The sequence below is a fragment of the Schistosoma mansoni genome (assembly GCF_000237925.1).
Source record: "Schistosoma mansoni, WGS project CABG00000000 data, chromosome 7 unplaced supercontig 0100, strain Puerto Rico, whole genome shotgun sequence".
Classification (NCBI taxonomy): domain Eukaryota; kingdom Metazoa; phylum Platyhelminthes; class Trematoda; order Strigeidida; family Schistosomatidae; genus Schistosoma; species Schistosoma mansoni.
In genome coordinates, this window is record NW_017386020.1 from 916,877 (window position 1) to 1,030,345 (window position 113,469).

The 113,469-nt window shown below is 37.1% G+C and overlaps 4 protein-coding genes and 1 non-coding gene across 7 annotated transcripts; 3 read left to right on the top strand and 2 right to left on the bottom strand.

Moving 5' to 3' along the window:
• The first annotated feature begins 1,516 nt into the window (after positions 1–1,516).
• Positions 1,517–46,995, top strand: Smp_144770 (hypothetical protein). The gene is made up of 17 exons (XM_018791046.1): positions 1,517–1,878; positions 2,517–2,757; positions 5,506–5,698; positions 9,365–9,600; positions 12,253–12,370; positions 13,172–13,286; positions 15,288–15,453; positions 18,074–18,229; positions 19,444–19,603; positions 21,203–21,383; positions 29,055–29,148; positions 31,984–32,103; positions 34,075–34,325; positions 37,677–37,863; positions 40,439–40,599; positions 44,143–44,307; positions 46,178–46,995. Exons 2-17 carry the CDS (start codon positions 2,533–2,535, stop codon positions 46,434–46,436), a joined length of 2,787 nt encoding a protein of 928 aa, XP_018645753.1. The 5' UTR covers positions 1,517–1,878; positions 2,517–2,532; the 3' UTR covers positions 46,437–46,995.
• Positions 46,996–51,470: 4,475 nt separating this feature from the next.
• Positions 51,471–51,539, top strand: Smp_tRNA_01825_Pseudo_TTG.1.1. Its single transcript has one exon. It is a non-coding gene (tRNA).
• Positions 51,540–52,767: 1,228 nt separating this feature from the next.
• Positions 52,768–67,439, bottom strand: Smp_041480.1 (rna recognition motif (rrm) domain containing protein, putative; the record flags this gene model as incomplete). Of its 3 annotated transcripts, XM_018791048.1 has the most annotated exons (12): positions 52,768–53,202; positions 55,805–55,869; positions 58,848–59,001; positions 59,592–59,788; positions 60,775–60,919; positions 62,921–63,054; positions 63,835–64,210; positions 66,578–66,748; positions 66,788–67,061; positions 67,106–67,163; positions 67,196–67,359; positions 67,393–67,415. In XM_018791048.1, the coding sequence occupies 11 exons, from the start codon at positions 67,413–67,415 to the stop codon at positions 55,814–55,816; spliced, it is 1,752 nt and encodes a 583-aa protein (XP_018645755.1). The 3 variants fall into 3 exon arrangements, with proteins under 3 accessions (XP_018645755.1, XP_018645756.1, XP_018645754.1); XM_018791049.1 differs by having other exon boundaries at positions 58,848–59,788; positions 67,393–67,439; XM_018791047.1 differs by lacking the exon at positions 52,768–53,202 and having other exon boundaries at positions 55,814–55,869; positions 67,196–67,356.
• A 30,705-nt stretch (positions 67,440–98,144) lies between these two features.
• Positions 98,145–104,585, top strand: Smp_041490 (hypothetical protein). Its single transcript, XM_018791050.1, has 6 exons — positions 98,145–98,295; positions 98,329–98,395; positions 98,433–98,561; positions 98,600–98,676; positions 102,347–102,597; positions 104,151–104,585. Exons 1-6 carry the CDS (start codon positions 98,173–98,175, stop codon positions 104,506–104,508), a joined length of 1,005 nt encoding a protein of 334 aa, XP_018645757.1. The 5' UTR covers positions 98,145–98,172; the 3' UTR covers positions 104,509–104,585.
• A 210-nt stretch (positions 104,586–104,795) lies between these two features.
• On the bottom strand, positions 104,796–108,536 carry Smp_041500 (hypothetical protein). The gene is made up of 6 exons (XM_018791051.1): positions 108,378–108,536; positions 108,307–108,341; positions 108,215–108,273; positions 108,046–108,179; positions 107,342–107,420; positions 104,796–105,628 (listed from the first exon to the last, which is right to left on the bottom strand). Exons 1-6 carry the CDS (start codon positions 108,384–108,386, stop codon positions 105,501–105,503), a joined length of 444 nt encoding a protein of 147 aa, XP_018645758.1. The 5' UTR covers positions 108,387–108,536; the 3' UTR covers positions 104,796–105,500.
• Between the last annotated feature and the right edge of the window lie 4,933 nt (positions 108,537–113,469).

A 113,469-nucleotide genomic window follows, 5' to 3' on the forward strand; every position in this document is an offset into this window, starting at 1 on the left:
CTCCACGAGTCTGTTTTAAGCTTACAGGCGGCGAATGGAAAACCGATCTCTACATATGGTAAAAGGTACGTTGACCTTAACGTGAGTTTACGCAAACCCATTCACTGGATTTTCGTGGTTGCAGATGTTTCTATGCCAATCATTGGTACAGACCTGTTACAATACCATAATCTACTCATCGACACACGCTCACGAAGGTTAATAGACGGAAACACTAAGTTATCTGTTTGCGTAACTCCTTTTTCTGGTTGCAGATTATCTCCAGTCACAATTAGGCACGCGATAGACCCGTTATATCAACCATTACTCGATGAATACTCCGGGATATATCAACCTTTAACCGAAAACGCCGTATGTAACCAGCAATGTTACACATCACATCTCGACTACAGGACCACCTGTATTCTCGAAAGCACGACGACTGGCTCCCGAAAAACTAAGGTTGGCTAAAAACGAATTCCGCCACGTGATAGATTTAGGAATAATTCGACCGTTCAATAGCCCATGGTCATCTCCCTTGAACACGGTCCCTAAAAAGGACAGCAATGATTGGCGTCCAACTGGTGATTATCGGCGTCTGAATGCTAAAACCATTCCCGATCGTTACCCGTTGCCCCACATTCACGATTTGACAGCTACCTTGAAAGGTACAACTGTATTTTCGAAAATCCACTTGGTTAAAGCTTATAACCAAATTCCTATGACAACCGACGACATTCCGAAAACTGCCATTATAACTGCTTTCTTACGAATGCCTCTCGGTCTAAGAAATGTGGCTCAAACCTTCCAAAGGTTCATAGACGACGTATTCCGAGGTCTCAACTTCGTACGTGCGTATGTTGATGACTGTCTAATAGCATGTCCGGTCAGAGAATCACATCTCCAGCATCTAGACATTGTTTTCGAACGACTCCAAAGGCATGGCATTACTGTCAACAATCAGAAATGCCAAATCGGAACCATTTCCTTAGACCTTTTAGGACACACTATTGATGCCCAAGGCATCCGACCTCTTAGAAACAAAGTGTATCGTATCTTCAAGTCGTATCTTCAATACATATATGAGGAGGAGGATGTATCATCGAGTGATATTTAAGCAATCAACATTTTAGCTTCAGTCTGTCATGTGATATGGTGATCATAACAATACAAAGATGTATGCGAATTGTTACTATCTAAATAACATTGTCTGTTAGGTAAGTTAATACAAGGGCTTAAACAGAACAGAAATTTGTTGTAGGTTATTTGATATAACTCATTAAAAATTAACCTCACAGCCACCTCAGATTGAAATCCATTATCTTACACATAAGTCGTATTTGAGGACTCCACACGTCCAGCACAAAAATATTTAAACATTGATAAGTCACAAAAATATAAACACTGATTGAATGACATTTTCATGAAAGCAACACTCTTAAAGCGCTATAGTTATAACGTTCAGTCTAATTTTCTAGGATCTTTATTTCAAAAACAGTCAGTCATCGTGTGTTTTAATCACTCAAATTAGGGTTGTGTAGGTGAATTTTGCGTCCTTCCGCGCATGTCAATACTTCTTAGTCTGTATTTGGTTTTGCTTGTTTGTGGGTCTTCCGCGAGGTCGTCCTTCAAATTTCCCGTGTATCAGTATAAACGCAAAGCCACAAACGAACAGTTGTTTCAGAAAGTTGCATCAAACTGTAGTGATACTTGCCCACTAGAACACAATAGCTCTTCACTCGAACATACTAAATGTATTCGGCTTTGTATGAGCAAAAGCTGCTACAACTCACTTTATGGCTTTGATGAGCTAGAAGAAGGTGAAATTGACGTCAGATTTTCTTCGTTCAAGGTTGTGTCCTGCAAAAACTGAAAAAGAAGGGTTTTCGTGTAATATAAGTAAGTGTTGTTGGTCCCTAACATAATTCCTAACTTATTTGTCTACGCATCGTATGCCTAATATGTATTTGATATCTATTACTGTAGGCTTAACCGATAATTGTTTCTCTACCAGCTGAAAAATATTCATTCGAGCTCATCGCCAAAAATAGCAAATATAAGAACCATTTATACCCATTATATATAACATATTTGTGATGTTGAATGCCGATAGATTTCATGGATACTTATCAATATCAATCAGTAAGGTCTTTCAAAATTAGTTGATTTTTATTGGTGCGTTTATAATTCATGGACAACTTTTGAAGGACACTACAGTGACCGTAAGAATGATTACCTGCTTACTATAGTTAAATGATGGTTGTAGATTAATATTAGGTATTCGGATTAGGGACTACCGTCGGATGTCAGGGTTGGAAGTTAGATTCAGTGTTTTCGTCACCCACTGACATCACCTATAATGCCGAAATGCTATTTAGCCAATATTAATAGATGGATTTCTCGCCAAAATCCATAATATGTTATGTTAGATATGATTGGTTCGTCAATGAATTATGGTCTCGTCTAGTTCTAAAACGATATGTAAAAGAGGATAACTAACAAGCAGACCACATATTTTTTTTAAATTTTTATCTCAGTTCATTTTTCGGAGACATGGACAACAAATCTACGTTGATAAGATCATCTTTTCATACTGCTACTAATTCGACAGCTAACTATGATGAAGTATTCAGTGAGTTGGTTCCAGTGCTTACTCAGTGTTTTGGTGTAATTCTCTTGGGTTATATTGCTGGCCGTCTGAAGATTTTTTCTGAATCCCAAGCTAAAGGACTTAACCTCTATGTCACTAGATTCGCTTTACCCACTGTATTTTTTCGCGTAAGTCTTTTCATGATTTACCAGTTATTTTTTTAATTTTCTAGTTCCACTAGAGCTTTTCTATTAGGTGACTCACTACTGATTGGTTTGTGCATCCTAACGTACATCTAGTTCGGTATTTGAAAATTAAATATTTATGCATTCCTTTCCTCATATTTCACAAAATACCTCATTTTCTGAAGGTATACTTCATTATACTATACAACTGTCACGACTTACTTGTAGTGTATAAAGTTAGTGTCATAGAAAATAAAATGTTTATTCTTGTCCTAATAACATTAGTAAATTGCAATAATTAAAAGTGGGAATATAGTATGACCAACACGATCAACAGAAAACTACTTCAGGTTACAGGAATATAGAGGTATTACTTTGCACATCTTTCCATATTAGTACATACCTTTCAGAAAAGGCTAGTCAATTTAGAAGTTCAATGAGGTACGTTCTTTCTTTGTCATAGTAAGTCCCATACACTATGATCATTTCATACAACTACAATATTTGTCTTGCTGAATAGAAATTGTCTTAATCTTTTTGTACTCTAGTCCCAGCTAATTTTAATTATCTGACCAACGCAAATGAGTACTTATAGACTATAAGCTCACAAACTTAAACACCGATTCACTGACTTAATCATTTCTTCAGTATATACACAAGCGTAACTAACACAATTTGAAGCATCATACTTAGAAGGGAAATATTCAGGGTCACGGTTACTCTGATATTTCTAGGTGTGCTTTTGATGTATGGTTTCTATATACTGATGTTTCATAATAACTTACATAAATCCAACAAAATATGTCAGAACATCATAAAATTATTTTACTGCTAATGAATTTGTGTATTCACATAACCTGAACGGATTTCTTCTTTAATCATAAAGGGATAGATTTTTAGTGAAAAATATCTGGTCTTATTAATGTGTTTGTCATGCCGTACAGCTTCATTTACGCTCTGATACGGTTTAGTATAATAGATTTTTATCTAAAATTATTATACAGTTGAAATATATTTTTAGAAAAGGAAACAGTGATCAGTCATGAAAGACCAGTTGTTGAATATATATTCAGAAGAGTTGTGAAAGTAACGTAGAGAGTACTTCAGAGGAATAACCGGCAAAATGCGGAAAATATGATTTGAGACATGTGGCTGCAATTTACCTTCCAGAACACCCTGTCTCTGTCATTCTGTTTTATCCTTTTTATTAATTTCCACTGCTAGGAGATACGTACAGGTCCAAAGCTTTTGATAATAGGTGTCTTTAAATCATTTCCCGTGTTTTGTGGAACCACCGGGTATGCAATTTAAGGGGTTAAGCGTAGGGTACTTAAAAAAGGTGGGATACCGGTAGATAAAGTTTTAAATCTTCATTGAATGAGGTGGTTGGTACATTAGCCTAACGGCCGCCTACCTCGACGACTGATGCTTGCTAGTGCAGAAGTAGGTTGTAAAAGAGCTAGAAGTTACCAAACCAAAATATGGCATCAATCCATGAAGTTGCTGACTGTTTGTCTGAGCTATGTAGATGGATACAAATTACCCGGTTGAGATCCGCGTAATAACTGTCACCGGTGGCTTTAAGCCTTGAGCTCAGTAGCTTAGAATTGTTTAAAATTGCCCAGATGCATTTTGTTTTTATCTCCTCAATCTTGAATTTTAATATCCCTTTGTATATACGTTACAACTTTACCTTCTCGTGGCGACAATGTTGTTTATGAAGCTGAGAGGACGAAAAGCGAATGCTCGGTGCTTTAACCGGGCTAGTGGATACGAAGTCCACTTAGGGGAGTTGGAAAACCCTCATTCCAAACTAATGATGCACATGGGCTCCAGGATCCTAAGGAAACAAATGGCGTATGAACCTATTGTTGGTCACCGACTATCATGGGGCTGCATTTCCCTACGTTGCTCCACTACCTTGTGGATTGGACCTCAAAGTCAAAGGCTCGGGGTGTGACCCCCCTAAGAAAACCACCTTCTTCGGTTCGGGTATCCGGGCAGTATCCCAGCTCTCATACAAGTCGCATGATTTATGTGTCGTATATCTATTTAGTGCCTCATTGTACCAATTTCTATGTGTCTAAATAAATAAATAACGTTTTTTAAAACCATATCTACAAGTTTTAGTCTTTCTGTCATTGCTACCACATTATTTCGATCCTTTTTAATAGTTTTTGTGGTCTCTGTCTTCACAGTGGGAAAGGGTCTATAAGAGCAATATATCGAAAGCAAACGTCTGACAGTTAAATTGGGATGGCGGATAACAAAGGTCTGTGTGGTAAGGTCAGCGAACTCTGATTTCTTGCTTATTAGTCGCGTAGGCTCTCAGGCACCGAACAAATGATTTCTGAACCTTTTTTAATAACTAACAACCATAGGTATTGATCTTTCGACTTACTCCTACTTCGCGAGTTAGACCCTTGAGTTAAAGACCTAAGGAACAACTCTAAGGAAATCATTTACTTTGGCTTGGACATCCAAACAGTTTAAAAGCGCTCATACAAGTCTCACTAAACTTAATCAGGAACATAAATAACTCGCTCCGCAAACACTCACTCACATACATTTTGTGATATATACCATAGTGCTCTGCTGTACTAATCATGTTATACCTTACGAACAACTAAAACAGTAATTGATCAGTTGATTGTCTTGTTTTTTCCATTTTCCCTTGATAAATCAGTTGTTGGCGTACAGTCACTATCATCCTACTTTTATCTTACTGAAAAATTTATTGATTTATTCTAGGCCATGGTAACAATTAATTTTTATAGTGTTTGTTGGTTCTTCGTTATGGCTATATCTATCAGTAAAGTGATCGGTTTTATAATGGCAATTACGTTCACGTTCTTAATTAGTCGACGTTTTCATCTGGGCATAGCTGCTATTGTTGCTATGTTTGTATCTCAGACCAATGATGTAGCATTAGCTTATCCTATACGTGAGTTGTTTATAATATAATATTTTCCGTTAATTAGTAAAACTAACTTGCTTTTGGATATTTAAATGATAGATTTCGTTGTTATATACTCGCTTGTTAGTTTTAAAATAGACTTTAAGTGTACCTAATAACGAGTGTTTTAAGTAAGAAAAATAAATCATTTTAATAAGCAAACGATTTTATATTCGTTTATTAGGTTATAAGCTACGCCTGTTGTGTAAGTTCTGGTTTGTGTGTATATTTGGACTTATAATACTACCTGTTTCTTCACACCCTGACAGTACATCTCTTTTTGAAGGATTTGATTGGTGTTGACGACCTGTAAATTGAAACCCAAACCTAAAAGTCAACTACTAGAAGTCGTTCACATGTTACCTTTCTATGTTCTCTACATTAGCTCCTTACTTTTTAAACACCATCAGAACCAGAAACCAATAGCACAAGAAGGTGAATGTTCTTTTTTGTCAGATTGGAAATACTTTTTCAACTTATCCTTTCGTTTGTAAGAAGGTTGTCTCTGAGGACGCTGGTCATCCGCGGAAAATGCCCTAATGCTCTCACATGACATTACAGTCAACGTTAAGACTTCATCTTCAGGTTTAATACTTGATGTTTTCCGTCTTTACTCTGTCTACCCAACCTATGTGGTTTGGCTAAACCTTAAGGAATGTGCCCCAACCAACATACCTTGACTAAGGCATTACAATAGGCCAACGGGATCGCTGTGCCAAGGTAGGAGCGACAGAGTTCGAATACGTGAACATTGCGTCAAAATCAGTCAGTCACACAAGGTGGATAATAGTCAGGCAAAATAAAGATACAATCTTAATTCACTATGACAGTTCCTCGGTTATTTGTTTACTAACCGCATTCAGAATTCAGCCATTTTCTCCATTTTCTGAACTGATAAGTGTAAAGCACATAATACAGTAGGTAATCACTTCACGTAACTGCAGTTCCGAACTGCGTGATGGATAGAAGATCGGCAAAAATAACGAAGTCATTGAAAGACGTTATTAAACAATAAGAAATATGTAAAAGAACAGTGATTGAAACGTGTTATGTTGAGATAATAGGTGAATATATCAATGACTAGGCTTAGTTTTATTCTACGCTATCTAAATTCTTCCAACCTATGAACTCATTCTAAGTATTTAGTGACAGAAACTTGAACACCATAACCACTGAACACCCGTCATTCATGTGGTGAACCATGGTAAAGAACGTTAGATGTTGCAAAATCGATGATGTCGAGAAAACATTAGTAGCCACTGATATTGAACAACAAACATCCTTTGAATAATTCTCCGTAAATGGAACTGCAATAACTGTTTTCTTACCATAGAAATCATAAGTTTTTTTGGGGATTTTAATCAAAATCTTTTTACTTTTCATCCAGTGACTTGACATTTACAATCATTATAGTTTCAGTGACATATTCCTTGTCTGTAAGATTGCTTCTCTGGATAGTTTAGTGAAAATTGCTATGTATCATGTGTTAGACAAATCTCTACAGGTAATTGGCTCATCATATAGTTTGTTAACAATTACATCCAATCAGTCTTAATCAATGTAAAACATGGCTCAGATATGCACCAATCTTAGCTGTCACACTACATCAATATGATGAAAAGAAATTATCAAGACAAATAGCACAATATTATTATCATTGATAGTAACAAAAACCAACTTTAGAGAATATGGTCCAGACAGAAGGAATAAAATAAGAAATCTGAATTAACAACGAAGTTCAACATCTACAAAAAAAGATGAGGAATAAATACATCTGTATCACTAAGATCGACTCAGAAGGCCCGACTGGCTTTTACCAAATTGCGTCACTTATGGCGTAGGTGAAATGTCCATCTTCCAACCAAAGGGCTAGTTAACTGCACAGCAGTTCACTCTATTTTACTTTGTGGACGCAAGAAGTGGCTATGAAGAGTAAAGAATATTCGTGGCTTACTGGTATTCGACCATAGGTGTCCATGAAACACTACTCGTGTATTTTATAGACACGGAATAAGGAATGCCTGGGTTAGGAATAGAATACTAGGCAAATATGATAAATCAATTGATGAGATAGTAAATCATCAACTGAGGTGATTTGGACATGTTGTTTTTGCTCAACCACTACCTACCTCGACGAGTGATGTTTTCTGGTGCAGGAGCAGACTATAAAAATGTTAGGGACGGCCAAATCAAAACATGGCATCAGTCCATGAAGTCACTGGCAATTGGACATAGCCATGTTAATAAGCACAGACTACCTGGTTGGGGTCCTCGTGATTATCGTAACCAATGGTTAGTGACTTTTTAATGAAATGTCTCATAATCGTTTGCAATGGTACAGGCACATCCACTCTTCGTCTCCCCCCAAATCCTAAAATTTTGAATTCCTCATAACCCTTTTTTTATCTCACTAATTGATATTTTCTTTTCCAGTCGTATCCTCAACACCTAATCTTTCATATTACTTCTAATAATGTTACTATATCTACTATTCTGAGATTTTGCCTGACAAATTCATCTCTCTGTGCTAATGGTGTATGGCAACTTGAACCGATGTACATAAGTACACGTTCTACTTTGTGACTGACTGGCTGAGATTGATTTTGAAATGTCGCTAATAGCCTTCAACTATCGATCATGATTATCATGTAAACCCTGAACAGATCATCTGCACCTTCAAACATAGTTCATATCAACAGTGAGTGACTCAACAGACTGATACTACATCTTGGTTTGACGTTCCCTAATTTTATTTCAAATTTGATAATTTTGAGTAAATTGAGCATTGGGTAGATTGTTATAAATAAATAATATATTTGTAATATCACAATGAGTAGAAAAATTAGATTTCCTGACGTTTCGTGACTCAGTGTAAGCCACTTCTTCAGAGAATAAATAACCAAATTAACATTAATCCAAGTTTAAATGTTAATTTGGTTAGTTGTTCTCAGAAGAAGAAGTGACTTACACTGAGTCACGAAACGTCAGAAAATCTAATTTTTCTACTCATTGGGATATTACAAATATTTTATTTATTTCAAATTGTTTCTACTCCATCCAACCCTGAGCATCGTCGTAACTAGTGGTTGGGCACCTGTGACTTATGTCTCGACTACTCAGTCAATCGATCACTTCGTAGTCTCAACTTACTTGCAATATTTACCTATGGCCCTACGTTTAACCTCTGCAGTAATACTTACCTGACTGTTCTGCTATGTGCCATCAACGATTCGAATATGTTTATGATCAAATAAGAGTAACTATGGATATCCTCTATCCTAGAAACGTCTTATATCACAGCTATAAAGTAAGACAGGAATGATGTCTAGTGTATTCATTGTTTGATAAACAGACAGATGTCTTCCTTGCTCAACAGGTGACAGAAGTTGGTAAAATCTAAGCGAGTGTTATGTGTTATGTGTCGGTGGCAAGGTTTTTCCAGTTACTAGCACATTAAGGGTTATGAAACTTCAAGGACAAATGAAGTGGAAAATGCACTCAACTACTTAACTAGCACTCCCTTCAGCCTTTCTAGGTGTTGATACAAATCTGTCCTGAATCAACAACTCACATTACTGGTCAGATACATTCTGCCGTCATATTTTCATTAAATGACCATCTCTTTATTTCTCTCTTTTTTTTCTTAACTTTTAGTCTATGCTCTTTTCCCTGATTTGGCTAGTTATGTCTATTTATTTGCGCCAGTCCAACTGGTTGTTCTTAATCCATTCGCTTATTTTCTGCTGGAGCTAGAACGAGTCAGACTAGCTAGCAGTGAGCTTAAACCGTTAATTCATAGTGAAGATGTTGATACTGATAAAAGACAATTAATAGATGGTAAAAGCTCGAATTCAATCCGATCACGTGGTCGATGCCAGCAATTGACACAGGTAAGGCTTTTCTATTGAACCAACACTTTTTGTATTTAACTACATATATTCAATATTTGTTATTGTGATGGAGCAACTTAGGAGTGGTTAAGGAGTTCAGCCTTCTCAACCGCTAGTTCACACATTCGAACCCCATTCCACGTGCCTTGGTTTTAGCGACCAGGTGTAGTATCATGAACCATCCATGAATATCCATAGGAAAAATAGCCAAGTAAAGGCATATTATGTAGATTATGTCAATTCATGTGGACTAGTGAACAGGTTACCTACATGCCTCCTCGGAGCATAGACCGCCGACCAGGATTCTCCAACCAACTCTGTCTCAACCTCTCCTTTTTAGTTGTTCCCAAGCGCCGTTCATCCTTTTCATGTCTGACTCGACTCCCCGATGCAGTGTGTTATTCGGTCTGCCTCTTTTCCTTTTGCCTTCAGAATTCCACGTCAGGGCTTGCCCCGTGATGCAGTTTGGTGATTTTCTGAATGTCCCACCCACTTTCAGCATCTTTTCCAAATTTCCTGTTCAGTTGGAAGCTTATGGTATCCGACCAACGGATATTGAATATTTTGTGCAAACAACCGTCTATGAATACCTGTACTTTTCTGATGACGGTTGTACGAATTCTCAAAGTTTCGTCGTACAATAGAACCGTCTTGGCGTTTGTATTGAAGATTCGGACTTTGACGTCAGCTGGCAGTTGTTTTCATTTCCATATATTCCATTGTAGGAATAGCGCCCTTGCTTTGCAAATCCTTGCCTTTACATATGCATTAGAACCCCCCTTGTTTATTGATGATAGTGCCGATGCCTGTAAACGTTTCCACCTTTTTCGGAGCCTCTCCATCAAATGCGACCCGGTTGTTGCTCGCTGTTGCGTTTCAGGATCTCAGTTTTCCCCTTGTTTATGTAGAGGCTTTTCGTTGGAAGGGCTGTTGGTACACTGGGTGTCTTCATCTGAATCGGCCTCGTAACTTCATAAGAATATCGGTTTTCACCAGAAGGCCTCATAATTCTTCAAAATGAAGACTCTTCAAATCCCAAGGTAGAGTGTGAATAGTTCAAATGATTTTTAACAATATTTTTTTCTAATGGATGGGGTTGTTGTCCCCATGCCTAACTCTCTTCCGTTATCTGCACTTGGGACCGCCAGTAACCATAGAAGTACTACAGGTATATTGCCATTTGATTACTTGAATCTATATAATACTAAAAACTGCTCAATACAAAATAGTTTAACAGTCCGTGATCAATTAGTGTGTAAGCATCCTAGTCTTATTTGAGGTAAGTTGTAGCCCCAAAGAAACGTTTTTCACTTTAACACCGAGTGACACGGAAAAAATAATTCCCTTCACCGTTAAAACTACTTGTTGATAAGTATTCACTCGAATAAAACCTAGATTACCCCAAACTGCCACGGATATTATTAATTTTGAAACAATTTGTGGTGTTCAAATTCAGATTCATGTGTTACTAAGCTTTGAGGCTTAATTTGATTTATTAAAAACATTATCCTACTCCAAAAATTAAATTTCATAAAGTAGACAACTTGCAAACTGAATACCACCTACTTAAATACTCGACTTTGAACTTTTTTTGTGAACAATAATTGGTGGAACGATATTTGAACATGTGTAAATTTAAATTCTTCTCTCCTTGAAGATTGAAATGGCACAGTGTCTAATGACATTCTGTGGTCTATTGTAGATAAATAGTAACTATTATTATTGGTTGTTAATTATCCACTAATATCAGTTTAATATCTTTTAAAAGTTTAGCAGTAATGATTTTTTTTCTCAATTAGAGAATTCAAACCCTATTTGGCACGCTGTTTCCATAAATGACTGAGATTTTTTTCAGAACTCAACATCAACTTTCCGCCTACTTTAAACCATTTTTGCTATTGACTTCAAGAACCCTTCTCATTACTAAAGGATCACCATGCTCTTTCTTACTTAATGATAAATACTCGGAATTATTAAGATGGTGGTTGGAGGTGGTCAACAGGAAACCCTGGACTGGGTTTCGTGCTACTTGACATTCGTCAGCAAGGTGTACCTGAACTGGTGCTCCCTGGCGGATTCGATCCCTTGTCACTCAACTTCACAGTCAGAGACGTTACCACTGAGCTATTCGGGCCGCGACCGACCTCCTGTAGGACTGAGATGTAATCACAATTGATTAATCACTGGGTGGTGATCAATGTCATGCGTGTCAAGTCCTTCTTAGTGCTGATCGAATGCTATCGATCAAGTTGCAATGTGGCCACTAGTCTAGGTGGCTCGACACTGCGTGCACTATGTTGAGGTAAGATGGTGGTAGGGGGAAGGACTTGACACGCATGACATTGATCACCACCCTTTTGAGAAATCAATTGTGACTCGGAATTCTTAAATTTTAAATGGATCTCTTTTCAGCTACTTTGTGATCAGGTTTATTCAACAAGAAATTTGTTATTTACTAACAAATGAAAAACATTTATGCTTCATTTTTAGATCGATGCTAATTCTTTTCATACGTTTATTAGTGTATAATTAACTAAAGTTTATCAATAAACTTTCTACACTACAATTGTACTGACTGTTATTGTTTTCTTGTAATTATTATCTACATGTATCCGCTTGTTTTTGTTTGTTTGTTTTGTTTCTGTTGTATAGGTTATGTTCAATGTTCTCAAGAATCCTTTAATTTTCATGACTTTAATTGGTATCATTTTTAATTTTATATTGAAGCACCAGTTACCAGTGTATATAAATGGTTTGCTCAGTGTTATAGGTAAGTGTTCCTGTTTTTTGTTTTTCTAAATTATTACTATTTCTAACTTTTTATGATGGTAATTTTTCTTAAAGTAAGATAAAAGAATCAAAAACTATAGTATCATTGGAAATCAATACTCTATAGTTTGTTGTTTTCTGTAAGTTTGAAACTCTCCTTTAGTATAGGTGTTCACTCGCATGATCCCTTCCCACCTCACATGATATTAATTACAAAACCTTCAGTTCTCATGACAAGCACGATGTCTTTGATCCAATCTTATATTGCATAGGTTTCGCATACTACATAGTTGTTCGATATTTCAGTATTGAGTAATATGCGGAGATAAGTAGTACCTTGTCATATCAATTGATATTGGATTGTGTATTAAGTGAATCAGAACGATCTAAGTACAAAACTGTCGTTTTGTTTAAATGCGAGTTGAAGTTATCACTTATAGATTTATAAGTATTCATTTTGAAGTGAGTAAATTATTCAGTACATCTGCACATATGGCCCAGTTCTCTTCGATGTTTGATAGTTTCAGCAACTAATTTAAAACCTCTATAAAAACCACTTTGGTAAATACTAATTTATAGCAATTTTGACTAGTAATGTCCTAAAGAGAGGAGAACCGACCTCGAAGCATATTTTTAAAATATTCTTGTGTGACTGTAGAGTTTTACTCCAGTTGTCTTATTTTTTTTCATGTCTGTCATCCATTTCGTTGATGTTTGCCAAGGTTTGTTGTGTTTTTAACCTTGCATGCAAGCTTGGCCCACTATAAAAATACATGTAGTCTCTTTAATTGTCTTTTGAAAGCTGACTCCTTTGGTGCGACTGCCTTATTCTCACTCGGTTATGGTATGGTTGGTAAAATGGCTACCATCACTCAAAGAGAAGCTTACATTTTGACAACAATCCTATTGACAAAACTGTAAGTTCCCTTTCTTCGATGTGTGTCTACTTCCTATGTAGTCTGTATTAATAGGTTCGGAGGTTTGTATAAACTGTTTAATTTGAAGTTCGCTCACATAACGAGTTGATTTTACCTAGACAATTATTGGTAACAGAAAGTATTAAACGATTGTTTTATCCTAGTAGCGTACTCCTAAGTAGCAGTGTGTATCCATACCTTCAGATCTCACATTGAATGCGTCAATTCTAGATCCCTGAGTCGATAATCAATGTTTCATGTTTCCGATTTCAGACAATTCGTAATATTTAATAAATATAGTCGGTTGTCGTCAATGACTCCAGTCAAATGAAGTTAAATTAAAATTTGTATTGAAGATACCTATGAAATGAACTAGTGAATTTTTGCGAATTAGAAACTTAATATTATATCAATTGACAATCCAAAGCAAAATTAACTTGGTAATTTATTCTCTGAAGAAGCGGCTTACAACGAGTCACGAAACGTCAGAAAATTTAATTTTTCTACTCATTGAGACATTACAAATATGTTATTTATTTATTACTAAACCAGTATTCGATCATATTTGTCATCAAAGCATTGCTTCTATATATTGTGACCATCGAGTTAACGGTTTTGAAGTTAGATGCAGGACACTAAGTAAAGATATCTAATCGATCGAAGAGATATTGTATATTTATCGATTGCGATTTTTAGGACATGTATTAAGTATTGTCATCCACTGCTTACTCTGATACTCGGTGATGGTTAGTGTAGAAATAAGTTGGAAGCTAAGGGCGGTCAAATCAAGACGTAGCATCAGTTCATAAAGACGCTGACTGTTGGACTGAGCCATGTAGGTATATGCAAACTAACTACGTGGCTCGAATCTGCGTGATTATAATAACCAATGGCCGGAGAATTTGGATGACAATGACTCAGAATCGTTCACAATGGCACAAGTACATTCACTCCTTTTTCTTTCCTAAGTTTCTAAATTACCTTATAATTTTTTTTGGTTTCAACAACATCTTATTGTTATATCGATTGCTTGCCTATTAGAAAACAGTGAATTTATTGATCGCCCAATGATACACAAAAGCCGTATGAGCAGTCTTGAGTACTTATCAGTCCTGCTTTCTGCCTAGCCTAACCAGTTAAGTCCAGAACACCAATAACAGCCTCTGCAATATGAATCATTATTCTCAAACATACTGGGCTTATATTACCAAACAAACTGACCACATCGTACCATAAAATAGAAAATAACATTTGTACAAGGTTTGGCCAAATGTGGCTGTGATTAGGGGGAACAGCAATTAATAGACTGGGTATAACTCAAGAATAGTAAATCGTATGATAATAGTCTATAGGTCAAAATAAAGCTCATAATAAGAGGAACATGAATATGAATAGTTAAGTTACTTAGCAATTATACGATAGGAAATATACACATCACATTGGTTCATAAATAGTCCTCAAAGTTACCATTCATAATTCTCCACGGGATATAACACCTCCCCTTTTTGAGAGATTCAGAGTTGATATCCGGATTTTAGGTTTCCTGAATTTATGACACTTATCCTTGAGTCTTATCTTTGATACCTAATCTTTTCTACTACCATATAATGTTACTACCTCTATTACTCTGAAATTCACTTTGACAGTTTTATCTCATTGTGCTAATGTAATGTAACAACTTGAACCGATGCACGTTGTATATAAGTGACTGACTAAACTATATTTGTTAGAAATCTTATAAAATGAAGTAATTTATACTGATTACCAAGAAGTTATCATTGTAGAATTCTTCACCAGGTTCTATATTTTAATCATGATAGTTATCTATTTCCCAATTTTATGAATGAAGTAATGTCAATACATTCAACGTACGTTTCTTTTTTAAAACCAGCTTACGTATTATTACAAATTTTAAAGTAGTTTTTCTAATTTTAAAAAAAGATGGTTTACAAAATCACAAGTTTAATTTCTACTCTTTTCTGTTACACTTTAATTTAATAGTTTGGTTGTTCCTTTTATTACACGTGAACTTGTTGTTCAAATGATGCCTATTGCATTGACCAATGAAACATTACGTTATTCTACATTTGGTTTCTTGTATGGTACTACACCGACAGCTCCACCTGTGTACTTATTTGCTGCTGAATATCAAGTTATACCTGTGGCCGTAAGTTTACATATTAATAAATGTATACTATGTCTAATGTTCATTGTATAAAAAACTGCTTTCTGTCATTTTATCGATAGTGTATAGTTGACAGATTCGTTGTTAACCTACTAAGTCACCGGTTTGGAACCTTTTCCTCAATGTCCACTTTCCAGTTTAGACATCTGAATGATATGACATAGAGACTTGATCAAATTTATGGCCTGTTGTTTTTCCAACCGTCTTCCATTGTCTTTGGTGGTAACTACCTCACACTCGACACGGTTGAACTCCACTGATCAGAGCTTTTCACTAGAACTGAAGGAATGTCCTCTTGAAGCTATTCACTAATAGGCACATGAACAGATCACTTTATCAATTATACTGATTGACGCAATTGCCTTATATATTACGAGTTTATAGTCAATGTTTAAACCAAAAGGCTGGAGTAGAGAAAAAGACCGATAAATTCGAGCATTTTATGAAGCCAGTGAATGTTGAGTTAATACATGTAAGCTTAATAGTTGTGATGAAAATTAACCATGCCTTGGATGGAATTGGTGTTTAAATTCACCAAGCTGGTATAACTTTATGATTAAGTATTAAGTTCATTTCTCATTAAGCCACTATTATTATTATTACTGTTTTATCAAAGAACGTTACCTGAAAGAGATTAATGACTCAATTGAATTCTCTCGGTTTACAGCTAATAATCAATCGTCGTAGTGCGGATGAATTAATTCGTTTGTCTTATTTACAATTCCTATTTCACATATCCATTTATTTTCCTCGTATAATACCCTCACCTTTAATCTTTTTCGATCACTACTGATACTGTTACTACTTCTACAACGGATATTTGTCTTCATAATTTCCTTCCATTTTACTTATACATACTGTGTAGCAACTTGAACCGATCTACATATTTAACAGATTTTCCATTGCTTATAATTAACTCCCTGTTTATTACAAATAAAGAGATGAACACAGTAGGAATTAATCACGAATTGAACAGTGCAAAACTAACTGTTTAATACACACACACACACGCACAGAACAACACAGAGTATTTTTGTATAAAAGTGCATCAATTTATAGATGACAAAAAGAAAAAAACAAAACGACAACAGAATTGAATGAAATGAAGATGTGTTACATTACAATTTGTCGTCGCTTTATTGAATGGAAATGCACTTTTTTGTACTGCATACAATATTGACCCAAATGACAAATATAAGAGGTGAAATGATAGAGGGAGAGTAGAGCAATAGTTTATGCCTGTATCATCATACATAATAAGTATTTTTCCTTTGATGTGTAACAGATCTCTGTTATCACATGCCTTCGTGATTTGTTTTGACATTTGAACAAAAGCGTGTCATTTTTCCATCTATCATATCATGCACATGTTATACACGTATTTATACTAATACATGTATGTCCATAAGCTTACTTGAATCTCTTTCATGCTCATGGAGACTGAGTCATCCATTATTCACGAAGTTGGTACGTCTGCCTTCTGTAATCCTCTTTTCATCAGTCTCATTAAAATCATGGACCGATCCAAGGTAAACCACCACTGGAAACGTGGTAGCACTATGCGGGCGCCTCTTCTTAGTGCGTTACTCCTCAGTAGTGCACATTCAAGATCCCGCATGGAGGGGTCAAACCCAGGACATTCGACCTCGCGTGCGAACTCGAAACCACTGAGCCGGCATCCAACGATGTTGATATCTAACCTTGATCAATGTTGTAGATCCGTGTGTGGTGTGAGGTATTTACCACCAAAGACAATTAAAGACGGTTGTGCAATATCATGGATTGATTGAAGTCAAGTATTAACATCGATGGATGCCGACTCAGTGATGTAGAAGTTAGGCGTTCGTGCGAGACCGGAGGTTCTGAACTCGATTCTCTTGAGCGTGATTGTGGCTACGCACTGATAGGGAATCCTATACTAAGACAAATAGACGATCTGATGCTCCCAGGTTTTTGATGATGATCTAACATTGATTGGTTCATGGTTTTAATAAAAATGACTTTATTTCAGTCTATTAAACTCAACTTTGAACCCTAAGTTGATTATCTATCTTGCATACCACTGTAGATCTCCTTCAAACTTCCACATGATCACATAAATATGGTCGTATTCAGCCAATCTTGACAGCTACGCCTCATAATCCTAAAAGAGTAGCACATAACAAACACCCTAACTGTATATTTGTCTTTTAAATGACTTTGATGTACCATTAAGGCCCATTATATAATAAAATAATAGCTCGTCAATTTTGAAGACTTACATTATCTTTGAAAATACGGACTTGCTACTTCAAAGTCATCAAGCCACTGTTGCGATGCAGTTGTCCAAAATCACAATAGTCAATAATTTATAGGGTAAAGTAAATTCCTAGCCCGTAATCATGCATACTCTCGACTCCATAGTATATTTGTTAACGATTGACACCTAAAATTACATGACTTCCATTGAGTGTATACTTTAAAGTTCCTATCTCTTCTTTGTTGACGGTTAAAACTGATGAAATTTATTCTTCTATGGTCACTGTAATCATTTGTTATTATTCATTACTTTTTTTACTTCACACTATCTAATTATGTGCGTGGTTGGGATATACACGTACAGATCGGTGTTGGTCTTGTCTTGGGAACATTCCTATGCGTACCAATTATGTTTATTTTTGCACGTATTATTGCATTGTACAACGCAGCACCAAGTGATTATGCAAATATACTTGGTAGAACTGTTGAAGATATTTCGTGGATTAGTATTGTATGCTGTGTAAGTGTACAAATCAGTTTTGTTTGTATGTTGTAAAAATGGTATTTTATCAGAGTTTTTTATTTTTAATAATAAGATATACACCGACTATTTGCAAAGACCCATCTAGTTCACGAAAAAGACCACATGTCATTCAGGAAATTCACAGTGATTTTATTATTACCCATTTCAATAGACATTGAATGTTAATCAATCAGTCATACACAACGGGGAACCTAGTACATATGTGCGTCAGTTCAAGACTCTGTACCACATCAACACAAAGAGGTGGCAGAGTAGTGCATACATATTAACGGTGTTAGTAGTGGTAGAAAAGATTGTAGATAACGGATGTGACTTGAGAAATGTTCTTAGGTATACAAATAAAGATTCTAAATATTTAATCAAGCTATTCGCAGAGATTGGTTCAAGGCTCTTGACTAATTCTACACTTATTAGTGATTAACTACTTGATAATTTTCCCTGAAGGCTTCGAGAAAAGTTTTAATACGTGAAGTCAAGCGTATCAAGCTGCGAAATGTGGATACCGACTTTAAAGTGTATGTATATCACCCTTTCCATTGACCCTAATGGCTTTGAATTCTGTAACTTATAAGATAATTGTATGTACCCGCTACTAGAACAAAGGAAACGTCTAAGACTCCTTTGTTCTTAGTTTTATGGCTAGGTGTTGTCGGCATGTGATGAAAATCTGTCCTCAAGCGTTATCGAACCACCTAAATATTACCAATGAGAAATGCAGAACCTAGAAAATTGTTTGTTCTGCATATTTTGTTGGTTTAGCGTTCTTCAACAATCGACTGAAGTTATTCGCCCTGTTTTCAGTTTTCAGCATACGAAACCACTTTTACATGGGCGAGTGCCGGATATTAGGGTGTAATCATCATAGAGGTTTCTTTTTATGCCCTAACTTTCGCTTTACTTGTGTTTTTCATACGGCATTTTCGACTGTGCTACACTGACAATTTCACTCTCTTGAAGTGAAAACCTTAGGAAAAATTGCACTTCAATATCCTCCACTAGCCCACTAAATAAACAGTAAAGTGACCGAAATTGTTGTAAACAACACACACATTAAGGGTTTGAAAACTCTGGGAATAATTTGAGTTTAAACGTTTTCTGTGTCTATTTGTATAAGCTGAAGTATCGTGTTTGTTTGTTTTTTAAACTAAAAACCTCTAACTTGCTTTGACTATTCATTTTAAAACTACTAGATTTGGACATTGGGTGTGCTTTTTTTTAGTCGGAAGGCTATTCGAGTTCCTAATCGATTCACTTTATGTCATTTAATTTGTGTGCTATTCGCTTGTACTGGATTATTACTCGGTCGTTTCGTAAATTATTATTATTATGGCATTGAAGGAAGTGTAAACGGTTTGTTATACAAATTATTAAATTTTGAAAAATTTTGTTGTTGTTTATTGAACATTGACATGTTATACCCATACTTGTAATTGGCTAACTTATAGGCTAGTTGTAGGCAATCGTTGAAATAGAACTCTGTTTTATCTGGGTGGAACTTGTTATAGAGATATACCTGGAATCTCGAAAGGACTGATTCTCCCCGTAGGAACTAAACTAGCATCACTCAGTATCACATTTAATGACATGATGTGATCAATAAGTTATTTACATCTCGACCGACCTATATGACTGAGATATTTGCAGTACTTAGTCGCGAAGTAGTCTCTTAATCTCATGTTTGTATAGGATTCGGTCAGCGCTAAGGATTAGACAAACATGATATGATCAACTAGTATAAATTGTGTTTTGTCAAGAAATATGAGTATAAGTCCATTTCGTTGTTGTTGTGAACCTGAATGGACTAAGTTGGTGAAGGTGTATTGTGTATATATCGAAGGTGACTAAACAGTATCGCCATTTGATTGAATTTTAAAATGCAAACCATTGGAAGTGTTATATGTAGAGCTTAGATTCTTGCTATACCGCTTACTACTTGGGCACTCGAACGCTAGAACCCTCCAAGTCGCAAATGAGGAGACAAAAGATTAGTGAGAAGGAATGCTATTCCAACAATGTCAAACAAGGTGCAAAACTCTCAAGTATTTATATTTTGTAGCAAAACCGAAATCATCATTATAGTCATCCAACCCTCATACAGTGTTTTTTAGCTTTTGTCCAATAGGAAAGCTACATGTTGGGATTCTGGAATGTTCTTCCAAAAGATGATTGGGTGGGAATATCCTCGGCTCTTTCTGAGTTTCTTAAAGCTTCCTCAAGTTCACCTGTTGGCCGTCCTCATAGAATTCTGGCTCACTGTAGAATTCAAATACTCGCTTTCACATCTGAAAATCCTGTGTCCGACCCCCAGAGGTGCACTACTGAAGAGTTCCATAGCGGGACGAAACATTCTCCTGATGCTTTTGGTTTTCAGTGAATTTTTCACCAAGATCCTTGATATGAAGCATGTTGTGAAGTAATCCTCTGCATCACCACTGAACGGAACAAAGTTCATTGTGGTCAAGTCAAGATTTGACATGACTTTACCTATATCTCTGAATGTTGGTCAGTTGTGTTTTGGGAAGGATTGCTAGATTTCCTGGTTAATTTTTTAAATAATTGAAAACTGAGAAATATATTAGCTCATATCAATCACTGTGGCTAAATGATTAAAGCATTAGACTTCTAAACTGTAAGTCTCAGGTCAGAACTTCACTTTAAATATTTCGATTTGGATAGCCGTCTAACATCAGTAACTCTCATTTAAAGCTGAATACGTGAGATTTCGTATGTCATAGATGAGTTATATTAAAGCACCAACTATTGTAGTCATAAATAAAAACGATTCACACGCCTTAGAATAATATTTGTTGCAACATTTATTCACTGTGTAATATATTCTTGGCTATACTCTTTTTATTCATTATTTGTATATTACAAATTGACTATTCTCTATCATCTTCCCATTCAATGAGTTCTTCTGTGATTTCCTCATTGTTTTACTAAAATTAGGTGGAAAACTGAGTCAACCAGCTCATTGGTTAAATTACATACAATTTGCAATATTCTTTTTTGGTTCTACGGGTACACGTTTTTGGACCACATTAATCGGATTAGTTCTTGTTATGGAACGTGCTCGTAGTCTATGCTTTGTATTACGATATCAATTGCATATTTACTTAGCTGGCTTTTTGTAAGTTTCTTTCCTTTTAATCTTCTTTTGGTTAATAGTTTGTGTGGTCATTATCAAATGTTTGTCTTTGCTTTCTTTGACATTCGATGAGATTAACCAGAATAATTTTAAAACTATGAAAAACACTATTGGGATTGTTTTATCGTGTAATTGATTTCTTAAATCATTTTCATTCATCCATGAGTGCGTACACATGATCAATTTCAAAATCTTCGAGCTCTGATCCAAAATCACGTTATTTCATCCAGTTTTTTTAATTTTTGAACTCGATGGCTTCTCATTGTTACTGTGCCTAGTCATTTTATGGATTAGCAAGAGTTTCATGGAATCCTAAATGGAGTCCAGTGACTTTTTGTCTCCAGTAATTAAACATCATTCGGAGTTACACACAGTCATTTTTTGGCTTTCCTGATATAATCTTCCTTGTCCATAATCACTGTAGCGCGTCCTTTGTCCTCTGGGAATATGACAATATCTCTAGTTCTGAGTTTCTTTAAGGCTTTTTGCTCTTGTGTAGTTAATTGGGTGTTGTATTTCTTCCGTCGAGTTAGTGGTACTATGGTTTGTCTTATTTCCTGTTGAGTGTCTTCACTTATTCCGACAGTTTTCAATGATGACCCTAGTGAGGCAAAGAATTTTTCGTCACATTCATTTTTCTTTGTATGTGTCGAATTTGCGTTATGTAATTAGTACTCTTCAGCAGTCCACACCCTACAACTTCAGATTTTATCAAATTCAGACTTCACAGTAGTTTTTACAATACTTCAAGTCCACTAAAGCAATATCCAAGTCTTAACATTTCCAAATCCAGCCAATTAGTGATATGCTGTAACAGATACCAAATGCCTCTTTTCTGACAAATTAAAAAATCCAGTGATCACAGTTCCTCTGTATGATTTTGGAAATCCATCTGGGAACTAGCCATTCATGACTAGCGACCACAAACATATTACTAACATAGAGAGAGATGTTATGAAGATTGCTGTATTTGAAATTAGTTTTTATCCGTGAGTTTTAATATTTTTCTAAATGATGCTCAACACCTTAGTGATAAATAACATATACATATATAGGGTATGTCCAGTAACTACGTGGAATAAAAAGAATTTGGAAATTGTCAGGTTAATCAGTTTCATTCCCCTCAAAATGCTGTCCATCTGTTCGAACACTACTTATCCCATCTCTAACTCCATCACTAAAAGACATCATCAGAAGCTTTGAAAACTTGGTCCCTTGAGTTGTCTAACCGTCCCTCAACTCTTTTGAACAAATCTTATATGTTGACTTTCTTTCCCCGAATTCATTACACCAAAAATAATCGTAAAAGTGAATCGATAATGATCATCAATCAGCATAAAAATCACTTCACATCAACGTTCTCATTAACCCAGAATGTTAGCAGTTTTTCCTCTATATTATTATCATCATTACACCAAAATAATCGTAAAAGTGAATCGATAATGATCATCAATCAGCATAAAAATCACTTCACATCAACGTTCTCATTAACCCAGAGTGTTAGCGGTTGTCCCTCTACATTATTATCATCATTTCAGCTGTAATTGAAACCTTTAATTTTCTTGTAATGAGTGTAGGTTTCATAACCAGCATCCAACATTTTATTAATATATATCCGGAGAATATATATTAAACATAATGTAATGTAGTTTATTATAATTGTTTATTGGACCAAATATGGATATTGTCAATAGTTCATTAAGTTTACGTCTGAATACATTCCTACATAGATAGATTCTTATGTCATTACATAAGAATGATATATTATATAATACAGTTTTCTATCATATTGGATTTTACCGATTTGTTTATATTCTCAATTCACATTGTATGAAATAATCTTTATCTTGTCTAATTTGTCTCCTTTTTTTGTTTTTTTCTTAACCACATACGTTTTAATGCTAGGGGTAACTATCTGGATACTTTTTTTTTATAGATTTTGTAAATAATTCAATGATTTATTCACCTTTTTTTCAATGAACAATGTAAATCTATTGAAAATTACACTTTTTATCTGATTTAAATGTTTAATGATAAACTGAATAGTTGGTTGGTTGGTTGTTTGTCTAAGTCACAATGCTGCACCTATATATATATATATTCCTATTCACAAATACCACTATGCTACTACTACTACTACTACTAGGCACCATTCTTTGTTTATAATAGAAATGTTTACCATATCTTAGTTTCTATCTAATCTCTATGTGACATATACTGTTTCTATCTTAAATAAAAAAAATTTTTTATAAAGAACATATCAGTATATTAAGAGATATTTGTAACAATTAATGTGAACTCGAAAGTTTTTATTATAAACATATGAATTATGGTAATGATTTTCTCAACTATAAATCATGATAACAACAATATTAAATAATAATTAATATAAACTTAATTATATAGTTGAAATCATGAGTCAATTGAAGCTAGACCACCATGGAAAATGTGGAAGCACTGGACGGCTGTTTCGTCCTATTGTGGGACTCCTCAGCAGTGCGCATCCACTATTAGTTAGTTAATTAGTCAATTAGTATATAGTATAATTGAATTTAAGTTGTAAATGAATTATATCCAGTTTATACATTATGAAAAACGTGAGTATTGCCAGTTTTATATCTATCATAAATGTAGAACTCAGTATAAATGACAAACAATAATCTTATAGAATAATAATAATAATAAACGTTTGTCCAGTAAATCAATCAGTTATAAACAATATTGAATGTGATATAGAATAGAAGGAATGTAGTCGGCTAAATAGTGGAATCTAGGATGCACGTTAGTCCTACTGTACGGAGCTGAAACGTGGAGAACTACTATATTCATCGTCAAGAAGATACAAGTATTTATAAACAATTGTTTACGCAAAATACTCAACATTCACTGACCGGATACTATCAGCAACAGCATTTTATGGGAGAGGACAAACCAGCTTACAGCTGAAGAGGAAATTAAGAAAAGACGTTGGAAGTATATCGGATATACATTGAGAAAACCACCAATGTGTATCAAGTGGCAATCCCTAACTTGGAATCAGAAAGAGAAGCGGAAAAGAGGAAGGCCAAAGAACACATTACGTCGAGAGATTGAAGCAGATATGAAAAGGATAAATAACAACTAGAAAAAATTTCCGAGGACAGGGTTGGATGTAGAATACTGGTGTTTGACCTATGTTCCTCTATGAGGAGTTACCGGGTGTAAGTAAGTAAGGATGCACGTTCCATGCTATTTCGGACTAGTCTTTAGCTGGATATACCTGCATCCTAAAGTTGATATTCTAATCCTGGACTCCAACCCAGTATTTAAATAAATAAATAAATCTGAAAAGGGTTTTGTGGAGATTTTACTAATTTTATATAGTTAAAATCATGAGCCAATTGAAATTTAACCACCATGGAAAACCTGGAAGCACTAGACGGCTGTTTCGTGGATGCGCACTGCTGAGGAGTCCCACAATAAGACGAAACAGTCGTCCAGTGCTTCCAGGTTTTCCATGGTGGTCTAGCTTCAATTGACTCATGATTTCAACTATGAAAATACTAAATCTCCACAAAACGCCTTCTGATAATAATAAATGTGTAACTTATTTCTATGATGGTTTATAGCTTTATTAATTATTTAGTATTTTGCATTTTAATGCTGTTGTAATGTATGAGAACACATAGGTAGGGATAACTAATGTATTTTGATGAGAAATTATAGTTTCTTGATTATTTATTTATTTATTTAAACACATAAATATTGATACAAGAAAGCACCAGATAAATATGCGCCTCAAAAATCTCATTTGATTTGCTTGAGAGCTGTGATACTGCCCAGGTGCCCAAACTGAAGCAGGTGGTTTTCTTAAGAGGTCACACCCGGAGCCTTTGATCTAAAGGTCTAGTCCATAAGGCAGTGGAGCATCATGAGGAGATACAGTCCCATGGTAGCCGGTGACCAACGATTGATTCATACACCATTTGTTCCCTCAGGATACTGGAGCCCATGTGCACCACTGGTTTGGAATCAGGGTTTTCCAACTCCCCTAGGTGGACTTTCCGTGTCTACCAACCCGGTTAAAGCGCCGGACATTCGCTTTTCGTCCTCTCAATTTGGTAAACAACACCCCCGCCACGAGAAGGCAATGAGTAGGACTTCCCTGGCAGAGGCTATATATTCGCGTGGCCATGTGAGAGCCCAACCTTGTGCTGCCAGGCATTCCATTTCTGACTTCTGTCATATACTACTTATGTCGAAAGACATAAGTAGTATACACTACACTGTAACATTTCTTACCTTTGATTCCCTCATTTACAATTACTACTTTCAAGTCATCTATAAAATAGGTGGATATTAATTAGGATATATAATAATACTTTCAAAATAATGATGTGAAGTTCAGTGATATTGCAAACTCAATAAGTTTCACAACAATGAAACTACATTACAAACAGAAAAAAATTGGAAAATGTGATTCGTTAAATGATTCTATTTCAACAATTTAAAATTTATGCATCAGTAATCTTCAGTTCTATGTGTGGTAGAGTAGTTTTGAATGGAAACTACTGTTAAGGAGTCTCTTATTCCCAACGAAACTGTTGTCACTAAGCTTCTTTAAACTTGACTCTCATCTAGTCAATTCTTGTCTCGTGAAATGCAGTGTTTAGCTGTGCATTTTCCTTTTTAGAGATAAATGTATACATCTTTCAATCGATCTAATTTCTTAAATTAAACTTATCTTTGCTTGAATCGTATTGAAGTTGTCTATCAATTTGCTTACTTATAATTAACTAGTTATTCATTAAATAAAACAGTAATTGATTAGAAATTTTGACTGAGTTAATTTTGTCTGACCACTGTTTTTTGAGAATCATACTTTAAAGTGAATCAAGGTTAGAATACAACATTCGTCGCTGTTAGGTGACTGCAAGCACGAGACAAAAAGCACCGTTCTATTGTTTGACATACCTGACAGCAAAGTATATCTTCAATCTCGAAGGAGAACAATACGTTTTTTGTAATTCAGACAAAGCATCACAATAAGACACGTTTCCGTTGAGCTAATCTTACTACAATTAACCGACCTGTAGAGCGAAAATATTTACACAAATCGGTCAGTGAATAATAACCAAATGTTATGTGTCTGTAGTCGTTCTTTAGCGAACGGAATATGTGCCCAGTGAGATATAATCTCTCAATGTCAATCAAATTCTTTATGTGTGAAAACTATATTTGAAATGATCTCAGCGATTGAAATTTAATTAATTCCAATGTTTCGTCCAACAAATGTGCTTGCACTTCTTCAGGATGATAATCAAAACCGAAATCATCAAAGAAATATATAGCGTTTAACAATCAAATCAAATCTATACTATACTAATCCAATCATATTTAGATGTTGACCTTAGTAAATAGAATAACATGAGTCAGTTAAATGCGAATCATGTGAAATGAGAATCACCAAATACATAATTGCATTGCTAAAAATAACCTACACTAATTTCAGTCGGAATAACGATACATGTGAAATAAACAGGTCGGATAAAAAATGGGTCTAATTACTTGTTAACGAAGTTGAAGTCAAACATTAACACCGTTGGTCCCTTCAAAACCAATCTTGCGTCCTGTTTCTAACGCATGTAACGCGATCACCAACCTATTCTCAAGTTCCAGTAGATCAGCCGAGGATTTGAGAACATTTTTCAAACATCGCGTTCTTTCAACCTTGCAATCAATTGTCTTGAAGTTTCTCCCACATACGCTGCATTACAATCATGATAGTCGATCTCGTAGACAATATTCTGTTTTTCTACTTTTGGGAACATACCCTTAACTTTCACTAATGCTGATCTTATGGTGTCACAAGCTCGGAAATACACTCTTATATCATTCTTGTTTAGAATCGTCTTGATTTCTTCCGATATTTCACTACAGTATTGAATGACCACGGTGGATTTCCAGTCTCTCGGTATACATTCTAGTTTTGTTTTTCTTTGATTTCTAATAACCTCTAAAAACTCTTTGGGTTAATTGTTATACCCAAATGTAGGACAAATCTCTATTCCCATTTAACCTGTTAGTCTTCCTTATCTGTAACAAGCTCAATAATTCTGTTAATTAAATTTTTTACACCCGTGACTTTCGTACATAATACATGAGCCGAACCAAAATCTAACGTATCTCTCAGAATGTGTTGATTTACTGAATACATTTATTTTCAACTTATTATTATATCTTCGTTCAACTAAACAATAGAGAAACGCTAGTTTGTGGTCAACGGATTGTATTTCCTTCGTTAGCTTAATTCCTTCCGAAATGTTGTTTACATTTTCCAAAATTCTTCTAAACGATTCCGTTTAATGATAATAAAAATGTCATCTACATACCGTAACCATACTTTTGGTGGACATACACATCTTGTGATTACATTGGTCTCTAGAGAATGAATGAATAATTTCGCTACAATCGGACAAACTGGTGAACCTATTGCTATACCTTTTTTCTGTCTGTGAAGGTCTCAAATTGTGAATACGGTGAATCGTAAACATAATTCCAAGCACCTAGTAACTTCGGATAGATATAATGGGCATCGTAAATTGAAATCTAAGTCAGATTCTAAACAATCATAAATAATATCCAATGCTCTATTGGCAGGTGCATTAGTAAATAAGGAAGATACGTCAAAACTTGCTATCATTTCATGACTGAAATTAATGTAGGTTATTTTTAGCAATACAGTCATGTATTTGATGATCGTGGATGCGCACTGCTGAGGAGTCTCACAATAGGACGAAACGGCCGTTCAGTGCTTTCAGGTTTTCCATGGTGGTCTAGCTTTAGTTGACTCATTATTTCAACTATAAAATTACTAAAATCTCCACAAAAAACCCCTTCTGATTCTCATTTTACATGCACATCAATGATTCAGAAACAATTTTTCAATCTTCAATTAGCACTTTTATTTCATTTTATTTTTTTCCGTCATGTAAAAATATATTAACATTTAATAACTCAATCTTACACATATGTACACACACACAATTCGTTCAGTCATTTACTTTCACATCGTGAGCTTTTTACATGACTCATGTTATTCTATTTACTAAGGTCAACATCTAAATATGATTGGATTAGTATAGTATAGATTTGATTTGATTGTTAAACGCTATATATTTCTTTGATGATTTCGGTTTTGATTATTATCCTGAAGAAGTGCAAGCACATTTGTTGGACGAAACATTGGAATTAATTAAATTTCAATCGCTGAGATTATTTCAAATATAAATTTTACATATAATGACTTCTCTATACTTGGCACCCAATTTTTGTCAAACTATTTGTTCTAATCTTGACGAATATTCGTATTAACCATATTCTGTCTATCAAGTTGAAATAAGATATGTGTGTATGTCTCCAATCATTATTAGCTTGCCTTTTGCTCTTTTGTCTTCTGAGTATAAATTCTATCTATCTTACAGCATACGTTAAAAAATTCAGTTTGATTAGTTGCTAATTTTTGAAGACCTCGGTTATATATCTTGATCTAATTTCTGCACATCTAGTTTCATGCTGTTACGATTCATTCGTAAACTTATTTTGCGCTTACTCTTGAATTCACAGTTATTCGATGTGTGAAGATTATTTTATTTGGTTAATCTTGATTTGTAGAACACCTGCAGTTGTCACTGGCATACTACTGTTAACATCATTTAGTCAAATGGTGAAAGATATCGATCCGATTTTTCAATATGGTACTAATCAAGTAAGTTGAATGTTTTTAGATAATTGTTTCTCTGATTCGCAAATAGTAATCGCTAGTTAAGGATCGATTACGATGTTAGATGATTGGAGAAAATCAGTAGAGACTCCTGAATCTGATTTTCATGCTAATTAATGCTTATCAAAATGGCATATCTAAAATCTTGATAGAATCGATATTTCTCGTAATCGCTTCATAATTGTATCCTGCGAAGTGACTTTGTTCGTAGGTGAAATCTTTAGCCATTTCGAGTATGCATCGACGCAAACGAGGAAATATTTGCCTTGTAATCGGCCAGCAAAATTAACATATACATGCGACCAAGGTTCTTTTTGGAATGACTAAGAATGAAATTCCACTATCTGTGGATATTTATAAACTGCAGCACAATTCCTGCATTCATGCACTCAACCTTCGATGTGCTCATCAATGTTATCGCAATATACATAGCTTCGAGTAATAGCTTTCATTCTACGAATGTCTGTATGAGCTGTGTGAAGTTGTTGCAGAACGGGTGAGCGTAGGTTATTTGAAACTACCACGCAATCAGCAAACATAATGCAGTCATTCACAATGAACAGCGATTGAAGTCGTTAATAATACTGTGGCGTATGCTACTTATGTCGATAGATATAAGTAGTATGTTACACCAATCGAAAGTAGAAAACCAGCAGCAAAAGGTTAGGAAGATTGAATAGAAGAGAATGAGAACGGAGAGTAATTGGTATGGAAATGAAGAGACAATAAAGTCTGAGACAATTAATGGACGTTTTGCAAATAAAGGATTGAAAGTATGGTTTTTTCCATTTTACCAAATAACTTTGTATTTTCATATTAGAATACATTTTGTTTTCCCTATCTTGTATTCTCGTTCACTACAATACTGTCTTAGTTCATGAGATGTTACACGTGGGACCAACCACGTCAGATAAATGTGGCTAGTTGTTTTAAGATAGGATCACTGAGAGTGTGATCAGCAATTCGAGCAGCTGTCACTGGAAGAATTTGCGTTGCATTTACCAACATGCTGTCTACATATTCTTTAAGTGATACAGAAGTAATAACAGGATCTGCGTTTTTCGAGTTTCTAATTGCTCATTAGGCCCTATAATGCATCAGTATGACCAAAGTTAAAGGAATATTTGTACTTGGTGGTGAAATCACAACCCAACAGCATTGTGGCCTATCATTGAAGGTGGTTTGCAGTATAAACTGGTACACCTTTCCTAGATCCAAAAATCGATAGTAAGAGTTTATGACCATCGAATAATCTAAATTTCCTACCATGCAGCACTTTGTGATACTTTTTAAACTCAAAAATTAGTTCCGATCCTTCTTTTTCAACGTGGCCACATTTGCGTTCCGCGGAAGTCAGGAAGGATGAAATTCACATATTTATTATATTCACGTGTTCCGAGTCTTCTTAGAAGTGAGTGAACTTTAGCTGCATCATTAAGATTTGAGCATCTGACACGGAATATGTCTTCGAAACGATGAAATCAGGAGTCAAATATGATACCAGATTCAGGATCATAATGGAATCCACAAATGGAATTTGCGATACTTTCATATTTATCTGGTTGAGAGGTTAAAGTTCAATGAAAAGAAAACTTCTGCATCGATGCATCCAAAAGCTTAATTTGATTTACATCACTCTGCGCTTCTGAACTTGTAGAATAGTTTTAGGGTTGTCCAAAGATATAGACATTTTCTAATTTGAGCAATCACAACAGAAAAAGTAGTCTCCCTCCTCACTTTTGTTACGTCCTTGACCTATCTACACAATAATACACATGAGAGAACTTATCTTGAACTAGGTTAAGGCCACGACACGATAGATTAACTGGTCCGACCCTGAGGCCAGAAATGTGTGAGTCCAAATTGAAAGCAGCGGACTTGGAGACGAACTCTATCAATCGGTTGGTTGACAAGCGAGAGAAGAGGAGTTAAGTAGAACGATACTCTGTTCATTCCTGATTCCCGACTCATATTAGTGTAAAAATTTACATGAATAAATAAATGACTAACACAACCACAACCCACAAACAATTAGAAAAATACAATTACATCCAAATTGGGTATAATGATAGAGAAATAGAATACAAAAGGTTACGTTTAAATTACAACAGCTTTGAAATAGAAAAAAGTATGGCAGTGAATCATGCATCAAACAAAAGCTTACGGTTCACGGAATAACCTAGGGACAAAACTGTGTCAGTATTTTACAAACTTTGAATTAAGTGAAATAATGTTCATAAAAATAGCCTCCGTTGTTTGATATGGCTTCACTATTTCTCTGTTCACGTCAACCACACAAAGCACACATCGTAATGTCAAGTAACTTTCAAACATTGTTTGCTACGTTAATCAATTTAGTCGATAGGATTCGATCCAGTACTAAGAACTAAATAAACATGAATTTAATCACTGATAGTTCATAAACGAACGTCAGACGTACGTCTGCTGAACTCCGATCTGTATCTCGTTGTACAGCAGAACTAAACAGATACCATTTTTCTTATCGATGTTTCATGTAACTCATTCGGTTATCCTAAGTTTATAAATAGTTGACCTTCAACATTGGAACTTCGTGATTCAGTGGTTTTAAATCAAGATGAGTTCAACTACTAAACTGTAGATTACAGTTCTTTTTATAAATATTAATTGTTAATATCGGTTTATAACTCTCTGGCACTGAACCCTTGCAACGCCTAATTTTTAACCGATTTCAAATTGACTTTTACCATTCTTTGAACCTTGATAATAGCGAACGTAGGAAGGGCAGTTACGACAATTTTGTATTTTTGTTTTGTTTTCTCATTTGAACAAAAAAATCAGCTGATTATATCAATCATAGTTTTGATAATTAATGCATCTGGTACTTTAGCCTGTTTAATCAGTTTTATACGAATCGATGTTCCTGCGCAAGATTGTTATGAGATTAAAGAAACATCAGATGTAAGTTATCGTATATTATTATTATTATTATTATCACTAATATTAAGCGATTAGGACAGTTGGTAGGAAACTCTATTTTACCTAGGTATCGTGGTACTTGGTCCTTGTCAGAAAGATGTACCCCACAGTCTTGAAAAAACCGGTGCTCCGTGCAGAATTCGAATTGGTATAAGCGACTTTATTGTTTGACGTTCTCTCACTTGTATTTTTATCAGTGTTTATTTACCATCTTCTACTTTATGGTTGTGAAATTTCATCACCTTTGAAAGTAGAGGACATGCATAAAGGTGACCAGTTTTTGATTTTCAAGATCTCCGACGCACAACTCGTGCATGTTGATGAAACCAACAAGTGAGCATTGCTAGAATAAACCGTACAATACTAGGTAAAGTTTAAAAATCACTTGATGTGACTATGGCTTTCTGTAAGTCGAGACGGATGGGGCATGTTTAGCAACTTATACTGCAAACGCCACCTCCCTTGGCATAAATTATTGATTGTTGTAAATGTGGATTGATAAATAGTTGAGAGCTACCAAACAAAGGCATAACAACAATCCATGTTGTCATTGATTGTTAGTTTGAACCGTATTGGAAGGTGAAAATTTTCTTGTTTGGGACACATGTAATCAGTGTTTGCAGACTACAAACAACAACATAGTTCAGAACCGGTTTCATCTATGTAAATTTACTCATTCTCGAGATATTATGTGATTTCATGCTACTTTTCCTCCTGTTAAATTCGTTCTTTTCGAAGTATATTATGTGTATGTTTATGATTCGACTACTTGTACCAATCTATAATCATGCCAGGTCTTAGGTCGTCTATAAACAACTATTTGGTAGTCTCATTCTACATCAATAAGAACTTTATGACAACAATTTGTGTTCCAAACTTTTTCTTAAACGATGATTTTCATGTCAGGTTTAAAAAAGGATAATAGTTAAATATATTCACTTCTTTATAGTATTAGTTTAGAATATCGAAATATTTCTCTTAATAATTACATCTGTAATCTGGTCAGTGAGTTGTACTATATGTGGCGCGCTTTTTCATCCCCTAAAACGAACTGACCTAATAAACAAAGTCAATCATATTGCTTATAAATTTCTTCTGTTTTAATTTAACCTCGAAATAAACGAGAATTCTGTTATTAAGATGATTCTAATTAGAACACATAACATTTCCATTTCTGTTGATAGTGTTAAATGTTTAACACTAACTATCCAGTAAGCGATTAGCGCAAATATCTCAATCTCGACCTGAATGACATAGTAGTAATTTAGTGTGTGCTACTTATGTGGACAGATATAAGTAATATGTACCAAGAATTGGAAGTAGGATTCTTACTGACAAGTGGAACATGAGGAGAAGAGGAATAAAAGCAGAAAAAGTACGGCCAGCAACATGAATAAAAGAACGATGGAGATTGTAAGCGATAATTCAAGGAAGATGTGTAAATGGTGTATTCAATGTAATGTTGTCATATTTTACAAATGGAATGTGATCTTGCCTAATACAATAAATTGGTTTACTCTCACTAAATCGTCGTCCATTACAGTAACACCTTTGATTATGACATTGAGCGATGTGGGTTCTAACTCCATACAAATCATCAGCTCCCTTATTATTTTAAGTACACCCTACTGACGAGTGCCGACTAGTCCAGAATGTAAGTAAAATAAGGCTTTCGTCGAGTGACGTCTAACAACCAGTCGACATGAAACATAGTGCACTACAATGTCGAGTCACCTAATTTAGTGTTAACGTTGTAATTTTATCAACAGAATCCAATCAGTATTAAAGGACTAATCAATCATGGCATTGATAACCATTCAATGACCAATCAGTGTATCTTCATCTATCCACATCCGTCAGTAGAGCTTTCAATTCATTTTAATTCTATGGACAAACTCGTTGATCATTTTCGTCAGTTGTAGTCAGTTTTCATTAGTTCACATTTTTTTACAGGTAGCAGAAGGAATATGTCGTTCACAACTTCGTAGAAATTTTAACGATTCTGGCACAAACGTTGCCAATCGAGCACAGCAGTCTCAACAAACTTCTCCGAGTAATTCAATCACTACAGACAGTTATCGAATCACTAGAAATAGTGATGATCCCAAGTTACTCAATTGTGGAAGTTCACAAATTCCACAGTCATGTGATTCTGCGAAGTTTTGTAATCAATGTGAAAAGAAACAACGAAAAGAATGTGCCAAGTAAGTTGTATTGAGGAATATTTCCTGATTTAATGAAATGTGTAAACAAAGTGTTCTGTCTTTTTTATTCTTCATGCCGTTTTTTCTACCCTAAAGTGTGTCATTTACTAAGTCCTATCTAACTCCAATGTGTATAAATCCCCGTCTGAATTTCGCACATATTTCTTAGACAAATCCAATTGTGTAATCAGATTAATTAATTATTTAAACATAAACATTGGTACAAAAGCATACCGAAATATATATGGGAAACGCAGAATTTGTTCAAGGCTGGGATATTGCCCGGGCGCCCAAACTGAAGCAGGTGATTTTCTTGGGGAACCGGTCATCGAGCCTTTGACCTAGACGTCTAATCCACAAGGTAGTAGAGTAGCGTTAGGAGATGGAGTCTCATGGTAGCTGGTGACCAACAATGAATTCATACGCCAATGGTTTCCTCATGATCCTAGAGCCCATCCGCACCAACGGTTTGTGTTATGACTTGTGGCCTGTTAATTATCATGTGACTAAATCGCCAATCAGAACACGACTTATACAATCTTAGTGCTGTGCTAAACCAATGACGCGTTGACCCGTACGAACAGCCTACACTCCTTATTGGTCTTGTTCGTCTAGCCCTGTCTGTTGAGTCCAGAACACTAATATCAGCTTCCACTGTATGAATCATGTATTTCAGACACACGTAGCTCATATACAAACAAACCAAACTGCAACACATTACAAAATAAAAAATAACAATTATACAAGATCAAGCCAAAAAGTGTCTGTGATTGTAAATTACTGCAACTAATAAATCGGGAATAACTTAAGAATGGTAAATCGCATAATAGTAGTCAATAGGTCAAATAGAAGCTTATAATACAAGGAATATTAATATACATATAATCTAGTTAATTAACAGTTATACGATAAGAATGTATCCATAATAACAATCCATAAATAGTTCCCAGAAGTCACCCATAATTCTATATTCGTTAGAATATAACAGTTTGAAATTAGGGTTTTGATGGAGTTTTGTTCTCTGAGCTGGATGGATTGGTTGTGTTGCTTTCATCGTTATTCGGAAAGACATCATCAGCACAAACTTCCACCTGAAGTTCAGAATAACGATGAAAGCTCCATGTTTCTGAGAAATTTCTATTCCGTGCTGATTGAATAAAATGATTTCCAGTGTTTTCAGGACCCCTCTGGGCTCTTTTCGGGGGATATTCCATGTCTCCCCAACACTGAACTTCATGTGCGAGATATATAAATGGGTTGACCACTGACTCATAAACAGTGTCATGTTTGTATAGTTCCAACTAACGCGAAACCAATGTCCAAGACTTCCCATTGACTATCTGCATCTGTCTAACAACTCGACATGGTGCACTCGATGTCGAGCCACGTAGACTAATGACCACATTGCAACTTGGCCGAAAAAAATTTGAATAACACCAAAGGACTAGGCAAACATGAAATCAAAAGTCCCAGAAGTGAGGTACAGCTTCTTCTCCACTTAGTAACTACTATTTACAATAATAATGTAGATAATATTGATTTTTTTAATGATCTTAGGTAGTAAAGTGAAAAAAACTTACAAATTGGTAACATCTGTTATGTACAACATTAATCGAAACTATTGACCTATGTGATGCTGTAGGAGAAACATTATCGTACATATTTCTAACTGCCGTGCAAGAATTATGACCAATGGGTATCCTCAAATAGCCTTACATATATACCCAACCAGTTGTATCTAGAAAATTTGTAAAAGCGTGGTTCGTATTACTAGTTCAATTTGATAGACACATTAAACGATCGATCACCACCCAGTCAACGTATTTTATGATGCCATTAAAACTAAATTACCTAACATAAATTCTGTGTAAAATAGATTGTTTAAACACAGCATTTACATAAATGGATGCTCGCACCTGCTGGGATCACTGGGTAAGTAATAGTGAGGTTAGACACATGGTGTTAGGGAATGATGGTAAATCAGTTGATAAGGTCATGAATCTTCATCGATTGAGATGGTTGGGTCACGTGTTACGTATGCCTGAACACCAATTACCACGACGCTCTATGCTGACTAGTATTGGGGATGGTTGGAAGAGAATTAGGGGAGCCAAACCAAAACGTGGCATCAGAGCTTGAAGTCACTAACTTCTGGCCTGAGCCATGTTGGTAGATACAGACTACTTGGTTGGGGTCCGCGTGACTATCATAACCAATGGTTGGAGACTCTAGGCGACATGGCTCAGAATCGATCACAAAGGCGCAGGTGTTTACACTCTTTACCTTCCCTTGAACCTTAAGATTAAAACTACTTCATATCTTTCTTTCTTCCTATACTATATCCTCATATACAACCTTTCTTTTATATATTAACACCACTAAATTAACTACTTCTATGAATCCGGTGTTCATCTTGTTGTGCTAACGAGGTATGGCAACTTGGACCGATGCATATATGTGCCTGGTCCTACGTTGTAGCTGACTGACTGAATTTTGTATCATGAGTTAATGTTAATTGTGAAACCAGAAGGCACTGGATAACTATTTCATCGTAATCTAACTACATGGAATCTAACTCAAGAATATCAAATTTCTAACTAACTAATAAAAAATAAATCGTGCTCACTTCAATAGACTTGATCTATAATGACATAAGATCTTTCATTCATGATGTCTACGACTACTTAACTTATAAACACTAGTGTTTATTATTTAAAACAGGATTTCCTAACTACAGTCAATTTTAAAGATATGTTTATATAACTTGAATTGTTTTCAATGGTTGTATAGAATTACTACTACTACTACTACTTAATAGATATGAACCAAACAACTCATTCATTCTATGAATTATGTTATAAAGAAAATAAACCATATCAATTCAAATCAGTATAGTTTTCTATATAATCCCAGAAAAACGTGGGATTTGACAACAGGCAGTCAAAACGATTGTATCCATGTTCTTTTCTTTAAAAAAAAGGAAAAGTGAACATGTTACAGGAAATAAAATACAATTATGATGATCAGATAAATTCATAATAGTTGAATTCATGAGTCGACTAAAGCTAGACCACCATAAAAAACCTGAAAGCACTGGATGGAATCCCATACTAGGATGAAACGGCCATCCAGTACTTACACGTCTTCCACAGTGTTTTAGCTTTAATCGACTAATGAATTTAACTATTAAATCAGTACAATCTCAACAACCTCCCCATTCAACATTATTTGACATTTCTGTTTATTTTCATTTTGTTCTATGGATAAATTCCAAAGGTACTCCATCTAATGAATTGATGAGTTTGGATTATTATCATTTTCTTTTTTTTTGTTTATTCACTATCTGTCTAGAATTCTTGCACGATATTGTGAAATACATCAACCTTCCACGATGTCATCAACATCAGCTACGCATTCAATAGCTCAACAAATTTCTTTAGGGCTTGAGTTGGATAATGTTCATGCTCAAGGAAACAGTAAACCTCCACATCATAAACATGTGGTATTCCTAATATTAATATTAGTTACAATGTTTTTTGTAAGTTTACTTTCATGTTATCGATGTATGTATGTGTGTGTTTCAGTTGATTAACTACTGAGACAAACATCACCTAATACTGATCCAAAATTTAATGTTGTATATGTCTAACTTCAATTGATTTGTGGTATTGTGCGACCATCTCCTATTGCCTGCAGTGGATAACTGTCTTGCACCTGACGTGGCTGAACTCCACTAGTTAAGACTTCTTTCTAGAACTAGAATTGCATGTAGCAGGCTGGTTGCTAGGATCTACTCACCCTTATACTAATTAATTGTAACTAGTTAATTCATTATTAAAACACGGAGTTCAGCGTAGGGATCTCTTTTCAACGAATTTATTATCAAGCTGTACAATCGTATATATATATGAAAATGTTTTGTTAAAGTACTAATTCCGTGAGGAAATGTGAACACTAATAACCAAGATTATAATACTGGATTACGTAATATGAATAATAACAATAGATTTAGAGAATGTAATAAGATGAATAAAATGTTTTGGTTACAATAATTAAAGGTCATAGAAGTGTAAAATAAATAAATAAGGTGATATGATGAGTATTCATGAATAAAATAATGAGAATATAAGACATAAGTAAAGGGGAATAGAGTAATAATAATATTAAGGCCATGGTAACGATAATGATAAAACGTACTTCTTTTGTACGCATAGTTCTGGTTTGAGCTCATGGATGGTAAGAGCTTCGGCTATTTTTAAAAGTTTGATCCGAAGAAATCTTGGTAGATTTGAACGAATCATATAAACAACCTTAAAATCAGACTGTGGATTCGTCGAATGATTACAGTCGATTAGGTGTTCAAGTATGGAGCTACGAACCGCTTTCTTTCCACCATTGTAGAACCAAACTGGTATATGTTCTCGTATCCGAGTTGAAAGCGAGCGCTGGCTACGGCCGATGTACCTTGCTCCACAAGAGCAGGTGAACTGGTAGATGCACATAGAGGCGAAAACTGGCTACGGCCAGTCGATCGTGATTAAAACCCAAGTGAGATTTCCGCATCATTGCCTCCAACCACTTGAAGTGTATGTTTATTTATGTGTTAGAAGTGTAATGACTTTCAGTGATTAATTTCCTATAGCTTCACGGTTTGTATTGAAATCAAAACGGATCTTCTAACTACAGGGTAATAAAATACAAACTGTCGAAAAAAAATCTATCTGATTAAACGTTTTTTACCATATAACTTACAATATATTTACTGTTCTGTTCGATTTTCAATCATTGAAACAATCTTAAGTTAGAAATCTTACTTCGGTCACTTGATGAGTGGTTGGTATATTTTGACCTCATTCAGTAAGCTTAATTCAGAGTCGGATACATTAACCCTTACCGAGTTGCACTAAATGTTTAGATTTTTTTCTTTTTTGAAGTATTTTAGCATTAAAAGTGAAGTGAACAAAAACTACAGCATAGTTTGTTGGAAAAATAAACATCTAATCTTTAGTATGAGATTGTGGAGATTGAAATCATGAACCGACCAACCTCCACAACCACATACTGAGAATTATCATGTGCTGATTAGTGACCAACTTTAAGAGAAAATCCTCGGAGTTCTAGTGAGCAGCCGCGACCAGTGGGGTCCAACGGTGTCGAGTGTAACACATTTATTCACTGATGACAATGAAAGATAGAAGCGCAGTATCGTGAATTAGTCAACTGATGCCCGCTCAGTGATCTAGAAGTTAGGCGTTCGCGCGAGATCGGAGGTGCTAGATTCAATTCACGTACGTACTGCTGAAAAGCCCTATACTAGGACAAAACGGTCGTCCAGTTTTTCAATAGTGATGATTTTAATAAAATTGCCTAGTCTTCTTGAAATACTGATCGTTTTTTTATGAGAATCTAAAGTTAAATAATATAACACAAAAAAATTACAGTGGTGTGTAACCACGTTTATTTGTCATTTTGAGCTTGATATCATTTTATCCATGGATTACATATATTTGGTTTGAACTATAGTTCCTTACGTTGGTAGTTTTCCACTGTAGTGGATATTACTATTTTCTTTTTGTCTATTTATCATCAATTTTACGTTTGTCTTCTGGTATTGTAATACGAAATATGGCAACCTAGATAAGGTCAGATTTTTCTCAGATCCCTATGCCTGGCGATATTTTCAAAATTAATGTTGTTAAACATTTGTTCACATTTTTGTCTCTACACATGTTTCTAAATATATAATTAAAATAAACAGTGAATATGAATAGATATTCAAACTTGACAACATCTTCAACTGTTGTAGAACAAGTGCGACACATATTACTTCAAAGCAAATGACCTCCATTTTAACTGGTACAAAATACCTAACCAATTTTGAGTTATGTATGATAGATAACAGCAAAAGACTTGTATTTCATTAGGGGTTAATAGATTTGTAATTTGAATTGTAAATTTTCCAGCTTCGTCCACAACGTTCTTTTGTAAATCACATAAGCTTACTTATTCGAATCATCTCATTCAATGTTATTATCTCCTTAAGATAGGTTTCATCATTTTGAGCAGAAGAGATCTCACTATGTTCATTCTTATCTCATTTTTTCTCTTTCCAGGGTATTTGCCTGTGTACTTGGAGGCTTGTACATGATGCTCCAACAGGTGTTTACATAGTTCTCGAATTTTTGGATGGTTCTTTTCATTTCGGTCAAGGTGTAATTTTATTTGTATTATTTGGTCTGGATGCAGATTTGTTTATTGCACCGATAAAACGTTTGTAAGTATAAAACTAAATTTAAACACCTTAACGCTTTCTATTTACTTGCTTACTGACCCAAAATCATGGATATACTATTATTAGCTTTATTCAATATTATATTTTTGGTACAATATAGAATTCTCAGCACAAAGTACTTCAACAAATTTCCGTTTCTTACTTCTTCGTCCTTCCTGACGATAAATATTGAGTGATCGCCAGTTAGAAGTCAGCAGTTCAGTCAATCGACATCTGAATAATGTACATTCTTCTCGCTGTATATTGCCAGCAACCACGATATCTCTGATTAGGCCCTTTGTAACCTTTACAGCGAAAGGTCTTACACTTTTCAGAAACGCACAAAATTAAATAAGTTGTTGAAATATCTAGATGACAGGGACAGGTAGCCCAGATGTTTAAACTGGACAACTGTTTCATCTCGATCAGATACTTTTCGGTAATGCTCACCTATGACCTTTCAGTTGTCCAGTGCTTTCTGGTGTTCAATGGTCGTCTGACCAAAGTTAATCTGTAATGTGACACTTTTTATTTAAAAGCGTTGAGACTAAAAGGATGTGAGTGTTAGTACAACTTAATAGTCATGTGAAGTGACAAGGTATATTATTCAGCTGTTGAAACTTTAGTTAATATAGCGGTTTTTAAGCTAAGAGTATCACTTTCAATCTCATGAAATTTGATTTCGTTATTTCGGGATATTGGCGAAAATCTGTCTGAATCCCATTCGACCCATTTTTACTTAAATTATTACCACATAGTCTATTCCATGGAAATGTACGCGGTTGTAACTGAATATCTGATTCTATCAAACTGACTTTTTCAAAAGACATTTAAATCAGTCAGTTATAAGCAACTTATGAACTACTACATACATGTATCTATTCAAATTGCTACACTATATCATTAAAACAAGATGAAATTATCAAAACGAATCCCTGATGAGTATAATTGGTACTAATATCAGTGGTAATAAAAACATCAGTTATGGACAATACGATTCAAAAAAGAAAGAGTGAATTCACGGAATAAAAGGTATGGAATAATTTTGAAACTCTAAACCTAATAGGAGATAAAAATTGGATGTACCTACACCATTGAGGCCTTTCCTGAGCCACGTCACCCAACGTTTCCAACTAGTGATTACCATAACCTCACCTACTCCAACCAAATAGTCTGCATCTACCAATACACTTTAGTCAAGTCGTCAATGTCTTCATGGACTGATGCCACTTCTCAGCTTAACCCCTCTAACTGTTTAATTAATGACATATCAGTGAATCGATAACATTTGAGCAATTATCCTGAAACTAGACATTACCAGACTGTCATCTTGTCCTCATTTGTTGATTTTGCTCCCTACAATTCCTGATTGAACCCAGCATTTTTCAAGTTTTATAATAAAGACAAAGTATTATTCAGCCGTATTGACTCAGTATTCAATGATTCATATCTTACAACTTACGTTAATTCAAGGTTTAGAACTCTTCATATCAACTGTCCGACTTAATTGACTTCAAAGATCACCGATTTCCTACTATTCTTTATCTATATAATGATCACTTCAAAATTTGTTTGTTTTATTCTTTTTCAACTAAATAGTTAAGGTAAAATAATTTGTAAAATCTTATTTCTTGGAGTATTTTTCTGTTTGTATGGTGAATAATTTCTATGATTTGAATTGAAATACCAATATCCAAGCCTTTTTCTAATCACTTACTAATGATGTCTAAGATTAATGATTTTAAATAAGTAAAAAAGAAACTATTCTATCAATAAAATGTTTTTATCTATGATGTTACATAATATCGGTATTGGGGTCATAACATTTGGTCAAACTAAATGATGCTATGTTATTCGATACATTTTATTAGAATTATATTCTCACAGCTAGATGGTTTAGTTATGAAGCTTTTACTGTCTTTAAACACATTGTCAGTATGAACTATAGATATTAGTAAAAGTTGAGAACTTCTCCACAACTGACTCAAGAATAAGGTCAGTTAAATTCAAGTCAAGTGTATGAGTATTTATTTGGTAAATGAGTTATATTGATTCAATAGTATTAGTAATATTTATTCGGTTCGATAGAGAATGCTAGTGGGCGGCCTATGCTCTTTCACGAGAAGTAACAGGAGTAAGTAAGTAATTCGGTTTTTCAAATTTATTGAATAAGATCACTCTAACAACAATCTTTAGTGGTTAATAACGTTTAAAATAGTAACAACTGTGATTTTGACATCCATATCCCCAAGTATTTTCTTTTTTAATGATGAGTTCTTTCAAGTACACATTTATGTTTTTACTGCTTCTTTCCCATTTGTCTTATAGTTGACTATTACATTTATAAACAAAATACACCTTAGTCTATGAATATTCACAGCAGGATCAAAAAATTTACCATTTTTACGTAGTACACTACTGATACTATCCAAAAAAATTAAGCTAAACAATCAAGTCTCAATTAGTTGTAGTGTTAATCAACAATACGGTTTCGTAAGCAGTTATCAATTGGCCACATCATATCATTGAATTCATCTATCGGTCTTCTTTCATTTTTAAAGGTTGGAAAATGGTTCATTAAGTCATCAAAATTGTACACCGTAACATATACATCTAACATCAACCCTACCTACTTCATGGTCCCACAATACAGTAACATAACTTTCTACGGTGAATCTATACATAATTACCTAGTAATTATAAGTTATTAAGCTGAATGCAAATCAATCGAACTCTACTTTTAAATAATTGAATAGAATCGTCTTACATCGTTTAACCAAAATGATAATGAAGTACTCCGTCCTCTGTAGAATTAGCACCTGGATGCTACTCGATGAAGTGTACGCGAACTGAAATTATAAAACAGTGCACGTAGGCAACCTGAAGCCATGATCATCCTACCCGATCCCCCAAATGCCCTGGTACGGCCGAGAGTGGGGAGAGTCCGCTCTCCCTATCCAAATGCTCTCACATGGCCAGCGAATATATAGCCTCTGCCAGGGAAGTCCTACTCACTGCCTTTTCGTCGCAGGGGTGTTGTTTACGAAATTGAGAGGACGAAAAGCGAATGTCCGGCGCTTTAACCGGGTTGGTGGACACAGAAAGTTCACCTAGGGGGGTTGGAAAACCCTGATTCCAAACCAATGGTGCACATGGGCTCCAGTATCCTGAGGGAACAAATGGCGTACGAATCAATCGTTGATCACCGGCTACCATGGGACTGCATCTCCTCACGATGCTCCACTGCCTTGTGGATCAGATCTTTCGGTCAAAGGCCCCCCTAAGATAACCACCTGCTTCAGTTTGGGCACCTGGGCAGTATCACAGCCCTCAAGCAAATCGAATGAGATTTGTATGGCGCATATGTATCTGGTGCTTCCTTGTACCAATATTTATGTGTTTAAATAATAATAAAAAACCGATCAATGTTGACCTTTATTTACTTACAATAACGAATAATAATATGCATACATACATTCACTCTTTTTTTAATTTCTCTCCCGCTCGCTCTCTTTCATTATATTCATTGCTTGTTGCCATATGAAGTTTATCACGTTGGTTTAGTCATCTCACCAGTAAACAATTCAATGGAAGTTTCAATAAATCTTCGCACCAGACAACTGTTGATAAGAGTAAAATTAATAAAATAGTGAATCAGTTCGTGAAATTTCATTTAAAATCATGTTTAACAAATATTGGTACTGAGAAAGTGTAAGACAAATAGTTTTTATGTTGTTATAATATCTTGATTATTATGATTATTATCAATGTCGAAAACATTCCAATATATCGTTAAAATAGAGTATGCCTAATGTACCGATGAGAAATTGCTAGTAGACCGGTGTAAATAGGATACTTGTCAAATGACTCGAAAATTCTTATGATTGTCAACAAAAACGTCTCAAATTGTTTGTAGTTGTATTCTACGGGTTCATTATATCTTAGAGTATGAATATTGTAAAGAATCCATTCCCTTCACTTACACTTACACTGTTACCCCCCGTAGAAGGATGAGGTTGCCGACCCGATCCACAACCCTTCTCGTTATCCGGGCTTGAAACCGGCAATAACCTTAGAGGCGCTACAGACGGAGTTAAAGAATGAATTACCACTATACATTTGGATTAAACAACGATAGTTGATGATTAGTGAGTTTTTCGTTCGGAATGGAAACTATGTTATACATTTGCATTCGATTGACAAGAAGCTCTAAATCAATGCTCTGTTCTTGATGTCACCCGTCAACAAACTATACATACAATCTTGATGAAAATAATGCTCCTCATGGTACCTAAACCCACTTCACTCAGTAATGTTAACATTGAACTATTTTGGCTATAAATAATCTCTTGTCGGACTGAAATATTTTTCATGATTGTTCATCGAGTTGAACCCAACATCACATCAAGGTGTAGCGCACGTGGATTCAAGTTATACAGACTGGTGATAACCACACTAAGGCTCGATCGACTAAAGTCAACTAACATACAACATTCAGTGATTAGTCAGGGTAAAATACTCATCACCTATGTTTCCTAGAAGAAGTGGCTTCGGCATCATTCTCTGTCGAAGCCTCACAACTCGAAAATTTACAATGTTTAGGTCTTTTTCGCCAGCGTCTAATCTAAGTTGTAGTTCTTTTTCGGCTTCCCGTCTTTTTACACGGTCCGACAGCGGCAAGTCCTTACTAACAAAAACTCCTGAACCTTTTAATTCATGTCCATTTTGTAAAATTAGGTCGCGTTTATTAGGAGATTTGAATACTACTTTGAGCAGTCTGGATTGATTAGGCTTCAAATTCGCTAGGCTACCTAGTCTATACACCTTTAGCAAGGTGACTCCGGAGATATTTTGAGGCATAAGTTGATTAAGTAGCTGTTTTATCAGCACAATGTCATGTCAACACTTCGAACTCACCTGAGCTTGCCTCACACCAATCTGCGTGTCGACAGAGCAAGTTCTTTCCGATATGTCCCGACTGCGCTTGCCAAGACACTTTTTTGCAGCATTTACCATTTAGATGGCCTCGGTTAACAAGCTGTTTGCATCCAAACAGCACTATTGGCAAAGCCATGCGCAACCATTTTTACTGAACCGTTGGAAAGCTGCAGGCGTTTAGTTCGTGCAAAACTTCGTGGTACCAGCCTTTGCACTCATCGTAATGCATGACGCTGTCAACGGGATATCGACAGTTTGGACGTTGGTAATTACTTTTTTTACGATTTCCAGTCATCAGAAGTCTTTAAAAAAGAAAGAACTATGCACAATAATACTCAGAGACAAAAATGATCTATGACCAAAAAACGTGGAAAACTGTAAATTGTTAGGACCAAAGTACTAACACATACAATAGAAAAAAGCAAAATACTCTAAAGTACCGACGTAAACTACGTTAGAAACAGAAATGATACTCTAATCGAATACTTTAATAGAAAGAAATTTAATCAAAGTGCAAACAGTAGTCTTGATACGTTATTAACGATCAAAGCAATAGAATTTACTCAGCGTGGAAAAATACCACTATCCTTTTGAATAGCACGCGCTTGACTTCTCTCCTATTGTTATTTATTTCTTTATTTAGAATTGATTCAATTCACTACGAACAAATATTTTATCAATGCTCCCTGGAGCGATGGCTAATTGACGCCGGTATCACTGATTCCAATGAAGAGACATTATTTTATATAGAATGCCTTGAATTAGGTAATATTATAACGTGTATCAGTCCTATGACAAATGAATCATTTATGGATAAAGATACAATGACTACAATATCAAATACAAAACGCTTGTTAACATTCACTACTTATGCTTGGGATTTACATAATATAAGTTACTAAAGAAATTAATTATGATTCATGGCAGAAACTATAATGGTGTTACATTTTTTCTTGCCCTCACTGTTTATCTGTCACAAATAAATGATAGCTTTTATGGTTATCAGATTTCCGACTGCTCTTGACCATTACTTACTTATCACGTGTTCAAGTTCCCCTGTCTTTCGATGACCATGAAATGTGTTTTTATTTGCTTTTTATATTCCAATCCCAATGGTTTGACGACCAGAAGGAGAGGAAGGAAAATTAACATCTTTCAACATAACAACTTCATTGGATAAAAAAACAAACAGTGACAGTTGTTTATTCCATGATAAATTTTTCAGCTTTTTTTCTTTTCAATATCATTCCAATGTTTGTGTATTTTCTTCCCTGATCATTGACAAACTGAGATTAATTGTCTATTTTTGTCATGTTGAACTTTTGTGTTTTTTTTTCGTTTGTTTTTTTCTTTTGGTTTGTTGTTCCCGTTGCCGCTTTTCTAGTCTACACTTTATCTTGGTTACATCTTTGTATGTATGTTTGTTGATGGATGAATTAGAAAGTTATTAGCTTTCTGTATAAACTTACATGGATTTTTAATTTGTAATAAGCCACTGATAATATATGGTTAATTAAAACAATGCAGGTACATCCAACTGACAAGTCCCAAATGGGACGAAACGCGCATCCTGGATTCCACTGCTAGCCGCTATCCATCTTTGCTGAAAATATTAATCGTTTAGTTTAATAAGCTATACATCTAATGAAGTAGAAAATAGGCATATATATGACTGGTATATTTCATAGTTATTAATGTAATATAATAGTACGATACACAATACCTCTTAACAAAAATGTCCACATCAATTATGTATTCCCTTGTTTAGCTCTTAGCTTATATAGGACATTGAGGAAGATTGTGCAATATTCTGAAGTCTTTCAATTCAACACATATGAACGCTTCTTATACTCGAACCCCAAAGTTGTACGTTAGTAAAAGAAGACTAAGAGTGAATAGGAGACTACGATTGGCAACAAAATCAGTTATGTACGCAACTGATATATATATATATATATATATATATATATATATATATATATATATATATATAACCTCTTAGATATTTAAACCAAACCTTGACAAAATGCATAACCAGTCCCGTGCACATACTCCATATTGCTTTCAAATTGTCAGTCGATATAATTTGTTCCAGTGCTTCTGAATGTTCTAACTAAAACTGGATCTCATTGATTTAAGTACCAGAAGCACTATTCATTATCATTTATTAATAAAGTAGGACTTGGAAACGTTATGTAACAGTACATAGTCACACCTAATATCAGAAAAGCTAAAGAATAAATTGAAAAGTTAGAAATAGATAACGGGTTTTGACAACATTTTCGGTTACTTATGCCACCCACTAACTTTAATTTGAAAACAAAAATGAATAGAATTCCAGTTTGCCCTTTTATGGAACATCCTTAATCTAGCTAATGATGGAATTCAGAATATTTGGGTTACCTAACTATAGTTCGACAACCATTTATAACGACTATCGTACTCTCGACATGTCTGGAATCCACTGTTCCCAACTTCTCAATAAAAATTCAGGAACTAACTTCAAATTTAATCACTGATAAGCACATGGTAATAGTTCGATGGTAATTATTTCATTTTTTAGGCAATATTCATTATGGAATGAATTAAGTTAGCGTTAAGCTCTCTCCGCGATCCCTGAATATCCTGAGTTCAATCTCGTTTGTAGTCATGAATTTAGACTCCTAAGTAGTCTCATGCCAGAACAAAACAGTTATTCATAGACTCCAATAATTCCTCAGTTAAATTTATTCCTTAGTCAAAAAAATTTAGTGTATTATTATTTCTCTCATTCACAAGGTTGGCTATTAAGATAGAATCTTTATTTTTAATTCTTTCTCAATCTTCAGAGTGATTGATATATGTGTGTTTCTGACAGATAATTAAGTGGAATACAGTCTCTTTATTTGAAATTAATGAATTATTTCACTTAAAAAAGCATCTTAACGTTTGGAATGTTAAACTCAATTTCAAAATTTACTTGGTCAGTTGAAAAATTTGCACCCACATAGCGAAGAAAGGAAAGAACGTTTTAAATTTAAACCAGTTGATATCGTGAACCAATACCTCGTTCCATCTACATTGTGGTCGAAACTTTTATCCAAAGACTACCTGATAGCATTATGAAGTGATCTGATGATATTACGACCGGATAAAGTTTTAATTGTTGTTCTAATGAACCCAACTAATTATGTCCTTAAGATGAAGTCAAGTTAGACTAAAGTAACAAGGAATTAACTGATTAAACCGAGAAAAGAATAACGTATGTACTCAGGGATATCCTGAAGAAGATGAAGACTGATAATTCCACTTACATTAACCTACTACTTCGTGGGTCTCTTTTGCCCCATATGTATGGTTTACCAAGGATACATAAACAAGATGTTCCCCTTAGGCCTGTATGTGTGTTTCGGAGACACAGCATACATCAGTGGTACGAGATTCTAGGGTTTTAGCCAAGAAGGCCCGCTGGTCGACTTGACATTGGGTACGTATGTTGAAAGCTACAATGTGTAGTCTGAAGCGGGGTTTCAGTAGACTTGTGACAGTATTTCGTGCACTAGGATCGTCAGTCACATTGACATTTGAGGAGGAAGTATAGAGTAGATAGTCGATATAGGAGGAATAACACGAATCGAAGAGGGAGACTGATTATGAATAGGGTGATCTTGAGGACAGTTATCACTTCCCGGTTGCCCACACAGTGGAAGGGTTCCTGTAGAGGTACCTAAAAATGAGATTGGGCTAGAGGTGTTCCTAGTGACCTGAGTGCCAAAGAGACAACTGCTTGAGGCCGGCCACACACAAAGTTTTTATCAGTAATTTTTGTGTTAGCTCCGTCCTTACCGCCGGAGACGTAACTCCATGAGATAAGGGTCGACCTTTTCTAACCTCACCCTTCCTTGTGGGAGGGCAGAATCTCTGTTATGCTGATTGTCTGATGGAAACAAATTACTGCCATCACACCTCTGTACAGTAGTACGACTTCGCCCTCAGACCTTGGGTTTGCTGCTTTTATTCTTATCGCTCTTGAACCGACCTGTCTGGCATTGTAGGACCTTGAGGAAAGATTGTTCTAGTCAGTATAGTCCGATCGGTTCATCACGATAGGAAAGCCCAACCACCACGTCATATATATATAGGGTCAGACAGATATTGATCTTATTATATTTCTCAGTAATCAGCACAGTCCGATCTACTAAATGATAAACATGTGTCAATATTTGTAACCAACATCCAGATACATTAATTAAGTTATGGTAAGCATATGCGATCAATTCAGTTGAGTAAATGGAATAGTCATCCCTGACAATACTAGTTAATATTCCCTTTACATGACGAAATGACAAGTTGAAAATGTGAATCGTTGTATGATGGAGAAATCAGTGATCGAAAGTTGTGGTAATTATTGTGATATGTGAAGGTCCTTTGCTCTATTCATTAAATTGTTATGATTTTGAATCAATGAAAGGTCCTAAGCTTCAACGAAACAGCTGTTTAATGCTTCCTGCTCCTCAATATTTGTTTAGCCACACCCAGTCTGTAACGTAAACATCCATTTACAAAACACTGAAAGTCCTAAAATACAGTGATTCTATCAAAAGTAATGTCAAGATAAAAGTTAGTCGATAATTGGAAGTGGTTGAAGAGTACAAAATATGTGTAGAAAAAGAAATTGTGGTCATCATAAACTATGTTTAGCGTCAAATATTTCTGTACTGTTACACTTATGAACAAATAGTTCTATACATTCCATAACACGATAAAACTTGTCGTCAAGACTACTCTACATGTAGTACTTTGGAAGACAATGTTCACAATCTCCACAAACTGATACCAACTGAAAAATTGAGACTAGAGGTTCATATGTAGCTTCTTAGTTTTGTACCGTTTAGTTGTTCTTACCCAAAACATTCAGACCCCTCAACAAACCCACTATCGTTACACCGCTAAGTCCGTTACCACCGGTCGATACGTTCAGTTTCATTTAATTCACGAGCAACTGTCCAACTACTAATAATTGTTAACGGTGGTAATCGATATACTTAAGAGATAGTTATACTCCATCAGTTACGATTTCTTACTAGTTAATTCTTGAATTGTGGAATCACCATAAACTTACGATTTTCATGTCATTATTTATTATTGAAATTGATCGGTATTTATAAATTCTATAACGAATTACTAAATGAAGTTTTATAGATTGATATAAAAATTGTTTACGTTACAGACTGGGTGCAGCTAGACAAATATTGAGAAGCAGGAAGTATTAAACAGCTGTTTCGTTGTATTTTATCACTTTCAAAGGGCTTATTAACGACCCCTCAGATGACCAAATCTTATATCTTCAGATCTCGCACAGAATACAATCACTGAATCGGTAATCGTCGATTCTAATTCATGATATTCCCCGCGACCCTCGACAATTTCCAACGGTCTTATTCCGGACATGGTTAAACTCCATTGTTCCTAGTTTTTTTACTTGAACATCAAAATTTATAACCATCCTAAACACCAGGAATAATAGAATTATTATTTTTTACTAAACACTAGTTTGAATCCATGGTTTGACACTAAACAACTATGAAAGTTCTACCTTCAATGATTCTCTAAGACAAAAGAGAATAACTTCAAATTAACACAAGTTGTGTTAATTTAATTCGGTTATTCATTTACTCTGAAGAAGTGGCTTACGTTAAGTCATGAAACGTCAGAAATACAAAAAAATATATTTATTACTAACTTTCTACACAATCCTCAATTTATCTGAAACCATCAAGCCCAACCTTGGCATTGATACCTACAAACAGTAGTCGAGGTTTGAGTTTGATGGAAAAGATTTCGAATATCAAACTCAATATTCATTGTTTTTTCAAAGTCTGTTTGAACAAAAATGAACCAATTTTTTTAAAAAATTAACCATCATTGCCGCATCTCACAAGCAGGTGGCTATCAGGACTCAGTGGCCGAGTGGATAACGCGATGGCGTTTGAAGCGAAAGGGACTGGGTTCGAGTCCCAGAGTCAACATCAACTCTGAGATGCAAGCACATCCAGCTGACGAGTCCCAAATAGGACGAAACGCGCGTCCTGGATTCCGCTGCTAGCCACTGTCTACCTTTGCTTACCATGCTTGTGAATTTAGGCTATATCGAGGCAATACGCACAGTATGCACATATGCCAATTAGAGACTGACCGGTTGCAGTCTTAACACATTGATGGGAAGATTCAAACAAACAATACTAAATGAATTAACCGTCATTTCTAGTAAATAATGATTAATTATTTGTTGACTTATGCATTCGACAAAAATATTTAATTTCATCTTATAAGAGATTTAGAGCAACATATATAAATGAACAATAGTGTTTTCGATTAGATCCTTATCAGGCTTTACTCTAATATACAGTAATATTTATATGCATATACGAGATTATTAAACCAATTAAGGCAGTTTATGAGTCAATGATAACGGTGGAATAAATTACATAATTAAAAATAATAAGTGAAAAGTACAAATTGATAGTGTGATGACAGGTGTACTAGTTGTGATAAGAATAATAAAGACCTGAATCAATGTTGCATAAACTATCTTGATTGGTTTATTAATCTCGTATATGCATATAAATATTACCGTATATTAGAGTAAAGCCTGATTAGGATCTAATCGAAAACAATATTGTCTACTTATATATGTTGTTCTAAATCACAATATGAACATTTTTTAAATTATAAGCGATTATTATTACGGAAAAATTATGAGAAGTGTGTATAGATTGTTCAGTTTGCACGTTGATTACACAATCGGGTAGATTAAGTTGAACTATCACTGGGAACCATAAGGCACTGGACTGGCATTTCATCTTAATGTGACCTCCTTGACAGCACATGATATCGAAGGTACGATCCTCCGACGTCCTGATGATTGAATTACCCTCAGACCAATAAATTGAAATAGAGTGGCTTATTCCAAAAAAACGATTCACCGGAGCCGATAAAATGACTAATATTTCATGAATTCAAACAACCTATGTTATAATGTAGCCACACCATTCAAAGTCACCGTTTGGTAACTTCCTCCCTCACTCTTGAATCAATCAACACTATCTGCTTTGACTTTGTATTGGAATATCAAAAGTGAACGCATAGGATTGCATACTCTAAAGATAGTTTGAGATTATCCATTAAGGATAGGCGGAGGGATATTTTCATAATAATCACTAATTTACATTAGAACGTAACAATACAAAAACATAATAGGAAAAGGTTATATTTCCTTAATATTTATTATTATGGTTATTTTTTTTTTGAAGAACGGTAATAACAGCATGAAAGTGAAAATGACAAACACTAACAAACAGATAATGAGAAATGCGGCGGGCGACAACAATAAAGATAAAAAGATAGAAAATTGGAAAATGGTAGGAAACAAAAACGAACATTTTATATACCCATATTCATTTGTGATTATTACTACTATCATTGTTATCATGTAAGCAATGAAAAGAATTTCATATGCCTAACAATGTTCATTCACAAGTGAAAACATAGCAATAATATCGATATACAGTAAAGATGAAATGAGCGTTGTAACAAACTAGAGGAAACGATGACAATATTCGACGGTGCATAACTGTTAGTATAATACGAATACATATTTTGTAAAAGTAAGATTAGTCGCAGTCCAACCTATTATAAAGAAAAGAAGACAACAGACAATATGTTTCATTGAAATATCCATAAAAAATATTTTGGTTAGTATGATTAATAAGATAGAAATGGTCACTTGAAGGTAAAGCACGGGAAGGCGGCAAGTAGTGTTTCGGGAATTGATGCTGTCTGTAGGATTCGAACCCTAATCTCCCTGCTTCAAAGTCTGATCAAGACGAGCAGCAACAGACCTCTCTTATAAAGAAGTGGAATATTTATAATTGATTGGTCACTGCCTAGTCGTTAATGTCTTGTTAGTTCAGGTTACCCTGTCGACTACATCTCACCATATAACGTCTCGACATAGTACACACAGTATCAAGTCACATAGACTAGTGGTCACATTAGAACTTGATCCATATAATTGGATCAACACTTAAAATACTAAACAAGCGTGACAGTGGTCACAAATTCGAAATAATAATGCATTAAATTTATTAAACGTTAAAATGCTCTTGAAGTTTGTTAATCGAGATAGTTGTTGGTATTGTAATTCTTGGAGTAACTTAGAAGCAATACACCCAAATGTCCTGGTACGACCGAGAGTGGGAAGAGTCTGCTCTCTCTCTCTCAAAATGCTCTCACATGGCCACGCGTATACAGCCACTACCAGGGAAGTCCTATTCACAGCCTTATCATGGCGGGGGTTTTATTTACGAAATTAGGAGGGCCAAAAGTGAATGACCGGCGCCTTAACCGGGTTAGTGGATATGGAAGATCCACCTAAGGGACTTAAAAAACCCTCATTCCAAACCAATGGTGCACATGGGCTCAAGAATATTGAAGGAACAAAAAGCCTATAAACCCATTGTTGGCCAACGGCTACCATGGGACTGCATCCTCTGACACTGCTCCACTGCTTTGGGAATTTGACCTCTAGATCAAAGGCTCGGGGAATGGACCCTAAGGAAACCCCCTGCTTCGGTTTGGGCGACCGGGCAGTATCTCAGTACCCACACAAATCGAATGGTGAAATGTGGCGCATATCTATTTGGTGCCTCCTTGTGCCAATTTTTGTTTAAACAGAATAAAACAATACTTAGAAACAATAGTAATTATTTATAATCAAATTACATACTTTATATCATACTAATGAAGACTAGTAGAATAAAAACAAGTCATGGAACAATTGTAAAGTGAATGAATATTCACATGTTATTAAACTTAAAAATCCTAGAAAAGAAATTTTAACACATGAAGACACGTTTCCAGAGAAGGAGATCTGATGTCAAAGTTACACAATAACAATCATAAAATTCGAAAGATTTACAGAGTAAGATGAGTCAACCTCGAAAAATGAACCAGGAATCACATAAAGGAATTTGTTATAGAGATAACGAAACAAGATATTACGTAACTGAATGATAAAAAAGAGGGTAATGGAAGATTTACAACTCCATCTTTTTGAATACATGGGTTTAATAATGATAGCCTCCGTGTAATAAAACGTAGTAAATTTGAATTTGTTTGGGTATTGATCATCTTGAACGAGTTCAAATGATAAACATAGTGTCCACTATTAAGCAGATAACGGACAGTGGCACTGCTGAAAATACGTTGACCTTTCAATCCTAATTTTTATGAAATTTACTCTGAGATTCGAACAAGAACCCCCCCCCTTTTGTTTCTTTAATAAAAGTACTTTGGTACGAATAAGTAAACTGGTAAATACAATTGCAGATAACATAAGTTGGAAATTTATCCACTTAGTCTGTCTCAATGAACAATTTGTTTAATACAACTAAACTAGTTTAGTGGTTGGATACGTCCTCTTCAGTAAAGCACTTAGTCTAGAATGAATAATACTGGCTACTTCATCATCTTTGAAACGAAGTTGTAAAATATAAGCTGGGTTTTATTCGACCATAGTAATTTCTGTTCTTTTCTTCTTTGTTTTTCTATACTTGACGATAAACTCATTTCGTAGACACTTTTCAACCACGGTAATTCTTTTTGAAACTTTTTCTTTTGAAAACAGTTTCAGTGAACGATTGGATACCATTTTAAACACAGTCTATCGAACTTCTTGTTTTAGATATGGTTTTAGCTTGTTAACTGTGTATATTAATCATATAAGTAGACTCGTATATTTCTATGGAAGGTTTAAAATCTTACGCGAATGTTTATAATGAAAAACTTGGGTGTAAATAACGCAGCACCTGGTAGAACCAACCTCACTGTTTGTTTCATTTGAAATTTACAACATTTAATGTTCGAGAAAAAAATGTTTTAACAATAGCACTGGTCATAAAAATGGTATGAACTAAAATAAAAATACACATAGTAGGTAAAGTGGAGTTAAGAGAGAATCACTACATAAAAATAATAAATTCAACTCATTCACGAGGTACTTAGGGCCTAGTGATAATCGCCGGTTGCTCAAACTGAAGTAGGTGGAGTGAGGTTCGAATATGAAATTTACTGGCTAAAAGTTGGACATCTCAACCACTAAGCCACCACCACTCCAACACTACTGTTAGCGCTTAGGACAAAATAATTCACTCACAGTACTAAACTACTAATAAGAATAAAATGACCACTCAACTAATCAAGGTTCTGAAATTAATGATCAGTGACTCACTTAATATTATTATTCAGCATGCACTCGAAGACGTCGTCCTTCAAACATTTTACCGTCAAAAGCATCTATTTAAAGAAAGAATAGAGTATATTCATGAGAAAAAGGGATCGTTGATTTCCTCTACCTCGTTGTCAGTTATTCTACTGAGTGATTAATGTGCTAGCAATACCCACTAAAACGTTCCTTTCATTTCCTCTTGTGATCCATTATTCTATTTCCAACTGGTTTGTTAATACTTTTGTACTTTCCCCTCTCATGTTTTCTAAGGCTAATAATAACAAACTATGCATAGAGTTTAGTAGCACAATACAAATGCATTGTATGGAAACAGTAAAAGGTCTGGCCTAAAAGTCTAGTCTTCATTAACTTGAAGTACAATTGTCAGGAACGGGTAGTCATTTCTTGTATGCTGTTAGCTACTACTAGGACCATTAAATCCACAGAATTACAGTCCAACACAGACCTCATTAAGTAAAGAAAACATCACAAAGAAGTGAGAAGTGTTTTAGATTTATACAAATAAGTAAGTTGAACAGAAGCACTTCAAAGCCATCGTGTAGAAGAACTATGTGTAACATCAATATCTAATACTGAGCGCTGATTGAATTTTACTGATCGAATAGCAATGTACTCACTTGTTTGGTGATCGTAGATCATCCGTTGGCATAGTCAGAAACATCACTGAGTTATTAAGTTCACGATTGGCATCACAACCGTAGTTAATAAGTCAGTCAACATTTAAGTCCTAATGTCACATTGTCCACTATTTAGTGCTTGTTAGATTCTAGCAAGCAAATTCTAATGTAACCGCACTAGTTTACATAACTTGACATCACTTTGTGTAATATTTAATTATTTGAGGCAGACGGCGAAAAGCGCTTGACTTTAAGGCATATCTGGTCATGTAAGTCAGTGTTATGATTTGCATAAGTTGGAATAGAAGATAAGACTCTGAGACAGACAATACAATAATCGATACAATGTGGCTAATTAAATCAACGCCTAATACACTTACTTACTTACGCCTGTTACTCCCAATGGAGTATAGGCCGCCGACCAGCATTCTCCAAGCCACTCTGTCTTGGGTCTTTCTTTATAGTTCCATCCAACTTTTGTTCGTTCTTCTCATGTCTGTATCGATTTCTCGGCGTAATGTGTTCTTTGGTCTTCAGGATTCCATGTGAGAGCTTGCCTTGTGACGCAGTTGGGTGATTTCCTCAATATGTGTCTTATCCACTTCCAGAGCTTCTTCCTGATTTCTTCTTCCGCTGAAATCTGGTTTGTTTTCTCCCACAGTAGAATGTTCCTGATAGTGTCTGGCGAACGGATCCGAAGTATTTTGCGTAGACAACTGTTAATAAACGCCTGTATCTCTTGGATGATGGCCTTCGTAGTTCTCCAGGTTTCCGCCCCATACAGTAGGACTGTCTTGACATTTGCATTGAAAATTCTGATCTTGGTGTTGGTTGACAATTTTTTTGAGTTTCAGATGTTCTTCAGTTGTAAATATGCTGCTCTTGCTTTGCCGATCCGCGTCTTCACAACTGCATCAGATCCACCATGTTCATCAATGATGCTGCCCAGATATGTAAAGGTTTTCTACATCCTCCAAAGCTTCTCCGTGAAGTGTGATTTGGTTGTTTCATGCTGTATTGTATCGGAGAATTTTGCTTTTCCCTTTGTTTATATTGAGGCCTACTGCTGCTGAGGCTATTGCTACACTGGTCGTCTTCTCCTGTATTTGTTGTTGCGTGTGTGATAGAAGAGCCGGATCATTTGCGAAGTCTAAATCGTCCAGCTGCATCCTAGCTGTTCATTGTACCCCGTGCTTCCCTCCAGATGTTGACGTCTTCATGATCCAGTCGATAACCAGGAGAAAGAGTAAGGGTGAAAGTAAGCAACCTTGTCTGACACCGGTCTTTACCTCAAACGAGTCAGTGAGTTGTCCTCTATGAACAATCTTGCATTTTAATCCATCATAGGAATTCCGTATGATATTGACCATCTTCTCAGGTACGTTCGTAGTATCGAAGAAGCCTCCATAGTGTTGTCCTGTCCACGCTATCAAATGCTTTGTCGCAGTCATTGAAGTTGATGTAGAGTGATGAATTCCATTCAATTGATTGTTCCACAATGATCCGTAGAGTTACGATTTGGTTTCTACATGATCGATCCTTACGGAATCTATCCTGTTGGTATCGAAGTTGGGAGTCTACGGAGTCCCTCATTCTGTTTAACAATACCCTGTTGAAGACTTTTCCTGGTATTGAGAGAAGAGTGATGCCCCTGTAGTTATCACACTTGCTGAGATCGCCTTTCTTTGGTATTTTGATCAGAAGTCCTTCTTTCCAGCCTGTTGGCGCTTGTTCTTCATCACAAATCTTAGTGAAGAGAATGTGGAGTATCTTTGCAGTTGCTGCTGCATCTGCATTCGAAGCCTCTGCCGGAATGTTGTCTGGTCCTGTTGCTTTGCCGCTCTTGATTTGTCTGATAGTCATGCTACGCCTAATACACAAAGACACTTTAAAGATGACAACCGCACCCAAGTAACAAGAGAGACGACTTTACAAGAGCCATCAAGTAAATACGATAAAATAAGTAAACACCACAGCATAAATAGTATTTAGGATATAATCGACGTGTAACCTGCTTTCAAGTTATAACACACTGGATATCTCAATCATAACCCTAGCAAACTGTTTACTATAATGCATAAGTTCGTAGATCTATGATTGTAGAGCTAGAAGGTGAAGCTGTCGTAAGCTACATTGTTCATCCGAAGATTTGTGATTGTTTTTAAAGTGATCAACTTTTATTCGGTGTCCTTAAACTACAAGTCAAGATACATATTTCCTAAATGTTGCTACATCAAGCGTGCCAAATCAGACTAAATTTGTCAGTTACAACATGAGAGAAGAATACCTATAAAAAACACATGTGGACGCACATACGCAGTACATTATTGTCTAAAAACACAACAGATCAATACACCATGTACTACACAAAAAAATATGCGTAATTAACTTTACATTCAAAAACTAACCTATTGCACGATAAATACCATCAATATCTGCATAGGTGAGAAATGCGATCCCTTGAGAGTGGCCTTGAGCGTCTGTTACCAGATTACAAGTGTTTAAATCTCCAACTTCTCTAAATATTCTTTTCACATCATGTGAATCAAATGAGAATGGAAGCTAAAAATAGATAGCATACATAAAAATTTCTCAATAAGTAACGCCAAAATATTATTATTATTGCGACATAGTAGTTATTTGATAACCATTCTTGATAGAAATTACGAGCAAATAAACCTATTAAAATAATTTAGGTAAAGATAGAGATATTTTACAAGTAATGTGGAATAATCGAAGCTCACTTCTACAAGAAGTAAATGCTGATGTTGTCCATAATGAAAATGAAGACCATCTAACTCAAAGAACTCAACAACAAAATTCTAAAATCTCTCAGATGTTGAGTCAGTCAATAAGTGAACCATAGAACAACTTAGGATCTAGGCACAAATATGCACTGGTCCAAGCTGTCACATATCATATCGGGGCAGAGGAAGAGAAAAGGAGATTAAACAGAAGAGGATGAAAAAGATATCGAAATAATTAAAACATGATGACAGTAAAAAACCTAAGCATAGAAAAAATATTGGTAAATGATATTCAACACGCAACAACCTCAGTACCATTTTGAAAACCAGGATATATGAATCTACTTACAACAGATTTCTTAAACTTACATTAGGTCATAAAATTAAACTAAAAGAAAATCTTACATTCTTCACAACTACTTTTTCAGGTATCTGACGTCGATCATTGTTATGTTGTGGACCATTTTCATCACGTCCTCGATCAGATGATCTAGAGTAACTTCCACGGCCTGAAAGATTAGGCGACCCTGATGGTTTCATTAAAGAACCACCCATATTATATGAATCTTGTCTGCTACTCCGAGAATCTACTCGATAATTACCTAATAAATGAAGATTATTATCATTAATACTACCAATAATAACCAAACAAATGGAAATATCAAAAATATAAAGTTGTCAATATGATTCAATTGTTTAGACCATAACTCATACACACACGAAGAAACTTGACAAAATTAGCATCCAGAAAAAATATACTTTAGTTATTTGATGTAAAGTCGTAACGTTACTACGCGAAAAGAAATGTTTTATTACTTTAAAAAGAAAATAGAAGCATGATAAACATGCTACTAGGCAAAGCGAACAGGTTGTTGTACTTAACCAATGTGTTATCATTAGAAGAATAAAAACAAATATATAATACTAGATGAAAACAACTCCACATTCTAATACTCCGTCAATTAAGCTACATCCAATATATATATATACATACGAATACTGAGATTTATACTTAGTTGGACAATTCACTCAGACCATCCTCAATGAAGTGAACATGAAAAGATTGGAAGTGTTGAGTGTGATCAGTTTTGATAAGCCTAAATGTATTTTGATTGGATTACGACAAGAATAAATAAACTATGATGCGAATAGATCCATTTGGAAACATTATGTCAAAAGGAAATAGGTATATAACTACCAGAGAGTTTGGAACGCATGATCGAATCAAATAGTATACTGTGTAGGGGAAGTGAAATGAACATCAGCACTACATTGTTGACCATTCAAAAACATCCAAGAACTGCTGTACAAAAGCCTAAAATGACACCAGAACTCTGACTAAAAGATACGGGAGGTATTGTGAGTTCCATCACGGAAAACAAAAAAAATACCTTCAAAAACTTTGATTTATAATTATTGACGACTATAGATATACACACAGCTGTGATAGTCATAGATAATATCAATAAAAATATCAGTTAGAACTAGCTGTAGTGGGAAAACATCCGTGGAGAATAACAGAGATTTACAAATCAACGAAATCGAACTTATGTAGTACACAACAACACAAGATCACAGTCTGGCTCACCTGAAATTTCATACTTTGAACGACCAACATATCCATTGTCAAAATGTGATCTATCAACGCTTCGGTCACCACACCCACCACCACCATCTCGACCAATAATATTTGAAGCATTTAACTGACCAGACTGATGATCCGAATGAGAGTTCTACACGCATACATATGTATGTATAATATAATATGTGAAGATATGAGAAGAGTGACACAACTGAATGAACTAACGACACCAGATACTGTATAAGTTGATTGTATATTTTTTTTAAAAAATCGTTTATTTGTCCTGACACCATAATCCACATACAGTATTCCCCAGAATAATTAACAAACATTTTTCTTGTCTCCAATACAACCACTTTAAATACACGCAACTACTCGAAACACATACTGATAATAAGTGTTAGAAAACAGGCAAACTAGACAATGTAAATCTTTGACTTAAAAAACCGAAACTTACTGGATAAACTTGTTGAGTGTTGTGAGAATAAGATGACTATTCTAAGAGAAGAATGACACCAACTACATACATATGCACATGCAAATCCTTCCTTTTTCCAAATCTACTAAAGTCAAGAAGTTTTCAGAACACAAAATGAATAATTCTGTTCGTGTAACCAACTCCAGTTTTGAAAAAAACCGATTTAAACACTGTAGAATAGTCAACAATTAAGAGATCAAGCTATTGAATTATTTTACTTCAAAATCTATGGAATAGTTTTCTTTCTGTCTGAACCCAGGAATCTGTATGACTAACAAGAAAAATGTCTATCATCTCCCTGATTCCAATGGTAGAATTCAACAGATTGGACAGAATTATTTGATATCACTCATTGAGACAACGAATAAGTTAGTCCTCTAGTTAGTAATCATTAAAATTCTGGTAGACACAAAACAACAATCGAACAAAACATACACGCACGCAGATTAAATCCAACAATGGAGCATCAGAAGCTTTAAACAACAAATGCATAAATATCAGAAGGGGTTTTGTGGAGATTTAGTATTTTTCATAGTTGAAAGTGTGAGTCAATTGAAGCTAGACCACCATGGAAAACCTGGAAATACATTGCTAAATAAAGTAATTAGCTCCGAGAACAGAAACGGGTGGTACTACCTACAAATGTAACCGTGTGCAAAAATAAGAATCTGCTTGCAACTATGCCAATAAATTCTATAAGAGCTAATAAAAAAATAAACATCTAATGAAAATAAGCGGATTTTTAATAAATATGAGGTGGTTATAAGAGCGTATGCAAAATTTAGGTCTCATCAATAACCTTCAAAATATTCTATATTAGCTGTAACATTCGCCAAACGATACCTTAGGGGGCTGTCCGATGAGTGTAGAGTATAATCTGGCGTAGTGATCGAATTACAGATCAGAAATAACAATTAACACAAACGTGTATGAGGATTATCATATATGTATTGGATAGACAATGTGCTCATAATGAAATTAAGACCCTTTACCGACTAATAACCGGACTGTTGCTGTTACCTTGACGTGGTGGTTGGGCTTTTCTATCGTGATGAACCGACCGGACTATACTGGCTATAACAATCCTTCCTTAAGGTCCTGCCATGCCAGACAGGTCGGTTCAAAAGCGATAAGGATAAAAGCAGCCAACCCAAGGTCTGAGGGCGAAGTCGTAGTGCTGTACAGAGGCGTGATGGTAGTAAGATGTTTCATTCAGACAACCAGCATAACAGCGATTCTGCGCTCCCACAAGGAAGGGTTGGGCTCTTCCACAGGTACCTGAAAATAAAATCGGGTTAGAGATGGTCTTAGTGACCTGACAGCGTGACCTCAGTGCCGAAGAGACAACTGCTTGAGGCTGATCACACACGAAGTTTTTGTCAGTAATTTTTGGGTTAGCTCCGTACTTGTTGGGACCTTACCGCCAGAGACGGAAATCCGTAGGATAAGGTGAGGTGATTAATAAGTGAATGGAGGCGTAGAAATAATAAAGAGGTTTAAGGAGATACCCAGACTCAGATTCAAAAGGAAGACAAGAAGTGAATGCACCTCGGCTGCTGCGAACGATTCTGAATTATGTAAAAGTCTTCTAGTTCAAAAACTTCGTAGCATAGATAGAGTATTTTTGGACAAACCATACTATTTTTGAAAGTATTCGTAGATATGTATACATACCTGAAATAAACCTAGTGTCGACAATACAGAGGTTATTTGTGTCTGAGACATTCCACCAGCAACAGCTGCTGAAATTAATTGTTGTAATCCATCTTGAGGGAGTTGACCTGAGTAGGATCGATTGATTCCTGAGCCTTAAACAAATATGAAAAATTAGATAGGTGAACATTTGAACAACGACAACAAACATAGAAATCACTGTTAAGAACGAACAATGTAACAGTTTCATAAGGTTTAAAAGTGGAACATAGGAATGAATACTTGATCTACCACACATACAACTTGACGATAATATTGCACTACAAGGCAACCGTAACCTTAGGAAGTAAATATTAGTAAATTTCAGTCTATTAGTCATTTCCGGAAACACACGATACTGAAAATAAAGAACTGTCATTAGGTAGTAGGCAAACTCACCGCTATTTCTTACCCTTATCACAACTGTTGACGATCCTGATCAATTTGTATGTAGGCTTCAATTGTTTAGATTATATGGGCTGAGAACAATGATATAACTGAGAAGTGAAATGAGGTTAAGTGTCTGCGCGAGAACGAAGGTCATGGGTTCGAGTCCCGCGTGCGGGATCTTGGATGCGCACTGCTGAGGAGTTCCATACTAGGACAAAACGGCTGTCTAGTGCTTCCAGGCTTTCAATGGCGGTCTAACACTGACCGGTCCATGATCTCAATAAAAAACGATTTTTCTTTAAATGCTGCATTGATTGATTTTGACAGACTAAATGTAGGTCGAGGGCGGTATGCCTGCTCAAGTTACACGTACACCTGATGGAAAATAAGTGAAACCTTAGATTTCTATATTATTCTAAATAATAAAATGTAAAACTAGCACACAGACGATGTTTATAAGTCCTAGAAATAGCAGAGAATATAAATGTATTTTACAAAATTCATACCTGGAGAAGCATCTGGGATTGATGACAACGACTGACTAGTAAAGTTAGAAGAGTTATTAGATGATCCAGTAGTTCCCAAAGTATTCAGACCCCCAGAAGGATTTGCATTTGACGCCAAATTACGAAGAACGTCAATTATGCCACTCTGAGGATTTGAATCGGCATTTGTTTTCAAACCAAGTAAAGTCACAAGAGCAGCAATAATATTTGAAGACTGTTGCTGGTCATTCAGAATAGGATTGGAGGGGATCATTGAACTAGTGGAACCCAGAATTCCAGATGAGCCTGTTCTTTGTGATGGAGGATAAAGTATGTTTACTGGAGCAGGAGTACCCTGACGATCAATCTTCACACGCATTGGTCTATCTTTTAATATCTGGCGCAAAAAATAAATAACAACTGGAATGAATAAAATATAAACTTAAAAAGGCAATACTTCAATTTATGGACGAGCCAATCACTCACCATTTTCACTAAATAGGGTTTTGGCATAATAGTTGATGTCAGCTCATGATGTAAACCCTAAATCTAATTTCTAACCACAATCATCAACTGTGAATCATAATTCAAATTCCTCGCACAGGTTTATAACCCTTATTTGGCCCTGATCATTAGGTGGACACTCTCAAAGTCAGTCTGGCGTCGCTCAAAGGTCGTCCATAAATTATAGTTTCACCCTTAAAAGTTGTGTGATTTTAAACTTCATGAGCCACAAAGCGTTAAATGTGAAACTACTATAGAAATGTCAAGAATTAGGAACGAAAAGGAAAAATTGCACAGCCAAACTCCCAGAAGCATTTTATCAATAATGGGACAACGACATGTTTGATGAGATAAACAATATTATCCAAAAACCCAGAAAGTGGCATACACTATTACACTCTAAAACATTATGTTAGTGGAAGGTTAACGGATGTGAAGTACCAGCTATAGGTTGATGTATTGTATCGACGAAGACCTCACGTTAATTGATAAGGATATTGCATTCAAATATCAATCATTCAGTCAGTTAGCCAGCTACAACGTAGGACCAGGCACACATGCAACAGTCCAAGTTGCCATACCTCGTTAGCACAACAAGATCAACACCGGATTCATAGAAGTAATTAATTTAGTGGTGGTAGTATATAAAGAAAGGTTGTATATAAGGATATAGTATAGGAAGGAAAAAAGTTATGAAGCAATTTTAATCTCAAGGTTTAAGGGAAGATAAAGAGTATATACACCTACGCCATTGTGATCGATTCTGAGCCATGTCACCCAGAGTCTCCAACCATTGGTTACGATAGTCACGCGGACCCCAACCAGGTAGTCTGCATCTGCCAACATGGCTCAGACTAGAAGTTAGTGACTTCAAGCACTGATGCCATGTTTTGGTTTGGCCGCCCCTAACTCTCTCCCAACCATCCCCAATACTAGTCATCATAGCGTGTCGTGGTAATCGGTGTTCAGGCATACGTAACACGTGGCCCAACCATCTCAGTTGATGAAGATTCATCACCTCATCAACAGATTTACCATCATTTCCTAATACCCTGCGTCTAACCTCACTATTACTTACCCGGTTATCCCAGCAGATGCGAGCAATATTTCTAAGGCATCTGTGGTCAAATACTAGTAACCTACGAGTATCTTCTACTCTTAATGGCCATGTTTCGCAGCCATAAAGTAGAACAGAGCGGACTACTGCGCAGTATACTCGTCTGTTAATTGATAGACGGATATCTCGTCTTCGCCATAGGTGACGTAAGTTGGTAAATGTTAAACGAGCTTTTTGAATCCGTACAGAGATTTCGTCAGACACCAACCCATTATAGTTGATCAGACTTCCAAGATAAGTGAAGTTGTCGACGCGTTCGACTACTTCACTCCCTATCCTTAGTTCAGGTGTTGACGCAGGCCAGTCCTGGAGTAACAATTTACATTTGGATGGGGAGAAACGCATCCCAAACATCCTGGCATTATTACTGAGTTCCAACAGAAGACTCTGCATTTTGCCAGCGTCTTCACCAAACAGGACTATGTCATCTGCGTATTCTAAGTCGCTTAGTGGTCCCCCTGGTAGGAGATCAATTCCTGTAGATTCAGTCGAAGAGAGTGTTATTTGCAGCAACAGGTCTATAATGAAGTTAAACAAAAATGGGGATAGTGGACAACCTTGTCGGACACCACTTGAGGTTGTAAAATCATATGACAGTTCGCCATAAGCTCTCACTCGACTGGTAGTGTTCGAGTAAAGAGCCTTCACAAGGTTTATGTACCTCTCAGGTACACCTTTCAATGACAGACACTGCCACAGAACCACTCGGTCTACAGAGTCAAATGCTGCTTTCAAGTCAAGAAAAACTATCATTGTCGGACGCCGATAAGCATGTATGTGCTCTAAAACTTGACGAATGATGAATATGTGGTCGATACATATCAATCATTCACCAATATTAAACATGACACTAATTTGACTCTAAAGGCTTGGTCCAAAAGTGCACATACACCAGTGACTTCGGTTCTGGTAATAAGCCTTCGAGATTCTCCACCTTACACACTTATAAGTCAACGAGAAGAGACGAGAAATATTTTATCCATATGCTGGTGTTGGGGTATATGGCATTTCTACAGACCATTTCCAATTATTCAAACCCACTTGGAAACTTGGGACTTTCTATACCCATCACACTTTCTCCGATACATGGTTACAGATACTTACTCAATTTTAAAATCTGACCCACTAAATCCAAACACATACCTGGTTGTTAAACATATTGACTGCTTGGACTGCTTCATAAGCATTCGAAAATTTTAATATGCCAACACCACGAGAATTCCCTTCTGAGTCTGTTTTTATAACCGCGCTGAGAATTTTCCCAGCCGATTTGAAGACATCCTTAAGCTTCTGCCATGTTACACTATAGTCAAGCTAAAATTATTAACATAAATTTGAGAAGATATAACCTACATTACTGACGTACACAGAATCAGTGACTGGCCCGTCTATGCCGACCTGACCTAACATTTGAGGAGTAAAAACAGGTCCTGTTGCTGCCATATTTACAGACTCGTTAGGATTTGTAGAATCACTTAGAAGCCCTCCGTCAACTTCCATTGATGCTAAGCGAGCAGCATCACGAGCAGTCTCTTGCCGAACAACCAACTTTCTGTCTCCAACTTCAAACCGATGCATTGTCTCAATAGCCTTTTGTGCTCCTTCGAGTGTCTTGAACTCCATCAAACTTCACAGTAATAAAAGTTAATACGACAAAACATGACTCCTTACCCCATTCCGTTTGGTTTTCCATTTTTTTTAAACAACTGTAGAAATCCAGTGAACCCGACTACTTCGTAACATCACAATATCCTAACTTACTTTGTTCTCTAAACAACTCCTTCAGCTTTTGCCAATTTAAATCATATGGGATGTTTGCAATGACTATGCGTTTTGATCTCACTCGACTCACATTAGGAGAACGACTTCTTGATCTCCTTTTGATAGGTGAACGATGCCTCGTAGAACTTTGGTCGTCTTGACTTCTATGTTTTTAGCTTTAAGTGACAAAGACTAACCTTTCACCTGAAAAAGTACTCATGGATGTAAACGGACACCACACCAAGTAGAGCAGGAACGTCGAGTACAGACAAACAGAACCAAATTGACCGCCTCACTTTCAACATCCTTCGTAGAAAAATGTAAATAAGTAGTAAGTGCATATTTAATTGCTCCGCCGATCTTAGAAAACACAATAAGTGGATAGGAATCTCGTGAGTTATACTCGTCAACTTTCTGACGTAGTGGATGATATCAGTAGTGTCTTTCACTAATTCTCCTGTCTTTGACTTGGGACTCCATTACATCTAAACAGTGAGCAAACCCTAACCGGAATAATTATCAGTCCTTTTGCAACATGAGGCCTTGATATTTCGGTGTGTATTATCACAATTGTCACATTACTAACTCATGCTATATACTATTCTGGGAAAATTAGGAAACTTTCGTTTCATAAACTACATCAATCATATCAGTAACAACTAGGTGTGAAGAATCCCACCATGGATATGAAGAGTTCCAAATCGTACGTACGGTACAGTATGATAAGATGGTGTTATTTCTGCTAACTACATCTGCGTGCCAACTAGATGTAAGTAGGACATACGACTAGAGAGTTTACTGTAAGATGTCTGGTGGTCTACTCTTATGAAAAAAACGATTCTGAATGTCTAATCTTCATCTACGTCACTGCAACAATTCAAGTGTACTTAAGATGTAGTTATTATCGTTCTGCAACTAGCACAAAAAACCATTTGTCTTTATTTTAAGTCTTTATTATGATCTAGTAACCTGTCTGAATCTGTCCACCTAATTTATTCTTTTCATAACATAATGCAGATATGTCGTATTAAAATTATATATATATATATATAGCCATCAGAACAAAGGTCATCCCCTAAATAGTGTCAAATACTGTCTTGAGAGTGTACTGAAAATAATATCTAAAGAAGAGATATATTGCAACACATATTTTCAAATTTAAAGTTTGGTAGTTATAAAAACTGTTTAACTGGATAGATTTCTCATAATCGGCTAACAGCAGATAATATTAGTTTCGAACCGGATCTCTCCATCCGCCCCACATTCTTTTGAACACATCCGAGAGAAATTTTTTACTCGGGTCTTTCCGATTGTTGGTAGCTCTATGTAGGCTAATCAATTTGTGAAAATTTGGAGGGCTGTTTTGAAATGTTAGAAAAAGAATCATTCTAACCAGAAATGCTCCGTTATTTTCGTGATTTGAATACCCTGTAATCCGATTGGGGAAATAAACTTACCTCCATTGCCTGTATGTCATTTTAGAGTGCAGAGATTTCTAAGATATGGTACAATATCTTGACAATATGCCTGTTTGGATTACTTAACTGTAACTAAGGATTATGTAAATTATCCTATTAACTGAGATCACAATTGCATCTCACAAATAGCCTGATTAATGCTCCTCAGAAAGTTGAATCACACATCTAAAAGAGCTTGAAGAGAATAGAAGCTCCTAAGGAGTATGTTTGGGGCATTGATGGCTTTCATGAACTAAGGCAAGCTGAGAAACAAGGCTAGTAGTTAATGACAATATTCTTACCTCAAGTAGCAAGGTTTGGTGCTGGAACCATTGACAACAAAGTGATGACCAATCATAAAAAACAGAGAGGATTTGTTCTACCACACTTAAAACAAAACATAATAGTGATGCATTTCTGTAGTAGAAGGTACACGCCAGTTTTATAGATATGGTCAATAAGTAATGTGGGTTCTCAGACAAGATAATACCAAAACAATCTTTGTAAATAGATAAAATCAGCGAGAAACGGCAGAACATTCATGAAGATATAACCAAAGTTGATGAATCGGTTTATGAATTAATATGAGTTTCACAGTTGTTATGATCTGTTCAAAATGACACGGCGTAGAGGCTGTGACCTGGACGAACTCACACCTGGTCCGAACTTGACATCCACGTATTATAAATTGTTGCCAAGTATGGTAACTAGCGGATAAAACTCATGCCAGCTACCATGAACTGCAGTTAAAGCGTTTTCGTAATGTTAAAGCTTATTTTAATGTTATATCTTAACGACGAATGAATGAACAGTAGCTACTAAGAGTTCTCTGTAGAATATTAGTACATATACTCCCATTGGACAATTGTTAAGTAGCTAAATCATGAGTATTCATTTTCCTTTTATCATAAGCTTTCATTTGACCCTTGTGACTAATATTATACGACTTACTATTCTTAAGTTATCCGCAAAAGTTACAGTCTATCACAATCACGGAAACTTTTTGACTTGATTTTTTACAATTGTTATTTTCCATATTATGGTATGATACTGCATGGTTTGCTTGCATATAAACTAAAATTCTCTGAAATGCATGATTCATATGGAAGATGCTTGAATTTGCGTTCTGAACTGAACCAGCTGGGTTAGGAGAGAATCTACTATCTTGGAGGACGAATGAGAACTCAGAGTAGACTCTAGGCCGCTCGTACTGGCTTGTGCACCATTTGTCTGATTAATAGGTCCGTGTCCCAATTGACGATCTTATCATGTGATAGTTAACATGCCATAAAAATATAACACTTAGCACGTTACAGGTAATTTTGTAGAGAAATAAAGCCAACATAAAACTGGAAACATAAGTCTGAGCAGAGAAAAAAGGAGAACAACTTCAGTACCACTGACTCAATGTCTCGTACTCAATCATAAAGAGCCTGATGCACACAAAATGTTTTACCTCAAAAACATAAGTACATTGAAGTCATCCCCCTCACCATCAATGCTTGCTGGTCATAAAACTCACCTTCCCCCCTTTTGTGATGTTAGGCTACTTCAAGTTGATTGTTCGATAAAATACTGCTCTGCTGTTGTATTTGCACTAACTGATGACTGATCGATTGATTGAGTACTTACTACGAAATCCAAATATAGTACGTTCATTTGTGCCCACCTGCTTCTACTTGCTTTAAATTGCACTATTTCGGGAATTCCTAGTTATAAAATTAATTCGAATACTTCTAATTATCGTATTGACGTCACGATGGAGACTATTGTTGAAAATTAAGATACACATTCGAATCGCGAAACTTTCGTGAATTACATGGGAAGGTTTGAAATCTGGAGTATGACCAGGGATATATTATGGGTGGTAAAATTGTGGGTCACTTCCTCACATTAATCGGTGAAGATGTCTACAGCTTACTAAAGAATTTGGTATTTCTGGACGAACTTATTTAGCTTCCTTATGCAACTCTCAAAAAGCTAACGCCAAGTCATGCAATGCGTACAAACTTCGGATGCTGTGAAAGAGCACAAACTTTCATAGGATGACGAATCAGAATAGTCAAAAGGTTGGACAGTTTATTCTCGAATAGCAGAAACAAGCCAATAAGTGTAATTTTGATGGTTTTTTTCATGCTCGGCTTCGTTATCGATTAACCGCGAGAAGTAATGTTCAAAATATGAAAGTGAGCCTATACAAATGCCTAAATGTTCTTTCCAAGATGTCAGAACTGCATCCAATAACTGTGTGATAATGTATGAACCTAACTTCCAGGATATCATGGATTCAAATACACTACTTTGGCATCCTAATCCGTTTCATGCTCAAGGCCATGAGGACAGACGTTGAGTTACCGATGATCTCCGTTCTCTTGGACGCATGAGAAATAATTCATTGATGAAATACGAAGCTGAAAAAATGTGAGCACAAGTTCGGTAAACGCCTGTCACGTTGCGGACTTCATTCACGTAATTCGCATTCATTTCGTCTCGGCAAATGCCTTAAGTGTGGTCAAATGGGACAAATTCGGTCAGTTTGTAAAACTATCGTTCATTTCGTCCCAAGTAATTTTAAACTTTGTGATCCTGATACTATTGATTAGGGTGGTTCCTATAATCATATACTATCCTTATTTACTACTTCGAGTATTTCAATTCATGTTCAAAAACGATTATACCTGTCTAGTGGTGCTTTTCACGACTTTATTGCTGACGCTGGCATTTCAAGTCCATCATTTCGGTTGCGAAGTTGAAGTCATTAAACCCTGATGCTATAATTGTGCCTATCAATGTTCCCATTTCGAGTATTACTGATCATAAGCTTTCTATTTTTTGGATGTGATCTGTTAATCAGAGATGACGAATCCCCAATTATACCTAGTGAATTTCTCACCGCTGACCATGGACTGTCTATATTAGATCCAGTAAATTCGAGGATGCTTCAGGGTCGGCTTCCCCTATTGACCACTGAAAATGGTTTTAATGAAGTGCTTGCTAACCACGGAATCGAAGCGTTGAAAATTACACATGATCCAAAGTCACCCTCATTCTCATGTGCAAGCAGATAAACATCAATTCTGTTATTGCTGCAAAGTTCGAAGACTTGGAGAGACTAGATACAGTCCCTCAGTGCAGAATCGCCAGACAGCGTACAAAAGAATCAATGATGAGATGGCTTGTGCGAAAAAATATCTGTCCGAATAAGGGACCTTTACAGTCTCCCGATGTTACCTACTACAAAGGAATTGATTTGCCACAACCTAAAAAAGGTCTGCTAAAAGATGTTAATAAATCTGTGATACATATGCAAACCAGTCACAACAACCGAATGAGTTACAATAGCCCAGATGAATCCTGTCCAATTTCTGTTATTTCTAATATTGATGGGTACATTCTAGATTTTAAGGAGTCCTTGGTCGATATGCAACCCGATGGACACATTAAGGACCTAAGGGGAAGACGTACAACGGACTACATAAATGTAGATTCCCTTTTAGGTTGTGCCGGTTATGACATTTGCACTAAGTGATGATTGATTGATTGAACGAATTCCAAATATAATACGTCCAGTCGAGCTAAACAAGTCCTACCTTCCCCAAATTGCACTATTTCAGGAACTCTTGGTCAGTACATTGATTTTGATACTCCTTATTATCATTCCTATACGGCGCTCTATGTCTCATATCTCTCTGTAGCGCGCTATTTCTATTTGTACTATTTTACAAGCTTATCAGACGGTTACTAATTATGGACTATGTAAGGCGTCGATGCGATTCTTTAATTGATTACAGTATAAATTATGGGTTTCTAAGCATTGTAGCGTCTAGAATGACATTATTTGCCGACATATGGTTGTCTTAGGATGCTGAAACGTGTAGGAACATAATGGTTATAAATAAAGCTACGGGTAATGAAAACTAATGGTAAGTCGATAAGGTACACATGAAAGAAATAAACTGATGAGAAATAGACAGGAAGGGATGCGCATTAAATTATTGTTGATTTTGTTTTGTGCTACTGTAACTTTATGGTCTAGTTTGATATTGATACACTTTTCTTTGCTACTATAATAATATTCTTGATCCCAAAAGTGTAGATCCGATGTGGAACTGACATCACAGTCCACACTGACTCTTCCTACCGCAACATTCAGCAGTATGATGTTAAGCACTTCGGAAGACAATATTTTGGCTCGGGATAGAATACCGTATTTGGAACAAAAAGAAGTTACATAGAGTGACCACACCTGCACGGCCCAGCTGTGCCATACGGATTAATTGTTCCAGCGTTCACCATTCCACACCTTCTCTAGGACCATACGCAGGCCACATGGTTCCCTGTATTACTCGTGATATGGGTTATCTACATAACCAATAACCGAGGAAAAATGAATTAAATAGAAACTCGAACACGAATATTCCTGAATATATATTTTTTCGTAATTGAATTCACTAACATTTACAGTACCATGGAACAATGAAAGTATGATTGCATTGAGCGGGCACAACTGGGGTGCAATAATAGTAGTATTGGACTAACACCAGAATTAGTCTTCACTGTAATTTAATTAGATTTATATTGACAATGGAACTCAGAATCACCGGCAATTTTATTGGAATAGAAATAAAACTAGTCATGAAATGTCCAGAAATTTTATTTGAGTGAAATAAATTCAGAACTGTATTATACTGATCTAATCTTCACTGTATTGAAATGCATATAAATTGTACATAATGTCGATTATTGTTCCAAGCATTTACAGATTAATATGACAATAGATTACGATCAACAGATAAACAGACAAACAATCAAACAAAAGAATATTGGCAAGATCCACTCACCAGACATTCAAATTAATGACATACCTGTGCACAAGTTAATTAGTGGAATGTTAACATTGCATTTGGCAATCGCAAGTTCAGTTACATACTGTATTCCGAAATGAATATGCAATTGTACTAGTCTGACATATATCTATTCAATAGTTTACCATCCCACACAGAAGTTGTTAATATCCGGAATTCCAGCTGCTATGAGACAAATGCACGCATTCAGATTACATGCTATACAAATCCACAAATAACTACCAAAATGATTAAAATTAGTCCCCTTGAGTGGTTAGGCTTAAGCCAATCGGACATTAACAAAGCTCAAGAACTTAGGCAAAACAAGAAGAGAGAGAGAAAAAATCGATCGGCTTATCTCAGCTATACAAAACGATCTTGAATACTGAATGCCAATTAAAACACCAACAACGAAAAATAAGCCACAAAATGACATGACATTAGCAACACGGTAGGACAGAAACGTCTTTCGATTTGCAATTATCGACTGATTAACAGATCAATACCTATAATTGGGCAATCACCGTTAGTTGGAAGCTAACTGAATGTGGGACTATGCATATCCCATCAGGAGATCTACTCCAATGATAATTATAGCCAACCGATCAGGTTACATATTACACTTGACGAAAAAGAAAGTTGAACGAGACATCACCCATGGCTGGTTGCATGCGCGACAGAACGGGCTCATATCCCGCCAATGGCGAACTACTTTGACCAGCAGACAGGGAAACCATACGCAAATAAACATTAGCTATTGGTTTGAATGACATGGAATAAAAGCTAAATAAAGGAGTTTCAATGGATTATTATGTGTTATCTCGGTGTTTAGTGAAATCATTTAAAATAAACACTGATGTTAGTGATTGCATGCAAACTTTTATTTTGAGGCGTAAGCACGTGTTTAAACCTTTGCTACGGTGAAATATCGCACGAAGTATCAAAACAATATTGCTATCAGAGAGACGATTTACTGATGAATGTGAGTCGGAATAGTGATTTTGTACGGAAGGCTATTTGGAGCTATTTTATTCTTTCCTGTGATACCAGTGTAATGATGAGATTAGTAGGTGACACAGAGTTGTTGACAAAGACAGCTGAACCCTTCTTTTCATAACCGTAGTTTCTAGGATGTGAACTGGTAACAAACCAACTGAATCCACAGTTAATTGCTTCGAATTACATTCAAAAATGAATAGACTGTTATCGGTCCACATACGTCGACCAAATTGTGCTGATCATGGTAGGAAGCATTCCTTTGAAACTCCAGTTAACAACCAAGAGTAAAAATATAAACAAGGGGATTTATTGTTCAGACCAACTTTATAGTCTCATTTCTCATATGTCAGAGCTGTTTTTATTTGTTATCACGGTTTCTATACTAAGTTAATAACTCAGTGCTCTTGTGTGCTGTGATACAGTAAGTTAAATGCTTATTTCCTACTTAAAACGTAGAAACACTTGATTAAAATTGTGAAATGCCCTAAAACTTAGTCAGCAGCTGACATACAATTATTTTTCGTATCTTCCAAACCGTGTTAGTGACAAGGACACAGACAATTCACCGACTGGGAACAAACTCCTTGCTGCACGTTGGTGTGACGTATAATGACCAAACCGTCATATGTGAACTGTTAAGTGAATGATTTTCTCGCGATGAGAATACGTTTCATACCTGAGGTATTGACATCAAGTGTATCAATAAAGGTATTCCTAGTACCATTAACTTTGATTTTAGTAGTATACACACCGCCATCAAAACCCCTAAGCCGAATGCGAGTTCTGGTGCCGATGACATAGCATCGATTCTTTATAAAATGTCAGGGTCGGACATACAAAACTCCGCCTGTAGCTCTTCTAGAGTTACTGCCGGTCCCAAGCCCGGGTAAAGGAGGAGGGTTGGGCATGGGGTTAGTGACCCCATCCCGTAGAAAAGCTAACTCGCTAAAAAAAACGCTAACAAGAAAAAATAATTCAAACTATTTAAACTCTGTCCTGGGATTTGAAGGAATAATTATGATGTCTCATGATGAAAGCCGAAATTCTTCGGAAGTCACGAGACCGATGCACCAACCAGAGCAACACTTTTTATAGGTACATGGAACGTCCGGACAATGTGGGAGACAGGAAAGACCAGCCAAATAACAGTGGAAATGAGGAGATACAACTTGGCAGTACTCGGAACCAGCGAAACCCAATGGACACAAACTGGACAACAAAGGCTAGGTACAGGAGAGATGCTGCTGTATTCCGGTCACGAAGGAGAAAATGCCCCACACACTCAGGGAGTTGCTCTAATGCTGTCCAAAGAAGCACGAAATGCACTTGTGGGGTGGGAATCTCATGGACCCAGGATAATCAAAGCATCATTCAGAACAAAGAAGCAAGGGATCACAATGAACGTCATCCAATGTTATGCACCCACCAGTGATAGCAACGACGACGTTAAAGATCAGTTCTATGAAAGGCTGCAATCAATTATAGAGAAGTGCTCACGAAAGGACCTCACCACCCTGATGGGAGATCTAAATGCTAAAGTTGGAGTGGACAACACAGGATATGAAGATATAATTGGACGACATGGACTAGGAGAGAGAAATGAAAATGGGGAGAGACTTGCAAATCTATGTGCATTCAACAAATTGGTTATAGGCGGCACAATATTCCCACACAAACGCGTACACAAAGCTACATGGATCTCACCGGACCACACCACAGAGAACCAGATAGATCACATCTGTATCAACAAATAATTCCGAAGATCACTGGAAGATGTGAGAACCCGGAGAGGAGCTGACATAGCTTCAGATCACCACCTGGTTGTGGCCAAGATGAGACTGAAGCTAAAGAAACACTGGACAACTGGACAAACAGCAATACAAAGGTTCAATACAGCCTTCCTTCGAGATACTGACAAGCTCCATGAATTCAAGATAACTCTCAACAACAGGTTCCAGGCTCTACAGGATCTACTGAAAGAACAAGAAACTACTTTGGAGGACAACTGGAAAGGGATAAAAGAAGCACTAACTTCAACGTGTCAGGAGGTTCTTGGTCCTAAGAAGCATCATCATAAGGAATGGATCTCTATGGGAACCCTGGACAAAATTCAAGAAAGGAAGAAGAAACTAGCAATTAACAACAGCCGAACACGAGCAGAGAAAGTCAAAGCACAAGCAGACTACGCAGAAGCAAACAGGGAAGTGAAGAAAAGCATTAAAGCCGACAAGCACAAATACATGGGAGAACTAGCAACGGCGGCGGAAAAAGCTGCAAGAGAAGGGAATATGAGACAACTATATGATACAACGAAGAAATTAGCAGGGAGATATAGCAAACCAGAGAGACCAGTCAAGGACAAGGAAGGCAAGCCAATCACCGAGATTCAAGAACAGAGGAAAAGATGGACAGAATACTTCGAGGAACTGCTAAATAGACCAGCCCCATTGAATCCACCGAACATCGAAGCAGCCCACACAGACCTTCCAATAGATGTCACTCCACCAACGATCGAAGAAGTCAAGATGGCCATCAGACAAATCAAAAGTGGGAAGGCAGCAGGACCTGACAATATACCATCAGAAGCACTGAAGTTAGACATTGAAATAACTGCAAATATGCTTCACCTTCTATTCAAGAAGATTTGGGAAGAGGAACAAGTGCCAACGGACTGGAAAGAAGGATATCTCATCAAGATACCAAAGAAAGGAGATCTGAGCAAATGTGAAGACTACAGAGGCATCAGTTTGTTATCAGTACCAGGAAAAGTTTTCAACAGAGTGCTGCTGAATCGGATGAAAGACGCAGTAGACGCCGAACTTAGGGATCATCAGGCTGGATTCCGTAAGGATCGGTCGTGCACAGACCAGATTGCGACACTACGGATCATCGTTGAACAATCAGTCGAGTGGAACTCACCACTGTACGTCAACTTCATTGACTATGAGAAGGCGTTTGACAGCGTGGACAGGAGAACATTATGGAAACTTCTTCGACACTATGGAGTTCCTGAAAAGATTGTCAACATTATCCAAAACTCATACGATGGACTACAGTGCAAAGTCATGCATGGAGGACAGCTGACAGATGCATTTCCAGTAAGGACCGGAGTCAGACAAGGCTGTCTACTCTCCCCATTCCTCTTCCTTCTAGTGATTGACTGGATTATGAAGAATTCGACATCTGAGGGGAAATACGGAATACAAAGGACAGCTCAGAATCAATTAGATGATTTGGACTTCGCAGATGACCTAGCCCTCCTCTCTCATACACACGAACAAATGCAGATGAAGACAGCAAATGTAGCAGCAGCCTCCGCATCGATAGGCCTCCACATTCACAAAGGAAAAAGCAAGATTCTCAAATGCAACACGGAGAGCACCAACCCAATCACACTTGATGGCAAAACTCTGGAAGAGGTGGAAACATTCAAGTACCTGGGGAGCATCGTTGATAAACAAGGAGGACAGGATGCAGATGTGAAGGCGAGGATTAGCAAAGCAAGGGCAGCATTTCTACAGTTGAAGAACATATGGAACTCAAAACAACTCTCAACCAATTTCAAGGTCAGAATCTTTAATACGAACGTCAAGACAGTCCTACTGTATGGAGTTGAAACGTGGAGAACTACTACGACCATCATCAGGAAGGTACAAGTATTTATCAACAGTTGTCTACGCAAAATACTCAACATCCATTGGCCGGATACTATCAGCAACAGCCTTCTGTGGGAGAGGACAAACCAGCTTCCAGCTGAAGAGGAAATTAGGAAAAGACGTTGGAAGTGGATCGGACATACATTGAGGAAATCACCAATGTGCATCACGACTCAATCCCTAGCTTGGAACCCGGATGGGAAGCGGAAAAGAGGAAGGCCAAAGAACACACTACGCCGGGAAATAGAAGCCGATATGAAAAGGTTGAATAGCAACTGGAAAGAACTGGAAAGGAAGGCTCAGGACATAGTTGGATGGAGAATGCTGGTGAGCGGCCTATGCTCCTCAACGAGGGGTAACAGGCGTAAGTAAGTAAGTAAGGACATACAAACGCCACTCCTCAAAATATCCACATTATCTTTAGAGGCAGGTGCATATCTCGAAACCTTGAAGTTAACGTGCGTCTTCTCCAAGCACAAATCAGAACCGAGAAACCTGATCGGAAACTAAAGACCTATAAATATCATCCGTTATATTACGCATAATGGAAAAGTGATACAAAATCAGCTATCTGATCATTAACTCAAGGTAGATTTAATAGATCCTTCACAACCCGACTTCATTGGGACAAGGTCCTGTAGTACATGCCTGATGGACTTCTTAAATGAAGTCACTCGCATGCACGACTGAAAGAAGCTAGCAGTTATACTATATTTCGATACAAAGGAATCTTTGTGATAAAGTACCTCATGACGTCCTAATCAACATACTTCAGTGGGTTGGAATTATGAACCCCCTCATTGCAGTGGATTAAGTCTTTTATCACGAACGGATACCAAATAACCAAAATTAACTCTACAACATCCACCCCTCGACCAATTACCAGTGGTGTTGTACAGATTAATGCCTTGGAACCATTGCTTTTTACAATCAATATCAACAATATATGCAAATACTATAACATGGGTAAGACCTACCTTTACGCTGGTGACTTAAAATTAATCCATAAAACTGACGTTAGCTATGTGCGTAGTACAATGCAAATAATCCAACATGAACCCAACATGGTGGACGACTGGTACAAATGCTGGAGGTTAGATCTCAACACGGAGAAATGCGGTGGGCTATGTATTGGAGACATGTCTCTTAAAATAAAACCAACACCTAACGAGAACACACTACCCAGACTGACACCAGTAACTGACCTAGGGGTACATTGCTAACACAGTCTTAACTTCTCTGAACACATCGCAACTAAAGTATCTAAAATGAGAAAATAGCTCGGCTTCATTCTTCGTAAGAAGGATGTTGTCCCGGAGTTGGTAGTTGACCGGGATTTTTACTAGGATAGATAACAAAAAAGGGAGTACTTACTTTGTGCTCGAACGTCATGAGTATATGTCATTTGCAGTTATCAAAATTATGCTTCTTCGTAACTTCTTTCAAAATTACCCTAAAATCATTCTTTATAAAGTATGTGTAATACGTGTCGTTGGATACTGTTGTTCTTATTTTTCAACTTACGCCCGTCCGATATACTTAAGATGGAAAGAATACAACTAGATTTCACCCGCAAAATATTAAAGACCGACTTACTCATTGACTACAGTTTCCGATGCCATATCTTAGGACGAGAACCCCTGTGGAAAAGAAGGCTAAGATCCATTTTGATTCGTTACTTCAAACTCTTAGAAACCTTATTCCACATGCAATACAGTTCTTGCCCAAGTTTCACATAAATACTACCTTTGAGACGAATTATTTAAGGTCACAGTTGAAAAACACAGATCTAAAGCTCGGGAAAAACTTCTACCTCACCAAGTATGCAATAATATGAAACAGTCTTTCCTATGAAATACGTGTGGCAGATGGATTACATACGTTTTTAAGACCTCATGATAAAGCACTCGTTTGCACCGACCCAGCACGCGCGAAACAGATCTGCGTCCTGCCGAGACATTATGGGCTGTCTACATGTATAGACCGAGTTACACACAAATTTCAGTTTACCTTACTTTCCTACTTTGCAGTTGTATTAGATACTTCTCCCGGCGAGACTATGGCTTATGGAAGAGCCAATCAGGTATAAGACAACTGGCCTCGAATTTTGGCTCAAAATTCACTCATCATTTTCACTAAATAGAGTTTTGGCATAATAGTTGATGTCAGCTCATGATGTAAACCCTAAATCTAATTTCTAACCATAATCATCAACTGCGAATCCCAATTCGAATTCCTCACACAGTTTTATAACCCTCATTTGGTCCTGATTATTAGGTGGACACTCTCAAGGTCAGTCTGGCGTCTCTCAAAAGTCGTCCATAAATTAGAGTCTCACCCTTCTCCCTTCTTAATTTTTCACCTAAGTAGACAGGTAACTCGCCGGACTTATCGATGCTGCCCAACCTAGGTCTATCTCTTAGGAACACTCACCACTCCCCTGAAAGTTGTCAAGAGAACCTCACAATCGACTGCCTACTACCATTAGTCTTGCATCTATGGAGCCTGTTACCCATCACCTGGTCAAGATAGCACAAAATAACAAGTTGATGTTCCTTCCGGTCTATTCTTCATCAGTATTTTACTCCCCTATACACTGTACTGTGATTGGCAACCTATACTTTATACTTTAGCCGATTGAGGCATTCCATCGATGTCTTACCCACAGTCCATAATTTTTAACTGCCTGATAAGCTCGTAGAGTGGCAAAGCAAAACACTATCCAAATATTGTTAACCTTAATTGGCATGAATGAGATGGATTTCTGCGGGGCGCTTCAGTTTACCCTGTAAACTTGCCATATATGACATGAAAAACTGTATTGGGTTTCTCCTTCAGTCGGCAATATCGATCTACATTTCCATATTGCTGCGAATATGAAGAGAAGTAATAAGGGATTGCTAAATGTTTTATTATAATACTGTCAATGTAAAACGTACATTCTGTTGCGAGTTATGCTGAAATGTTTATATGATTCAGCTTCCCTTACACTTGTCTGTGATATGACGGAATGAAAGGGTAAAACTACATTATTTTACCCATTATGATTTCTGTTCAACATTACTTCGTTAAATTCAATGTGAAAACGTTTTAACACTTATTTGTTTGAGTGTGACGTGTGTTCAAGATATGATATTCTTGTTTAAATTAACATGAACGACGCTCAGCATGAGTTGCAGAACGTGATTTTTCATAAATCTATTTGTTTTTCATATCCGTGATTTCATCCTAAGTAATAATCAAAATGGGTGTACAATCAATACACGGATGAGTGTACTTTTTACTAGGGTCGTCGTGTTTTGGGATTAGTAAGTTTTCACTTGTACCAGTCTTGGTGTTCTCACTTGGCATTGTGGAAATTTCAGGGGTTCATCGTATTACAAGTATATGAGCGATTCAGACATAACAATCAGCGGTGACCAGTAGAAACAGTCTTGGTACCTGACTGACTGACATGGGTATATATTTTATTGGTAACCACAATTACCTGTACAAGTATGTTGTCCTGGAGTTGGTAGTTGACCAGGATTTTTACTAGGATAGATAACAAAAAACGGAATGCTTACTTTGTGCACGGACGTCATGAGTATATGTCATTTGCGGTTATCGGAATTATGCTTTTCTTATACACTATAAAACCTTCAAAGCATTTCAAGTTCATCCAGTGTCAACAAATTTTGAGGTAGGATTATCTTCCGAGAAGTATCGGTTCCAGTGATCGGAATACTATGAGAATCTAGAGAAGTATTACCACTAAGTAAATTTAGAGAAACTTATAACTGTCACTAGAAGATGAAATATACACACCCACTTACTGCTAGCCTTCGGTCGACAATTAAAAAGTGTAACAGAGAGGTTTTCTTCAGCTAAAAGCTAGACAGAAACATATGATACACTACTAATGGCTCTGTAATATCTGACTTAAATCAGATCCTTTCTGATTGTTATCGAAGCATACACGTCACAAATACTAGCATATAATTATCGACTGTAATGGTGTTGGTGAGTGACGGAATTAAATAAGTCAAGCGGGAGAATGAAGTTTTGTATACGTATATTTTGGTACAATCGTTGATCAAAACAGAACATCAGAGAGATGGAATAAAGGAAGAAAAGAGGAGAGAGAGAAGTGGAGCGGATTAGAGGAGGCATGTTAGCCAGCTCGATTTGACCAAGCGTTAGTCGATATATATAGTCCAACAAAAATAAGTTAGTCATGTGATGATTAAGATAAGAAATGTACGCACACACGCTTACATAAAAACAGTCAAGGTTGATGAGCGAGTAATCGATAGGGTGACTCAAGAAGAATGAATAAATTGGTCTGTTCGGAAGCTAGGATATGTTATTTGGGCTCGACATAACAACCGATACTACACACTTGTCACTCTGCGTTTCTTTAAATATATCGGTCTTCTAAAGACATACCCACTACCAGTTCAAGCTAATCTAAAAACACCACACGGACCGAAAACATTTAAAATGTGGGATGATCGCCATGAAACAAGCCGCTCAAGGTCGTTGAAATAGAAAAGAGGTCAATTTAGGCCACATCCTCCCATCATACTGTCATATGGTTTAATTTCAATACTAAAACCTCCGTAATAGATCAATGGCACCTCTGACTTGGTCCCCGGCTGTCAGTTGCCTGGGTTTCATAATCCTTTCGAATACATCACGGGTATTCACAGCAGCTGAACATTCAATGTTAGTTTCACTCGCTGATGAAATAGGGTTGTTCGTAATACTAAATAGAATAACCATCTGCAGATTGTTTTCTTTCATTGCTCCCGATAACACCATAAGTGACCCTTGGGAACTATCATTCGTACAGTTAGGAGATTCAAGGCGGCAACAACGTCTATTTTAGCCAAAAAAACACTTACCTGAGTTTCTGATAACTGCAAAATTATGCTCAAACCAAAACAGGCTGACATTCTATCATATCATATTAATTACAGAATTTCAGCGAACTGAAAGATTAAATTTTTCAACGACACCAAAACACCACCGGAAGAACACAGAGCGAGGCAATCCGACTGCCGTTGCTAACTCTCGCTTCAATGCGATTAGTCTCTAAGCCAACTGATATAATTGACAACCTGAGTTGAGTTTATTTCCAGTCTTCTGTGTCGTTTGGATCGGCGAGATTATACATGGAATTCTGGAGTAAGATAGTGTGTACTTTGATATTAAGTAGAGTACGGTACTTGAATGTCATAGAAAGTAATAAAGCTGTCAAATTTAAAGCTTAGTATGAGAATTCCGTTACTGGAAACCTACTTTTATACCATACAGCAGTACTAGCACATACACATACCTATATACATACGAAGCCAACTATGACTCTGATAAGAATGTAAATCACAAATCAAAATTAACGGGTGAGTTTTATTGCTTGAGATAGACTTCAAAAGTTTAGTGTTACACTTATGACGTTGAAGATACCACTGGTATTGTAGTTTGACAACACTTTACCAATAACACCTATAATCGAATCGCGCCCACCTAGTTAAAATCAGAAGTCCGTTACGAGGAGGTTGGAAGATGGATTATCAATATATCGAGAAGTGACGGGTCTAATCTGGCTAATGATCGTAGGAGATGTTCCCCACGCCGTTCTGAAACGTGATCTCGTACGGATGAATGACCGAGTGCCTTCAGTTAAATCAATCCACTAAAACTAATGTGGTCAGCATCTAACGTCGCAAACCTACCGAGCTATTGATTTTGGGGATTTATTTACAACCTGTTATATCTTGTGGCCGAGTGGATACCTAGTTGATGTGTGACTTGATGAGACTGCCAATCAGAGAGCAGCGAATTATCGATTGGAACAATGATACGAAACCCGTACGAGCAGACTAGAGTGCTAACAGGTCCTGCGATCTGCCTAGCCCAGCCAGTTAAGTCCAAAACACCAATAACAGCCTCAGTGGCATGAATCATTGTATTTCAAACATACTGAGTTTATATACCAAACAGACTGACCAAATCTTATCATAAAATAGAAAATAACATTTGTACAATATTTAGCGGAATATGGCTGTGAATAGTAATCAATAAACTGATGATAACTCAAGAATTGTATAATAATGGTTCAAAGGTCAAATAAAGCTAATGATAAGAGGAAACGAATATGATTAGGTTAATTACAATAAGAAATATACATATTACATTGGCCAATAAATAGTCCTCAAAAGTTACCATTCACAATTTTCTTCGGGATACAACACAGCCACAATGTCATAATTCAAAACCACAAATCATCGTTGTCTGGAGATATATAGTGATATGTGTTATGTCTTGTAGGTTGAACGCTTTATTCAGATCCTAAGCTATTCGGATAACCCCAGGGCTAGCACTACTCAGCAACTTGAAGACCAGAGAGAAGACACGAGTAACAGAGAAAACCTTCACTGCAAGGATCATTTATGTACAGAAAATCGTAGGTATTTATAGATGTTTGCTTAAGTTAAATCAACATCCTAATTCAGCCAATCCAATTAACGGCATATATTGCTACCGACCAATGGTAGCGTGCCACGTCGGAACTCCAGAATGTTCTGTCGTACTCTGATTGGTTGGGACTCTTTTTGAGCCTCTGGAGGCTCTGTTGGAGTTCGCTGGAAGCCGACTTAACACCTCCCCCGAATAAGACTTCTTCCTAGGGTCAACTTGTAGTTTGATAACTGGGTTGCGACGTCGTCCCATTATTCTCGTCGTCTTCCCTGTCCACGGCTTCCTTCCAGTGTTCTTTGGCGTTTGTGGCATTGGTGCGTCTAAGATTAAATCTAACGGAAAATTCGGCGGGTCACTTCGATTCTGCATCATTCTTTCGTCTTTAAGGATTTGATTTGTGTGTCGTATACACATCCCAAAAGTTCCTCGAACTCTGTACAGAACTCTTCCCAATTTTTGTACGACTTCTCCCGGCTCCCATCGGTTCTTCCCGATGTAGGATTTAATGTAAACTTTGTCGCCGACATTGAAGTTCCGAATACTTGGATTGTGACTGCGCTCATCAACTAATTGGGATGGCAACATGGCATTGAAGACGGTTCGAACACGTCTTCCGAACATGACTTCCGCAGGAGACTTGCCGTCCGGAACATTCGGATTCGGAGTGGATCTGTAGGATGTTAAAAATTTCGTGATCACCTGCCCAGTCGGCCCTTCGCCTCCCCCCTTCAGTAATGCTCGTTTAAAAGTGTCCACGAAGCGTTCTGCTTGTCCGTTAGATTGTGGATGATAGGGTGGAGAACGAAGATGAGTTATTCCGTTTGCTTTACAGAAACACTTAAACGATTCTGCGGCGAATTGCGAGCCGTTGTCTGTTACTAAGGTCTCTGGTACTCCGAAACAGCTAAACAGGGTAGAGAGCTTGTAGACTGTTTCTGAGGTTGTACAATTTGGCATGGTATATACTTCCGGCCATTTAGTAAATGCATCTACGATAATTAGAAACATTTTTCCTTGGATTGGACCAGCAAAATCTTCATGAATTCTTTCCCAGGGTCCTGAAGGCGTAGGCCAATACTGAGGTTCGCATTTCACAGGATTTTTAGCGGCTTGAATGCATGATGGACAGTTACGACATTTATTCTCGATATCTTTGCCCATTGACGGCCAATAAGCATAACTACGAGCCAACGATTTCATTTTATTGATTCCAGGATGGCCACTGGGAAATTGCTTGAGAACCTTGTGACGTAATAACTTCGGAATAACAATTCGATCACCGAACATAATACACGAGTTAACAACCATTAGTGAGTCCCGTCGACGAAAATATTGCAAAAGTTCTCCGTCAAGGCGATTGTTTGGCCATTTGGACGAGAGATAGCATTTGACTGTGCTCAGTATCTTATCACTTTCAGTGATCTTCTTGATAGTTTCAAAGGTTACTGGGAGTCCATTGATTGCGTCATCCAATACACGATGAACTTCTTCCTCGGCTTTTATATTTGCTACAAGAGTCTCCTCTGGGGTTTTTGATTGGGAGCCTATTAATCTTGACAATGCGTCAGCTTGTCCGAAGGCGGTAGTAGACTGATACTTTATCTTGAAGTCGTAACCAAGAAGTGTGGTTGCCCATCGTTGGAGTCAGTTAGCTGTATGAACTGGAATACCTTTCTTTGACCCAAAAACTGCAAGTAGTGGTTTATGGTCTGTTATTAGAGTAAAATGTCGGTCATATATCATCTTATGGAACTTCTTCACTGCAAAAATAATTGATAGGGCTTCTTTTTCAATCTGACTATAGTTCCTTTCGGTCGTTGTCAAAGATCTGGCAGCGTGTGAGATAGCTTTTTCAGACCCATCAGGAAAAATGTGAGAGATAACTGCACCCACACCATAGTTAGAAGCATCTGAAGCGACGACTATCGGTAGAGAAGGATCATAGTGTGTCAATAAGAGATTGGAAGTCAGGGGTTGCTTGATTTTCTCGAAAGACGCTTGGCAGTCTGCAGACCAATTCCATCTCGTATTTTTTTGTAATAGGTTGTTAAGTGGAGCACGTAGACGATGGAGATCGGGGAGGAAGGTACCATAATGGCTGACCAACCCCAAGAATGATCGTAGGGTGGTAATGTCCCTGGGTCTAGGCATTGTTTTCACTGCTTCAATGTTCTCTGGATCTGGTCGTCTTCCGTCTTTATCTATTATGAACCCAAGGTACCGTACTTGCTACATATAGAAGTCACATTTTTCCGCTCGGAGTCGAAAACCATAATCGGCTATGCGTTCTAGTACCTGGTCTAGTTTCTTCTGAAGGTCCATTTTATCTACTGCCATAATTATGATGTCGTCTAAGTAAGCTGCTGCCCCTGGAATACCTTGTAACATGGTATCCATAATTTGCTGAAAAATAGAAGGCGCTGTCTTCACCCCAAAAGGTAGTCGGTTATACCGGAACAGACCTTTGTAAGTGTTGATCGTTAAAAGATCTTTGCTCTCATCAGATACCGGGATTTGAAGATATGCGTCTGATAAGTCCAATTTCGCAAAATATCTGCCACCGTTCAGCTTGGCGAAAAGATCTTCTGGTAAGGGCAACGGATACTGATGGGACTCCAGAGCTTCATTTAATCCTGTGGAGTAGTCTGCACATAGACGGACACTTCCATTCGACTTCTTGACCACCACTATCGGTGCAGCCCAGTTCGAGAAGTTCACAGGCTCGATAACACCCATTTGCTGAAGTCGCTGTAATTCCTGTTCGACTATTGGAAGAGCAGCATAGGGCACAGGTCTTTTAGGTCGAAAAATGGGAGTAGCTGCAGGCTTTAGAGTTAGCACTGCTTTAGCCTTCGTGCACTCGCCTAATCCTTCTTGAAACACGTCTCGGTGTTTTTGTAGCATGGCATTTTTCTGACTCCACTCTGAGGTGTTGTAAGTTGTGATTTTGTTTGCAGATACTGTTAATAAAGTGGTCTGCTAGGTCAAGTGTTTCTATAAGATCCAACCCCATTAAGTCGAGTGCTGGCTTCTTTGTAAGGTACACTGTTGCATTTATTGTTACCGCATCTTTAGACACAATGCAAGGTATCTCTCCAACAATGTTTAACTTTCCACCTGATGCACTGTGTGCTATTTATGTTGTTCGATGCACCGAAGGTCGCCCAATCTTCTTCCAAGTTTCTGGACTTATTAAAATGATATCAGAAGCAGTATCAAGCTGAAGTCGAATGCGGTGTTTATTAATATTCAAGGTTACGTACTTTCTCTGGCTGCACCTCCGAGCTTTGTTATGCGATACCAATATTCTTTTCGTTAATGCCCCAGACCTGTATTTCTTGAAGTAAGGTTTTGCAAAATGTCGTTTATAGTTTCTTTTCCTGCAGCTGGTTTCTATATGGCCCTTTCGATGACACTTACTACAACAATGTTCTTTATACGGGCAAAACCTTTTATAGTGCCAGTCTCCACATGCCCAGCATGGAGATGATGGTTTGCCGCCGTTATTACGATAATTACATGTGCTGGAACCTTGCAAGGATTTTCTCTTGACTGCATTGACATTATGGAAACAGTTACCGTTTTCTACCATTGAGGTATCATGCTTTAAGTTCACTAACCTTTGGCACTCGGTGGTAACTTCTTGTAGAGTTACGTTTGGACACTGTTCCATTTTACTTAAAATTCTGGTTCTGGTGTCGGCGTCTTCTGAAGACTGTAAGCTGCATACGAAAACAAGACATTTGAATTGGTCTTCTGGCATTGCTGATAGTTTAAAGCGCTTACATTCACGATTTACTATGCTAGCATGTTGCACCCAATCATCGTTGCCAGCTTTTACTATCTTCAAGCACTGATACCGAATATTGAACACGGAAGACTGTTCACCGAAAATTTGAGACAAAATTTTAACTGTTTCTTCGAATGAAATGTCTCTTGGGTTCTTGGGCAGAATGTAATTAGTGTATCGTTCGTGCTCAACGGTCCCCAGCTTTCGTAGTAGTGTAGTGAATGAGAACACAGGTGAGGACAACCAACTATATATTTAGCACAAATTACAACGTTAATTGGTAAAACACAAAAACCATGCTATGATACACTATTTGTAAAATGTTCTTCAATTGCCTCAGGTTTCATTGTTCCTGGATTTCCACACAAATTGCTTTTTATTTCTGTTCTTCTCTTCTTGATCTTCTCAATATTCTGCTGTCAGATATTGTATTCCTTACTCACCATATATACTACTTATATCGATATAAGTAGCTCACACCACACTCGTCCCCCTTTTTAATAAGCTGTTCTCGCAATCTTTCTGATCGGCGTACCATTGTCTCCTTTGGTGCTGTTCGTGACTCGTGCTCATGATGTTCTTGAAACCATCTCTGTAGTTGACTGGCATTTACACGCTTCTGCTTGTCTTCTCTCCGGATCGTGTAAACTGGGCCGCGTCTCTCCGTGATAATGTACGGTCCCTCCCATTTCGGGATCAGCTTTCCTGACCCTGGTCCCCCTTCAGCGTTAGCTCTCCGTTCTCTACACTTTACCAGGTCCCCCACTCTAAAAGGCTTCCACGCTCTTCTCTGCTGTTCCGCCTTCTTGACGTCTGATATTTGTTTCTTTTTCACGTTCTTTATGGTCAGAATTTTCTCCGGCAGTGGCTTTATTTCTCCATTTCCCACTTTATGCCCCAACAAAGTGATGCTACTTTTCGCCATCTGTGACTTGTCCTTATTAATTCGAAGTCCAAATTCTTCAATTCGCTTTAAGACCGCTTCCACATGCTTGACATGATCTGTTTCTGTCTGGCTGTATACAACTACATCGTCGCCATACACTTCTACATTACCTAGATCCCTGAGCAGTAGCGACATTAATCTTCTGAACGTAAATGGCGCACCCGCCAATCCAAACGGCATTCGTCTAAATTGATATTGTTTATCACGTATGGTAAATGCTGTCTTGCTTCGATCGCTCTCTTTTATAGGCAGCTGCCAATAACCTGACCGCAAATCCAACACTGTAAACACCGTGGCATTCTGCAGCCGATCTAATGTTTCCACTACTGTTGGCATTGCACACAGCTTTAGTTCTGTTATATTATTCAGTTCTCTAAAATCAACACAAAATCTATATTTCCCATTCGGTTTCTTTACCAAGAGTACCGGTGAGCTATATGGGCTGTCCGCCTCCTCAATTATTCCTTCTTTCAGTATCTCTTGGACCTGTCGATTTACTTCAGCCTCTAAGTGCACAGGGACACGACGTGTTGTGAATATACTTCCTCCATCGTTCTTTATCGGGATTTCGTGCTTTACTTTGTCGCAAAATCCGTACGGTTCTCCTTCTCCAGTGAACAGTTTCGCATACTTTGTGCACAACTCGGTGATGTTTGGTTTCTTCGTCGGAACGGCTGTTGCCACTCTAACCTCAGCCACCTCGCTACTTTCATGTATTGGGAATGAACCGTACTTCGTGACCACCTTACCGCTTCTTAGGTCAACTATGGCTTTTACTTCTCTTAGGAAATCTGCTCCTAATATTGGTCTCGACAGGTTTGCGGTTACCACGAACGGAAAACTTATCTCAGAACCATCTACTTTTACGATACTGTTAGACACGCCCAGTACCTCTAACATATGCCCTCCTATGGTGTGAACTGCGACTGTACACGGCTTGAATCTCTTACATTGCTCTTTACCTATTAACGAAACTGCTGCCCCTGTATCGATCAGGCACACTAAATCTAGTTCATTTATGTTCACTCTTGTATAGACTGCCCCTCTATCTACCAATGCAACAACCCCCAGATCCCTACAGTAAGAAGGAAACACGTAGCGTCTAAAATATCTCCGTTTTCGTAGTGTTGGACAGTTTATCCTCCAGTGTCCTGTCCCTCCACATGCGAAACACTTATCATTCCTTTTACGACTCACTCGTAATGCCGCAATCTCGTGCTGCAGTTCTTCAATCTTCTTCTCAATGCTGCTTATCTCCTGACTTCCGCACGCGACCGGAGCTACTGTTCGTGTCATCAACTGTCGCGTCACCTTCGCAAGCTCACTGATATCCATAGGTTGCGCGGCGTGTACCAGTCTCAGCTGCTGGGAAACGGCAACAGGAACGCTCTCGATAAACTGCGACGCCAACAACTGTGCCTCGGACTCATCATCCAGATTCGGCAGCGCGCCTCGCAGCAACTTGGTAAGCTCCACGGCCAGCACCAGCGGATCACCATCGATCGGCAACTTCGCCACTCGAAACTTCTGCAGTGCTTCTTCTCTGTCCACTGGGCTATCGAACTCCACGATCAACCGCTCCGTGACTGCCTCCCATGTCGTCTTACCGCCAGCACCGTCCAGGCTGTCATATACAGCTTTCACTCTGCCTCTCAGCAGCGTCCCCAGCACCACCGTCTTCGCCTTCGGCTCCTTCACTCCCACCAGCTCTGCCACAGCTTCGAACTCCTTCAGGAAGGTCAGCACATCTCCGTCCTCAAATTCCTTCGGCCATGGGATCTTCATCCTTGGAGACAGCGACACCAAACGTAGTGAATGAGAACACAGGTGAGGACAACCAACTATATATTTAGCACAAATTACAACGTTAATTGGTAAAACACAAAAACCATGCTATGATACACTATTTGTAAAATGTTCTTCAATTGCCTCAGGTTTCATTGTTCCTGGATTTCCACACAAATTGCTTTTTATTTCTGTTCTTCTCTTCTTGATCTTCTCAATATTCTGCTGTCAGATATTGTATTCCTTACTCACCATATATACTACTTATATCGATATAAGTAGCTCACACCACAGTAGCACCCTGATCTTGGCAGAATCATCAAACGTTTCTAGGTCAACATTAAATACATCTTCATATTTCTTGTACCAAGATTCGAATGTTACACCAGCCAAACCATCAAAATGAAATTCATGAATGGAATCAATGACATAATAAGCATGCGATTTAGCAGAAGCATCTGTAAGTCCATTCTTGTTCAGGTTCATTTGCTGGGTCAGTGTTTCAAGTATGCGAATCTGGAACTGCTCGAAACGTTTTTCATGGCGCTCCAGAAAAGTCTCAAATTGGTCAAAGGTAATAGACATCTTGATAAATTACCCCGTCGCCAGTTGTTATGTCTTGTAGGTTGAACGCTTTATTCAGATCCTAAGCTATTCGGATAACCCCAGGGCTAGCACTACTCAGCAACTTGAAGACCAGAGAGAAGACACGAGTAACAGAGAAAACCTTCACTGCAAGGATCATTTATGTACAGAAAATCGTAGGTATTTATAGATGTTTGCTTAAGTTAAATCAACATCCTAATTCAGCCAATCCAATTAACGGCATATATTGCTACCGACCAATGGTAGCGTGCCACGTCGGAACTCCAGAATGTTCTGTCGTACTCTGATTGGTTGGGACTCTTTTTGAGCCTCTGGAGGCTCTGTTGGAGTTCGCTGGAAGCCGACTTAACAATATGCACTTTCTATTACTTTTGTAACGGTAAAGATCACATTTTTTCTACTTGTCACAATTTATGTATAATTGCATTTATATTCCATATCCATTGTTTCTCTGTAACAATTGTAAAAAACGGATAAATTGTTTGGTTGCACACACCATCGCGACTTCTGAAAATAAACACTATATTCGCCGTCTGCCCTGCTTTATTGGCTTCGGTCATTGATCGAAGATCATAATAGTGTTATAGCATCCTTTTTGGCCATTCTACACTACTTTGTGTTTTAGGCCCGGATTGTTATTAAATAATACTGAATCCCGTACCACTTACGAACAACACTTGGCATACGATAGCCGTACCTGTTCGAAGCGACTGTTTTCGTACGTTAAAAGGCTGACAAAACGTAGTGATGGTATCCCCACGTTACTTTTAAACGAAAATTGAGATTTACTAGCTGAATCTGATCTAGCAAAAGCTGAGGCATTTGCAAACTATTTTAGTGAAATATACTCTACGTGTAGTGTTACAACTACTTGTACCATTTACAACGAGACACCAGCCGTAGGATCTATACACATGGCCGAGAAAATTGCCCTTCCATTGATAGCTAACCTCAAACCTTGTAAGTTACCGGGCCCCGATGGGTTACATCCAAGCTTGCTGTCATCGCTTGCGGACATTATTTCAAGACCGCTCGCGACGCTCATCAACATATCCCTTTCACTCGCTCAACTACCTAGAGACTGGAAAGACACTATAGTTAGTCCTATATTTAAGGATGGTCAGAGAAGGATCGTATCTAACCACCGGCCTGTCAGCCTGACCATTATAGTCGTTAAGTCACTTGAAAAGACAATTCAGACTAAGCTACTGAGTCACATAGATTCGTACAATCTGTTAACTCCCGAGCAACATGGGTTTCGTAATAAGCGTTCATGCTTAACTAACTTACTCACCGCGAGAGAGGATTGGACAACAGCACTGGATAACGACCTGTCTGTTGACGTGATATTCATAAATTTTAGCAAAGCGTTTGACAAGGTTTCACACTTAGGCCTTATGCAGAAGCTATCGAGCTTTGGAATGGAAAGGAAGCTTCTTATGTGACCGCAGACAGAGAGTGGGGGTCAATGGAACGCTATCAGAATGGAAGCTGGTCAAAAGTGGTGTGCCCCAAGACACCATCTTAAGCCCTTTACATTTCCTTCTGTATGTTAATGAATTACCTCTATTACTTAAGTCATCGACATTATTTCTTGCAGATGATGTTAAAATACGGAGAACAATAAGAAGTGAGTCTGATCGTTGTCATTTCCAAGCTGATTTAGACGAATTAGTTAGATGGGCTCATAATTAGAGCTTGGAAGTTAATTCCAGGAAGAGCGTGTTCATGCACATCGGACACGGTAATAGTTACCATTATACGACTGATGGTACATCTCTTCCACGCGTTCAAGAACATAAAGACTTGGGAGTAACTATAAGTCACGACTTGAAAACTACTACGCACTTCTACGCGGCTGCTTCCAAAGGTTATCGTGCGCTGTGGTCACTTCGCCAAGCCTTTAAATGCTTCCACGAGGATATGTTTCGAATTTTATATCCCACCTATGTAAGGCCACACTTAGAATACTGTGTCCAAGAAGCTAGCCCATGTCTGACAAAGGATACTAAATCACTTGAGTGTGTCCAGCGTGTGTGGACAAAATTAGTGAAGGGTCTTTCTAAACTCCCTAACGACGAGCGTTTGAAACGTCTAAACCTTTTCCCCTTACCTTATCGTAGGACACGAAGTGACCTTATACTGGCATTTCGTATCTAATTATGATTTGGTGTTAATATGTCTTATCTTTTTGCTCCCTCCAGCACTAATATTCTCCGCGGTCATAGAAAGTAGGTTTACAAACCGCGATCTAATAAACTGACGGTAGGGTCTCGTTTTTCTTACCGAGTGGTCAATGACTGGAACGCATTATCCAAACAAGTGGTATCAGCTCCATCAGTGAACATTTTCAAGGAGAATCTGGACCTTCACTGGAAGGCAATCAATCAGGAATAACACAGGTTTATCAACCTACTATCCTTATTACTGAAGACTGGATTCAATCCCCCATTATACCGTTGATGCCAATACGTGCAGAAGAACCTTTGTTAATCAAGTGAACTCATTTGTGGTTGTTATCTCAGAGAGCAACTCTCAAGTAACATTCATTTCATAACATCTGTGATCATTTTGTCACCTAATATGACATTTATTTTGTAACTGTAACTTGCTACTGTCTTGCTTTACCTGTAGACAAGCACTTAGGTTTGCAGTGTTAATTGTCTTTGGTATATAATTGGTAACTTTGCTTATTGTTATAACTTGAGTAAGCTCTTTTGCTGGAGTCCACCACATCTCTTCCCCAAACTCAAGATGAGGAATTGGGATGACGGGATGTATATAAATATCACGAATATCCCTCATTTAGGGGTACTCTGCACCTGAATTTTATCTTCAAGGGGCAAAGGGAACATAAAAAAGAGAGTTACACAACCCTTTTTCACGAAGAAACTAAAAATATCCCAAATACGATAAAGTACCTTTGGAAAGGAACTTTCTGCCACTTATTTAAGTAACAACCCGACCGTTGCCGCTACCTTGACGTGGTGGTCGGGCTTGCCTATCGTGGTGAACCAATAGAGCTATGCTGGCTGGAACAATCATTCCTCAAGGTCCTACCATGTCAGACAAGTCAGTTGAAGAGCGGTAAGACTAAAAGCAGCCACCCCAAGGTCCGAAGGCGAAGTCGTACTGCTGACTGTACAGAGGTGTGACGGCGGTAAGGTGTTTCCTTCAGACAACCAGCATAACAGAGACGCTGGCTTCTCACAAGGAGGAGTGGGGTTAGAAAAGGTCTACCGCAAAAGTGCCAACTCGCCTTAACCCACGGATTTCCGTATCCGGCGGTATAGTTCTAGTTGGTGAAGACATTGACAAAATGCAGAGTCTTCTAACCACTATAAGCAACTATGCAGACATGTTCAGGATGCGATTCTCCCTCTCGAGGTGCAAAATGTTACTTCAGGATTGGGTTGTATCGGCACCTGAACTGATGATAAGGAGTCAAGTAGTTGAGCGTTTTGACCGCTTCACTTATCTTGAGAGTCTCATCAGCCCTTGTGGTCTGGTGTGTGACGAAATTTCAGCACGAATACAGAAGGCTCGTCTAGCTTTCGCCAGCTTGCACCATTTATGGCGTAGGCGAGATATCCGTCTAGCATCAAAAGGACGGGTTTACTGTGCAGCAGTTCGTTCCGTCCTACTTCATGGCAGTGAAACATGGCTGCCAAGAGTAGAGGATGTTCGTAGGTCACTAGTGTTCGATCATAGGTGTCTTCGAAGCATTGCTCGTATGTCCTGGGACAACCCAGTAAGTAATGCAGTTGTTAGGATACGGGTACTAGGTAAGGATGGCAAATCGATTGATGAAGTAGTGAAAATTCATCAGTTGAGATGGCTAGGACACGTGTTACGTATGCCCAACCACAGATTGCCCCGACGTGCAATGTTTTATGGTGTAGGAGTATGTTGGAAGAAAGCTAGGGGCGGCCAGACCAAAACATGGCATAAATCCATGAAGTCACTGACAAGTGGACTGGGCCATGTTGGTAGGTGTAGACTACCTGGTTGGGATTCGCGAGATGATAGCAATCGATGGTTAGAGACCTTGAATGACATGGCTCAAAATCGTTTGCAAAGGCGAAGGTGCATCCAATCTTTGTGTTCTACCAAATTCTAATCTTCTGAATTCTTCATGTCTCTATCTTTTTTCTCTTTCCAAATTTATTTCACTGGATTATACTCCTTCAATAACATCTTCAAACCCTAATCTTTCAGATTACCGCTTATGTTCTAACTACTTCTACTACTATGGAATTTGAATCAACAACTGCATCTCTGTGTTAATGTGGTGTGGCAACTAAAAGTGATGTACGTACGTACGAAGTTCGATGTTGTGACTGACTATTTAAGTAACAAACATTTGGCGAGACTTTAATTTATGGACTAGTCATTCAGAAGCGTTCGAGGGATTTCAAGGTCACGACATCAATTTTAGTACCTTGAAGATACGACCAGTATTCTAGCTTGACAACTAGCAACCAGTAACACCTATATTCAAAGCGTCCCCCAGTCGGTTAAAATCAGAAGTCAGATGCGAAGTGATCGGAAAGATATATTTGATGCGTTATCAATATATCGAGAAGCGTTTGCTCTAATCTGGCTAGTGAACGAAGGAGCTGTTTCCCACGCTGAGTCGTAACGTGTTCTGGTGCGGATGCATGACCGAAAACCTTCAGTTATACAAGTCCACTTAAAACAATGTGGTCAGCACTCGATGTCGAACACTTAAAGAGCTGTTGATGTATACTGATTGTCTATTAGCTTTCAAGGTCACTTGAAATTCGTTCAAAGGTCGTCCTTAAATTATAGTCTCGCCGCGCTAGCATTAATCGTTATTCTTCTAGATAAACTCGACAACTCGACATTTTCCAATTTACTAAAAGCAAACTAAATATTGTTGCCGGTACATTATAATCTTAACTAACTGAATTGAACGTAATTTAACTAGTTTTAAGATGTCAGCCATCATAAATCATTCACAACAGAGGTTCGTAGGTCAACGTTGGAACATGGATCGTGGATCATCTTCACTGCTCCTCGTATTCTGTCCTATCCTATTAGACTTGAGAACCCACTATCACATGGTTTAGTGACTAATACTAACTGCTTCTAAGTTAGTACATAATTATTGTATAGTTTGGTACTTTTTTGATCGTGGTTTGTTCGTGGATTTTTCATCGTTCTTTCGAATGACATCAGCACAAATTTAAGGTAGAAGTAGTATTCGAATTTCTCCACATGTGGTTCACAACTTGTCCTGTACACCTCGATGTTGATTGCTTCTTGTTAACCTTAAATCTGTCATTGTTTACTTCTTTGTTTTGGCTGTATCTCCCATTGGTTTGATCTTTGTTCCTATGTTTGTGCATAATTTTCCTGATCGGTTGATATATTGGATTGATTTCAATGTGCTTATTTATTGCTGATTGACCTGAGGGCTAAGCTTCTAAAAATTCTTTGGTGTTTTTGGAATTGCCTCTATCCAAAATATCCACATTTTCCCCGTAAATGTGTGTCCACAGTTGTCCACGTGCATTGATAAAAGTGAAGACATGTCATGACATTTGACCGTTAATTGATGTTTATGCAGGCGAAGACGAAGAGGGTGTCTGCTTTTTGCTTTTCGCAGTTGACACATCCTATGTAAACCAAAGGATGAAATGACAAAAGAAGACAAACCAAACATCTTATGTCATCAGAAAACTCTTCGAAATAATGGAAATTCATTTTCACTCACTGTAAAATCACAAATATTCTATTTTTATCGTTCTGGAAAGTCCAACGCGTGCTCAGTCTGTTTTAAGGTATCACTTCCAATCTCTTAAGTGGTTTCCGTAACACTAACGAAGGGATTTCTGTTTACTACCTTTCAGATGGTATCTTATTTATATAATGGGATAAAAACTAAGCCTAACAGTTTGCTCTTCGTTCCCTGAGGAGCGAGAAAACCATAAAATTGATATCGTTCAGTTGTTTACGATATATATCCTGTTAATCTTTGTGTTAATGTTCTGTAAGTAAGCCTGTTATCTTACTGAAGAAATCTACTGGGTAACTGCCTTGTTTTCTAATAGCAGCTTATTTTGGAGATAAGCTGTCTTCACAATCAGTTGTTACCCAGTCATACTGTATCACTGCATATTACAATCGATCACTATTTCATCCATTTATCTGACGTTCCCCAAACATCTTCCATTTAAGATAATAAAATCCTAATCCATAACGGAGTGGGACCTGAATGCTATGTGTGTAAGCATCGTTTCTGCACAAATTCCACACCATAATTTTTTTATTCAGAACTAATAGATTTGTTGAGTCTAACATACCATGTGCTGACTTTAGTTTTCGTTATCTTTATTTAATATGTCTATTTATCTCACCAATATTTTATTAGATCGCTTTCTGAATCCTGTTTAAGTTATTTTTTATATGGCATATTTTGACGAAGACCAAAATACCTATCTAAAGGATGTCTTCAAATTTTACAAACACTTAAACTATACACATGTTGTGCGCGAACAAATACGAAGATATACTGACTCAATTTTCAAGGTATTCAGCTAGTCGAATCATTCTCAGTGACAGAAAACAGTATTCACTAAATTATTGAATTCGCATTCAGATTGTTCAGTGCATACTATACCAACTGAAGGTAGTTTTATACCATGTGCATTTATCTAATTAACCAGATTTTTTCATATTAAAAAATTTCTTCAGTCCAATTGAAATTGAAGATTTATGGCTTGCTGCTCTGACAGAATGGTGTCACTCACCGACGGCTCAATGTAATTTAGGCACAAATGTGCCTCCTAATAGTCGTATGTTATTCATTTTCACAAGCTAACTTATGCGATAGGGATTGCCTGTACTGATCCATGGTATTCTAAACTCCGTTGGATAACTTTAGGTTATCACTATCAGTGGAGCGAAAGAGTAAGTTTTTGTTTTGTCATTGTCATATCTGTTTAAGATAGATACGGCTTTTACATACTAAACAGTGTTAGATGATTACGGTATTTATTGTTTAGTCTTTAATTCGTTGAATTGGACTGTTCTCTGAGATTGTCTGCTGAAGCAGAAAGTCCATAAGAAGTTTAATGACATCTTGGGGCCTTTATATCCAAACACCACAGACAGTAAACACATCCAGCCAACTCACCATATTATTTTAATCTGACATTTAATATAGGGTGGGTTGGTAGATCGCACCACCCCTTTTCAACTTTGCTATCGACAATATTCTGAAGATAACTCTTAGGGAATTACGCAGTGGTGTTGGTGTAGACCTGTCACCTGAAGAAAGACTTTTGGACCTTGTGTACACAGCTAACATTGTCTCACTGTACAATAATATACTAGTTATACAGTCGGTACTTAGTCAATCGGCAATCAGTATCGGCAGGTATGGTATATGCTTTATAATTCCTAAGTGCAAAAAATTTTGCAAACTATCAGAAGCATGTGCCCCCACTTACTCTTTGTGATGAACTGTTAAAAATAATTGAAAATTCATATTTGGATAGTTTTATTAGTGCCGGTGGTAGCTTATTAGTGAAAAGGTCATAGTTAAATATACCAACCTAGACTATCCTAAGGGCTGTTGTGATTTTAGTCTACCTGTAAAAGGTCTGATATTCAAACATTGACTTCGATGACTTTGTCATGTTACATGAGTGTCTTCTCTAAAGCTCCCACATCACGCGTCATTTCCGAACGCTGGGGGTAAACGAAAAAAGCCTAGGGGTTGTCTGCTTATGACACGGTGCCATAATATGAAAGATAATTGCATTGGACAAGCTCCTGTTGGTCCATGATAACTTCACGGTCTAGTTATTAGAGGTTGTGTAACTCCTTTGCTTAAGGCATAAGCAAACATGACCCAGAATAGGTACCAGTGGCCACCGTGTTACAGTTTTGCCACGTTTTTCATAAGACTGAGGTGAACTCCCTCATCTGGAAAAAGTATTTCTTAACCGTAATCTCAATTAAACAATATACCAAATGCTGTTCTTTTTCATTTATTGCACTCCTAATCCCTCTATTTCTTTGTAAGGTCAATTTGTAGTGCGTTTTCTCGGTACATTTTTGTACCAAAACGTTTTAAATAAATAAATAATAACTTCACTCTGTGTAGACGAATTTCGAGCCAAGTAAAATGCTGTCAAATGGTAGTCTAGTGGCTAAAACGTTCAAATCTCAACCACACAGTCCCAGGTTAAAACTCCACCCCACCTTCCACTGTTTGAACAATCGGATAGTATCATTAGCTATCATACTTTGACTGTGGATCATACTCAAGTACGTAGTGAATGAGTTAGTCTAATTTTAAGTACGAAGCCGTTGACTGTTGGCCTATTTCATGTTTATAATCTGGATCTTCTTACATAGTGGCGTTACTCTTCTGTTTGTTTGTTTTTAACTTGTGGTCAAGTGGACGCCTTGTTAACGTATGACGTGATAAGACCATCAATCAGAGGGCAGCGAATTATCGATTGGAACAGTGACACACGAAAACCATACGAGCAGTCTAGAGTGCTTATCGACCCTGCTTCTGCCTAGCCCAGCCAGTTAAGTCCAGAACAACCTATGCGGTATGATTCATTGTATTTCAAACACTCTAAGTTTATATATCAAACAGACAGACCGCATCATACCAATAAAATAGGAAATAACATTTGTACAAGATTCAGCCAAATGTGGCTGTGAATGTGGTAATTAATAGACTGGGGATAACTCAAGAATGGTAAATCGTATAACAATAGTTTATAGTTCAAAATAAAGCTCATGATAAAAGGAACATGAGTATGAATAATTTAGTTATTCAGCAATTATGCGATAAAAATATATGCATAATATTTGTTCATAAATAGATCCCAAAGTTACCATTCATTATTGTTACCGGGACATAACACTTTTTATAAATGTGACATCTTGAACTGGCATCATATTATACTAAATCATAGATTGTTGTGACAATCTTCAAAACTATCCTTTGTTTATTTTTGTTTGGTTATCCCCGACTCCGTCTACTTTGTCTTCTGTTATACAACATATTTTTCAATGGAATCCCAATACTACCAAAGATCTTTATGTAGTCCAGCTTGTCTATAGTATCAATTACTTCAGGCAACTCATTCTGTTAAGTTCTGTATTTTTACTGTCTTTTTTAAAATGATGTGAATGGTTTCAGGTTGTGAAGTAATGTTTTAAACTTCCTGAAATTTGTCTTCTAAATTAAATATCCAATTAGCCAATACTAGTATTTTACAGCTCAGTTTGAGATGTAAAATATACCTATATATTCCTGTCATTTTTCTAAAGATTTTCGTGGGCCTTCGTGAATATAAATTCATTTATATTTACCGTATAAAAATGTAGTACAATGAAAGCTCCAGGCAACCAACTACATAAAATTATTGCGGAAAAATATAAAAGTGATTATGTCTGGTTGATTACGACTGATTAAAAGTAGTTCATTTTTGTGATAACACCATGAAACAAAGATGGTTCTATTAGCATTTTCCAACTCACCATGTCTCCAGAGATAAGGTTGAGAGGGCCCTTGGGTCTTCGCAACTTAATCATTGCAGATGTTACTAAAATTAGATCAGAAAAAGACCCAGTTACACTACTGCTGTAACGCTTTAATTGTTTCTTCATTAAAACAATACAAACCGTTTGTATTATGTAACTTCCCCTGTTTCATTTATTGGAAAAAAACCTGTTATTATGGTGTCTGGGTCAATCAAGTTGTTTTGTAATGAAAAGGTTTAAAGCCAAATGTTCTGCATCCTAGCTGTGGACAACATTTCTATCTATCCTCTACATTCATAAATAAAAATTTCTATAATAAATGAGAGAATAAAACGAAGGATTGTAGGAGAAACCGATGAGTTGATAAGCATGTCACGTCCAGAAAATAAATATGTTTTCCATGCTGTCACTTCAGCTAATCAATATACGGTTAGCATTCCCACAGCTGTGTGGAGCATATGTATCTGGTGCCCTTTTGTATCAATATGTCTGTGTTTAAATGAAATAAAATAAAAACTCCCCCAGGTGACTGACCAGGGATACACTGGATGTTGCGGAATTTTTAGAAACGATAACGTAGTGGCTAAGACATTTGTTTCTCAACCACTAAGTTCCATACTCGATCTTCGCTTCACATACTTTGACATGGGTGACCGGATAGTATAATTATCCCTCACACTCAGAGTGTGACTCATACCCAGGTGCCTGGTTAATGAGTCAATTAAATCACAGCAAACTCACACAAGCCGTATAAAGTAAAGCCTAATATACAAACCTGTACTCGGTAAAACAGCTACATTGGGGACCTGATGTTCTTTAGATTTAAATAAATTCATATCAAAAATGGTCATTCATAAATAACAGAAACATTTTTAGAAACATAGTTTCGTTCTGTGTTTTCAAATATACTCTTAAAACAACTTCATTACATTATCATATTAATTATTGTCGCGTAAACAGTTGACTCTCTCATATTTAGAGTTTACTGTCCAACATGGAATTTGAATTGGTTAGAATCTTGACATCAGTATTTTATACTAGCTAAAAATTTCTCCATTGCGATGTTCAGGTTTATAATGAATCTAAAGTTGGTGAATTTCCATCGTTGCTGTATGGGACTACAGTAAACATTATCAACTTCCTTAAGCATTTAATTGAGGGAAGGGAAATTTCTTCAAGTAATTCATCTCGCCTGTTAGAACAGTGCCAAAATTACACTCCAGAAGCGTCGATTGTGAACTATTATCGAACAAAAACAACTATGGGCTTCCATTCTGATGATGCGGAAGTAGATAAAGAAGCTCCTTTGGTGTCAATCAGGTAAGTGTAAAAGAGGTACTTCAGTATGCCTGCCAATTTTAGATTGAACAAGTGTATTTAGAGTGCTATTTAACTATTTCCCCCCTTAGTTTGCCAGAAACACATGTTTCGAAATCCAGAAAATGTAGCATATTGTCATGCTCCATTGTAAAACGTACATTTTTGTGTTCATGATTGCGAAAACTCAGCATATTAAAAGCATATTTGTAGCTATCGGAAGTAATAAATGTGCCATCAACACACCTAACATACAAAGCTGCCTTATTAATAGTCGAAGTCACCGTTCTCTACTTTAAGTTGGCCAGAAATATATCTGCCAAGATTAGGCTCGAAAAGCTCCTTCCCCACAGCAGCTCTGTCAATTTGGTGATATAATTTTTCCAAAATTGAAATCATATATCTTCGGTGCACACTAATAATAGTTGTGTTGAAATCATCGTTTGATAATGGAAAAAGTCCAATGTTCATGCATAATTTGTATGGTTTCCCCTAGTAATGTTAACATTTTCTAATACTTGAGCAAATTGAAACGTCTTTCATACTACAGACATCCGACTTTAACTGAATCGGTTCCAACTATCCTGCTAACCAAAACGCGAATATATTAGGCTAACAACTAAACACTGACAGCACCAAAAGGAAATTCGCAGTCGGCTTTGTTTCAAATTCATCGCACTAACGACTCTATTAGGTTTCGTTATATCTCTCACTTTTTCGTCTTGTGTGAATCTCACCTTGTATCGTAGACCATCATAACTTTTTACTGAAAATGTTAATCAGCTGTCAACAGTACACCTGTTCTTGAATAACTTGACAATACATTTGATTTTTCAAAATTAGTTTACATAACGAACTAACTTTAGCTAGACAACCAAGAAGTGCTGAATAACTGTTTTATCCTAGCAAGGAACTCAGCAGTGCGTACCTAGAGTCCTGACAAAGATAGAACAGTGAAAGTTCCGGCTTTATGTTACCTTTAGACCACTAACCGTGTATTAAACAGTACATATCTCTAGTTTCGGGGAATTAGGAAACTACTAGACCCATTCAGTCTTCGTAATTCTTAAGAAAGTTAGGCGACTTGCTAATTCTTAGGATGCCAAATTTGTTAGACTGTTGTAGGAATTGAATACAAATTTAATTAACAGGACTACGGAAAAAAACTCTGTACATCCCAAAAACCTATTGACACACTATTATTCCGGGATAGTATAGTTTCAAAATAATTTTTTATTCCGTTCAATCTCTCTATAACTTATTCTCCAATATGAGCTGATACTTTTTACCGCTGGTTCTTTGTTTATCGAGTCAGTTACATAAAATGAGACCCCTCATGGTATTGGATAAAACTGCCATTAAAAGGACCCTATCGTCATGATTGACAACATTTTCATTCAGTTAAAGCACTTATCTAAAAATTAAGTGCGGTATAGAGTTTCTGGGGTATCCATTTATATAATCGTGAGTTAAATACTGACGAAACTACCTGAACGATTGCTTCTGTAAACACCTGTCTTTTAAAGAGTAATCACTTTTATTGTTACCTTTTTCAGCTTTGGACCCACTGCATTATTCTTACTAGAAACATCAGAAGCTATCAAGCATGAATTCGACGCTCCATTGCATGGGAGTTTTGACCACGTATTGCCAATTTACCTTCATCATGGTGATGTAGTAATAATGGCTGGTAAAAGTCGTCTGGCTCGTCATGCAGTCCCAGTAATTTTCTTTGATGATGATACCGAGGTTGTCTCAAAAGGAGCTCTTCGTGTTAGTCATAACGTTTGTGACAAAATTTTAAAGGAAGATCATAATGAGGGTGTTTGTATACATTGCCAAGAGTGTCTAACATACATTAGGACTACTCGTATAAATATGAATATACGCCAAGTAATGCCTGTCCATAGATGACGCGAATGATAATATTGTTTTATTTTTCAATTATTCAGTATATTTGACTACCGATACGATACTTTTTTAATACCACGATAAATGCCTTGTCTCTTGACAAGAATGAGCGTCGACTACTTCTTAAGTCTAGTCTAGCGATTCTGTATCAAGTTATTTATCTTATGCTATGTTCGAAGAGATTACGGGTTTCCCTAATCTGCGAATGTAACGAAGACTCAGTGACACAACGACCAAATAAATTAACTAATTCGATGCGTCTCAGTCCCGCTAACCAGAGAGAAGTCCAGGTTCAGAAGAGGGAAATGTATTTCACAAACGCAATTCAAACGTATATGCACAGCATAAAAATGTCCTTAAGATAAGTTGCAAGATATCATATTAAAAAAAGACAACAAGCCAGTCTGGTAAATGCGACGTGAAGGTGAAAATGGGTGCCTTTGGTGCGAAAAAAATAAATTCAAATTTCAAAAATAAATTAACAGAAATAAGATATTTACCAAGTGATTTCTGAGGATCTACCATCCACGATATTTTATCAACCCACTACTTCAATAGACATACGTTTACGACTAAGTGTGTTCTTTGAAATGAATCTCACACACACTTTACGGTGTATTTTCCAAGCGTCCTTATCGATATCGAGTGTTCACTCCAACTCTTGTCTATTCGATATTAGGGTTGAGTGTAAGCTTATATACACAAAATTATAATAAACCCGTGATATAACCTACTTAGTATCATTCTAGAGTGTGAGCTAAACTGCTTATGGTTATCAATTGCAAATACGATTGGTCGGTTGTTTATTTTCCAAACCTTTACTACAAATCATGTAGTCTGGGATAACTTAACACACGCATGCGAAATATTACATCGAAAAATTACTGAGACAAATAAAATTCGTAGATTTTAATGAGATTATTATATACTGTTTCTGATCAATATACAAGATAAATTAAATGATTGCAAAAATCGGTTCCAAATTGTAATAAGTATTATACTCGAAAATAAGGACCATTTGTGGTACGATTTAGCATAGCCTCATTCTGTATTCTTGATGATGCTTCTGGGGCTAAACGATTTAATAACGGACGAATAGATGGTTCAAGTGCGATTATGGCTCCTGAAATAATAGACAATAAGTGAAATACGAATGTGGTTAGGTGAAAAGTTGTTGCACAAATAAGATTATGTCCACAATCATAAAGAGCTTTATACGATCATTTATTATACGTAAACTAGACATAGTTGTTTCTCAACTGTATTCAAATATCTTAAAACATAGTCTTTGGGCGAGAATTGTGAAGCTTTAAGACACTGTTAAAACTTTTGTAATAGTATTTATGTGAATATAACTCAAGTAACAAACTGATGTCGCGTTGTGTTTAGACCATCATCCGTCTAACATGAACCCCATGGTGTAGGTTGTAGATCCTGACATAGTAGGTCTAAAACTAAACTTATTTACTCAGCTTAGCTTAAGTACGAAGACGAAGTCTTTATGCTAACCGATTACTACCAATATCCCAAGAAATATAGGTAAACAAACATCTTATTTTCATCCTTGCCACCTTTTAGTTACATCAAAAAGCATTAAATTGTACTTTTAGTTATCGATAAGCCGTTTAATAGCAACAGATTCATGTTTACGCTTAGATCGCTTCAGTAACTAGCACAAAAAAGATAAAAAGTCCGTAGTTTGTAGACCATAAGTAACCTTCTAAAGGTCCCCAAACGCCCGGGTACGGTCAAGAGTGGGGGGCCAGCTTCCCCTATGGAGATGCTCTCACATGGCCACGCGTATACAGCCACTGCTACGGGAGTTCCACTCACTGCCTTCTCGCTGTGGGAGTGTTGTTTACGAAGTTGAGAGAACGGAAAGCGAATGTCCGGCGATTTAACCGGGTTGGTGAACACATAGGGTCTACCTAGTTGAGTTAGTAAACCCTGACTCCGAATCAATATGAACTTGGACTTCAGGTTCCCAAAAGAGCAAATGGCGCATGGACCGACTGTTAGTCGCCAGGTACCGTGGGGCTGCATCTCCTGATGTTCAACTCTTGTTTATTAGATCTTTAGCTTCTAGGTTATGGGCTTGACCTCTTAAAGAAACCACCTGCTTCAGTTTGAGTATCCAGACCGTATCACAGCCCTAATACAAATCAACGAGAACTACTACTGGCCTCGTTGTTGTGTGACGCATATGTATTTGGTGCCCCCTTGTACTAATGCTTTCGTGTTTAAACAACAAATAAATAGGTGACAACCTAATAAGGAATCATGCGAGGTATAACCTTTTAGCATAGTTACCATCATTCGAGGTATTCCCTGATGTAATGGGATTATTAAGTGCACCTACCTGGTATCATGTGTAGAGTTATACAGAAAAAAGTAGTGCAATGGATGAGTACATGGAATTTCATAACGGCTGGAATATGCTAACTCAATCTGTTTCTGTTTACTGGTAAGGGTTTAAGTTGCATGAGATGAGAAAGGTAAACGGATCGAGACTTACTACGTTGAACGTGTGAACTGTGTAGGCTATAACGTTTTTTGGTGGGGGCACACGTGATATAATTTATCAGTGTTTGCGGACAATCTATGCCATGGTTCAAACTTGATCAAGACGATGCAAATGTATAAAACTCTCTTCGTATGTAGTAATGCTGTTTTCAAGATCTAGAGGAAGAATCGATATATCCGTTATATTGTTAATGATTCTAAGCCACTCCTTTTATGTGTTTTTTTTTAACCTTGATGTTATTAAATGCCAATGTTTCTTCATATAGCTCGTTAAATAGACATTAAACACCATTTTACTTTATTATAAACTCACCTATATTGCATTCACTGGAGCCAACAACCGTCAGAAATAATGGCAAAGCCGATTGGCATGTGAAATGAAATTGGCAGACCTAAAAGTCAGGGAGTATTGATTATGTACTAGCAAACTAGATATTTGCGACTACCAACATTTCAGTATTATTTATTATGAAAAATGTTATTTCTCAGAGTGCAATGGACAAAACGCTGGTACGCACTATCGTTAACTAATGTCTAGCAATGAATGTATACTTCGGAGATAGAGTGGCTGAGTAGTCTAGCTAATAAACCTTTAGTATGTTATCAGTGATCATCCCTTACTGATAAAATAACGCCTCTGATTATGGATCTTACTTCACTTGATTTGAGCAGGTGGGCAGCATAGTCGTTATACGACAAGACTTAGAGTCAAATAATTTGGAATTTACTTAGATACAACAACTATCTTTTTAAAGATATTCATAAGCTTGGGCTCCTAAGCAGTAGCTCGACCCCAACAAATACACCGATTTTGTGTGGCACATGCTGTCCCATGATTCCCAGTTGTACCATACTTCCCGTGAACCAAACTATATATGCACATTTCGACAAGATATAAATATGCATTAGGCTGACGCAACGCATTTGCTGGAGACACCCATACGCATTGTATAAAGCCTAGCATGTAGGCCGTCAAACTGTCTAACTGAATAACAAAGCTCTTGCTAATAGACATACCACCATCTCTTGATAACTAGTGATCATCCACTCTAAATCTCCAAGATCTAGTTTGTTTACTTGTTGTAATGATACGATAAAAGCAGCAGTTACATATGGTGAACGCGCTTGGTCAGGCATATCATCCATTGTGGCTAGGACATAACATTGATGATAAAATTAAGTTTACCACTTGCGACGACGACTCCGTCTTTATCTGCAACAAATATACCGAGGATCCCATCAACTCTATTCGTATGATCAAATGAACAAAAAACTCACTCAGACAGGAATCTCTTAAGATAGTCACAAGCAGACTATTGAATTAGGTTAGAAGAGAGTTGTTAACTGACCTCAGACATCAGTGACGTTAAAACCAATTCCGGTTGTTTTCAAGGGTGACAGGTACTGCAGGCTGGTTATGTCTAGAACTTCATAGACCCTGGGACGGCAAGGTAAATAAGTCAGTGCGTTTTCAAACCTGCCCGCCGGACGTATCGTACGCCCTATGTTTCGCGCTATTGAATATAACTGATATAGTACAGCAAAAGATAACTTACCACCTTCAGTCTTCAGTAATAAGGATAGTAGGTTGATAAACCTGTGTTATTCCTGATTGATTGCCTTCCAGTGAAGGTCCAGATTCTCCTTGAAAATGTTCACTGATGGAGCTGATACCACTTGTTTGGATAATGCGTTCCAGTCATTGACCACTCGGTAAGAAAAACGAGACCCTACCGTCAGTTTATTAGATCGCGGTTTGTAAACCTACTTTCTATGACCGCGGAGAATATTAGTGCTGGAGGGAGCAAAAAGATAAGACATATTAACACCAAATCATAATTAGATACGAAATGCCAGTATAAGGTCACTTCGTGTCCTACGATAAGGTAAGGGGAAAAGGTTTAGACGTTTCAAACGCTCGTCGTTAGGGAGTTTAGAAAGACCCTTCACTAATTTTGTCCACACACGCTGGACACACTCAAGTGATTTAGTATCCTTTGTCAGACATGGGCTAGCTTCTTGGACACAGTATTCTAAGTGTGGCCTTACATAGGTGGGATATAAAATTCGAAACATATCCTCGTGGAAGCATTTAAAGGCTTGGCGAAGTGACCACAGCGCACGATAACCTTTGGAAGCAACCGCATTGCGGTGCGTAGTGGTAGTCTTTGTGCTCTTGAACGCATGGAAGAGATGTACCATTAATCGTATAGTGGTAACTAATATCGTGCCCGATGTGCATGAACACACTCTTCCTGGAATTAACTTCCAAGCCCCAATCATGAGCTTACACAGACTAGTTGTAATACTGTCTCTAATTCGATTGCTCCACCAAGATTTCTTCAGTTTAGGCCTAGCATGACCTGAATGGTGTCAAACGATCAAGCGAAGTATAATCTTCGTATGTTCAGATGACGAATACTCAGTACATTCACCAACAAAGTAGAAGAAATCATAGTCAACTCTGGAGACATTTATTTGTTGCTCATAAATCCACAATCAGTGTTAAGAAGACTCACGAGATGTAGGACATGTTAAAAAACCATTAGGATATTTGTGTGCAACAATTTAAGTTCAAGTATCTTAGTTATCAATTTATGTTCCGAGTAGCCTTAAGTTGTGGCGAGCATACTATAAAGTCCTTCAATATGGTTCAAAGCCATCCGTGTTCCATAAAATTTATGGTATGTGGTCCGTTTAGCAGACGATTATTTGGTGAAGAGAAGGAAAATTTAGCACCTTCATTGAGACATATGCCCTAATTAGATAATGCGGTTAAATGTCTAAAGGATACATTTAACAGAGAAACCATCGTCAGTTCCGTAAATAACGCATATTCTAGAATCGCTAACAGTGTGTAAAGAAGTATTAGTGAGCTGGTTGCTCTCGATATGAAAGAGTCAGTTTGTTACATCAGAGTGTGGGGTGGCAGAGTTGTATTCAGATGAAGTTCTAATTAGATATTGCTTTGGAAATGAACAAGAGATTGAACCATATAGAAGGTGTTCTGAAGTATTTGTCAGTTAGCATAACACGGACACGCCAAGATAATAATGTTTCCTTCCCGTGTATCTAAGGCCATTCGTAGGGAAATTAATTGAAAATGAGTTACGTCCTTATTCAGGCCAACCTCCTGTCTCCAAAGGCACATATACGTCAACCAGTGCAAACGGATAACTCCAGGTGGCATAGTTCATTTCATGTTTATTATAAAGCTGTAGACATTATCCGCCTGTAATTTTACAAGTGCAGATGCGTTTTTCACAGAATTTAACAATATACTGGATCATCCCTAAGCAATTTTTGATTGCAGCCAATAGTGAGCATGAGGCAACACTTGTAAGGTAAATAAAGTATGATTCTTTCAAGCGTTTTTTCAGCTGGGCAGACACGCTTGATGCAACTGAATTCACGGTTATTCTGTATGCTATAAATTAATCCTGGATAACCAACCACATTCCTTTTCTTGTGACTTGATGAGAGCTCGCTTGAAAGAATCAGCAAACGTTCAGCCTGACCTTTTGATCGGGAATAGTAGAGTGATGATTGAACGTATATAACTGCGTTCCTGGAGCAGGAGATCGAGATGATTTGCTAAGTAAAGTGGGGTTAATTGTCTACAGTTAGTGTTTCCGAAAGACCGAATTCCCGATGTCATTGAGGTCGTAGGAATTAAGTGAATCTCCAGCCATTTTCTGAATGAGTTGATGATTAATTGGTCCAGTGAAATCACCATGAACATGAAACCATGATTTTCCCGCACTTATCCATGGGGATGGTTGTACTTTCTGTGACATTTTTGTGACTTGAGCACACTGTGGACACTTCTCGGCCGAACTTTCGATGTCCTTATCAACCAATGGCCACTATATGTATCTGTGTAACAATGACTTCATGCTCTGTATACTAGGATAGTCTGAATGGGGTTGTTTCAATACTCAACATCTGAGCGTGGCTGGGATACCTAGACGTTCCTTAATCATCAAACATGAAATGAATATAAACGATTCGCAACTTCGTTGGAAATGCTCCACCAAATCTTTATCAACTTCGTTTGCTTAGCCATTATACAGATAGTTCAAGCCCTTCTGGGGTTCACATTTCGATTCATAATCCGCCCGTCGCTATAAAAGGGGTTACTGCTGACCCCGTGTCCAGAAAGAGGAGGAGGTTAATACGTGTGGTCACCAATCACATAATGTAGAACACAACCGTGTCAAAAAACAATAAGCTTGGAATCATTCGACCATTTAAACCACTCTGGGAGTCGAGGGGTTTTCATTCGAAGGATTATGATACCTCATAGTGAATGCTGATATTCTTTGGAATTCACGGTGTCAATACCTATAACAATTAATATAGGTAAATGGAATGTCCGGACAATGTGAGTGACCTAGACGGCCGGTCAAACAGCTAGGGAAATGAGGAGGCACAATACGATGGTGCTTAGAATAAGCGGAACCCGTTGGATCCAAGCTGGACAGGAAGATTAGATTCAGGAAAGGTTATATTTCGTCGCAGTCACTAAGGACAAAATGCTCTGAACACGCAGGAGATTGCTCTACTGTTGTCCAAAAAAGTAAGAAATGCACTTGTAGGATGGAAATCTCATGAATTCATGATAAAAGCATCCTTCCAAACAAAGAAGGAGTGGGTCAAATTGACTGGTTTTCAGATCTGTGCACCTACCAATATAAGGAACGAAGACAATACAGATTAATTTTATGGAAGTCTACAGTCGATCTCATGGAAGTGCCCAGGAAAGGACCTGACAATCCTGATGGAAGGCCTAAATAACAAAGTCGGAATGGACAACAACGGTAATGAAGATATCATGGGACGACATGGACTAGAAGAAAGGGACGAAAGTGGGGAGAAATTTACAAATGTATGTGCTCTCAGTGAAATGATTGTAGGTGGTTCAACGCCCCCATCATAAATACACTAATATATATGTACATTTCGTCTGACCACACAATAGAGAACTAGATCGAATATATTTGTATCACTAAAAAATTTAGATCCATAAAAATGTGAGGACAAGTACAGACTTTTGAAGAAATTCAGACTACCACCTAGTTGTGGCCAAGATAAAAGTGAAGCTGAAGAGGCACTGAACAACCGGGGAAACAGAATTACAAATTACTTCCATCAAGATACTGACAAATACGATTAATTAAAGAGAGCTCAAAGAAACAGGTTCCGAGCATTACGAAAACTACTAAAAGACGAGAAAACTACCATCGAGAACTGGAAATGGATCAAAGAAGTATTAACTTCAACGCGTCAAGAGGTTCTATGCCCCAAGAAGCATCATCATAAGGAATGCATCTCTGTCGAAACCCTGGATAAGATTCAAGAAAGGAGGAATAAGAATACAGCAATTAACGACAGTCGAACAACAGCAAGGAAAGTCAAGGCACAGGTCGAATACACCGAAGCAAACATGCAATTGAAGAGAAGCATTAGAACCGGCAAGCAGAAATACGTGTAAGAGCTAGAAACGACAACAGAAAAAGTTGTAGGGGAAGGAAATATCAGATGACCATATTATCAAGTGAAGAAACTAGAAGTGAAATCAGTGAAACCAAAGGACAAGTCAAGAAATAAAAAGGCTAACGAATCACTGAGATGTCTAAAACAGAGGAGCAAGTAGGCGGAGCTCTTAGATGAATTCTTGAATACATCAGCCTCACTGGATTCATTAAACATCGAAGCAGCACCTACAGACTTCCCTATTGTGATCACAAAATCAATAACTTAACTTTCTTATCATTTAGCTTGACTCTGATGAGTCTCTCGCTGTAGATTTCTCACAGACAAATACGTGCTCAAATTACGGCATGATCCGAGTTCAAACTTGTGTCTTAGACTGAACGACAGTCTCCAATCGAGCCCCTCCAACGATGAACAACGGCAATATGATTAACCTGAGTTCATCGATGAGTCAATTGTGGGGGTCGCTACGTCAAACGATTTTTCGCCTTATGTTTAAAGTTGGCGATTTCCGGAAATAGATGGTTATGTGAGCATACTTGCAACAGATGGTCACTATTATCTGTTCAGTGGGCCGTAACACCATAAGATCTGCCTAAGTGCCTTTCAGTTTGGTTTACTTTACTTACTTGAGAATTAAATTAAGCCGCCACTATCACTACATCAAAGTGCCTAGCTTTTTTAAGGTTGGATAACTTCCTATAAAATTCATCTTTTACTTCGTCCTAGATGAAATCGGGAGGAGCGTAGACAGAGACAATGAAAAAGTATCGGCGAGTGCCCTGATCTTTTTGAGTTTTGACTTTGCCGTTTAGTCAAACAGCCTAGTATTTGTTACCAATTTTTTTAATTATGTCTTCAACGTGATAGATAGGCCTCTGATTTTATTAGTCATAGGACAGACATTTAACAGACCTACATTTTCTTTGTATGACACCACATACA

Coding starts and splice junctions, on each gene's coding strand:
- Smp_144770 (XM_018791046.1), top strand. CDS start 2,533: ATGGACAACAAATCTACGTTGATAAGATCATCTTTTCATACTGCTACT. Junction 18,230..19,443: donor GGATTAGTATTGTATGCTGT/GTAAGTGTACAA, acceptor TAAAACTACTAG/ATTTGGACATTGGGTGTGCT. Junction 29,149..31,983: donor TTCAATATGGTACTAATCAA/GTAAGTTGAATG, acceptor CAAAAAAATCAG/CTGATTATATCAATCATAGT.
- Smp_041490 (XM_018791050.1), top strand. CDS start 98,173: ATGGCATATTTTGACGAAGACCAAAATACCTATCTAAAGGATGTCTTC. Junction 98,396..98,432: donor GCATACTATACCAACTGAAG/GTAGTTTTATAC, acceptor CTAATTAACCAG/ATTTTTTCATATTAAAAAAT. Junction 98,677..102,346: donor ACTATCAGTGGAGCGAAAGA/GTAAGTTTTTGT, acceptor TGCGATGTTCAG/GTTTATAATGAATCTAAAGT.
- Smp_041500 (XM_018791051.1), bottom strand. Junction 108,274..108,306: donor CTTAAGAGATTCCTGTCTGA/GTGAGTTTTTTG, acceptor TCATACGAATAG/AGTTGATGGGATCCTCGGTA. Junction 108,180..108,214: donor CGGAGTCGTCGTCGCAAGTG/GTAAACTTAATT, acceptor GTTATGTCCTAG/CCACAATGGATGATATGCCT.